We start from the raw sequence: 144,179 nt of genomic DNA, 5'->3' as shown, positions 1-144,179 counted from the left end.
AGTGACGTTTTGACGTCGCTTCTGCCCTGCTATAGTATGGAGAGGGGTGGGGGCCATCTTCCCCTCACTCGTCTCCATACCTAGCCATGGACAGGTCCCGATCACCCCGCTGATAACGGTGATCTCACGGTGAATCCGCCGCAGAGACCACCATTATCGTTAACAGGACCGCCGGCTCAAAAGATGGATACCTCGGTTGTGGCAGCAGCTGCTGCCGTTACCAAGATATCCATCTTTCAACTGCCAACGTATATGTACATGAGACGGTCGGTAAGTGGTATTAAACATATTAGACAAAATACATATGAAAATAAAATTAATTGACAATGAAATGAATAGAATTACCGTTCTATTCCCTTTTTCCTGAATGAAAAAACTGAGGAGCTCTAGAGGAGATCCTGTACTAACTATCTGATGTTAGTACAGTGATCTCCCTGCTGTGCAATTGTATTCTGACACGGGGGTTGCTGGGGGATTGCCCCCCCTCCCCCATTGTCAGAGCACACTGATCAGCGCTCGCAGCCACATGGGCCAAATGTCGGTCGATTTCTGTTGAACTGGCCAAGACCGGCCGATATGTGTCCTGTGTGCACCAGCTTAAAAGAGAAGTATGTTTTTGGTTTTTTTTTGCCCATTCATACTTACCTAGGTGAATGCAGCAATCGGTCCGATGCTGCATCTCTCCCTGGCCCCTCTGCACTGAGAACCGAGCGATCAAACACCGCCGATGGCTCGGTTCTCACAGCTCCCTGAGCAGAGAGCTGCTGCCTGTCAATCAGAAGCTCTCCTCTCTGCTCCTCCTCGCTCATTGGAGCGCTGAGCTGTGGAGGGGCGGCTCGCTGGTGCCCACAGAATATGCTGCAGGTGTGCATAGTAACCAATCAGCTTCTAACTTCAGCTTGTTCAATTAAGCTTTGACAATGATTTAGCCTACTTTCAAGGTGTTTTTTAGGCGTTTTAGTGCTAAAAATAGCGCCTGTAAAGCGCCTGAAAACCACCTCCCATGGGACCCCAGTGTGAAGGCCAGAGTGCTTTCACACTGGGGTGGTGGGCTTGTGGGACGGGAAAAAAAGTCCTGCAAGCAGCATCTTTGGGGCGGTGTAGGAGAGCTGTATACAGCGTTCCTACACCGTCCCTGCCCATTGGAATGCATGGGCAGCGCTTCTGAAAAGTGAGTCGGAAGCGCCGCAACACGGGTGGTTTTAACCCTTTCTTCAGCCACTAGCGGGGGTTAAAAGTGCCCCACTAGCGGGCTGAAAAGCACCGCTAAAACGACGGTAAAGCGCCGCTAAAACGAGCTCGCTTTACCGCTAATGTGGCGCGGCCCCAGTGTGAAAGTAGCCTAAAACCTACAAGCTGATTGGTTACTATACACAGCTGTACCTGTGTGCTCCAGTTTTACTAAACCTCCCCTTATATTTGTAATGTAAACTTGCAAAACATTTCTTCCAAGACTAGATGTGAATGTATTTAAACAAACATTGGACACTGATTATTAGAATTGCACTGCTGCATTTTCTTTTTCTTCTTTTGATGATACATCCAGTGGTATTCGATGTATCTGTCCTTTAATGCTTTACACATATGTTACAGAATTGGCAAAGTTTGGCATATTTGTTACTTGGTTGTAATTTAAAGCAAATTTGTTACATGATATATGTATGTAGCATTACAGAAGGCTGAGAATCACAGCAGAAATCTTTTACTTTTCAGATTTAGGCTGCATTCACACTTCAGCGTTTTGAATCACGGGCAGATTTGCCATGATTTTGCCCACAATTTCAAAGCGCCGATGTGTGAATGACAAATCACAGGACTCGCATTTGAGATGGCATTCATTTGAATGACACCTAAAATCGCGCTGTCGCAAGAAGAATGTTGCCCAAAAGTAGCTCCTGAATATTTTTTGGGCGACATGCTTCCCGCAATGCGGGTTGCAGCGATTGCACCGTGATTTTCGGGTGTCATTCAAATGAATGACGTCTTAAATGCGAGTCTCGCGATTTGTCATTCACACATCGGTGCTTTTCAAATCGTGGGCAGAAACGCAGCAAATCTACATACGATTTAAAACACTGAAGTGTGAATGCAGCCTTAGAATGTCACTTCTTGGTATTTATTAGAAACTCTTTTTCCTGCACAAAGATCGCTGCTAGACATGTGCAATTCGTTTAGTTCCGAATTCGTTTTTTAACGAATTTCAACAAATTCATTAATTCGGAAATATCCGAATTAACGAAAACCCGTTTAACGAATTTTTCCGAATATTCGTAAATTCGAAAGATTTGTAAATTCGTACATTTGTAAATTTGTAAATTCGTACGTTCGTAAATTAGTAAATTCGTAAATTAGTAAATTCGGAAATTTGTAAATTCGGAAATTCGGAAATCTGAAATAATAATTAACTAATAATAACTTAACTATTACTAACTATTAAATTATAGGTATTGTAATTTCCTTTCAAATTTGGCTGTTAGTGAACGTAACACATACAAATTTATCCGAAGTTACGAATTATCCAAAATAACGAATGCCGTATCCAAACGAATGAAATGTAATGAATTAATAATAATAAATAACAATAATAATAATAAAAACTTTTTATTATTATTATTTATTATTAATTTGTTCCATTCCATTTATTTAGATGCAGCATTCGTTATTTCAGATAATTCGTAACTTCGGATAAATTCGTATTTGTTACGTTCACTAACAGCCAAATTTGAAAGGAAATTACAATAGCTATAATTTAATAGTTAGTTACTATTTCAGATTTTCAAATTTTCGGGTTTCTGGATTTTCACATTTCGAATTTACAAATTTCTGAATTTTATAATTTACAAATGTACGATTTTCCAAATATACGAATTTTCTAATTTACGAATGTACGAATGTGCGAATGTATGAATTCACAAATGTATGAATTTATGAATTTACAAATGTAAGAATTTACGAATGTACAAGTGTTCGAATTTACGAATTGCAATCATAACGAATGACCCGAAAAACGAAAAAAAAAAAAAAAATAAACAAATGAAACGAAAACGAAAACAAACACATTTTTTGGCAGTGCACATGTCTAATCGCTGCAAAGAATTCTTCAACATTGCTGCACCCTGGGTGAACTTGTTACGTTGTAGTATATATGAATATGGGTACTGATAGAACGTGATGTACTAACACATAATGTGAGTGTTTACATTGAATTAATTGAAGGTATGTGTTATGACAGGGCTGTTAGTGTTATAAGTGGTATAGGTCACACAGGGTTCTCACTGATGCAGGCTGAGCACCTCCAGAATGTCTATTCCAAGTGGAGAAAAATTGAATTTTCTCCAGGACTGGTAGTTCCTGGATTGAGTTCTGGAGTCTGGAGGCTCTGAAGAGTCTTGGAAGGGATGAATCCTCTAACCCTGTGTCCATATTATACAGGACACAGCAGCCTGGTTGTGCAGGTGTTCATAGCCCATTTTTGACAAGGTGTGGTCTGTGGCTCAGGTCTCCTTTCCATGGAGACAAACTGCTACAGGAGCAACGTGTAAAGCCTCGTATACACGATCGGATTGTTGGCCAACAAAACCGTGGACTTTTGTCCAAAGGGTGTTGGCCCAAACTTGTCTTACATACACACAGCCACACAACTGTTGGCCCTCAATCACAAACGTGGTGACGTACTACATGGTTTTTCAGCTGTTTAGCGCCACCTTTTGGGCTCCTTCTGCTAATTTCATGTTAGTATAAGTTCGGTGAGTGTTGATTCGCGCTTTTCATTTCACGCTTTTCAGTTTGTTTCTAAACGGCCTTTCGTCAATCAGATATATTGCGGAATCGGAGTCGATAACGTGTTATTTATTACTGGCCTTGGAGTTATTGCTTTGACATTACTTTTTTGGTGGAATAATGATTTGATTTGGTATGTTTTCTATATTTTTGGATGCATAGAATGCACTTTTTGGTTAACTTCCATTGGCAGATACCATGTCTAATTTCATTTGTTTTCTTTTTTTAATGCACAATAAAAAAAATTGTGTAGAAATTGTGTAGAATAATATTTGGCTATGTGTTTTACTTCAAATGACAGTTTCGGAGTAGGCAGTTACATTTAAAAAAAATACAATGTAAAACTGACAAGAGACACCAACATAGTTGTATCTTTGATCTTAAAAACTATGGGATAATGGTGTTGTCGTAACTTGCCCAAATAAATAAATAAATACATAAATAAATAATATTATTTATATCACAAAAAAAAAGCCTTTGAAAATGAGTTTGCAATAAGTCCATCAGTATCACCAGCAAAGCAGCTTCATTATTATCCCATTAAAGAAGAAGAGAATTGTGCGCTGCATTTGGAGATTTCATAATTTGCCGCGTCACGAATGTTAATTCTCCATTACGAACGCTAGTTTACAAGATCGACCGCTTCTGGCTTGTTTTTGCTTCCGAGCATGCGTGTTTGTACTTTTGTGCAACGAACTTGTGTACACACACTCAGAAAATCAGACAACAGACATTTGTCCGCGGAAAATTTTAAAACCTGCCATTCAACATTTGTCTGCGGAAAATCCGACAACAATTGTCCGATGGATCATACAAACGGTCAGATTTACCGCCAACAGCCTGTCATCGAACATTTCCAGTCGGAAAATCTGATCATGTGTACGAGGCTTAAGAAGAGACACTGGGAGAGTGTCTACAGAGAGAAGATCATCTGAAGGGGTACTGAGGAGGGGGACCTAAATTGCAGCAGTGGTTAACCAATACCCGCTGGCCTTTCGCCGTTCTGGGTGGAGGTCATATGACATCCTCCTGGGACCCACTGCGGCGCGTTCTGTCACTGGCTGTATCCGATGGACGATGACTGATCACCAGCTCACTGCCGGTACCATCTGACCGCTGTGACCAATCACAGCAGGTCACATGACAGATGTAAACAATAGATGGCTTCCTTTCATGCCATTCATTGTGTACAATTGTGTTGTTAGCTGTGATTGGTCAATGGAATCACATGGTACAGACAGGACCATTCACAGCTAATATAAACAAAACAAACTGAATCAGTTTAACCTGTTCGTGCCCGCACTATAGCCGAAAGATGGCTGCAGCGCGGACGCTAATTGCCGGGAGGCCATCCCTGGACGTCCTCCTGTTTACTTCCGCAATGCGTGCTCCCGTGGGCGCGCATCGGGGAAGTTCTGTGCTGGCCGTGTCCCTTGGACACAGCCAGTCACAGATCGCTGTAAATGGCCAATCACAGTGGCCGTTTACAGCGCGATCGGAGCTTTCAATGAGAGATGATCTCATATGTAAACATATGAGATCATCTCTCATCGCCGGCTCTCCCTCCTCACACAGAGACAGCGTGTGAGGAGGAAGAGCTAACCGCTACAGCAGTGAGTGAAAAAAAAAAAATGAAAAAAAAAAGTCATGTCAGTGCCATCCGTCCCCACTGTCATCTGTCATCCGTCCCCACTGTCATCTGTCCCCACTGCCATCTGTCCCCAGTGCTACATATAAGTGCCATCTGTCATCAGTGCCACATATTAGTGCCATCTGTCATCAGTGCCACCTGTCAGTGTCACATGCCATCTGTCATCAGTGCCACCTGTCAGTGTCACGTGCCATCTGTTATCAGTGTCACGTGTCATCAGTGCCACATATTAGTGGCATCTGTCATCAGTATCATGTGTCATCAGTGCTACGTATTAGTGCCATCTGTCATCAGTGCCACGTATTAGTGCCATCTGTCATCAGTGCCACGTATTGGTGCCACATGTCATCAGTGCCACGTGTCATCAGTGCCACCTATTAGTGCCATCTGTCATCAATGCCATCTGTCATCAGTGCCACATGTCATCAGTGCCACATATTAGTGCCATCTGTCATCAGTGTCACGTGTCATCAGTGCCACATATTAGTGCCATCTGTCAGTGCCACATATTAGTGCCATCTGTCATCAGTGCCACGTATTAGTGCCATCTGTCATCAGTGTCACGTATCAGTGCCACGTATCAGTGCCATCTGTCATCAGTGCCACGTCAGTGTCAAGTGTCATTGTCCTGGTGCTCCAGGGCCTTCAAAAGTGTAATAGGTAGTCAACAAGTTAGATGTGTAATTTATGCTCCTAGAACACCTGATGGCGATCCCTGCATGTTGGGCCTCTCTATGTGGTCAGGCTGTGAAAAAGTCCCACACATGTGGTATTGTAATACTCAGGAGGAGCAGCAGAATGTATTTTGGGGTCTTATTTGTGGTATATACATGCCACGTGAGAGAAATAACCTATTACAATGACAATTTTGTGGGGAAAAAAAAAAAATCTTCATTTTGCAAAGAATTGTGGGAAAAAATGACAACATCAAAAACCTCACCATGCATCTTACTAAATACCTTGGAATGTCTACTTTCAAAAAAGGGGTCATTTGGGGGGTATTTGTACTTTCCTGGCTTGTTCAGGTCGCAAGAAATGAGATAGGCCACCAGTACATCAGGTGTGATCAATTTTTTTTGATTTGCATCATAGCTTGTCGACTCTCTAACTTTCACACAGACCAAATAATATCCACTAATTTGGGTTATTTTTACCAAAGATATGTAGCAATATAAATTGTGGGCAAAATTTATGAAGAAAAAATAATAATTTGCAAAATTTTATGACAGAAACTAAGAAAAATTCGTTTTTTTTTCAAAATGTTCGGTCTTTTTTCATTTATAGCGCAAAAAATAAAAAACCCAGAGGTGATCAAATACCACCAAAAGAAAGCTCTATTTGTATGAAAAAAAGGACAAAAAATTAATTTGGGTACAGTATTACATGACTGAGTAATTGTCATTCAAAGTGTAAGAGCACCGAAAGCTGAAAATTGGTCTGGGCAGGAGGGGGGTTTAAGTGCCCAGTTGTCAAGTGGTTAATTTACTAAAATGCTTGCTTATAGCAATGAAATACATGGCTATAAGCGATCATAATGTGTAAAAAAATAAATCCTAATCACTTTCCCAGAGTAGTACACTCTTACTATGGCAACATTTTATTGCTCTGGTCACAGTTTTTTAAAAAAATTGTTAAAAAAAAAAGAAAAAATGTAATAAAAAATTGATTTTTTTTTTTGTGTACTGTCACCAGTCAGTGTCCCTGATCACCGCCACACCAGTTATATGATGACGCTGTACTGCACTGGTGACAGAATGTTAAAAAAAAAAAAAATGTGAAAAATTTCATGGGGTTATTTTCACCAAAGAAATGTAGCATAATACATTTTGGCCTAAATTTATGAAGAACAATTATTTATTTTTCAAAATTCTATAACAGAAACGAAGAAAACGCAGGGTTTTTTTTTTCAAAATTTTCAGTCTATTTTGTTCATTTAGCAAACTATAAAAAACCCAGTGGTGATTAAATGCCATCAAAAGAAAGCTCTAGATGTGTGAGCAAAATGATAAAAAGTGAGTTAGGGTACAGCGTTATATGACCAGCAATTGCCATTCAAAATGTGACAGCGCTGAAAGCTGAAAATTGACCTGGGCAGGAAGGGGAAAAAAGTGCCTGGTATTGAATCTTGGCCTGCTCGCTGTATACATGGCACACATATTTCACAGTACTTTTACTCATAAACTTTATTTACTTACTTTACTTAAAGTACTTACGTACTTTACTTAACGGTGAAAATTACTGTTTCACAAATGACAGACACACATAAACCTCTGCAAATATTTTTTTTTAAAAAGAGACCTTCAATACATACGCATTTTTGGGCACAGAATATAAAGCTAACGCTTGCCCTGAGCTTAAAGTGGTTGTAAAGCCTAAACATTTTCTTTACCTTAATGCATTCCATAATACCATAATGTATTAAGGTAAAAAATGTTTAGGTGTCAGTATCGCCCCTTCAGCCCCCCTTTACTTACCTGAGCCCTTTATTCAATCCAGCGGTGTGCACGTCTGCAGATCTTTTCTCCCCTCACTTCCGGGTCTTGCTGGCTTTGCTGGGGCATCAGGAGCCATTGACTCCCAGTGCTGTCAATCAAAGCCAGTGACAAGGTAGCGGGGGGTGGGGCAATCGACGCAGCAGAGGGACTCGGGTGCGAACACGCACAAGTGGCTAGAGAGGAGGGGCCAGGAGCGCCAGTGGGGGACCCGAAAAGAGGAGGTTCCCGGCCGCTCTACGCGATGCCATTGCACAGAGTAGGTAAGTATAGACATGTTTGTTATTTTTTTTTATGTACCTTTAGAACCCCTTTAATTTAAAGTGATACTAAAGTCTTGTTTATTTTTGTTTAAAAATAACAGACATGTTATCATTACCTGCTGTTTGCACTGGTTTTGCACAGAGCAGCCCAGATCCTCCTCTTCTCGGGTCCCTCCTTGGCTCTCCTGGCCCCTTCCTCCTGTCGAGTGCCCCCCACAGAAAGCAGCTTGCTATGGGTGCACCCGAGCCGAGCCATAGCCCCGCCCCCTTTCTCTTCTAATTGGCTTACTGACTTTGATTGACAGCAATGGCACCGCTGCTGTGTCTCAGCCAATCTGGAGGGGAGAGTCCTGGACGGCCAAGGCACTAGTGAACATCGCTGGATAGAGAGGAGGCTTAGGTAAGTATTAGGGTGGCTGAGGGAGGCTGCTGCACACAGAAGGCTTTTTATCTTAATGCATTCTATGCATTTATAACCACTTTAAAGTGGTTTTAAACTCAAAAACAAAAAAGTAATATATTGCAACTTACCAATCCTTAGATGTGGTGACTTTTTAAGGCTTTTTTCATTTATTTTAATCTATTGATCCTGCCAGTAATTTTCAATCTTTAACCCTTTCCTTCCCCCGTGACCCTTTCTGAATTTCTGAATGCAGGATCACCCAATCACATAACCAATTTGATGGGCTGTCACAGTAGTGATATGAACAGGAACTGGTCCCACCTGCTACTAATCTTTAATAGAGACTGAGAGCTGGGTTTCACAGCTCTGTCTCTGTGCAAACATCAGCCACCTACTGACATATATGTGCGGCGTGTGGGTATTAAAGCCCACCCATTTGCTGCCGTATATATGTGTTGGGCAGTTGTAAAGGGGTTAACAGGCCAAGCTGTCCAGCAAAAGTGACAGTTAAAATGTTGAGACAAACCATTTCGCACTGAAGGGGTACCAATATTCGCCATCACTGGCTTAGAGTGTCAGGACTGTAGCATGGAGCCGAGGAAGAGATTCACAGCACTTCACCGGCTCCATGCTACATTTCTGACAGGCAGGGAAAACACCTCCGGCATCCCCAATGTGAGGATAGCAATGTGGGCAGTTGTGGCACCAGCACCCAGGGCACCCACCATGTCCCCTCTGGGTGCCTGGCGCAAACACACAGAAGCAGGTGAAGCACTTCTGTGTGAGAAAGAGTTCAGTTCCTCTTACCTTTCATGAGTGCTGACAGGCAGAATTGGGGCTGTTCAGAGGCGGGATCAGGCCGCTGGCAGATGGCATAAGGACCACTGAGAGCCGGCATGAGGACCTTAGAGGGGGCAGAGCTGAGAGGTGGCCTAAAAAGGATGTCATCAGTTGCTAGGACACGGCAGTCCTAACAACCAGTGACTGCCTTGAGGAGGGGTGATGTGAATGAGTTGGTTTCGTGTCATGGTTTAGGCACTCAGGCTCAAAAAGGTTCGCCATCACTGGTATAGGGGTTTGGGTAAATATGAAACAAAAACAGAACATTCCATAGCTCAACTCACCAACCAGTCTGCCAATTGACTAAACAAACCTGTCCAACAGTCTGCGTTAAAAACAGGGGTTTAGTTAGCACGCATTTGCAAACGCATGCATAAGCTGCAAGGCCTCTTCATGGCACCCTGTGTATTCTTGCAGTCCTAACGCTAATGAATTTATAAGCGTCTCCACAATGGAAGCACATGCATTTGTAAGCACATGCTGGGTGTCCAGTGTGCTCCTGTTCCTTTAAGGGGGATTGGGCTGCCTCCAGGCCCACCTGCCCCTCATCTATCCATTTTAATGCATGTGCTTCCATTGTGGAGACGCTTATGAATTCAGTAGTGTTAGGACTGCAAGCATACACAGGGTGCCATGAAGAAGCCTTGCAGCTTATGCATGCATTTGCAAATGTGTGCTAACTAAACCCCTGTGTTTAACGCAGACTGTTGGACAGGTTAATTTGGTCAGTTGGCAGACTGGTTGGTGAGTTGAGCTATGGAATGTTCTGTTTTTGTCTTTCATGTGATTGCCCTTCCATGTGCTCCTTGCTGTGAAGGCCAGTTATAGGTGGGGACAGGGACCATTTGTTTGTTACGGTAAATAGGCAAACAGCTTCACAGTTGTAATACATATACAGTATGGAACTGTTTGTAATTTTTGGCAAGTTAGTCCTAAGATTTACACCACCCAAAGAGGGTCCAAGTCCTCTAAATTTTCTCTCCTAAATTAGGAAATAGAGCTTGACCCTCTCCCCACTCCACCATAAGATTGGACAGTAAAGGATTAGCATCACCCTTTTCAGATCACTGCCATGTCAGGATGTTGGTTGCATTTTAAAGTACATTTTATAATGAAAACATAACTGCATTAAATAGTGTTTTTATGTGAATCTGGATTTCAACTTGAGGGTTAAGAATCAAGCCATGCAGGGATTTTTTTTTCCATATTTTGTAGTACTGATACCCCCAGGCTGAATACTACTGGTTACTACTACTTTTGGCACTGGAAGGTATTCGTCTTCAAAAAACTGACCCACAAACAACAATAGAGAACCATACATGGTACATATTGACTAATTTTTACTTTTGTACAAACAGGGTGGTTGACGGATACCATGGAGATTTCATCAGTGGCAGAAAATCATGCAAATTACAATAATTTTGATGCAAGAAATTACCTAGATAAGTTTTATGCAATAGATGAAGGCGAGGAGATGACAAAAGAGTCAAGTTTCCTGCTCACATTTATGAAAAATGTGTTTTCATCAGGTATGTAACACTGTTGATGCCAGTATATTCCCCTGAGGTCTATTCAGGTCTGGGTGGGAATAAAGGCATTATTTTAGTTTGAAATGTCCTAATAAGTTTATTTAACTTTATCTTACCTTTTCTGTTTCAACAAATTGTTGAGTTTTTACATTTTACAAAACATTGATTACCATGGAGACAGCAAAAGACATGGCATTAGCCAAGGATAAAATCGCCAACCAAAAATGTAATTTACTTTATGCCCACATTACTCAGATCATCGTTATAACTGGTACATTAATTTGTTATTGTAGTGATCCAACCAGGGTTGCCACCTGTTTGGGATCCACCCAGATAGTCCAGGTTTTTGAATCATGTGTTAGGGTTTCAGGCAGACTGAAACCCAGGCACATTATTCAGACCAGGCTGTGGCTTCCTAAGTAACCAGGGATAGTCACACACAAATCTGTTGCCATCCGGGAGCTGCGGGCGGCTGTCTGGGGGCAGGTTCGGCATCACTAGGGGGGGCAGGGTGATGAGATCAGCAAAAGCAATTTGGCCACATCCGCTGTTTGCGGCGGTACACTATGTGCACCGCTTTACCACTCTCCTTGGGGCACCCAAAGGTGTCCCAGGCCACTAAAGTGCTCAGGTTTGTTTTGACGAAAAGTTGACAACCCTAGATTCAACTGCCAAGTCATTGTCAACTTGATTAGTTCTAATGGTACAGATGGATATAGTTTTTAGGACAAGAAAGGAATAAAGGTAGAGAAAAGGTAAAGGAAGACATACATGTGAGGTGGAAAAAGTTTCGAAAAGGTTTGGAGGGAAGGGAAGGACCTCAGGACAGGGAGATATCTCCTTGGATCCCTTGGATATCCAGGTATTAATTCTCCTATATAATAGTAAATAGTCAATACATCCCCGTAAGATAGTGAGCTATCCACAGGTCACAAACTTTTCGGAAGCCTTTTATTGAGTGCCCTAGTATGACCACATTTTTTGGTTACTCAGATACCAAGTCACTTTGTTCTTGAACTGAGCTATGGTAGGTTGAGCAAACCACCAGACTCGCCAGTGGCTGCATAGCTGCTGAGCCGCTGTAAAGATAAAAGTAATTTCTTTTGACTGTGTCATGTAAGCTTCAACCGTAGATTGAGGAGGGGTTCATATGGTCTTTTTGCTTACGCCTCTGTCTACTACTGTGTATATTAGTAGGAGGGCATTGATTAAAAAATATATATATATTTTCAGATAGTCGCAACTCGTTGTAGCCCCTGAAACATTGATCTGATGTATCATTACGGTATGTAGCCAACCTCCGAGGGACCACATAACAACATAATAAAAGTCTGTAGTTAGCTTCCACCAAAGAAGAATCATTTGAGGCATAAACTGTAGAATCCAACTTTATCCTATATTTTAACAGGGATAAATTGCTATTATCTGCCAAGGTCAAATCTTATAGATGATTTAATGTGGATAATTTACTAAAAAGAATTAAATATTTGTCACAAAGTGAATGTTCAAGGTGAAGGTGCTTACAAACAACAGATTAGTAAACAAGGTGAAGGTGTGTTCACTTTGCATGCCCAAACATGCAATGGAAAGTTTTTTAAAAGACTATTTTTTTGGAAGGCAAGTCAAAACCAACTAAGCTGAAATATACTCCCACCGCTATTCTAATGCCGCGTACACACGGTCGGACTTTTCGTCTACAAAAGTCCAACGGACGCTGACGGACTAAAGCTGGCTGGTAATCCGATCGTGTGTGGGCTTCTCCGGACTTTCAACTGACTTTTTTAGCCTAAAATCCGACGGACTTTAGATTTGAAGCATGCTTCAAATCTTTACGTCGTAAGTACGACGGACCCCGAAGTCCGCTCGTCTGTATGCTAGTCCGACGGACAAAAAAACGACGCATGCTCATAAGCAAAAACTAAACGGAAGCACTCGGTCTAGTAAAACTAGTGTTCGTATTGTAGGTAGCACATTCATCACGCTGCAAAATCTGTGATCGTTCAATGCAGCGCATTTTATTTCTTCTTTACGAAGGCTCTAAAGAACGAAGGTGTTTTGCTGTTCATAATCAGAGTTCTCCCAAACTGATTTCTGGATTCTTTTTCTCTTTGATCTCATGAATGATATAGTATGCCTTTTTAAAACAATGTTTCCATACTAATAATACTTTTTCCCCCTTTTTTTTTTTTTTTTTTTTTAGGTTTGTAAAGTTAACACAAAGAACCCATTATTATTTTTTTTTTTTATAGTGTTTATTTTTTAGTTTTTAGATAAAGTTAACCCAAAGCACCGTTTTTGGTTACGTAATTTTTTTGATTTTCAAGACTTACCACTTGAACATTATTAACATTAGTAATGTATTTTTGGTGTGTTTTTTTTCAAACTCAATGAGATTGTTGTCCCTTGTTAATTTAACATTGTGTGTAAAATCAATGATTTCAAAGAAAACACATAAAGTCTTTTGCTAAACTCAAAAAATATCCATTTATTCATGGTCAAAATAAAATAAAGAGGAAGTCAACGCTGGAAAAAGTCGGTGTACCAGAAAATTGGGATCTTGAGGAGTCCATATAAGAGGGAGCACAATCTGGTCCAAGAATCCCAGAGATCAACAGCACCAGCAGATGATCTAGATGTCCCCAGACTGTGGTCCTACAACAGCCTGCGTCTTCTGTCAGACCAGACTGAACCCAGGTCATCATTTTCTTCTCTTCCCTGCAGCCTTTCCTCCACGCTGCCCTGCAGCCTTCCCTGTAGCCTTCTTTTGAGGCTGTGGCTCTGGTGTTTCAGTTGTGGCAGGAGGAGGAGGAGGAGGAGGAGGAGGAGGAGGAGGGGGGGCTGCCTCATGTAGTTGGGTGTTTTGTGTTAGCGTGCCCTGCAGCCCCTTATGGATTGTTTCCCCAAATAGGCGCTCACAAATGAGGCGCTGCTCCCTATTCATCTGAAGAAGCCTGCTGGCTAAGTAGCAGCCATAGGATTCTTCCGCTTCGGGGGGGCTCCTTAAAAAACGGGTGGCCTCTTGCATGAGGCGCAGGGATGCGTCCTGTGTGACCATCCCCTTCCTGGCCCTTTTTTTGGGAAGGTGGAGGGGAGGCACTTGGGATTCGGTCAGGCTCCTACTGGGCCCAGCCACCTCACTTGGCCCAGCCACCTCACTTGGCCCAGCCACCTCACTGGGAGCAGCCACCTCACTGGGAGCAGCCACCTCCTGCCTGACACTGGGCCCAGCCTCCTCCAGGATGATGGTGAATCCGGCCTCCTCCAGGCTGTCCATGGGCCCGGTCTCCTCCTGCCTGCCACTTTCCCCACATTCCTCCTGGATGGACTCATCCTGTGTATAAAAAAAGGACAATAGTTTGAGTATATTTTTTGGGGTTCATCAATGACACACAGTTGGCTTCTCATGAATAGCAAATTCAATGTGAATACTTCTCTTTAATAAAAGAGTCTAATCAGACACCCTAATTATTTCAAGCAGGTGCCAAACATATTTAGCCACTACTGTCAATTGATATGTATACACAATTTTGAGTGCCAAATTATTTTAGACAATTATAACATCCAGTTAACATCATTAATATTAGTACAGTAAATATTTGTTAAAATAATTTACCTGACTCCAGATGGTCATATCTGGTTCATCCAGGATGGAAGACCCAGCTTGCTCCTCATCAGCCTCTGCTGGGGTGGAGGGAAGGGTGGAGGGAAGGGTGGAGGGAAGGGTTGAAAGTGATGGCCTGGCTTCATTCTGGTCATCCAGAAAACGGAGTTGATTGTAGTACCACAGCCTGGGTACATAAACATCATCTGCTGATGCTCCTGATCTCCTTGATTCCTGGATCTTCTTATGCTCCCTCTTATACATGTTCCTCAAGACCCCAATTTTCTTGAGCAATGTCTCCATTGTTGCTTCCGGGATGGTCGCCTGGACAAAGGCCAGAAGTCTCTCCAGCGTTGACTTCCTCACATGCTTAGCATAATACTGAGGGTGTTTCACCTCCCACAAATTCCTCATCTCTCGATATTTGGAAATAAAAGATGTAAGGACCTCTGGATCCTTAAATAGGGGATTCATTATATCTGGAAAAGATGAAGTCACAAGACAAAAAACACTTTTATTATAGGTTTCGGCTAACCCCTCATCATCTTCTCCCTATGTAGGCCTCATCAATCTATCAAGCCATATAGGCCGCTTGCTACAAAGTCATGACCATAAAAACCAAAAAAAAAAAAATATCTAAAATTACCTTCGTTTTGTAACGTCCAGGTCCACTATCACCTACCACAGAACGTACGTACGACACGTGCGCAAGGCCCCTCTTTATACACTACGCATGTGTGAAACTCCACCTGCGTCGCCCGCCCCTGACGTTCGAAATTAACTCATGTTCTCCGCCCCCTAATTCGACGCACAGAACGTACGTACGACACGTGCGCAAGGCTCTTTATACACTACGCATGTGTGAAACTCCGCCTGCGTCGCCCGCCCCTGACGTTCGAAATTAACTCATGTTCTCCGCCCCCTAATTCGACGCACAGAACGTACGTACGACACGTGCGCAAGGCCCCTCTTTATACACTACGCATGTGTGAAACTCCGCCTGCGTCGCCCGCCCCTGACGTTCGATTTTAACTCATGTTCTCCGCCCATTTTTTGTTACGGCGCGTAGTGGAGTTAAAGAATGGCGGAGACACCTGAAATGTTGACGACCTCAGGTAGTGGAGACAGCCCGGAGGCAGGAACGTCAGCGAAATCTATGAGGCCTAGATTTAAGGCCTCTAATATGAGTTTTAAAGAGATGGTGGAGATGGTGGCCATTCTTCACAAAGACGACTATGATGGCAATTATGGGCCGTACGCACGGCCAAATTTGCGCAAGGCCAAAATAATGGCGAAGGTCGTGGAGACTTTGCAGGCATCTTTTGGGGTCCAGCGCTCCAAAGATCAACTGCGAAAAAGATGGTCTGACCTGAAACTCAGGGAGCCGGATCAATACCGACGTATCCGGAAAGTTCTTAAAAAAAGTAAGTACTTGTCGTGTTTTTCTCTTGTGTTTATTACCTTGTATATTGCTCCATGTGCTTTTCCTTCCTATCCGATTTTTGTTTTCATCGTTTTAAACGATCTTTTAAGAAACCTCGTTACATATCTATAGATATATATCTATATATACATATACACATATATATATATATATATATATATATATATATATATATACATATATATATATATATATATATATATATATATATATATATATATATATATACATATACATATATATATACATATATATATATATACATATATACATATATATATATATATATATATATATATATATACATATACATATATATATACATATATATATATATACATATATACATATATATATATATATATATATATATATATATATATATATACATATACATATATATATACATATATATATATATACATATATACATATATACATATATATATATACATATATATATATATATATACATATATACATATATATATATATACATATATATATATATATATATACATATACATATATATATATATATACATATATATATATATATATATACATATATATATATATACATATACATATATATATACATATATATATATATACATATATATATACATATACATATATATATACATATATACATATACATATATATATATATATATATATATATATATATGAACATCCTCGGGGGTGTACGGACAGTATCCAGGCCTGTAAGGTTGGCTTCTATTTGTCCGGCCTCAGGCCCAACTGTGCCTATATAATTTGGAGCATGCTTATTTAAAAAGTTGTGCAGAATGCAGCACGATAAAATGATAAAATTAAGTTTGTATTCCGCCAAATTAATGGCTGTTTGAAACAGGCGGAACCGGCTGGCCAGAATTCCAAACGCATTCTCAACCACTCTTCTAGCTCTGGCCAGCCGGTAATTAAAAACCCTCCTCTCCGGGGTGAGTGTTCTTTGGGGGAATGGCCTCATGAGGTGCTTGCTGAGAGCGAAGGCTTCATCGGCAATGAAGACAAAGGGGAGTCCTTCCACGTTATCCTCATCAGGTGGCAATCCCAGGCCACCACTCTGGAGACGCTGGCAGAACTCCGTCTGGGCAAATACTCCTCCATCCGACATCCGGCCATTCTTCCCCACGTCCACATATAAAAAATCATAGTGTGCCGACACCACCGCCATTAAAACAATACTGTGGAACCCCTTATAATTAAAATAATATGACCCCGAATGGGGTGGTGGCACAATGTGGACATGTTTCCCATCTATAGCCCCTCCACAATTGGGAAAGTCCCAACGGCTGGCAAAATGGGATGCCACAGTCTGCCATTCCTGTGGCGTTGAAGGAAACTGGGAAATCAAACAAGAAAACCAAAATCAATTAATTTGGAAGCTAACATTGCAAGAAAATTAGACAATTAAAAACATTATTCCCCAGCATCAGTATAACATTCAATAATTTAATTGTTCTGGAATAACTAATATGGAAAGGCACACTTATCAGATTGCTCACCCCCTCTGATGGAACATTGATTACATTTTAGGGGGTTGTGAAATCCCTAAAAAAAATTACTTTTAGGACACGCAGGAATTTAGGGACTAAAAAGGCTACAAGACTGCAGTTGTCGCACTCTGCAGGTGCAGTTGCTAACCAGCTTACAGTAAATGAGGTAATGTAAAAAGGCATTCATGTTGCAAGGAGTACACAATCACATGCAAGGGCAATTAATGAAAACACTTTGAGGCTTGCATATGATTTGATGATGGAAATCAGCAGAGCTTCTGCTCATTTACTAAAGCACTGGAACAAATGCACTTGTAGAGTGCACATGCATTTAGCAAAGTGCAACATATATTTGCTTTAGACAAATCAACACCACAGAACATTCCAGCAAATTTTAACGAGGGTGGGGGTGGGGGGGTTGTGAAATCTAGATAATTGCTCATTAGCAGCAAACTATTTGGAGTGAGTTTAGGTGGGGGGGGGGTGGGGTTGTGAAATCTAGATAATTGCTCATTAGCAGCACACTATTTGGAGTGAGTTTAGGTGGGGGGGGGGGGGGGGGTTTGTGAAATCTAGATAATTGCTCATTAGCAGCACACTAAATACACTCAAACAAAATACATTCCAAATGAGTAGACTAGGTGGATATGTTCCCATCACTTCATGCTGGGAAGGTTATTGAAGGAAAATATACATGCATGACAAAAAATAACAGGAAAAAAATCCAGCATGTGTGAGGATAAAAAGGGGACATTACACACTATATTGCAATGATGGTAAGTAGTGTTTGAAGCAAGAAATACATTATATTATCAAAGATTACATAAAAGAACATGTGATGCTAATAAAAGAAAAATATCTTACCTTAATATAGTCCTTCTGCAGGACCTGTATGATGGCAGAACAGGTCTCTGGGATAATGATCCCCAGAGCCTGGGGGGAGATGCCTGTCGAGAACTTAAGGTCCTGCAGGCTTCTCCCTGTGGCCAAACACCGCAAGGTAGCGACCAGCCTCTGCTCCGGAGTGATGGCTTGCCTCATGCAGGTATCCTGCCTGCTGATATAGGGGGTCAGCAAAGCCAACAAACGGTCAAAAACGGGGTCCGTCATCCGGAGAAAGTTCCTGAAATCCTCAGGATTATTCTCACGGATCTCACGGAGCAAAGGCATGTGACAGAACTGGTCACGCTGAAGCAACCAATTCTTGGTCCATGAACTCCTCCTCGCCCTGTTCATGGACTGGTCTTGGGCTGAAGAATAAACTACAGCACCAAGCACATACAATGCACGAGCTCTACGACGAGTACGTACAGGTAACATGGCTTCAAAACGGTCGGCTGGTCAGAACGCACTAAACAGAACGCACTGAAGAACAGCAAGGCCTGTGAAGAACGACCTGAAAATCAGGAACGAGCGGCCAATAAAACAAAGATTTCTCAATGCCAACTGACCAAACGCACTGAAAAGCAGATACAAACCTCACAAGCACAGACTGAACAACAGTTAAAACGAACTGAAAAATACGAGTCTCACAAGCGCGAATCGTCTCTCACCAAACTTCTACTAACACGAGATAAACACGAGATTAGCAGAAGGAGCCCAAAGGGTGTCGTACGGGCTATTGAACTTCCGTTTTATAGTCTCGTCGGACTTGGTGTACGTCACCGCGTACTAGGCTGTCGTACTTTTGTGTGGTCGTGTGTGTGTAAGTCCGTTCGTAAGAAAGTCTGCCGCAAGTCCGCCGAAGGTACGTCGGAAGTCTGTCGGACAGGCTGTCGGACTTTTGTAGACGAAAAGTCCGACCGTGTGTACGCGGCATAAGCCTATTTTATCCACCCTGTAGAAGCAATGATGCCTATACTTATTTCTGAAGTGGCTCCAGTCTGGTCACATGATCTCTCCAGTGTAAAGGACAGACCGCTGGCTGCAGAGCCTATGTGGTGACATCACCCATAGTCTTACTGGGGCATCTGTTGTCGGCTGTCCCTCCTCTACACTGAAGCTGATGTTGGGAACTAATCATGTGACCAGACCGGAGCATCTTCAGAATAGGTAGGTCTATACATCTTTTTTTTAAAAGGAAGATAGAATAGGCTTAAGGCTGGTTCCACAGAAACCAGCCGACATTCGGCCAGTGTGTACAGCAGCCTGTCCTACAGAAGCAGGCCAAACGTTCAGCTTCTGTTGAATGGGCATGTTGGAAAACCAGCAACCGACCGGCATCCGATCAGCACCTGCAGCCAATGACTGCAAGAACTATTCAGTGTGTCCTGGCGGGGGGGGCACTCTCAACTGGGCAGATTGATGTCCTAAAATCGCTTTTATTACAGTGTTCTGCAAGGTTTTTTTTCGTTCAGCCCAGTGGCATTTTGTACCCTGTATAAGAATGAGGGTAGGAGTAGATTTAGCCTTAGTTAGGTTTTGATGTGCCTTCCATCGAGTCTAAGGCCCCTTTCACACTGGGGCGGTAGGGGGCATCGGCGGTAAAACAGCGCTATTTTTAGCGCTGTTTTACCGCGGTATTCGGCCACTAGCGGTGCGGTTTTAATCCCCCGCTGGCGGCCGAAAAAGGGTTAAATCCACTCGTAAAGTGCGGTATTGCCGCGGTATAGCCGCGCTGTCCCATTGATTTCAATGGGCAGGAGCGGTTTAGGAGCGGTGAATACACCGCTCCTTCACCGCTCCAAAGATGCGGCTGACAGGAGATTTTTTCTTCTCCTGCCAGCGCACCGCTTCAGTGTGAAAGCCCTCGGGCTTTCACACTGAACAAACAGCCGAGGCTGTTTTTGGGTGGTTTGCAGGCGGTATTCTTAGCGCAATAACGCCTGCAAACCGCCCCAGTGTGAAAGGGGCCTTAGTCAATATTTACAGTATCTCACAAAAGTGAGTACACCCCTCACATTTCTGTAAATATTTTATTATATCTTTTCATGTGACAACACTGAAGAGATAACCCTTTGCTACAATGTAAAGTAGTGAGTGTACAGCTTGTATAACAGTGTCAATTCACTGTCCCCTCAAAATAACTCAACACACAGCCATTATTGTCTAAATCACTGGCAACAAAAGTGAGTGCACCCCTAAGTAAAAATGTCCAAATTGGGCCCAATTAGCCATTTTCCCTCCCCGGTGTCATATGACAAATTAGTTTTACAAGGTCTCAGGTATGAATGGGGAGCAGGTGTGTTAAATTCGGTGTTATCGCTCTCACTCTCTCATACTGGTCACTGGAAGTTCAACATGGTACCTCATGGCAAAAACTCTCTGAGGATCTGAAAAAAAATTGTTGCTCTACATAAAGATGACCTAGGCTATAAGAAGATTGCCAAAACCCTGAAACTGAGCTGAAGCACGGTGGCGAAGACCATACAGCAGTTTAACAGGACAGGTTCCACTCAGAACAGGACTCGCCAGATAGACCAAAGACGTTAAGTGCACATGCTCAGCGTCATATCCAGAGGTTGTCTTTAGGAAATAGATGTATGAATGCTGCCAGCATTGCAGCAGAGGTTGAAGGGGTGAGGGGGGTCAGCCTGTCAGCGCTCAGACCATACGCCGCACACTGCATCAAATTGGTCTGCATGGCTGTCATCCCAGATGGAAGCCTCTTCTAAAGATGATGCACAAGAAAGCCCGAAAACAGTTTGCTGAAGAAAAGCAGACTAAGGACATGGATTACTGGAACCATGTCCTGTGGTCTGATGAGACCAAGATAAACTTACTTGGTTCAGATGGTGTCAAGCGTGTGTGGCAGCAACCAGGTGGGGAGTACAAAGACAAGTGTGTCTTGCCTACAGTCAAGCATGGTGGTGGGAGTGTCAGGGTCTGGGACTACATAAGTGCTGCTGGAACTGGGGAGCTACAGTTCATTGAGGGAACCCTGAATGCCAACATGTACTGTGACATACTGAAGCAGAGCATGATCTCCTCCCTTCGGAGACTGGGCTGCATTCACACACCTCCAAGACGACCACTGCCTTGCTAAAGAAGCTGAGGGTAAAGGTGATGGACTGGCCAAGCATGTGTCCAGACCTAAACCCTATTGACCATCTGTGGGGCATCATCAAACGGAAGGTGGAAGAGCGCAAGGTCTATAACATCCCGTGATGTCATGGAGGAATGGAAGAGGACTCCAGTGGCAACCTGTGAAGCTCTGTTGAACTTCATGCCCAAGAGGGTTAAGGCAGTGCTGGAAAATAATTGTGACCACACAAAAATTGACACTTTGAGCCCAATTTGGACATTTTCACTTAGGGGTGTACTCACTTTTGTTGCCAGCGGTTTAGATATAAATGGCTGTGTGTTGAGTTATTTTGAGGAATCAGCAAATTTACACTGTTATACAAGCTGTACACTCACTACTTTACATTGTAGCAAAGTGTAATTTCTTCAGTGTTGTCACATGAGAAGATATAATAAAATATTAACAAAAATGTGAGGAGTGTACTCACTTTTGTGAGATACTGTACTTTGCAAAGTGATCAGTCTATAGTCCTTTAGTAAATCTATTCCAATGCGTACTGAAAAAAACAAAACAATGGCATATGAGAAGATATAAACAATTACTGAAAAATGAAAGTAACACAAAGTAAAAAACACATTTAAAGCGGAGTTCCACCCTGAAATTTTCTTTTACATAATAAAACACTTTTAAACCTATAAATAAACATTTGGAGGAAATATTTTTTTATACTTACCAGAAACACCCTGTTGCTATGTAGTCCTCCTAATCTGCCACTTCCTGGTCCGCAGCGCTCCTTGTCACTTCCTCCCTCGCCTGTGCTCCTGGGAAATGTGAGTCACCATTTCCCAGGAGTCTGTGGGCAGTACTGTGATCAAAAATTGTGTTATTTTCTGACAGGAAATTACACGATTTAAGGCGGATCACATTTATGTTGCCATAACAACGGCCGGGACCTTCCTCCGTCACCGCCTGTTGTTATGGCAACTTTAGAAACAATCGGCGCTACGGCCGCTGGTGAATCATGCATGTATGAGATCGAGAGGTGCATGCTGGTTACCCAGCATGCACCTCTCCAACGCTAATCACGGAAGAGGTATCGATTGGGCGTCACATGCCCACAATCATGATGTCAATGACCAGAAGAGGATGTACAAACTTGTGAGTATAAAATATATATTTTATCAACATCAAATAAATAACATTAAATAAATAAATCTACGTGTATCAAATCAGTGTCCAAACTATATAGATATACGTAAAAAATAGTGTCAATTAGAGTGCTGGTTAGTGGGCTATCACTGCAAGGATCAATTGTCTCTATATTGTAGCATATAGCTGTGATCACTATCTTCTAATGGTGATAATTAATTACAAAATTAACGTGAGTAAAAAACAATAATATTAAGCAACCATTAAATAAAAGTGGTTAAAAATAAGTGCAAATATGTGTAAAAAATATATCATCCTTATATCATCCAGCCACGACCATACCGAGATAGACCTAACCCAAATAACCCCACAAGAAGAGAAGACAGAGATACATATGGAGGTACACCAAGGACCCACTATGGCCAAAGAAATAATTATGGATATGGACAGTACACCCCAAAAAAAGGAGGGAAGAAAACCTTTAAGAAACCTTTTAAAAAAAGAAATTGACAACAAAATGAAAGAAATCCAAGGGAAGATAGGGCACCACCCTACCAACAAGAATACTAAGATGGATATGGACGCACGCCGATTCCCACGTACAATAAATTTGACCCCATTAGGGATTACCAAGAGCAACATTATGAAAACCCATATTACTATGAAAATCAACAAAACTACAACACACAAAGGCCTTTTTTAGAGAGAGAGAGAAGAGAATACTCTCCCCGAAGACCCCCACAAGAGGTGCATCATTCACCCAGGAGACGACCCCAAGAAGATCGAACAAGAAATACCCCAGAACGAAGAGAGGACGGAGGTCAGGAAAGAGACTCCAAAAGAAAAAGAGAGTAGTTGGAGAAAACGTGGTGAATATAAGTGGAAAACCTATCACAACAGAAGAGCTAGCAGTGCTAGACAAAGGCCTTAAACACGCACCTACCAAGAACCTCAGTAAATTTAATACATACATAGGGATACAAAAATACATTAGAAAAATCAATGTTAAAAAATATGTGATGAACAACCCGTAGAAGCCAGAAAATTCAAGAACTGAAACTTCCCAGACAGGAGTATACAGTACACTACGTAATGCCTCATTATTTAATCCACAAATGTCTAATAACCAAAACGTGGAAGTTTTTAAAAACTTAGTTTTACAAGATATAGAAGCTATAAAACTGAAAAAAGCTACAGACCCTATACATATCCAAAAGGGCATAAAATGTCTGACAAAAAAGAAAGGATATTATAATCAGACCAGCAGACAAGGGAGGTGCAATAGTTCTACAATCAAAAGAACAATATCTCACAGAATTAAATAGACAGCTACAAGATGAAACAATGTATATCAGACTACTAGGGAATCCAACCGTCAAATATAAGAAAGAATTGGAAGCTTTAGTGAACCTTGGGATGAGGAAGAATATACTCAATCCAAAAGAAATCAAATACCTGATACCAGAAACCTGTAGAATCCCAATAATCTACACAGTCCCCAAAATCCACAAAAACAAAGAGAATCCACCGGGAAGACCAATAGTCAATGGTATTGACTCTCTAACATCAAGAATGGATCAATACATTGACTATTTTATACAACCAGCAGTTCAGCAAACCGAAGCATATTTAAAAGACATCAAACATATATTACAACTTCTAAATACAGTGCCAGTATTAGAAGGAAGAACCTTACTGGCTACTGCAGACGTCACATCACTTTATACTATAGTTCAACACCATGACGCAATCTCAGCAACCAAATGGCTGTTAAGGAAATACAGTACCCTAATCTGTAAGCAAAGAAAATACCTGATCAAATGCTTAGATTTTTGCCTTAAATGCAACTATTTCTGGCACAATCAAACCTACTTTAAACAGTTAGTAGGAATAGCCATGGGTGCCAAATTTGCACCAGGGGTGGAAAATGCATTTATGGCACAGTGGGAAGAAAAGGCGGTATATACAGACACTCCCGCCGAACTAAATGTATACAAAAGATTTATAGACGACGTGGTGATAGTCTGGAATGGAGACAGAAATACTCTGGAAATGTTCCTCAATAAATTAAATGACAACGATAAAAATATCAGTTTGGTATGGAAAATAGATGAAAAAGAAATAGACTTCCTAGACTTAAACATAAGCCTAGAGGGACAGAAGATAGTAACAAAAACGCACTTTAAGAATGTAGATGCCAATAGCTATCTGTCAATAGACAGTTGCCATTACAAACCCTGGCTATACAATATCCCGAAAGGTCAGCTCACAAAAATAAAAAGAAACTGCACCAAAGAAGAGGACTACCTAAACCAAGCAAGAGTGATTGGAGAAAGATTTAAGGCAAAGGGATATGACGACCAGTGGATAAACAACCAGATTGAACATGTAAACCTAATGGATAGAAAAACAATGATTGAAGAGCATCCCAAGAAGAGTTTCCAACAAGAAGTACCTAGTATAATTCTAGACTTCAACACACAATTTAAAGATGTAGCAAGAGTGATCCAAAAAAAAATGATAAAGATCTAAAAGGAATACTACCAGAAAAGCCCAACATTGTTTATAAAAGAGCACCAACCATCAGAGATTTAATAGTAAAATCAGTAATTGACCCTCCCCCTGTGCCCACATACACATTCTTTTCAGGGAAAGGATTTTATCCCTGTCGTAACTGCTATGCGTGCCGACATGCGAAAAAATTTCAGGGAAAATGCAAAGAATTTATAGCTACTAATACAGGGCAAACCTATAATATCAGAGACTTTATAGGGTGTCACACAGAAGGGGTGGTCTATGTGTTACAGTGTAGCTGCAACCTTCAATACGTAGACCGTACAAAAAGAGCACTTAAGACACGAATACAAGAACATGTACAAAATATAAAATCTGGCTTCCCTAAACATAATGTGTCGAGACATTTTTCACTAGTACACAATAAAGATCCCGCACATTTCCAATTTTGGGGAATAGAAAAACATAAACCGTCATGGAGAGGAAGTCATCTGATTAGAGATATTAGCCGCAAAGAATCCAAATGGATTCACACCTTGCAGGCCCTTGTACCTGGGGGCTTGAATGTAGAGTTCGACTTGAACTGTTTTTTAAATAATTTTTAGTGTCCATCCCTATTAAATATATCTAGGTCCTTCCCCGTATTGGATTGGACAGTGAACATACATTATGCAATATATTTCAAATTAATTGGACAGATCTATCCAAGTAATATATGACGTATGATCTTTGGAGTAGTCCCTATTGTAACAATATTGCATAATATAAAATACCTTTTATTATTTGAAGATTTTAAAGACTTTTATCATTAGTTAGTATTTATCATCATTATTATTTTTATTATTATATTTCTACAATTGTTTTTAACAACTTAGTTTTTTACAAATGTTTTATGTATAGAATGAATTAATTTATCCATTGGGATAAGAATATAGCTCAAAATGCAGCAATTGTAAATTGAATTTAAGATGTATCATGGGATTCTGGGGCGTTCTAACATACATCTATGTTTATATACATAACCCTACTATCCATGATCCATTTAAACCATCACCATGATATAATTAATTTTAATCCATCACTAAACCCTATAATGTGACGTTTTTTGCAATATGCTGTAGTTTTAATATGCTACGTCATTATAGAAAGTTGCCACCAAAAAAATGGCCGCGCGCATAAACGAGCCTATTATAGAGGAACAATAATACAAACCTTCAATAAAATGGAGGTCACAATTCTCCCTAGACTCAAGAAAAATTGCCGCAAGAATAAAAGAACTCAAACCACAAGTAAAATGGCGGCCCGAGAACTTCCGGTCCCATAGTATTTAAGCTAACCTACAACAGCCAATCCGGTTCCCCAGATGAAGACACGTGATGGTGTCGTAACGTGTAGGGATTGGCTGGAGCGGTAACACACATTTTGAAGCACAAGTGAGAGGGCGCTGAGAACGCCACAACTTTTTTTCTCATTACTCTGCCTGTTTTTAATATAGTGAATGTAATAGCATTACCTAAAATAAATATCCCCCCCCCCATTTTAAAAACTTTATTACGCTAGTGGAGCCCCTTTTTCTCCCCCTCCCCTATCTTTGTTTTATCTCCCCCACCATTGAGAGAACCACCCTGGAGGCACAGAGAAAGAATGATGGAGGATTAACAACAGAGAGAGCAAAGATTCCAGTGACAGCTTCCACACCAAAAATCCTTTATTACTGAATGCTTTTTCTCTACAATTTGAAGGTGAGGGTTCTGAGAGACTATTAGAGGAAACACCACCAGCAGGGTCACGCACCTATTATATCCTATGTACCACAATTAAATAGAAGAATTGCATTTATTTACAGACTTTTGCATGCTGCTACCCATATATCTCCAAAGAACTTTTTTATTCCCCATTACAACAGAGCGCTGATGAGGACTTTTTTTACACACTATTGCTTATGTGATTATGGATTGATGTCCTAGGATGATATATTTTTTACATATATTTGCACTTATTTTTGACCACTTTTATTTAATGGTTGCTTAATATTATTGTTTTTTACTCACGTTAATTTTGTAATTAATTATCACCATTAGAAGATAGTGATCACAGCTATATGCTGCAATATAGAGACAATTGATCCTTGCGGTGATAGCCCACTAACCAGCACTCTAATTGACACTATTTTTTACGTATATCTATATAGTTTGGACACTGATTTGATACACGTGGATTTATTTATTTAATGTTATTTATTTAATATCATTTCATTTAATATTGCGCGAAATCCATATATATTTTATATTGTATTAAGTGTTGGTGTGAACACCTTCATTTTGCTGCAATATTGCTATTTACTCACTATGCGATTTTATATATTGTCACTTTGAAATTCGTTTATAATTCTACATCCAACGAGCGCGAAGGACACTTTACACTTTATCAACATCCACTATTATACATCTGTAATCTTTTTTTTAATGTAATAATGCATTATGCTCGGATCAATTAAAAAGAATAAAAATGTGGCCGGAACTCCGCTTTAACAATGAGTGATTTCATTTGTGAAATTGAAAAATGAGACAAATTTGGTGTCTGTTTCGATTATTGCAAATAGTCCATTTACCTGAAGATATGCATGTCCATTTATGAATTAAACACTTTCTAATTCTCCAGAAAATAAGTGTACACATTTATAAAAATTGAAAAAATTATACATTATATTGTATACACTTAATTATCTTTCATGTAATATTTGCATACATTTTTATGCACATAGCAAGATGTCACCTTGGTCCTAAAAGAGAAGAATACTGTAAATTTGTCTACATAGGAAGTCAAGCAATACAAAATTGTCAGCAACACTCTTACAACAGGGCTCAAAATTTCAAGTCCTAAGATACTAGCCAGGCCTCAAGGGTTACTCGCCACCAGTTGCCCCACCCAACCCCTACCCTGCCCCGCACCTAATACTGCCCCTAAACATACCCTCATAAATGATCTCATGAAATGACACTTAAATGTTTTATGCAGAACTAAGTTACAAAAATAAATATTAACAACAACTTTATCAGTGCCCCTCAGCACAGCCTCACCAGTGCCCATCAATGCGGGCTCACCTGTGCCCACCATTGCAGCCTCACTGTGTGAACCAGTGCAGCCTCACTGTGCCCACCATTGCAGCCTCACTGTGCCCACCATTGCAGCCACACTGTGCCCACCATTGCAGCCTCGCCTGGGCAGAGGAAGAGAGAGGGCGGCTGGATCATGACTGGAGGAAGAGAAGAGCCACGGGATCACAGAGCTGGATAGCACGCCGGAACAGCTTACATTACAATTGCCTCCGCTCTGCTCGCGTCACACACAGCTCGCCTCCTCCTAACCCTGCGCCTGTGAGAAGCATCCCAGCATTGGACCTGCGTTCTGTGTATGACAGGAGGATGGGTCAGGAGGAGACAGGGCTGTGTGTGGCGGCGAGCAGAGCAGAGGCAATGGTAATTTAAGCTGTTACAGCAGGCTATCCATGCTCTGTGATCCTGTGGCTCTCCTCTTCCTTCATGCTCTCTTTCCCTGGGGCGATCACTGGGAGAATGGCTCCCAATCAACCCCGCCTGCCGGCGGTGCTCGCCCCCCTCCCCTGCTTCCAGGCAGCCCAGCTCCTCGCCAGCCCTCATTTTCCACTTGCAAAATGCGAGTACGCGAGTGGAAAATGTGATGGCTGTCTTGCAATATACCTGCCTACACCAAGTGCACAGGGAGTCACACAAGGCCATTTTTATAGCATGTTTCTTCTTTGTCCAAAATGATAAGAATTCAGCAGAGGCAGAGAGCACAGAAAATTATCAGCTGACATACATATACATACATACATACATACAGATTTTAGGCAGGGTTGCTCCTCACAAATTTACTTGCCAGGAGTAGTTATCTTGGTTGATTGCTAGAGATTGATTTCTCCCTAAGTTTTTTTTTTTTGCACTTTTCTCTTCTACCACAAGGTGGCCGGGTACTAGATACGAGAAGGGCAACCCAAGGTCAAGTTATGGGTATATGGGGTATCTCAGCCAATGGGTAGGGGTTTTCTTGAATCCCTTGGCCTGCTGGGAGAGCCTATATATTCGGGTGAGGTCAGGTGATCTATGTTCTGTGCCACCTGGACGGCTGTCTGGGTGGACGTGTGTCGTAATGCCCGGGCTGCTAGGCCAGAGATTGGTCCTATCCCGGGCACATCTGGCTGCTAGGCTGTCCGAGGGCCTATCCAGAGGCAAGAGAGCAGCGTAGGGTTGGGATTGCGGCTTGCAGCCCAACCAGAAGTGACAGTTCTGCCGGCCGGAGAACCTGTCGTGGTTGGAGGTAGAGGGGAAGCTGTCGCCAGGAAGGGACTGTCCACCTTATTACCAGGGACCACAGTGAGTAACTGAAGCAAGTACCGGAGCAGAATTCTCACTAACTGGGGACGGTGGAGAATTGGGAAACTTCAGTGGGAATCAAGCCAGGGACCCAGCCAGAGGAGGTGATGCTTGCAGAGCAGCCTTGTGTGTCAAGCTAGGGACCAAGCAGGCCAGCGTGGGTGAAGCTTGAGATTTATCTAGAGTGCCAAGCTAGGCACCCAGCAGAGAAGCGGGGTGATGCTTGAGGAAGATACCTCTGTGAAGATTGGAGGAGCTCAAGGGATTCAGTGATAGTGAATCAGTGGGTCTAGTGAGAGACCGGGAGCTCAGTGTATTGGAGAACTACAAGGAGCGATTGTAGTGAAAGTGAAGGAACTGTTAAGTCTTGTGTTTGGAACTGTTAAAGACTGTTGCCATAGGAGACAGCATTCCTGCACATGCAGATGTGTCTTGCTGGATGCCTTTCCCTGCATGGCTGTCCTCCTTTGAAGTCTCGAAGTCTTCCAAATAATCTTACAACTACCTAAGGGTGTCCTGGCCCTAACCCACTCTCCCCCAAATTACAAAAAAGACTGTTAAGAGAAATAAAACCTCTTTTGCATCCAAGAAGTGTCTGGCGCCCAATGACTTTAACCATCTTACACCCACTATGCCTCACAACCCACCACATACAGAAGGATGTCAGCTATCCCTGGCCCTAGAGGTTCTCCTCAGACCAAGGAGACCTGGGACCTTGCTACACATACATTGTGCATTTATTTTATTTTTTTCTTGGGAGCCTGCAAAGCATGGCACCTGCAATCAGCAGGTGCAGGCTGAGGATCCCCCACCCACTGTCACAATGGGGGGGGGGGGAGTTGCTGAACATGTTACATGTTACACCCTAACATGTTCAGAAAGGTGAACTTAGCCTTTATTGGTTTATTTAGCAGACCAAAATTGACCAAATAAGAAAAGTTCATTGTTGACTTTTACATGCCCTTTAAAACTGAACATATTTGTTTTTTATTTTTTTTTTTAGGTCGTGTGGAAGGCAATAGTCTTATAGATATTGGTTCTGGTCCCTCCATTTATAATATTCTGTCCGCCTGTGAAAATTTCAAGCAGATATACCTTACAGATTATTCTGAAGACAACCTGCGGGAAGTAGAAAAATGGCTAAAAGGTGATAGTGAGGCCTATGATTGGTCCCGATATATAAAATATATCTGTAACATTGAAAACCACAGGTATGTACTAAACATCTATTAATGTGCTTTGAATATGGAAGAGTTCACGAGTTGCTCATTTCTGCTAAATTGCTGAAAAATTAGAAGAATGTATTTTTGTTAAAATAATTTAAAAATATTCCCTAAAAAGGCCTTTTTCTTTTCTCCTTACAATAGTAATCAAGTGCTCTCCAATCCTATCCTGCTGCTCCCTCTTTATTTTGCCTACATACATTTTGTCACATGGAAGGCTGATCTAATAAATGATATACTGTACATTGTGGTACAATTAATCACAGATCTACAGTAATATCATACAGTTTAGCAGCAGTCATTAAGCATACATGGACTACGGTTTCATGATTTTAACTTGTTTGGGAAATAGTAATGAATCCTGCTTCTTTTTTTTTTCATGGTTTTTCATGACATACACTATTAATAAAAAAATTTGGGACTCCTGCCTTTACACGCATATGAACTTTATTGGCATCCCAGTCTTAGTCCGTAGGGTTCAATATTGAGTTGGCCTACCCTTTGCAGGTATAACAGCTTCAACTCTTCTCGGAAGGCTGTCCACAAGGTTTAGGAGTGTGTCTTTGACCATTCTTCCAGAAGAGCATTTGTGAGGTCAAGCACTGATGTGGACGAGAAGGCCTGGCTCGCGGTCTCTGCTCTAATTTATCCCAAAGATGTTCTATCAGGTTGAGGTCAGGACTCTGTGCAGGCCATCCATGTCTTTATTTACCTTGTTTGTGCACTGGTCCAAATCATTTGGTGGATGATCCACTATAATCCTCCCCCCACCCGATAGAACATCTTTGGGACAAATTAGAGTGGAGACTGAGAGCCAGGCCTTCTCGTCCAACATCAGCGCCTGACCTCACAAATGCACTTCTGGAAGAATGGTCAAACATTCCCAAAGACACACTCCTAAACTTTGTGGACAGCCTTCCCAGAAGAGTTGAATCTGTTATAGCTGAAAAGGGTGGGCCAACTCAATATTGAACCCTACGGACTAAGTCCGGGATGCCAATAAAATTTATGTGCGTGTAAAGGCAGGCGTCCTAATACTTTTGACAATATAATGTATCAAGGGGGCAAATAAGGTTCAGGAGGGCAGTATTTCACATATGAAATTTTGCAGGGGGATTGTGACCAAACTAATGAAATGTTTGTAGAAAATGTACTTGTATCAAAATACATTTAATCAATATAAAATCAATAAATAAATATTACTCAATCTGCAATTCATCGAAATATTAAATAATGAAAAAAAATGTTTTTATTCATCCAAAATTTTTAGAACCAAAATAAAATCTTATCTGCAACAAACAATAAGGGAATAAATATTTTATTTCATGTGAAAAAAATCCATACCAAAAAATGTCCTTAGTGCCCAGTATATGCAATTTATCCGTGAATAGGTAAAATTGATTCTTCAATTCATATTCAAACAGAAAACCACAAAGCGTCCCCAGTGTTCATAGAAATAATAGCCAGTGAAAAGTCTTTTATATTGAAAGTATACTCAACCATAACGTATAGAATACAGTATTTTTCAGACTTTTTCCTCTGAGGATCAAATCCATACCAAGTGTGATTTGTTTCCACCATAAGATTTCAAGTACTCACCCACAAATCTTAGCATTAAATTGGTCATTCTTATTATACAATGCTGCTGCAATCAGCTATTTTTCCAGTATAAATTGGAGAACCTAGTGCCAAAGTACCTCAATAAGCAGGGTGACTCTGCAGGTACTCAGTAACGATTTGTGCCAACGTCCCCAGCAATCAAATTGTAAATAGGAAAACTCTAGGTATGGGACTTTGGGGGCACAATAGTATTAAACTACAAAACATATATTTAATAGAGATATTTTATTAGAGAAAAATATAAAAGACATTGAACACACATAGATTTAAAAACACTTCAGTCTAGATATAAATCCTAGTAGTAGTACACCGTATGGATCTTATCCTGCAAATTTGTGTAACATAAAGAAGGCTATAAAGGTATACAAATATCGCTTAGTCCACATATAGGAGGAATACTTCCCCTGAAAATTGAACAGAAGGCAAGCACATAGTTATAGCAGACAAGATGCAGCAGGTTTAGTAATCCACGGTGAAGTGTTCTCTAGTTGCTCTACATGTTTCGCGTTACACTGAACGCTTCCTCAGGAGCTAGAGATTCTAAAATTCACATACATGAAAAAAACAACAAAAGAAAACAAAGAATCAAAAGACATAAATATACTAAACACAATGTAAATCTGAGTATCAATATTGAAGATATAGTCACTACCAGGCAGAATGGCTCAAGGGACAGGCCCTACAAAAGATTATGGTCTCCAACCAAAGCACGGCAAGCCCAGTGGTAAGGGTCAGTAAAGATAGGGAAAACAGAGAGTACAAACTGGATTGAAGAGTTTTAAAGGGTCTCAAAATGTATAGATTTTTTGAAAAAATTGAAACGTGGTACACTTACCAATTAAGTGTAGTAAAATTGCATAAATCAATCGATATTGATTGTATGTAAATGGTCGCAGTTTGATGATAAATATAAAGTGTCTGAATTAAATTGGAAACAGCAATCGGTCACAACCTGGAATCTCTCAAAAAAGTGTAGCATCAGGTATCCATAAAAGGGAAAAGCAAAGACTTTGTCGTTGTAGTGCTGGTATATGAAAGATAAATAAAGGGGGAGATAAGCAAACATATTGGTATTGTTATGTATTGCAGTTAAGGAAAAAGACTGCAAACATGAAAATACTTTGCTTAAAGGTTAGAAAACGCTAATGAGACAAAAATAGCCTTACCCTCGGGTGGATGAGAGAGAACAAACAAGGTTGTGTCGTCCGGTCTATGCAGAGACCGGTGCTGTGGCCGCATAGGAGCAGGCAACACAGCGTCCCTATATATAGTGACTCTGGCCGGATACGGACGCTTCAAAGAGGCGTGACGTAATCCGGCCCCGTTGCGAGCTGCCGCGCATGCGCCGTATCGCGTCGTCCTCACGCAAGGACGCGGCGCCGGGACAAATCCGCGCATGCGCCAGAAAGTAACGTGAGGGGGGACGGGACAGAGCGGATGACGCGAGCAGCAAGGGCGGAGTTGGAGGGGAAGAGAGTCCCCGTATCCCCGACAATCACCGCGCATCCGGTCAGGAAAGCGGACCGGATGTGCGGCGCAGGGCAACGGTACTCATTAGGCAGAGACCGTGCAAATGAGGAGGAGACCAACACTAAGGGAAAATCCCTGAGCCATCAACCTGGCGTAGATAGAGATAAAATTGGGCATACAAGATACATATATTATAGTAACATTGATATGTAATTACATAGTCCCATATAGGGGCATTGAGAAGCAAATAGGCAATAACAATAACTAATAATATTTCAAAGAGGAGGGGAACATGAGAGTGCATCGATCTGGAAAAAAAAAAAAAAGAAAGGGAGGATTTATCTTAGTGAGAATCAAATATATCATATCACATCATGGACGATTATTCATAACTAAATAAACAGGTCTAAGGGCAAAGAATGGCATGTGTTAGAAGGGGCTTGATATAGATCAAAGGAAAGGTTTATATGAATGGGATTCGTTCAAACCAGGTGCCCTAGTGGCGTTCAACCGCTCAATCCAGAGGGTCTCCTTTTGTAATATAAATTTGTCCCATTCACCGCCTCTAGGGTTTTGGGGGATGACGGCCAAAGCAGTAAAGGAAATCGACGATGTATTGAAACGATGGTATAAATCGAGATGTCTGCTCACCGGGGTGAGCATTTTCCCGTTCCCTGAATAGTAAATGTGATCGTTGATTCTTTGTCTGAGCTGCCTGGCCGTCTTACCCACATAAAAAACCCCGCAAGTGCATTTCATCAGGTAGACCACCCCTTGAGTATAGCATGTGGCTACAAATTTTGGATGGTACATTTCACCGTTAGGAAGTAGGATGGGATATTCAGAGGATATCCATGGGCAAAAGGAACAGTTACCACAGGGCGATGTGCCTCTGGGTAATTGTGGGGCAGTAGAATTATAGGGCTTGTACTGACTAGAAACTAGTCTGTCTTTCAAAGAAGTTGCCCGTCTGTAGACTGTTTCAGGATGTGTATTAACATATTTCTTTAGGATAGGGTCCTCTGTCAGAAAATGCCAGTGTTTCTTTAGAATATTATTGATGTCATGATAATGAGAGGAAAATTGAGTGATCAGTTTGACCATAGTTTTTTGTAATTGGGTTTTTTTCACATATAAGAGGTCAGTTCGAGATTTGCTTTTGGCTTTATTAAAAGCCTTACGTAAGAGCGACCGACTATAGCCTCTGGCCAAGAGTCGGGATCTTAGGAGGTTGGACTGGTGTTGAAAATCCGTCATTTTTGTACAGTTTCGACGAAGACGAAGATACTGTGCATATGGTATACTTCTAATGAGGGGGGGAGGATGTGCACTTGTAGCATGTAACAGTGTGTTTCCTGCCGTATCTTTCCTGAATAAATTGGTGGATAGGGTATTGTTAACGTCCCTGTAAATCTCGAGATCCAAAAAATTGACTGTATTGGTATCACAGAAATATGTAAATTTTAAGTTGAACTGGTTAACATTGAGTATTTGTATAAACTTTTTAAGGGTCTTTTTAGTTCCTGTCCAAATGATGAAAATATCATCTATGTAGCGTTTCCAGATCAAAATTTGATCCACATATTCTGAGTACCGGTCCCGAGAAAACAGGTGACGTTCCCACCCCCCCAGGTACAGATTGGCGTAGCCAGGGGCACAACAGGTGCCCCTGGCTACGCCCTGCACCTGGAGGTAGTGGGAACCCATAAATTCAAAAGTATTGTGGGTCAAAATGAAGTGGAGTAACTTCAAAATGAATTCGTTGTAACTCCACTGATGGTGATCCTCCTCATATAAAAAAGTGCGGACCGTCTCGATCCCCTGCTCGTGAGGGATGCTGGAGTACAAAGCCTCCACATCGAGCGTCACGAGCAGGGAATCGGGAGGGACCGACAACCCCTCAATCTGTTTTAGAAGATCTAACGTATCTTTGGTGTATGACGGTAAGGCCATAACGTGAGGCATGAGTGTGGCGTCCACAAGTTTACTGGCATTGTCTGTTAAACTATCAATACCTGAAATTATCGGTCTCCCAGGGGGCGACACCGGGTCCTTATGCACTTTGGGAAGTGCATAGAACGTCGCCACCCTGGGAGACCGAACATTCAGGTACTCATAGGTATCTTTAACGATCAGACCTCTTAGGTAGGCATCTCCAATAATGTCCAGAAACTGGTTCCTAAAAGATATGGTGTCTGATAGGGGAATTTGCCGATACCAGTCTTTGTTGGATAGAATGGTCAAACACATATTTTCATAGGAGGATCTGGTTAGAAGGACTACATTACCGCCTTTATCGGCGGGTTTCACAACGATGTCAGGGTGATTGTATATTTTGGAAATGGCTTGACGCTGGGTTGGCGTTAGGTTGTTTTTTCTGTGGGGTGGGTCCATATGTTTAATATCACTGGTCACGTTCTGTAGAAACGTCCAGATTTGGGGGTTCTGGGATGGGTCAGGAAATTCCAGTAGTCCACACTAGTATCCAGGGCCAGATTAAGAGCATCACATGCTTGGTGCTAAGGATTTTGGTGGACCTTTTACTGGGCACCCTTCTGTGTTTCCAAGAGCCTGTGTTGGCATGCGCCCAAACTCTAAAGGGCGCAGCTGCACAGGCGTAACACTAGGGAAGCCTGGCATTTGATTTGCCAGGTTGCCATAAGGGCCATGCATTGGCGTGCCCTCTGAGCTGAAAGAGTGCAGCCGCACAGGCCTAACACTATGGAAGCCCCAGATTTCTGTAAGAGCCCTGCATTGGCGTGCCCCAGGCTTCCGTTAGGACTGCTCATGCGGCGCCCATTATCAATCCCCCCACCCTGCCCAGGTGGCGCATGCGGAATGCAGAGCCTGTCAGGGGAGATCTCTCCCTGTTGGCCCATTGCTTTTCATGAGCAGTGTGTTCTTTTTGGGTGCCTAGGCCTATATTAAGTTATGTGCCTGGAGCTGCAGCTCCAATAGCCCCAACATTAATCCAGCCCTGCTAGTATCAATCAATGGTTAGTTAATCCTCTCTAGCATGTAAGGGGTTACACCAGTGTTTCAGAAATCTCCGTCGCCATACATGAAAGAGCCGCATACAACGCCTAAACATTTATTCAGCCTACAATAATATAATACCTACATAATCCAGTGTCATACCCAACATTAAGGATGACAGTGCATTTGTTTGTTAGCATCGCCGGCTCTAGCTGTGAACAATGGCTGTGAGCGGACGGGCTTGTGTGGGTGATGTCACTCATTGAGCTCCGCTCTACATGTTTCAAAGTGATGTCGTCATCAGGAGAAGCATCCATCAGATTAAATTCAATTCAATTTAAAAAAAAGGAACCAGACTTGAAGCACCGATTGATCTTTTTTCTGATGACACTTTTCCTCTTTCTATGTTTACCTTATAATAATATATATGTATGTGTGTTTGCTGTTTCCAGATTAATTAGACCTCTTACAATAAAAATATGTTCTTGTATATATATATATATATATATATATATATATATATATATATATATATATATATATATATATATATATATATATATATATATATATTTGCCGTCTCTTGAGAAAGTGGATCTGACGTCAAAACATGTTACAAATATGTTTTGGCTCAACATCCGTAAGCTGTATACTAAATAATATAAATCTAAGGATGCTGTTCTTAAAGATAGCTTACATATAAATTGTATTTTTGCTATATATAATAAAGTTGCAAAAACGTAAAAAAAAAACTCAGGAGGTGCTTTTCCTCACTGTACACCAAAATCCGTTTTTTTTTTTTTTAACTATATTTTGAAATTTTACATTCTGGTGATGGTGACATTTGAGGCATAGTAATATACATAACATGTCTCCCCTCCTTTCATTCTTGTTGGTATTTAGTTTTTCTGAGAACGATGGGCGGCGGAATATCTGCACTTGGTTTGCAGCCCAAACAATAGCCGGGGTTCATTGTGCAACTTGGGTCGGAAATTGTGCATGTGGTTTAATACCTTCCATTCTTTTTCTCAAACAGAAAGTGATTGGCCAGGTTGTGCGCAAACTCTCTGACTAGTTGTAAAATCCCAATGAGTCATAAAAAGAATTTCTGATATCAGCGTGTTTAACCTCACGACACACATTGCACCCTAAAAGGCCATTTTTCTACAAACAGCCAAGAGTACTTTTTTTTTAATTCTAGCCACTGATTCTGGTCCCAACATTCTGGTAGAAGAATTCTCTCACTAACATCAGCAGCTGTATCTTCAGTAACTAAGTCAACTACAGTTGATTTACTGACTGGTGTCGTTTCTGCAGAGGACACTGGGTCATCCTACTGAAGCAGAGGCTCACACTGAGATGAGCAGCTTGCAGACTTAGTATGTGATTTTTTACTGAAAGCCTTTGAGAAGAAATCTATAATGCTGCCCTTTCGTTTGCTAATTTCTGTACAAATAATAAAAACAATAAAAAAATTACTGAAAGAGTGGGTGGAACAGGGGAAACACACATTGGGTTCTGCAGTAAATCTAAAACATGGCAAAAATCTTTAAAGCCAAAATGCTAATCAAATAATGTCTTAATAATGTAGTATTTTTTTCCATTACCCAGATATATAGGTTTTGTGTCCTGCATGCACACCAACTTTTGCAACTCACTCCTTTTTTTTAATTTTATTTAGTAACTCTCTCATTTTTGTTTATGGCATTTACATTAAATATTTTAATTAAAATTAATAAATTTAAGTTCCCCTATTAATTTTGATGCTTTCTTTCCCCTGGCTGTACCTGCTGCTTGAGCGCCTCACTAATGAGTTGGCCGGGGTGTGTGTAAGGTAGTAGGCTACCTGTTCCTTGCACTTCACAGAGCAGCTCCATGCGTCTTTGACCCATGACGTCACTTCCCCCTGCAGTGCGCCACACGGAGCTGCTGTGAATCATTCCAGGGGAAGCTTCAGGAGGACTACTGGCAGCCTACTGCAGCTGCGTCTTTAGGCTCCATGCACACTGGAGCTGATAAACTGCAGTTTATTGGAGTTTGGGCGTTTTTTTTAAAAGCCCATAAACTCCACTCTATGTTATCCTATGTGCCCATGTTCATATGGACGTTTTTTAGCTTTAATGAGCAGTGGAGTTTATGGGCTTTTTTCTGAACGCCAGAAATTTGCATTCAAAGTGCCATTTTTCACCGGCAAAAAAACGCCAAACGCTGATAAATGCTCATAAACGCTCGTTAATTAGTGTTTGGCATTCTATTTTTTTAATGCAATGTGGGATTTTAGGAGTGTCCTCTATGTTTTTGTATTAAAAACGGCCATAAACAAGGGATATTATGCCTACGGGTACACTGATGTCATTTTCGCAACTAGCAAGGAAATATGAGCTACCTGGGTGGATGTTCTTCCGCTATGTTCAACTGAGGCATGCGGCCAGGGCCCAATTCCAAACGCAGCCTACTCTGAAATTGGACCCCGTAGAGAATCTACTGTCCTGTGAGGACCTAATAAAGCCACTTTCGGCTTTATATGGTATTTTACTTCCAATTGACAACGTAAAAATGGATAGACTATGGGAACAATGGAAGGCCGATATTCCAATGTTAGAGAGAGAGGATTGGGAGGACAGTCTTGAACAGAGCCCCAAGCTGGTTATAGCTGCAGGAGATAAACTTATACAGACCAAATTCCTCCATAGGGTTTATTTTACCCCGGTTCGTATGTCTAGAATATATCCAGATAGAGATCCACAATGCCCCAGATGTTTGACACATCCGGGATCATATTTACACATGTTCTGGGAATGTCCTAAGCTGTCAAACTTCTGGGAGGGAGTATTTGATCATTTAAACGTCCGCCTGGACTTGAATGTTCCCGTGACACCTGAATTGGCCTTACTGGGTATACATGAGGATGATCAGAGATCGCATCATAGTAAATTACTAATTTCATATTTGCTCTTTTATGCTAAGAAAGAGATACTGTGTAGGTGGACCTCCTCTGTCCCCCCGGATGTAGCTACATGGGAAAATAAAGTAAATGCTGCTCTGCCACTATATAAGTTGACGTACATTAACCGGGGATGCCCATGGAAATTTGACAAAGTTTGGTCATCATGGGCATCGATTTAGACAATGGGACACTATCAGTAGAGCGGAGGATATGCTGATTGACCCCTGCTTTCTTCTGGTGTTTCTGGTTTCCGCTGCCTCCCCTCTCCCCCCCTCGCCCCCCCCCCCCCCGGGGTTATGTTCCCTACTGGTTTTTCCCTTTCCCTGCCTCCTTTCCTGTTCTCTCCCCCCTCCATTACTCAAATATATAACCCCTGAGCAGGGAATAACGAATATACTGCATTTGATAAGGTTTATGGTCTTGGATTTCCTCTTTTCTTGACATTGGTTCACGGTATATGCTTTGTGTGAAATGCTGACAAACCTGTACTAAATATACTTTTTGTATAACAAAATGTGATTACATAATATTGTAAATGTTAATTCTACAATAAAGCACTCCTGGTTGTAAAAAACGGCCATAAACGCTAAGACCCGGTTTACACACGGGCGGCACGACTTGCAGGTCGCCTCAGCGAGGCGACCTGCAAACGACTTCCGCGGCGACTTGCAAAACGACTTCTGTATAGAAGTCTATGCAAGTCGCCCCAAGTCGCCCCCAAAGTCGTACAGGAACCTTTTTCTAAGTCGGAGCGACTTGCGTCGCTCCGATTAGAACGGTTCCATTGTACAGAACGGGAGGCGACTTGTCAGGCGACTAGGTCGCCTGACAAGTCGTCCCTGTGTGAACCGAGTCTAATGCTAAAAAACGCTCATAAACGCTAGTACAAAATGCTGTTAAAAGCACGTTTTTCAACCAGAGTTTTCTGCCAGCTATCTGGTGTCCAGAAAAAGCTTTTTTGAGCTTCAGTGTGCATGGAGCGTTATCCTTTGCAGAGGCTCTGCTTCGAGGCTCTGCTCAGCCTCAATCAGTGTGCGGCACTTATTATTACAAGCTGTGTCGGCGGCTGCTGGTGGTGCCACACAGCTTGCATACTTCAAAGGCCAGTCCTGCAGGACGCGGCTGCTAACGGGAACGGCATTCCTGCTGTGGAAAATATACAGGAACGCCGTTCCCATACGTTCCTGCAGGACTCAAGCCCTGGTTCACAGACAGTGTACAGTTCAGATCCAAGCAGCTCTATGCCATGTGATTGATCACGATATAGAGCCACTCAGATTGGTACATTGTGTCTGTGAACTGAGCTGTTCAATGATGGATCGGTTCACAGCCATTAACTGGCCCAATGGTGGTCAGTGGGATATTTCTAGGGTGACATTTATGAACCTATGGTGTTACCATAATTCACAATGCTTTCCCATTAATGGTGTTGGATTTAGTGCACAAATCTGTCTTTAAAAAATGGAATTTCTATTGTATCTGGTTACTTTGATAAAATAAAAAAATGTTAACTGGTCATTTTTTTTGAATACCTGTAGTGATTCTGATATTCTCAATTCTAGGTCCACAGAGGAGGAGAAGGCAGAGAAGATACGCAGGAAAGTCTCGCTTATGAAGTGTGATGTCACCAAATCCAATCCTCTAGAGCCAAATTCCCTTCCCCTGGCAGATTGTGTGATCGTTGCCTCGTGTCTCTCCTGTGTTTGCAAGAATGTTGAAGATTTTAATACTGCCCTAAAGAATGTTTTATCTCTGCTCAGACCCGGGGGTCATCTAGTTATCACCGATTACTTAGGGACCTCATATTACACGGTCGGCAAGACAAAGTTGCCAATCCTGTCACTTGATGAAAACACTGTGCGAGAGGCGGTGGCTGAGAGCGGATGTGAGATTCAGGAGTTTACAACGTTTTCTGACTTAAATTATCCAGAAGAGCTGTTTGATTGTAAAATTGTTTTCTGTCTTCTAGCCCGCAAACACTGAAGAGAGAAATAGAGGGAAATAAAAAGAAATTTTAAAAAGTGGCAGAAGTAACGTCAATGTCCTTTGCCCTGTGGGTAGGCCCTGCTGTGTCACACATTTCACAGAGCCTGCCTTCTGAACTACAGAGGTGATGAGAGGAGTTTCAGGAGGCGGCGTCAGTACAGGAATCCCCGCTTGCAGGCAGCTAGGTACTATGGACAGTGCCGGATTTTTCACTAGTCGCAGCAGGCATGTGCTTACAGGTGCCCTTCCTAGAGGGGTGCCCATCAGTGTGTTTTTTTTTTTTCAGACTCCTGCCTAATAGGTGGAAGCATTTGGGCAGCTGTGCTGCCACCCGATTGCTTCCACACACCCCCGGTACCCCCATCTGTGGGCCCGGAACCAACATGGTGGGTGCCAGCGGGTGGAGGTGAAGGAGAACAGTGGACACATGTCCTCTCTCTTCTTGTTGGTGACCCAGAAGCGATTTGTATGACATCACTTCTGGGTCACCCTGTCACTTTCCCCGGCTTGCAGAGCCGAGAAGGGACATTGCAATGCGATGTGCATTGCAATACATTCAGTGAGGCCCAGAGGAAACATGCAGGGTCTTTTAGACCCTGTATGTCTCATTAAAGAGAACCTATTACCTAAAAATCATCACATAGGGGACTTTTTGTCCCCTATGTGCTGAAAAAAAAAAAAAAGTTAAGCAAAAAAAAAATCAATAAAGTTATACCCAAGCACATAAAATCTCACCCCCCAAAATTTTTTGAACCCCCCCCCCCACATATACACACATATGAATGTAAACGCACGTGTTGGGGGCACCTACAAGTGAAAACGTTTATTGGGATACACATGTTGTATATCGCCACACACGAATGAGAGCAATGATTCTAGCACAAGACCTCCTCTGTAACATGAAACTGATGACCTATAGAAAATATAGGGGAATGAAGTATGTCGCCATTTCTGGGGGACACACAAATTTAAGATCTGACATGTTGGGTATCTATTTACTTGGTGCAACCTTGGCTTTTGGTGCGGCCGCCTCAGGGCTTGCTGAGAGGCTGAGACAGCCATCAATCCAGGCACCTGGCTGATCCAGACTCCCAGAGTCGGGATGACGCGGTGCCTGGACTGATCTGTGTGACGTCAGCAGAGAGCGGACTTCAGACCACTCTCTGCTGAAGACGGGTCACAGAAATACACAACGAATTGCACTCCTGTGACCTTTAGGAGAGGCCCAGCCTAATAAGCTCAGGTTGGACTTCTCCTTTAATCATTTGTTTCTCCATCCTAGAGTGTTTACACTGTGATTGGCCAGCACAAGGAACACAAGGTGTAGAGTCACTCTGCTTGGCACGTTACATTGTGTTTGTGATCTGAACTTTCTAATTACAGTCGGTCATACACGTTTTCAGTTGGTGCACTGGCCGCCTGTTTCCTGCACTGCTGTTTAATATCGGTACTCCAGCACCCCCCCACCCCCACCCCGGGTGGTTAATTTTACCTACACCCAAGTTCTGGCCCTCTTTTCAATATCTTCCAAGACCTCTTGAACATCTGAATGGTCAGTTTTTGTTTACGTTACTCCAGGAAACTCTGACCAGTCACAATGGACTTCTTGTATCTGAACAACCAAGAAATTGTACCAGTTTTCACCAACAATAGTGCTGCAGCGTATGATTTAATATCATTGGACTGTACTAGCTGTGTCCAAGTCCTCATAAAGTAAATCTCATTTTGCTGCACAGTGAGGACACAATTAGAGGATTAACTTTTAAAGCTTGAATTATGATACCCTTATGCCACGTACACACAATCGGGATTTTGGTCGGAAAAAGATATGATGGCTTTTCCGACGGAATTCCGCTCAAGCTTGCCTTGCATACACACGGTCACACAAAAGTTCGCTGTACTTTCGACCGTCAAGAACGTGGTGACGTACAATACTACAAGGAGCCGAGAAAATGAAGTTCCATGCTTCCGAGCATGCATCAAATTGTTTGCGAGCATGCGTAGGAATTTTGCGCGTTGGAATTGCTACAGACGATCGCATTTTCGGATAGGAACTTTTTCCGACTGAAAAATTGAGAACATGCTCTCAATCTTTTGCTGGCTGGAATTCGGCCAGCAAAAGTCCGATGGAGCATACACACGGTCACATTGTCCGACCAAAAGCTCTCATCTGTCTTTTGCTGGCCGAATTTCCGATGGTGTGTACGCGGCATTACAGTTCTATTATTTAATTTGTTATAAATTGCAGTTTCTTTATGTTGTATGCACAAGGCCCACATTTTACAGTTGTATTCACTGTTCATATGACCATTACCAGTGTCTTGTTATTATAAAGCAGACCTTGTGAATAGCTATCAGGAAGCATCTCTGCTTTTAAATTAACCAAAAGATGGAAATGATTTTAAAGGAAGCCAGTGCTTGGAGAAATATGTTGGTAGCCATTACTGACTTTGCCTTTTGAAAATGCTAAGTACTGGGAATGAGTCGAAACACCTGGTTTAGTTCAGAGGTTTGGCCAAACATTTCAAAGGGTTGGTAGTAATACCACTAATATACATGATGTTCAACATTTTTACAGAAGCGCATTTTGTTTTAACATAACAGCCAGGCAACCTGCATGTTTACTTGAAGATCAGCAATGACATCAACTCTTTCAATGAATGCATACTCACAGCCTGTAAATAAAATAAAATGTCTGTCAAATCGATAAAACAATTCATACAGTATATCACAGTGATAAAACCACAAGTTAATTCAGTGACTATTAAAGGGTAAGTTCACCTAATTGACACTTTTTTTTTCTAAACTCCAGCTCCCCTATGCACCAATATAGCATTCGTGTACTTTTTTTGCAAAAATATCAAAGCTTTCCATTAAATCTACAGTCACTTACTTTTCTAGTCCTAATCCGTGTTTCCAGATGTTTCCATTAGTGATGTCTTTCTTCCTGATCAGACTTTAGGTCTGACCCAGGAAGGAGTTGACCAGCTGACCTCATTAGCACACACCCTGCATCATCTACCCTCTCATTCCCAGGTGCATGTTTTTTTTAAATGAAATGTAACCAATCAGTGATCACCCTTCTCACTAAATACACAATCAGATTACATAGTGTATGGCCATCTTTATACAAGTACATAGGAGGGAGTGGACAGAAACACTCAGCTGTCAAGCCCCGTTCACAACTCTGCATTCCCACATGCGTTTTTTTTTTTTTTACCAAGGGGGAGGAGTTTTGGAGCATTTTCACTCATCACACATAGGACAGCCCATCCACCTGAATGGGCTGCCCTACACACAGCAATCGCCCCAGAGAAGCTTCAGAACTTTTTTTAGAGTGGAGCTTGGTGCGTTTTTAAGTGTGATTTTTGGTGCAGCGCATTTCTGAAATGCAAGGAAATGCACAGATGTGAATGGAGCCTCATTGTTCTTGTGTTATTGCACCAATTTCACTTTCAGGACCCATTCACATCTAGCATAGTGGGAGCGCACATTTTGTGTCTCGTTTTTCCTGTGACACGCATAGGGCAGCCTGCTGATTTCAATTGGTTGCACTACATGTGGTTAATGGGACATTTTGACGTTTTATGGGTTGTGTGTTTTTTACTGTGCGTTTTGCAGCATTTGCCCCTCATTTTTTCACATAGCAAAATGTGTGTTTGCTTCTGTGTTTGGTGTGTATTCCCTGTGGCTCTGGATCACTCACCAGATTTGTATGACCACTCACCCTGTTTGACCTCTCAAGATGGTCAAACAGGGCTGTGTAATGGTGCTAGATAGATATTATTTCCTCATGGACCCATTAAGAAAAGCTTAAAGAAAGTAAAACCAGGAAACTGTAACCAACTCACAAGACAAGTGCTTAATCTAGCACCCAGGATAAACGGCCTGTAGTAAATGTCTCAAAAACTGCACCACTGAATTAACTCCTTCATTACAAATCCAGTGCATGCCAACCCCTTCCACGTGTGTGTCAGCATTACAGTACCTAGGCCCATCCCAACATGTTTTGTTACACTGGACGTTATCAGTAGCGATTACATGCACTGAATGGAACTAGGCACTGTACCACTGATACACATGTAGAATTGGTCTTCATGCACTGGATTTGTGATCTTTGAGAAAAAAAAACTTCACATTAAATCACTGAGGATGTTTTAAAGGACCCTAGAAGCTAACAAAATAGGAGCCCCCATTGTCTTTTTTAATTGAAAAAGTGAAGATTTCAGCGCTATGATGCTCCTTATGCCTTCATGAGCTAATATGTCACTGGCCTGGGAGAAAACGTAGCCAATGAGTATAAAAAGTCTGCATACTTGTTTCTAGGCCATTCACATACTAGGTAGTAGGAAGGAGCTCATAGTCTGACAATAGTCTTCAAATGCAACTATGGACCATTTCTTTTTAAGAAATGTTCACAGTTTATGATTCAGTAGGAGTGATCCCAGTGTTGGCTGTAGGGGATTTTAATGATGTTTTAAATCCTACCTTGCACAAGCTCATCTTCACTGGCAATGTATGAGCACAAACGGAAATGCTGTTTGCAAAACAGCTAAAAGAGCTTGGCTTAGTGGATATATGGAGACTTAGACATCCCAATGTATGGGAATACTCTTGTTGTTTAAGCACATATTCCTCACTATCCCATATTGTCCTTGCTTTGGGTTTGGCTTCCTTTCTCCAATGGGAGGAGTCCTTCACCTGGGTCTAGAGGCCTATTGGACTAATCACCTCTTCTGGTGGTTTAATCAAAAACAAGCCAAGGGAGATGCCTCCATAGAAGGTCAATCTATTTTGGGTCTACTTTAATGCCATCAGGTTATGCTATATTGAATATGCTTTCTGAATTTTTCCTTACTAACAAGGGCACATCCTCCCCATTAGTAGTCTGGGACACTATGGAAGCCTTTCAAGATTTTCAAGAGGAGTCCTGATTAAAGAAATTTCCAGTATCAAAAACTCCTCCAAATAACGGGAAATGGATATTATGAGGGTAGTGAGGGAGACAGAGGAGGACTTTATCACAAATCTGTTAGATAGCAACCGGAGCAGATCTATCCCTTACAAAGGCTGAACACAAACAGTTTTTTTAACACAGAAATGCTTTAAAGAGGCCAGTTGTTGACTGTTTGCTCTCACTCTCAACAAGAATCCACAGTAATTAGTGATACCCAAGAGAGGGTACGATCACACACAATATAGAGGCAGTTCTGCAGAGTTTTCATGACATTTATAGGAATTTATACAAGACTATGGTATCCTGCACAGCTACTATGACAACACTGATTCTGACAACCTTAGAGATCCCCAAACTTTAAAGGGATGTAAGACTAAAATCCGAGTCCCCCCTAACATTGGAAGAACTATGACTTACAGTATCCCAAACACATTATAAAAATGAGCCTCCAGGGACTGATGATCTGTCAGCCAAAATATAGAAACATAATGGGCAGATCCTAAAGCCCAAATCTCTTACAATTTTTTTAGGAAGCATTTAGACAACTCAGTCTTCCCAACTCCCTGAAAGAAGCTACCAATATTGTACTACCAAGGTAAGGACTTACTCCGTCCTGAATCCTATCGGCCTATTTCCCTTCTTACTTTGAGTGTTAAAATACTCACAAGGGTTCTGGCAAATAGACTGGCTATACATATTTCTAAATTGTTTCATATGGATCAATCCAATTTCATTCCCTTGAGAGCTACGGCCACAAACATAAGGAGACTGTTTGTAAATATGCAAATTCCAATGGGTAACACAGGACAGAGAGCGATCCATTCTTTGATGCTCAAAAAGCGTTTGATAGTGTAAAATTGGAATATCTATGGAAAGTACTATCAGCTTTTGGAATCAAACCCAAATTTATTTAGTGGTTCTGACTTTTGTACAGCTCTACCACAGCTAGACTTAAGCCTTGTACACACGGTCAGATTTTCGGCAGACAAAGCATCAGACTTCTGTCCGAAGGGCGTGTGCCTGGATTTTGTCTTGCATACTAATGGCACACAATTGTTGGCCAACAAACACGAACGTAGTGACATACTACGTGGAATTTCAGCTCTTGAGCGCCACCCTTTGGGCACCTTCTGCTAATGTCCTGTTTGATGAGCATTGATTCCGAGCATGCGTGTTTGTACTTTGGACTTTTGTGTGACGGACTTGTGTACACACGATACAAAAATCTGACAACAGACCGTTGTCCGCCTCGTACACACGATCGGATTTTAGGCAGGGAATTGTGTGTTGACAGACTGCCTAAAATCCGACCGTTAGTAGGCTCCTTCAGACAACTGTTGTCCAACGTTCGGCCAACAAATGTTGGTTAGCAGGCTAGTAAATTTTCAATGGACAATGGTGGTTGCCCCAGGTCTCTGGTGCTGCGATCACTGAAATCATTGGAGCATCTCTCCCCTCCACTGCCACCTGTATCAACAGTTAGACAGTATATTTCAGAGCTGAATGAAACCAACCCCTTCCCTTTTCGTCTTCTGCCCTTCTGACCCTGTCCTCTTCAGGATGGGGGGACACCAAATTGAGTCTTTGCTCCAGGTCAAAGAATGTCTAGCTTCACCACTGGGACTAAGACTTCCCTGGACTCCCCCTTGAGTGACAGGAGCCAGCCTAGGGGAGGGGTGAGTCCTAGACATGCTGGGACTTGTAGTGTGCAGGCAGCAAGAGGACCTCAACACTGGGATCCACATTTTGACATTCTGTACCTCCCCAATTCTTTTGAATTGCCCTCTCAATATGTAAATAAAGATAATAACTCTTTAGCCACGTGGAGTATATTGGTGCACGGTGGAAGCGGAGGGTGGTAGTGGGGCCCCAGGTCAACTTTTGCATCGGGGCCCACAAGCTTAAGCCTCTGACTGCAGTCCTAACGCTATAATTCTAACTCTATAATTTTGAGAGTCTCCTGAAGTCCCGTGAAAGAATGTCTAGCTTCTCCACTGGGACTAAGACTTCCCAGGACTCCCCCTTGAGTGACAGGAGCCAGCATAGGGGAGGGGTGAGTCCTGGACAGACTGGGTCTTGTAGTGTGCAGGCAGCAAGGGGACCCAACACTGGCATAGTGTTCAGGGTCACAGGGATCGGAATGGAAATTCCGCCCATCCCATGCTCCAAGAGGCCTGTGGGGCCTCCCTGCCACATTTGGTTCCACACCTAGATAGGAGGGGCAGCATATACAGAAACCAACCCCTTCCCTTTTCGTCTTGCAGCTGCTAAAAGCCAGCGGGAGAGGAGGATACAGCTTTCGGTAGCTGCAGGAGAAAAATGGAGGAGCTCGGTTTCTGTAAATGCTCCAGGTTACTTCTGCTGCCCAGGCCCTCTGTGACTCCCCTGCCCCCCCCCCCCCCCCACAGTGCTTCCGGCTTCCATTCCTCTCCTACTGGCTGCTGCAGGATGGAAAGCAGTAGAAGGGGCCAGTAAACATGTAATTTATTGGCCCCTTCCTTTTTTGAAGTAACAAAGTGAGTGATCAGTACCAATCACTCACTGTGTTCATTCATACCTAAAGCATAGTAAACTGTGTTTGTGAATGAACAGGAAGACAGCACAGACCTCTTCCTATTCTTCCATTCTGTGTAGTTGAGGATTGTGTCTTCAATAACTTTCTCTGTCTCAAAAGTGAGACCTCAGGAGTTTGTTTAGACCCCTGATATTCCACCAGAGGCCCCCCAACTATGCTGCTAAAAATAAAATAAAAAAAGTAATAAAAAATAAAATTGTAAAAAAAAAAAAAAAAAAAAAAAAATGGTTAAAAAAACAAAATAAAAAACTTCTGACCCCATCCACTGCCCTACTGACACTGTCCACTGCTCTACTGACACTGTTCACTGCCCTGCTGACACCATCCCTTGCTTTACTGACATCATCCATTGCTCTACTGACATCATACACTCCCCTACTGATACCATCCGTTGCCCTACTGACTGACACTTTCCACTTCTCTACTGGTTGACACTGTCCACTTTTATATTGACTGACATCGTCCACTGCTCTACTGACTTACACTGTCCACTATACTACTGACATCGTACACTGCCCTACTGACACTGTCCACTACTCTACTGACTGACACCATCCACTCCTCTACTGACACCATCTACTGCTCTACTGACACTGTCCACTTCTCTACTGACACCGTCCACTGCCTTACTGACACTGTCCATTGCTCTACTGACACCGTCCACTGCTCTACTGACACTGTCCACTACCCCACTGACACCATCCGCTGCTCTACTGACTGACACTGTCCACTGCCCTACTGACAGCGTCCACTGCTCTACTGACTGACACTGCCCACTGCCCTACTGACACCGTCCACTGCTCTACTGACTGACACTGTCCACTGCCCTACTGACACTGTCCACACACCATCCTCTGCCTTACTGACACTGTCCACTGCCCTACTGAAGATAATAACTCTTTAGCCACTTAGTGTATATTGGCGTACGGTGGAAGCGGTGGGTGGTATGGGGCCCCAGGTCAGCTTTTGCATCAGGGTCCACAAGCTTAAGCCTCTGACTGCAGCCCTAACTCTATAATTCTAACTCAAGTCAATTGTACAAAGAGTTAAAAATATGAGCTCTGGCCAATACACATAAGGCGGGGTAGCCAAAATTCATGGTGACATTATACATCATAGGGACAATGTGTTCAAGTTACGTTACACCATAGGATGCATGAGAATACCCCGATGCATTTCGACCCCTACATTCATGGTCTTCTTCGGGGGGGGGGGGGGGGTTTAGCATTCTAGAAGATACATCAAAGAAAGGTTTTTACCATTTTTACATTTTGACATTTACAGCAAGAGTAGAAGACTACTTCATTTAAATTATCATGTATAAAACATACATTGCTTTATATCTATGGTATATTAACCCCTCAAGTAGTGGACCTCGCATAACCAGAGACTTAAAAACGGTTGTATTCAAGTCATCCAGGACCTCCGCATGCCTCCTCAGTGTCCCCCCAGGTGAGTCTCCAAGCCACAGGGCTTGCAAGGAGTCACGTGTTATGACCCCGGGGGGGGGGGGGGGGGGGGCGATGCCGAACCACCATGGAGGGGTTGGGAGGAGAGGGGGCCCACACCTGCCACCTTCCAATCAATATTGATTGGAGGGTATTTAATAGCCACTTCCTCTCAGTGGTACTTCAGGTGATCCCTGGAGGATTAACAGCGCTCATACTATGAGAGAAAGGCAGGCTGGTAAGTGCTATTTTTGATGCACTGGCTGAACGGATATCATACTAACTATTACTCACACCTCGCACTAATCTTTTCATATAGATTGGCTTCCTAACATTCCATCTTGAACCCTGCATATGAGCGCCTATACCTGTGCCAGGTCTGGCATCTTACACTACACCCTTAAGACTAAAGGTAAAATTAGATTTATTACACTTGCACAGTTTTGTTTACTCACTGCAGCATCATCACTGGCACATATTCCTTTTTCTTTTCTTTTTTTTTTTATTATTTTTATTGCAAATTTAGGTACAAACAACACATATACAACTTAAGTGCCTATATTATACACATATAATGAAGAAGGTTATGCTTTAATTTGCCAGAGTGAGTTGCATGTCACAGAATGGAACCGGAATTAAGAACGCTGCTCCCTATCCAATACATGACCTTGATAAAATTACAGATATCTCTGCCAGTGAGACTAAGGATATTACTTCGCCCTTTTTTAACAAATGAAACCACCAAGCTCCTCATTCACTCCCTTGTTATCTCTCGCCTTGACTATTGCAACTCCCTTCTCATTGGCTTACCTCTCCATAGGCTATCCCCTCTTCAGTCTATCATGAATGCTGCTGCCAGACTTATCCACCTTACCAACCGCTCAGTGTCTGCCAACCCTCTCCTCCAATCCCTACACTGGCTCCCAATCACCCAGCGAATTAAATTCAAAATTCTAACCACAACATACAAAGCCATTCACAACTCTGCCCCAAGCTACATCACTAATCTTGTCTCCAAATATCACCCAAATCGACCTCTCCGCTCTTCTCAAGACCTCCTGCTTTCAAGCTCTCTCATCTTCTCCTCCCATGCTCGTCTCCAGGATTTCTCCAGAGCCTCTCCCATCCTCTGGAACTCGCTACCTCCATCTATTCAGCTATCCCCTACTCTTGCTACCTTCAGGCAATCCCTGAAAACGTATCTCTTCAGGAAAGCCTATCACGTCTCTAACTAATCTCCTACCACTTCCACCAGCTCATTCCCCACAGTTACAACCTTTTGTACCACCTGCCCCACCCTATTAGATTGTAAGCTCTTCTGAGCAGGGCCCTCTTAATCCTATTGTATTGTAACTGTATCGTCTCCCTTTTATATTGTAAAGCGCTGCGTAAACTGTTGGCGCTATATAAATCCTGAATAATAATAATAATACTTAACTTAATCTAAAACTTAAAATTCCAACCTGAACCTATAACATATTATCTGTATATAAACCCGTATTCATTGAACCGTATAAAGTTCGTCCAACCATGTACGCCAAACTTTGTCAAATTTTAGCGGACAACCTCTATTCGCGTACGTATCTTTATATAAAGGAAGGCTGTCATTGACCAACCGCTTCCATTGTACCAAGGAAGGGGAAGTGGGCTTCTTCCACTGCATTGCAATATTCTTCCGGGCATAAAAGAGTAACAACCCAATCATTGTGCGTTTTGCTATTGTTGGGACAAGAGTTTCTATCAAGCCTAGTAAGCAAACCTCCATCATCTGCGGAAGAGTGATCGATGCAACTCTGTTTGTCAAGCTGAGTATCTCACTCCAATATTGTTGTACTTTAGATCAATGCCAAAAAATGTGGGAAAAGTCTCCTGGTGAGGTGCCACATCTCCAGCACTCCGAACAGTGTTCAGAGTTCATCACATGAAGTCTGTGTGGAGTGAAGTAAGCCCTATGTACAATTTTAAACTGCACCAATCTGTCACGTATAGAAACTAATGAACGAAAAGGAAACTTCCAGACATCATCCCAATCATCATTATCCAATGTGGGAATATCTCGTTGCCAATGGGACCAAAGTTTATCAAGAGGTGGCAAAGACACAAAAATCAAATGTGCATACAAGTGTGAGGTGGGCTTCTCAGCACAACTAGATCTGAGCGTCTTCTCCAACTCTGATTGGACCAGGATGCAGAAAGAGTGTGGAAATTGTGCCGCAAATGCATGTGACAATTGGAAGTAACGGAACTGGTAATGCATTGGTAAATTGTACATTGAGGAAAGGTGGGAGAAGGGGAGTAAGGAGGCCTGTGATACTATGTGGGATATGAGTTTTATACCATGTTTGGTCCATGCATACGGGTCCAAAAGTTTGTAGCTGTGGGGTAGACTGGGATTTAACCATAATGGGGCATTAGGGGAAATCTCTGACTGTTTATATTTTTCCATATGCAGGCCTATTCGCCAAGCCCGCAGTGTAGTAAGCATAGAGGGGGTCAGAGGGTATGGGACACGGGGGCCCCTGTAAATTAGAAATTGAAGGGCTTCCAAAGAGACATATTCCTTTTTCACGTTATTCATAATTAGTTTTACTTCTTGCTTGTTTATGCTATACCAGTTTCTGCTCACAACTTTCCAGCAAATGCACATATCCCTTCTTCCTTTTGCTACTCCCACAATTCACTTATCATTTTTACTTCAGTTTACACACCTAATTCTTACACATCATCACCTTAATCATGATAGTATAATATATCATCTGATTTCAGGGGCTTATTATTCAACCCAGGGGTAAACTTAAATAGTTTCCTCTTTCCAAAATAAATATATAATGAGCACTTAATTAAATATTAAACACATTACAATAGAGAGTCACTCTAATTGGTCGATTCATTACACTAAGTGGAAAATCAACAAATATAAAAATAGTGTAGCGCTAAGTGTCAAAATAAAAGATTTTTAAGCACGAGCCATCTTACAATGGCCAAAAGATAAACCAAAACAGAAAATGCTTCAAGAAATTCAATGGAAAGTGACTCAATGAAAAAAATATTAATAAATATTACAAAGTGACATGTAAAACATAATGGCAAAACACCAGTGAGGGGTGGAAATAAAACCAAAGTATAAATATATGTATGAAAAATTAATCAACTGTGAATAAAGTCCATATATATTATAAAAAATGTGTTCTTGATAAAAATCAAAAACCACCACCAACAGTCTCTGAGGATTAGCTGATGAGGACAACAACGAAGTATCACTGATGGGTGAGAACGGTAAAACCCCAAATCGAATGTGACGTCTAAGTGTGTGTCAAAACCATCACCATAGCATCTGAAGAGGCTTACCGGAAGCAGGGGACTTGAACAGACATATGTCTTACAAGTCAAAAAGCTTATTTAGCCACCGAGGCTGGCAGGATAGGACATCAGATATCCGCAGCTTCAAATGGGGAAGAGGGGGGGTCTGCCGACAGCTTGCTAGATCTGTCCATACATCCTCCAATCAGATTCTTTGTACTTCCTGACAAATAAGAGACCAGAAAATATTTCCAGAAAGGTGAAAAGTCCAATCACTGAAGATTCTGGAAGATAAAACCTGGAAACACGGCACTGGGAGCATCCAGCTTCTTCTTCTTATCATATGAAGATCGATATTCATGTGTGAACAAAGAGCTGATCTGCTCTTTACTCCAAATAATTTGTAACCTGCTTGCAGCCTGCTTGATACGCTGGGACATAGTAATCGCTGTGTATGTCCCAGCGTATCAAGCAGGCTGCAAGCAGCCTGCTTGATACGCTTTGTTCACACATGAATATCGATCTTCATATGATAAGAAGAAGAAGCTGGATGCTCCCAGTGCCGTGTTTCCAGGTTTTATCTTCCAGAATCTTCAGTGATTGGACTTTTCACCTTTCTGGAAATATTTTCTGGTCTCTTATTTGTCAGGAAGTACAAAGAATCTGATTGGAGGATGTATGGACAGATCTAGCAAGCTGTCGGCAGACCCCCCCTCTTCCCCATTTGAAGCTGCGGATATCTGATGTCCTATCCTGCCAGCCTTGGTGGCTAAATAAGCTTTTTTGACTTGTAAGACATATGTCTGTTCAAGTCCCCTGCTTCCGGTAAGCCTCTTCAGATGCTATGGTGATGGTTTTGACACACACTTAGACGTCACATTCGATTTGGGGTTTTACCGTTCTCACCCATCAGTGATACTTCGTTGTTGTCCTCATCAGCTAATCCTCAGAGACTGTTGGTGGTGGTTTTTGATTTTTATCAAGAACACATTTTTTATAATATATATGGACTTTATTCACAGTTGATTAATTTTTCATACATATATTTATACTTTGGTTTTATTTCCACCCCTCACTGGTGTTTTGCCATTATGTTTTACATGTCACTTTGTAATATTTATTAATATTTTTTTCATTGAGTCACTTTCCATTGAATTTCTTGAAGCATTTTCTGTTTTGGTTTATCTTTTGGCCATTGTAAGATGGCTCGTGCTTAAAAATCTTTTATTTTGACACTTAGCGCTACACTATTTTTATATTTGTTGATTTTCTACTTCTTTGTCTTAGAGGTGTGTTAGCCGCTTACTGTGTAATTATTCTTTCAACATCATTGGAGCAGCGCTGTACTCATTTCTTATCTACCTCTATTACACTAAGTGGGACTTATAGCCAGGAGCCACTATTAGCACCTTTATGAAAATGATCTCTGCTTATCCTACTCTGACCCCCTAAATTACAAATTGCAGGTGCCCCCACTCTTACTCCCACCCCCACTGGGGTCATAACACGTGACACCTTGCAAGCCCTGCGGATTGGAGACTCACCTGGGGGGACACTGAGGAGGCATGCAGAGGTCCTGGATCACTTGAATACAACCGTTTTTGAGTCTCTGGTTATGCGAGGTCCACTACTTGAGGGGTAAATATATTCTTCAGAGATACAAAGCAATGTATGTTTTATACATGAAAATATAAATGAAGTAGTCTTCTACTCTTGCTGTAAATGTTAAAATGTAAAAATGGTAAAAACCTTTCTTTGATGTATCTTCTAGAATTAAAAAAAAAACCCGAAGAAGACCACGAATGTAGAAGTCGAAATTCATTGGGCTATTCTCATGCATCCTATGGTGTAACGTAACTTGTAACACATTGTCCCTATGATATATAATGTCACCATCAATTTTGGCTACCCCGCCTTATGTGTATTGACCAGAGCTCATATTTTAAACTCTTTGTACAATTAAATTGTTTCTACTAAAAGAATAATATATTTTTTAAGATAGATATTTGTCTATTCTTGCTGCTAAAAAGCCCCATGGGGAATATTTCCATGTTTTCAGTATATGTGTTTTTCCATGATATGCAGAGGCTGGAGCATCCTCTCGTTTGTTTTTGTTTTAGCTATTCTGTTGAAGGATTTCCCCAATCTGAAGAGGACAGCAAGGCCTACACATTACCAGGTTTTGGATGGATGAACTGCTTTTATGGGGTGACATTTAAAGAGACCTACCACCTGCAATTTACTTTACTATTTATGCGGGACTTATGTTTTCCTTTGTCCTTTAGCGCTGATGTTTTTCTTTTAGTGACGTTTATGTAAAACACTGCCGATTGCCTGTTTTCCAGGGGGAATGATCACACAGGTTTTTAAAAAGTTTTATTTTTTCCTTGGAGATAAGCTAATTCTTGCCATTCACTTTATTTCTCTGCAGTCTAATTCCATAGACATCAGAATAATACACAGTTTAACAAGGTAAATATGAAATATTGGGTAGGATTATTTTTATTTCCTATATACAGCCAGCAGATGGAGCTCTGGTATCCACTTCATACGATTAGCTGTGCATTCTTATCCGCTTTTCTGAAAGAAGAATGTGGTTTACAGATCCCAGTAGCTCAGGCTGAAATTTACATACACAGATGGAACAAGTTGCAAGGCATCCCCCAGTCTCCCCTTCCTCTGTACTCCTACGTCCTGGGTTTAAACCAAACTGAAGGCAAAAAGCTTCTGTTGTGCTGCCCTTTTAACCCCTTCTGGTCTGGCCACTGAACATAAATGGCCAGACGAAGGGGAGCACCAATGTAAGTAGACGTACCCGTACGTCCCCCCACATCGGCTGCTTGTGCATGCTTCCTGGGAGTGCACAGCATGAGATCATTGTTCTGCTGTGTCCACCAGACACAGTGGAATGCTGATTGTTGTGCCAGGCTGCTGCGAGTGGACCTGGTGCCAGTGGTGTATTTAGGTTTTGTGCTGCCCTAGGCCTGATTAAACTCATGCACCCCCTAATTTAAATACGACCCACCCCTTGCTTCCGAGGCCACACCCCTTCCTGTTTAAGACCCGCCCTATCATCTGTAAACCACACCCCTTCCTCTTTAGGCTCATTTGGCACCTTTCAGGGGGGAGGGGGGAACAGGTACCCTTCCCCACTCCCTGGAGACTGCAACTAAATGTGGACTGTTTAAAGGGTTTGCTTTGATTTTAGCATGCATGGAGCACTTTGCACATGCCAGTGGCGGCTGGTGCTCAAAATTTTTGGGGGGGTGCAAACAAACTAAGAAATTCAGAAAAAAAGACATCAATTGCAGCCTCACTGTGCCCCATCAAATGCAGCCACTGTTCCATCAAACGCAGCCACTGTGCCCACCAAACGCAACCACTGTGCCCATCAATTGCAGCCACTGTGCCCACCAAACGCAGCCACTGTGCCCCACCAAACGCAGCCACTGTGCCCCACCAAACGCAGCCACTGTGCCCCACCAAACGCAGCCACTGTGCCCCATCAAACGCTGTCACTGTGCCCCATCAATTGCAGCCACTGTGCCTTTAAACGCAGCCATTGTGCCCCATCAAACGCTGTCACTGTGCCTTTAAACGCAGCCATTGTGCCCCATCATTTGCAGCCACTGTGCCTTTAAATGCAGCCATTGTGCCCCATCAAACGCTGTCACTGTGCCCCATCAATTGTAGCCACTGTGCCTTTAAACGCAGCCATTGTGCCCCATCAAACGCTGTCACTGTGCCCCATCAATTGCCAACACTGTTCCCATAAAACTCTTATAATTTTTTTCAATAACTTTACCTGCTGTGCCGAGGAGAAGGGTTAAGCAGTGTGGAGGAGGGTAGGTGGAGCATAAGGCTCCACCTCCGCCAGTCATCGGCCGCTTATGGAGGCGTGAGTCACACGCCGCCCCCCGCATGAAAGTCCCCCCACCCGTCTTCCTGATTCCCGGCTCCCGCGCCCGCCCCCCGCACACATGCAGCCCACGGCAGCCTCCTTGCTGTAGCGGGCGGCGCTGCTGTGTATGGGCGTGCTTGTCAGAGGGTGGAGGGGCGTGAGCTCTGCTAAGCACGCCCATACACACGCCCCTCCACTCTCTGCCAAGCACGCCCATACACAACAGCGCCGCTACAGCAAGGTGGCCGCCGTGGGCTGCATGTGTGCGGGGGGCGGCCGCGGGAGCTGAGAATCGGGTGGGGGGACTTTCTCTCATGCGGGGGGGCGGCTTTTTTTGCCGCCCCCCGCAAAGTGCCGCCCTAGGCCTAGGCCTTGTTGGCCTAGGCCAAAACACAGCCCTGCCTGGTGCAATGTGATCACTGTAGCCAGTCAGCGATCACGTGGACAGTAGTACACAATATGTCAGTTTCTGGTATCATTGTTTACTACTGTGTGATCTCTGTGACTGGTCACAGAGAACACAGAGTACAGGGGAAATTATTACTTTGTGGCTGTAAAAGCAATTACAGTGTAAAGAAAAAATCTGGATCCCCCGACAAGAGTAGTATGGTGACACTGTACTGCTAGGTTGACAGTATGTAAAAGCGAAGTGAAAAAACAAAACAAAATGTAAAGAAAAATTAAGATATATATATATATATATATATATATATATATATATATATACATACACACAGTATCTCACGAAAGTAAGTATACCCCTCACATTTTTGTAAATATTTTATTATATGTTTTCATGTGACAACACTGAAGAAATGACACTTTGCTACAATGCAGCCAACTGCTTGCGGGCTTTCTTGTGCATTATTTTTAGAACAGGCTTCCTTCTGGGACGACAGCCATGCAGACCAATTTGATGCAGTTTGCGGCGTATGGTCTGAGCACTGACAGGCTGACCCCCCCACCCCTTCAACCTCTGCAGCAATGCTGGCAGCACTCATACGTCTATTTCCCAAAGACAACCTCTGGATATGACGCTGAGCACGTGCACTCAACTTCTTTGGTCGACCATGGCGAGGCCTGTTTTGAGTGGAACCTGTCCTGTTAAACCGCTGTATGGTCTTGGCCACCGTGCTGCAGCTCAGTTTCTGAGTCTTGGCAATCTTCTTTTAGCCTAGGCCATTTTTATGTAGAGCAAAATTCTTTTTTTCAGATCCTCAGAGAGTTCTTTGCCATGAGGTGCCATGTTGAACTTCCAGTGACCAGTATGAGAGGGTGAGAGCGATAACACCAAATTTAACACACCTGCTCCCCATTTACACCTGAGACCTTGTAACACTAATGAGTCACATAAAACCAGGGAGGGAATTAGAGGGAGGGGCTAATTGGGCCCAATTGGACATTTTTAATTAGGGGTGTACTCACTTTTGTTGCCAGTGGTTTAGACATTAATTGCTGTGTGTTGATTTCTTTTGAGGGGACAGCAAATTTTCCCTGTTATACAAGCTGTACACACACTACTTTACATTGTAGCAAAGTGTCATTTCTTCAGTGTTGTCAAATAAAAAGATATAATAAAATTTTTACAAAAATGTGAGGTATACAGTGCCTTGAAAAAGTATTCACACCCCTTGAAATTTTCCACATTTTGCAATTTTACAACCAAAAACGTAAGTGTATTTTATTGGGATTTTATGTGATAGACCAACTCAAAGTGGTACAGAATTGTGAAGTGGAAGGAAAATGATAAATGGTTTTCAATTTTTTTTTTAAATAAATATGTGAAAAGTGTGGAGTGCATTTGTATTCAGCCCCTTTGAGTCAATACTTTTTAGAACCACCTTTCACTGCAATTACAGCTGCAAGTCTTTTTGGGTATGTCTCTACCAGCTTTGCCCATCTAGAGAGTGACATTTTGCCCATTATTCTTTGCAAAATAGTCTTGCCACAGATTCTCAGTTGGATTTAGGTCTGGACTTTGACTGGGTCATTCTAATGTCGCGTACACATGGTCGGAATTTCCGACAACAAATGTTCGATGGGAGCTTGTTGTCGGAAATTCCGACCGCGTGTACACAATTCCGACGCACAAAATTACACGCATGCTCTGAATCAAGCAGAAATCAAGCTAATTTTCCGACAACAAGATCCGTTGTCGGAAATTCCAATCATGTGTACACAATTCCGACGCACAAAATTCCACGCATGCTCTGAATCAAGCAGAAGAGCCGCACTGGCTATTGAACTTCATTTTTCTCGGCTCGTCGTACGTGTTGTACGTCACCGCGTTCTTGATGTTCGGAATTTCCGACAACATTTGTGTGACCGTGTGTATGCAAGACAGGTTTGAGCCAACATCCGTCGGAAAAAAAACATGGATTTTGTTGTTGGAATGTGCGATCGTGTTTGTGCGGCATAACACATGAATATACTTTGATCGAAACCATTCCATTGTAGCTCTGGCTGTATGTTTAGGGTCGTTGTCCTGCTGGAAGATGAACCGCCACCGCAGTCTTAAGTCTTTTGCAGACTCTAACAGGTTTTCTTCTAAGATTTGCATGTATTTGTATCCATCCATCTTCCCACCAACTCTGACCAGCTTCTCTGTCCCTTCTGAAGAAAAGCATCCCCACAACATGATGCTGCCACCACCATGTTTCACAGTGGGGATAATGTGTGTTCAGGGTGATGTGCAGTGTTAATTTTCCGCCACACATAGCATTTTGCTTTTAGGCCAAAAAGTTCAATTTTGGTCTCATCTGACCAGAGCACCTTCTTTCACATGTTTTCTTATGTCCCCCACATGGCTTCTCACATACTGCAAACTGGACTTCTTATGGCTTTCTTTCAACAATGGCTTTCTTCTTGCGACTCTTCCATTAAGGCCAAATTTGTGGAGTGGCAAGGTGGCACTGCTGCGCCATGATCCAACACTTCTGGGTCTGGGGCGCACAAGTGCGCTGCCAGCGACCCGCTCCCTTTGTGATTATACACAGCGGGAGATGATCTGCAAGTAAAGTGGACTCTATGTCTGCCGGTACAGAGGCAGAACGGCAATCTGCCTAAGTAAAAAAGGCAGATCACCGTTCTGCCAGTAGGGAAGTCAAGAATTCTGTGTTCCTGCAAAGCAGGGACATGGATCTATGCCTTCCCCTAGTAAAAGCATCTCCCACACTACACAAACACACTAGCTAGGAACGCAGTTAACCCTTTGATCGCCCCTGATGTTTAACCCCTTCCCAGCCAGTGTAATTAGTGCAGTGACAGTGCATATTTTTATCACTGATCACTTTATTAGTTGCACTGTGTTAGGATTATTCTTCTCCTGTGATCAGTCAAACTCCAGATGTATTGAAAAGCAGACAATTTATTTCAGATGTGTCACACAAAAGAATGATGCTTAAAAGTCAAAAGATGGAGTAAGAATCATACAAAGAGATGTACAGCCCCCCTCCTAATACCTACAATATAGCTATAATGCTTCTATTGGCTGAGGAAACACAGGTTTGCCTGGTACAAAATGGTACTTTATTGGCTAATCAGTGTTTCCTGTACACTTTGTTCTACCATATATGGCAAAGCTTGTTAGACAAAGACAAAAAGAAGTTAATTCAAACATGTGCTTAGAAGCCATCTTAAAAATCAGTCTCAGGGTTTTTCTTTTTTTAATAGTCACACAATAAACATTCCTCGAAAGTCCTCGAATACAGGGAATGCAGCAGCATCTGCAAGTGACCAAAAAGGCCAAAGTCACAGCAATTATGATCAAACATGATGTGATAAGTCCAGTCCACTTACCGAACCATCCTTCAAGCCAGTTTGTGAATGGATCATTAATACCTGAGTTTTCTGCTAATTCATTCGATAGAGCAGTCAGTCCTTCCAGGGCTCTGGTCACGGTCCCTCCAGGAGCTGTATTGTTAGGGATAAAGGTGCAACACATGCTACCAAACATTTTGCATACCCCTCCTCTTTCAACTAGGACCATATCTAAGGCCATTCTGTTCTGCCATGCCATTAGAGATGTGAGGGCCAACTGTTCTGCTAGGCCCTTCACAGCGTCCCTAGTATAGTTTACAAATCATTATTGGTTATAGTATATATAGTTAATACAGTCAACATTTTTATTTATAGTCACCCACCAGAGAAGAGACTCAAACCCAGCTGTCACCTGATTCCTGGCCTTAAACTCATCCGGCACCCTGTGCTCATCTATATAGATCCGATAGTCAAATGTTCCATGGGAGAGGTGTCCCTCCGATACCGTTGGTGACGCTTAGTCCACGGGTGTTCTGACAGGATCCTCAGGGGCATAGCCAGCTGGACCATAGCGCAATCCCCTCAGGCATTGGCCGGTATCCTAGCTCGAAGTTTCTTATCCCTACACATCCACCAGACATTAGCTCTCTGAATGTCATGTTCAACCCAGTCACCATTGCCCGTGTTAATCCTCTCCACAGTAGTCATTGGGTAGTGACCCAAGATGCACCCCCACTACAGTTCCCTGGTAGTGCAAAACAAGTAAAGTTGCCCGGATAAGTAGTAACCGCCAAAGGTATCTGAGGTCTCTGCACTGGGGGAAACAACAAACTCCACATGTGACAGGTAGAATTTGTTTCAGGTTTATCGCTCTTATTATACAACCACAACATACATTTTAAACCTTCTGGATCTGTATTGTGATCTAGAGGAAAAGGGATAGTTGCTAAATGTAGTCTGTTTCCGGCACAAACTAAACAGTTTTCCTTTTTTAGAGTTTTAACAGTGTACCTCAACCATTCTAACCACTCATTTTTTCTTGGTAACCCATCTCCAAAGCTATGGCATCTTCTACTGTTAGGTTAGTAAATCTTAAAGTTTTACTCAGAACTTCTATTTTAGTATGGCCTTCTTCTTTCCCTTCTGTGTCTACCTTTTCCCATTTTCTGGTTTTATTAGGTGGTAATACCTCGAGGAAAAACTTGCCTGAGGGGTCAGTTCCTGACACCCATGCTCCCATAGAGTACAGCCGCTGATCTTCCTTCCTTGGCTCCTTTAATGTTATCAATAATTGGTTACAGTTCTTACTATGTGTGCAGGGGGAGTTGGCCGCTTCTGTAATTATGAGTCTTTCCTTTATTCCACTCTTTTTAGGCCCTGGTAGATTATACCTCCAATCTTAATACACTGTGGTCCACAGGGCCTGATTCCATGCTTGACATCCTGCCCTTTTCCAGAGCCAGCAAATGTATTTATCTGCCCATAGAAGTCCTCTAGCCCCAGTTGTATCCCCACAATCTGCAATCTGACAGAAGTCTGCCAGTATAGTGCTAGTTATTCCCTCTATAAAGGTTAGATTCAATGCTTCTCCTGTTCTTTCCCAATCCGAAGGTTCCTCTGATCTTCCATAACATAAACCCACTCTTATGGATGCCTCTCCTAGAGTCACCAGTAACCCAAGGATAATTACTGTCCCTTTTATCCTTACCAGCTACAGAGTTCCAGCGGATAGGGTAGGGGAGTTGGAAGGGGATGGAGACTTCACCGGTTTGAGACAAGTCCCACCTTGTGTGAGACCTCCCTTTGTAACCGGATTTTCGGAACCTCTTGCAGCCAACTGGCCCTATTCTGCCTGTAAAACCTTTTTGCAATGGGGCTGGTGAATCCAGGCAGACCTCTCTGCAATCCTTATTGCAGTAGGGGTAGTTAGGAGGACTTTAAAAGGACCATCCCACCTTGGGGAGTACCACTGCTTTTTCTTATTACTTTTTGTTAAGACCCAATCTCCCACATGCACCTTTTCATCTTCTTGAATTGGAACTTCTAGGACAGAACAAAAATCATTAGTACGTCTTTGTCTTAACAGCCTAGACATATATTCTGCTATTGTGTGCTCAGACTCCTCAGTAGGTGTTTCATTTGGTTGTAAGGGTATCTTATATGGCCTTCCATATATCATCTCAAATGGACTTAAACCTTCTTTTGTGGGTGTGATATGCATACTGGTCACAGCTACTAGCAGGCAGTACATCCAATTTTTACCTGTTTCCTGCATAGCTTTCCTCAGTTTGCTTTTTAGAATTATGAGACTGATATACAAGTTCCGCGCTTCTGAACTAAATGTGTCACCACTGCGCTCATGAAAAAAATGTGAAAGGAAAATATAATGATAGTTATAAAAACCCCTAAAAGCTGCCAACTTAAACAGAAATACCTAAATCAATAAAGTGTTTTAAAGAAAAAACAGTGGTGCTGCATATATAAATCCGTGATGAAATTTCAAAATAATAAATAAACCAGGGGCGGACTGACCATTCGGTCATTCGGACGCCGACCGAGGGCCCCTGGCCAGTAGGGGGCCCGTGAGTCTCTCATCGGGTGCTGCGGCTGTGTGTAAATAGAAGAGAGAGAATCGCTCTCTATTCTCTCATTGGCTCCAGAGAAGCTGAATTTGTGGCGCCAAATCTGAGTCCTGAGCAGGAGAGGAGCTAGCTGGAGGAAGGATGGGAAATGTCAGCGCTGACAATTAGTGCACATTGGACACTGACTGAACTGAACTGAGCTGAGTAAGTGAGTGAGGGAGGGGGAGAATGTCGACCCAGGAGCCTGGACATTGTCACTGCTTATATAAGACACTCCTCGGGTCTATGGACAAGTGAGGAGCGGGTAACGAGCATGCAGAGGAATGTCCAGAAAGGAGAAACTCGATCTCTTCCATGCTTGTGTGTGTCAGGCAGTTCCCGAGCCTCCCTCTCCCCTCCCCTCCTGGGGGAGAACAGGGCAAGCAGGACAACACAGTAGCGATCCTTGCTACCCATAAAGTAGTCACCGGAGCTCCTCCAAGGCAAGATAACAGGACAAATGACAGACTGCATTCTTCTCCTGTGAGTCACGATTGTTCTGCCTTCCACACTGTATAATTCTATGCTTTAAACTTGTCCTGTACCTCAGCAGGACAGGTCTGGTGAAAGTAAAATGCTTCAATATGTTAATAATATACTGGGACTTTTCAGGTACTACATACATAGATGCATTTTCACAAAATAATTCTTTTTAATATATGTGTATGTATAATATCTCTGTAGCATCTGAAAAGTCCCAATATGTTCCTAACATATTCATGCATTTTAGCAATAACAGCAAAGGATGTGGTGCCACAATACAGCCCATCTCCAGGAAATTAATATAAAGTCCATTCTTGCAGTGTGTGTGTGTGGGGGGGAGTAAGGGGAAGCCTCTTTCACCTACCTGTTTCAATGCTCCAGCCAGCTGCACTGCTCTCTTCCTCCACTAAAACCCCCACCTCATCACATACCATAAAGTAACATTAACCCTGTATGGTATGATGAGGGGGGCTGGAGTGTCATCTGCACATGCAGCGCCGCCGCTGTGCGGGCAAGCCCATACACGTTCGGTCATTTTCGAACATGCAGGCGCAGCGACATAATGGCACCAGGCGGCACTATTTTTAAATGTAAGGCAGCAGTGGCACTTTGTGAGGTCTCAGCAGTGACGTACACCTCTCATCACAGCCTGGTAAGATCCCTCCGCAACCTCTGACCCCTGTACCATGACCGCAGCCTCTGACCCCTGTACCATGACCGCAGCCTCTGACCCCTGTACCATGACCGCAACCTCTGACCCCTGTACCATGACCGCAGCCTCTGACCCCTGTACCATGTCCACAACCTCTGACCCCTGTACCATGTCCACAACCTCTGACCCCTGTACCATGTCCACAACCTCTGACCCCTGTACCATGACCGCAACCTCTGACCCCTGTACCATGTCCACAACCTCTGAGCCCTGTACCATGACCGCAGCCTCTGACCCCTGTACCATGTCCACAACCTCTGACCCCTGTACCATGACCGCAGCCTCTGACCCCTGTACCATGACCGCAGCCTCTGACCCCTGTACCATGACCGCAGCCTCTGACCCTGTATCATGTCCACAACCTCTGACCCTGTATCATGTCCACAACCTCTGCAGTGTGTGTGTGAATATGTATATATATATGTGTATATGTGTGTATATTGTATACATGCATATGACTTTCTTTACTTTGCTGCTATGGGCTCTAGCCCCAGGATCTCGGTCTTCCCTACTAACAGAATGGCAATTTGACTTGTTTACGTCGGCAGACCACCATTCTGCCTCTGTTGGAAATGATCATTGGGGCCCGGCGGACATCGGGTCCGCCAGACCCGCTGATTAGCTCTCGGTGTGTCAAAGCAGCAGCAGGTCAAACAGCACGCAGACCCACAAGTGCAGAATCAAGTACCTGTATGTGATTCTGCTCACAGGAGACGCAGCCCCGCAGTAAATGTACGTGGTTAATGTGAGTTTATTTTTCTTTATTTTCTTAACTCTTTAAACATTTATTTTGAACATAGAGTAGAGAAATTCTGTAACCAATGCATGTAGCAGTGCAATATATACGTGGGGCTTTGTGAGGGTGAGGCTTGTGTGTGGGTGGGGACAAAGGGGGCCCCATGATCCCCTATTGCCCGGGGGCCCTATGAGTTGTCAGTCCGCCCCTGAAATAAACAAATATATAAATTGTTTAAAAAGATCTCCACGTGTGAAAGTGTCCATAAATACATCAAGTAAACAATTCATGCATAGTGATAAAGTCCATATGTCAGGTAAAAAGATCTTCTCGAATACTATGAATATCTTCCACCACACCAAATGTGATTGTATTCCACTCCCTGTTGAAATCGCACTCACCAGAAGATTATGCCTTGCATTCTCATGCTCGGCAGAAAAGCTGTTAAAAAACCACCAGGGTTTAATCAGACCTCGGCTCTCAGCAGCATTCAATAAGGGAGGAACTTCCCACCAGTGAACATGAAACGATAAAAAGCTTCCAATAGTGTAATTTTGCAAACCATTTATTTTAAAATCAAACAAATCTTCAATTATTGCACTCACATGTATCACATAATAAAAGAGCTTGCCAAGAGTACAGATAGGTAGTCACCGAACTTGGAGCCGTGTGCTATGATCAAGCAGACCCGGGACGCTAGGCGCTGGATATCCCTCCTCACTGTCTCGCTCACCTCTCCCGTTCGTGACACTGCCTCAGACGTAGATTCTCACAATTGGTTGCCATACAGCCACGCCCCCGACATGTTTCGTCATTGCGACTTACTCATGGGGAACCCGTATCTATGGATTTCCTGTTCTGTCATTATTTGTAAATTATGCAAAGATCTTGTGAGCCACAGATGGATTAATGCCTCTAGAATGAGTTCCAATTTACAGATAAGCTGCAAACACTAACCACGTTTCATATCGTGTGCATAAGGAAGATAAATAAATAATTGTGTCTGCGCTGAGAATAAAAAACAATACGTGCTAAGCAAAAAACATTCAGTACCCTCCTGAAGGGAACTGTTTATGATTTTTTAATAAATCCCTGGCGATATTATACTATGCAGTTTCTTTTTTTTATACATGTTACCATTGATGTTATCTGAGTGAGGTGGAGATCAATACCAGCACACCCTATATGAGCCCAGGAGTGGCTCCAATGCGTGTTTAGACACTGTTTAATTACTGTGTCACACGTTCAGAGGTGAGCGCATACACGACTGGGGGTCACAGGACAGCACTGAAGCATGCTTTAATATGCACACCATATAGGAAGAGCATAAGGAATACCAACCTTTATGGACACTATATTTTTGCACTTTATATTTGTTACTTATGAACTGGTTTGAATTGAGATTTGAACACTCTTATACAACCAGCACCTGGACTTTCAACTTTTTGCATGTTGCACTTTTGTTTATTTGTTTATTTATTTATTTGTTTATTTATTCATTTATTTTTCTCACAGGCAATTTGCACTTATCATTGCTTTTAGCATTTATAATTGAATATTTTTGATTGTTAACACTTATAGGTTTTGCAGTATTGATGTTTTTTGCTTAGCACGTATTGTTTTTTATACTCAGCGCAGACACAATTATTTATTTATCTCTGTCATTATTTGTGTTTCTTGTGCCGCTATTTTGGCCGCTTCATCTGCCCTTTTATTTCCCTTTGAGATGGGGTCTGTATATTTTGTGTGTGCTTGACATTTGCAGATTGCAAGCTCTTTTGGTAACTGTATTGCATCCAGGAGTTCTAGAATGAAGTCCGTGTGTGAAACTGGTTTACCACTGGAGGTGACCATCCCCCTGTTTTTCCATTGTTGTGCAAAAACATATACTGTTGAAAAGGCATATTGACTGTCAGTGTATATGTTTACAGATTTTCCTTTTGATAGTATGCATGCTCTTGTCAATGCTACAAGTTCTGCTACTTGTGTTGAATAATGTTTTGGTAATGGCCTAGCTTCCAAAATTTCATCCTGTGTCACTACTGCATATCCAGTTGCATTTGTGCCATCTAGATTTTTCTTACTGGAACCATCAACAAAAAGTGTCATGTGAGGGTTAGATAACAGTACATCTTTCAAATCACTTTGTGGCAGTACCTTTTCAGCGATAGCAGCAGTACAGTCATGTCTATGACCATCAGTAGGAAGTGGTATTAGTGTGGATAGGTTTAATATAGTACACCTCTGTATTGTTAAGTGAGGTTGTGTCAAAAGTATTGTCATACAGAAAAGGTGTCGTGCTGGGTTTAAATGTGATATCTTCTGTTGTAAAAGGATAACAGATACTGCATGTGGTACTTTAAATGTCAGCGGGTGATATAGCACTATAGATGCTGAGGCCTTAACTGCTTCAGCTGCAGCTACCACTGCCTGTACACAGGGTGGAAGTGCTCTAGTTACATTGTCTAATTTTGTAGAATAGTAAGCAATCGGCCTCTGGTGCCGCCATGTGACTGTGTAAGTACTGATGTCATGTGACCTTCCCTTGAGTCTACTGTTTGTTCGAAATGTTTGTCATAGTTTGGTAAGGCTAGCACTGATGAACTAGAAAGGACTTGTTTTAGGTCAGTAAAGGCTGTCTCTGTTTCCTCACTCCATTTTATAGCATCCTGGGGGGCCATAGGGCTCCCATGTATTGCCTGAACCAACGGAGCCATCAGCATGGAATACCCGGGAATCCAGGCTCTACAAAAATTTGTCATACCCAGGAAGGACATCCTTTGTTTCTTTGTCTCTAAGGACTGTGTAGTCTACATTATTTCATAACTTAATTTAATATTCTAAACTCTAAAATAACTCTAAAGGTTCAATTTTGTACTCATTCATGTAATCAGTAGAAACCAACCCCATAAAAAGGAACTCGCCTCATTCTTCAGTTGTGTAGAAAAAGGGGGGGTGTCATATCTGCACTTGAATTGGGGCTGGGGAAAATGGATACTCTTTAGCTAACATGAATGAGCACAGGATCACAGGTCAAACTACCAAAGAAAGCCTTCCTTACCTTGGAGTTGTTAAAAACAATATTCTTTCATTTATTCAAATATAAGTCCATAAGTCCACCAAGTATGCAGACATAAAATGTTTCCTAGCGACATTTTCATTATTTGACATATACATTCAATATATATATCTGAATATTTTTCTCAGACCCCGATATTTTAGCAGAATTTAACAAAACATGAACCCCCTTTTGTATTGTTCCCCTTATTCTCTGGTCCCAAGTGAAATCCACAGGGTCCCAAAACAAAACATCCAAATATAAACAGCATTGCATCATTAACACTTTACAGTTGAAAGTCTGGGAATTCTAAAAGTAACATATCCAAGAAATATTTACTTTAAGACTATTATTCGGACTTTCTTTCCCACCGAAAATCCTAATATTTTCACAGATGCACAAATTAACCTCTGTGTGCTCAAAGGGTTAATGCTGCCCTACTAGTCATCCATCATCATCACCCTCTCTCTTCTGCTACGTCTGTCAGGCAATCTGCATTTTCTTGTTTCTGAGAAACAGCTTATTGACCAACATGTTTGGGCTATTAAAACATCAAGTCTGTTGTATTCCCTTTTCTCTCCTCTCTCTGGGCTTCAATACCACTGCACACTTCTCTTAGCAAAGCCCATTCAAATTCTTGTTTCCTTATGGCAGTAAAATTAGCACTCAGTCACCTACTGTCTCTGGACTGGACACATTTAAAGTAATCAAAACATTCTCAGCCTTTTCTTTTCTCACAATTCATCAAGCCACTTGATAATAATTCTACAACATCTTTTCACTTTCTTTATAGTGCAATTCACTTTCATGTTTCCTATCTACTTCTTTAAAACCATTAATAATTTCTGCCATGTGCTTCCTTTAATATTTTGGCATGCTAAAATAAAGAAGCAACCTGGTCTTATCAGTGTATGGAACCTTTTCTTTTTTTTTTTACGCTCAGTTTCAATATTTACAATATAACCCTTCTGTATTGTCATAGCTGGTCAAGAATTAACTTTTTTACAGACACAGTTTCTCACACAGGAATTTGAAAAGGAGAAGCAATTCACTCCCTCCTTACAGGAGATTCACACGAGGGGAGGGAGTGAGGAAAACTGCAAAGAGCAGGCTTTAGTCTCCCCAAATGATATCTCGCACTTATTATTTTTTTTCCACTCAGCCATACTTAGCTATTTTTCTGCTTCTCAAATATTTGTTAAATATTTAGATAACACTTGCGTCTGGTCTAATTCTCTTTTGCTAGACCCATCAGTGATATGACTATTGGATTACCTCTACCTGAAGTTGCAACTCCAACAGTTTGGTTTCTATGAGTCCGGTCGTGGGTTGTCCCCGAGCAGGCGGCCCAGATGTAGCACAGTCTCCCAGACAGTGTTGAGAAAAGAAGGGATAGGGGTGGTGGCGCTACCAGTAACGGGGTATCCTTAAAAGTTACTGTGCTGTGCCTATAAACTAAATCTGATAAAAACCTCTTGCAAATAAATCCATATGACTGTGTAAAAATTATGAAAAGCACATACCCACTACCATATAAATTGATTACACCTTACAATAACGTTGGGAGAGATAATAACCTTCAGAGTCTCCCCCAATGTCCCACATCATATGACATAAATATATAATATACACCCTGTAAAGTATCTACTGAAGTGATATTGGATGTTAAGTGTCCAACAGGTGAATCATAGATACTAACTAAATGATCTAGAGTCCATTGTGACCAACAGTCCCATATAGCAAAATATAAGTGAATCCAACATTGAATAAAAAATGAATAAATATTAAGAAGAAAATGTGAAGCTCCGGAATGGCAAAAAGTTCTTGTAATAAGTGACTCTTGTGGTGAAAACTGATGATATCCAGTGACTTTAGTGCTCCCCCTCAAGGGTCCCCACTCACCAGCTCCTCATACCCCTGCAGGGGTGCTAGCATGTAGCAACAGATGATGAAGGGCGTCCCGGATCCAGTGCAGCCGTCACCAGGTGTCTCCTCTGTAACCCAGCTCCAAACAGTGGATGTTGCGCCAATACCTTATTCATGTCCTCATGGGAAAAAACAGGGCTCCCATAGTGTAGTAAGTTTAAAAAAGGATTTTATTAAAATAACCAATAAAATCAACCTGAACTCCCCATACAAGGGAAGCCAGAAAACTCACACACGGACAGGAGAAACCAAATAAAGAGGGAGCGGTGGATACTAGACATCAGCCGGACGGCGTGCACCTCAGCTAGGTTCCAAGCTCGCTCCAAGTCCCGGGTGTGACGTAAGTACATAGCTCTGTCTTACGCGTTTCGTCATCGACGTTGACCCTTGAGGGGGAGCACTAAAGTCACTGAATATCATCAGTTTTCACCACAAGAGTCACTTATTACAAGAACTTTTTGCCATTCCAGAGCTTCACATTTTCTTCTTAATTTTTATTCATTTTGTATTCAATGTTGGATTCACTTATATTTTGCTATATGGGACTGTTGGTCACAATGGACTCTAGATCATTTAGTTAGTATCTATGATTCACCTGTTGGACACTTAACATCCAATATCACTTCAGTAGATACTTTACAGGGTGTATATTATATATTTATGTCATATGATGTGGGACATTGGGGGAGACTCTGAAGGTTATTATCTCTCCCAACGTTATTGTAAGGTGTAATCAATTTATATGGTAGTGGGTATGTGCTTTTCATAATTTTTACACAGTCATATGGATTTATTTGCAAGAGGTTTTTATCAGATTTAGTTTATAGGCACAGCACAGTAACTTTTAAGGATACCCCGTTACTGGTAGCGCCACCACCCCTATCCCTTCTTTTCTCAGTATCTTATCTCACCTCCTTTGGCAGGTGCGATTCAGGGGAGGCTGCACACCGGTTCTGTCTGTGAGCGCGGAGAATTTGTCTTTGTTAATATTCCCAGACAGTGTTGTCCAGTGGTACCTGAGATGCAGTAATCCAAGATGTCGGCTCCGGTCCAATCCCCATGGGCCATATAGTGCAATACCACCTGGTATTTTACATATTTATCTGCTTATTACAGATAAGTGCAGTAATCCAAGATGCCGGCTCCGGTCCAATTCCCACGGGCCATATAGTGCAATACCACCTGGTATTTTACATATTTATCTGCTTATTACATCAGCTAGCAAGGTGTTGGCTGCCTTACAGAGCGAAGCCATAAGACAATTCAACCAAGTATCTATTTAAGCTTTTGCAAAGTTTCCTGCTTCTCTGCCAGCTCCCAATCTGTCACTGATAGGCAAGCAGGCTACAACACGAGGGGAGGGGGGAAGTGAGTTGTGTCTAACTGCCAGTTTCCAGACACACAGAACATGAGATGCGAAGAATGATATTTTGCTGGTTATTTAAACTCCTATTATCAACCCATACCTTTTTTTTTATGTTTGGGTCCTAACAATTTAAGTTTATCCACTAAATCCTGACACTTTTTTACAGTTAGTTTACTATTGAATTTAAACTTCCCCTCCCACTTGGCACATTAGGAACACAGCAGCCTCATAAGCAGTAGGGGTGCACATCTTCACTGGTCTCACGATTCGATTACTATTATCTGGTCAATGATTCGATTCCGCAATGCATCACGATGCATCACGATTACTGACGAGCTCACACTTCCGCTTGGGCCGCCTAGGCGGCCCTTCCACCCTGCAATCTTCTGGGACACATCACAGTTCCCAAAAGATTGCCTGACTATGCAGGACAGCTCAGTGAGCCATGCACACCTAGCTGTGAAGCTGCAAGCTGTCACAGCCTGATGTCCACAGTAGTATTGCCAGTGCCATGGACAGGCAGGGGAGAAAATGAAGGGTTTGGGTGACCACGTCGCTGGATTGTGGGACAGGTGAGTGTCTTTTTATTAAAAGTCAGAAGATACACTTTTTTTGTAGCTGCTGACTTTTAATAAACAAAAAATTGACTGGAACTCTGCTTTGAATTAAAAATAACCTCACTCCCTTAAAAAGTGCACTAATCCGGTGCACTACAGAGTACAGATATTCACACACACTGCTGCTGGGAGGTCAGGAGGGTTTACAATCCACAGCTGACAAACAGCCCTGTGAAGTTCCATTGTACTGTCTCTGTGCTGACTAGTGGCAGCTGGTGATCAAAATTTTTTGGGGGGGCGCAAACAAACTGAAAAATACTGAACCTCCCCCATCAAATGCAGCCACTGTGCCCATCAAACGCAGCCACTGTGCCCGTCAAACGCAGCCGCTGTGCCCATCAAACGCAGTCACTGTGCCCGTCAAACGCAGCCACTTGTGCCCGTCAAACGCAGCCACTTGTGCCCATCAAATGCAGCCACTTGTGTCCGTCAAATGCAGCCACCTGTGCCCATTAAATGCAGCCACCTGTGCCAATCAAATGCAGCCACCTGTGCCAATCAAATGTAGCCATCACTTCACTAATCCCCCACAATGCATGGGCTGCCACTGGTGCTCACAGTTCCTTGGCATTCCTGTTTGCACCTTCCAGCACAATAGGAGTTAACAGTGGAATGTGCAAAGGGAAGCCCAGGGACCTGTCAGCACGGAGAGTACATATTTGTACTCTACTTACTGTTCTTAAAATTACTTTGTTTTAATAAATCCTATGTTACAATGAATGATGTGCCCCGCTGTATGTGCTTTTTTAAAAAATATGGAACTTCATACCGAATTTCACAGACCAATACATCCCGCTCATGTGACTGCCCGGCCCATCCCGCCCCTCTTCACTCTCCTTTCACGTCTCTCCTGAGTCCTGACGTCAGTGGGGCATTCTCAGCCCCGCCCGCCTCTCTTCTGATATGATAGCTATAGTCAGCGGGCGGGGCTGGACTCAGGAGAGACGTGAGAGGAAAACAGACAGAGGCAGGACGGGCCGGGCAGTCACATGAGCGGGATGTATTGTACTGTGAAATTCGGTATGAAGTTCCATATTTTTTGAAAAAACACATACAGCGGGGCACATCATTCATTGTAACACAGCATTTATTAAAACAAAGTAATTTTACCAATACGCTCGGAGTGCTCTCCCGGGAGGGGCGGGGCAAGTCGGGATGACGTCACCTGGCAATCTATTTTCCGGTCCTTATGCATCGATGCCGCATTGGGGACACCCGAATCGCGATGCATCGATTAATCTCAGCACCCCTAATAAGCAGGCACAAAACATTTTTTTACAGAGACTATTCCCCATTGTCAGCGCCAGTCAGGTCTCTCATTAACCTATAAAACACTGGGATAGTGACCCTTGGCCCACGGTAACAATATGAATACAAGAAGAGTAAAAATATCAGCACTCCCCACACTATAGGGAGAATCAAAAAAATAATTAAAACTTGTCTCTGTAGTACTGTTGTTTTTCAATAAGGTTACAGCGTCAACAAAAAGGTTAAACATGAGAAAGGAGAAACTAAACACACAGAAGAAAGTTAGCCTTGTGATCTTTCTAGATCACTTAACTAAATAGCGCTTAAATCATCAGGCAATCAACCTCCGACAACGTCAGGCAATCAACCTCAAATCTTTTTTTTTCTGTCCGGACAGCGGATGACATCATTTTTTACCTTAGACAACGTCCCCAAATGCCTGTGTCTACGAACACCGGATTATCAAGATATTATATGATCAATCCCAATGTCAGCAATTACAACACATTAAACCAGAATCAAACAGAAAGAGAAGAAGAGAGCCTAATGCCCTGTACACACGATAGGATTTTCCGAAAACAAAATCCATGTTTTTTTTCTGACGGATGTTGGGTCAAACTTGTCCTGTATACACACGGTCACACAAATCGTGTCGGAAATTCCGAACGTCAAGAACGCGGTGACGTACAACACGTACGACGAGCTGAGAAAAAATGAAGTTCAATAGCCAGTGCGGCTCTTCTGCTTGATTCCGAGTATGCATGGAACTTTGTGCGTCGTAATTGTGTACACACTATCGGAATTTACGACAATGGATTTTATTGTCAGAAAATTTGAGAACCAGCTCTCAAATTTTGTGTGACGGAAATTCCAAAGGAAAATGTCCGATGGAGCCTACACACGGTCAGAATTTCTGATAACAAGCTCCCATAGAACATTTTCCGTCGGAAAATCCTATCGTGTGTACGGGGCATCAGAATTAAGAATAATTTAAATTATCTTACCTCTCAAACACCAGGAGGACTGGATCATGTAGGTTCAAAACCAGACAGTGGATCCGGGTCTCAGGTCCCCGCCCCTATTTCACCACTAACGTTGAGTGGGGGGACTCTTAATCCTCAGTGAGCTTTGAAGTCCAATACTCACCGAAGTTTTTGTCGGGACCATCCGACCCGAAATGCACTTGTTGGTTCTGGCTAGAAGGACCAAAAATGTTAGGATTATTCTTCTCCTGTGATCAGTCAATCTCCAAATGTATTGAAAAGCAGACAATTTATTTCACATATGTCACACAAAAGGATGATGCTTACAAGTCAAAAGATGAAGTAACAATCATACAAAGAGATGTACAGCCACCCTCCTAATACCTACAATATAGCTATAACGCTTCTATTGGCTGAGGAAACACAGGTTTGCCTGGAACAAAATGGTACTTTATTGGCTAATCAGTGTTTCCTCTACTCTTTGTTCTACCATATATGCCAAAGCTTGTTAGACAAAGACAAAAAGAAGTTAATTCAAACATGTGCTTAGAAGCCATCTTAAAAATCAGTCTCAGGGTTTTTCTTTTTATAATAGTCACACAATAAACATTTAAAACTTTTCTAACACACTGGTCCCCAAAAAAGTGTCAGTTAGTATCCGACTGTCCACCACAAAATCGCAGTCCTGCTATAAGTCACTGATCACAGCCATTAATAGTAAAAATAAATAAATAACAATATCCCATAGTTTGTAGATGTTATAACAACTTATGCGCAAAGCAATTAATATACGCTTATTGGGATTTATTTTCCAAAAATATGTAGCAGAATACATATTGTCTTACATTTATAAAGAAATTTGATTCTTTCAATTTTTTTTATTGGATATGTATTATAGCAGAAAGTAAAAAATATTGTTTTTTTTTTTCAAAATTGTCTGTCTTTTTTTGTTTATAGTGCAAAAAATAAAAACTGCAAAGGTGATCAAATACCACCAAAAGAAAGCTCTATTTGTGGGGAAAAAAAGTATGTGAATTTTATTTGGGTACAGAATCGCACAACTGCGCAATTATCAGTCAGAATAATGCAGTACCATATCGTAGAAAATTGCCTGGTCATGAAGGGGGGGGGGGGGATCTTCTGGAGGGCAAGTGGTTAAAATGAAAACTTTGTGGGGAAAAAAATATTTGTTTCCTTAATTCTACAAAAATTGTGAAAAAAAACTTCAACTACAACTTCAAAAAACTCACAATGCCTCTTATTAAATACATTGAACTATCTACTTTCAAAAATGGGGTGATTTGTGGATTATTTGTACTGTCCTGGCATTTTAATGCCTGAAGAAATTAGATAGGCAGTCAGTACATCAGAACTGATCAGATATATGAGGGTTCTTCAAAAAGTTTTTGCACTTTTTTAACTCTTTTTATTAAGAATTTACAAAAACAAATTACATCACTTTTGCTAAACTGCAAGATCAGCCAGTTGTTTTGTCAAAATAGCCAATTCATTGAGATCTCCAATTATGTCACTTCCGGTTAGTGTAAACCGTCAGTATTTGGAGATTTTCGACGACTTGCTGTTTTGACACAACACCGGCAACCGTATACACTCTGGTACACAGTATTATGAGCGGATATTTTTAGTCTGCTCTGATACTAACCAACAAAATGGCCAACTCCGTAACGACAACTTTTCCCTTGTTACCCGCTGTTGTGTAAAAACAGCAACGTCTTCGTGTACCGGAGTGTACACGCTTGCCGGTGTTGTGTCAAAAAGGCAAGTCATCGAAATCTCCAATTAATGATGGTTTACAGTAACCGGAAGTGACGTAATTGGAGATCTTGATGAATTGGCTTGCCAGACAGACTAGTCACATGACACTCTCAGACACAACCAATTACTACTCCTGCCCTCACCATTTCCAACCAAAATATAAAAGTGGGGAAATTTTTGAAGACCCCTCATATATACCATAGGTTAAGACTCTACAACTTTCATACAGATTAAATATTATAAAGTACACTATTTTGGGCTATTTTTACCAAACAAATGAAGCAGAATACATTTTGGCCTACATCTATTAAGAAAGATAATTTATTTGTAAAATTTTATAACAGAAACTAATGCCCTGTATACATGACCGGTTTTGTCGTTGGAATAAACTCTAAAGGTTTATTTGCTCAAGCTGTCTTGTATACACACGGTCACACCAAATTCCAACCGTCAAGAACGCGGTGATGTACAACACGTATGACAGGACAACACGTACGTCTCGTACTTGCTTCAGAGCATGCGTCATTTTTGGTACGTTGGAACAGCATACAGACGAGTGGTTTTCCCAATAGGAATTTGTTCCGTCGAAAAAATATAGAACATGTTTTCTATCTAAGTCCGTCTGAAGTTTCGATGTAAAAAGTCCAATGGGGCATACACATGGTCTGAATATACGATGAACAGCTCCCATCTGACTTTTTCTGTCGGAAATTGCGCTCGTGTGTACATGGCATTAGAATAACATGGGGTTTTTTTTCAGAACTTTCAAACTTTTTTCATTTATATAGCAAAAAATATAAAACCCAGTGGCCATTAAATACCAGCAAAAGAAAGCTCTATCTGTCTCGAAAAAATTATAAAACTGTCATTTGTATACATTGTTGCATAACTGAGTCATTTTCATTCAAAGTATGACAGTGCGGAAAACTGAAAAATGACCTGGACTGGAAGGCGATGAAGGTGTCCGGACTTGAATTGGTTAAATAATTCATAGTGCTCTGGGAATCCTTTCTCATGTGATAAATATTTATTAGTAAAAAAAAATGATATACAGTATACATATAGTACATACAAAACAAATATACAGTACTTATATAGAAACTATTAACTATACAATAACCTAAATCATTAACATCAATATGGTGAAAAAACACACAGATCCCATTTCATTTCATGATTCTATAAATGATTAAACTGCTGCAGATGAAAGGATTTGGGAGTACACATGAACCTTAGTAAAACGGTGAAAACAGAAAACTGCAGCAACAGATTGCGACCAATTAGAATTCACTTTGCTGTACATGCTGAACGCAGGTTAGCATAGATAATGCACGTTACATTCAAGTGTACATACAGTATATACTTGGACCGAGAGATGAAGGGTTAGAACTTCTGTTGGGTTTTTATTGTCTCTGTCCTCATTAGGTAGATTCCTCTCTGTTTGCCCTGGTAGCCATTTTCACCAAACAGAAAATCCAAAACTTTACAGTTCGCCGCGAGTATAACGGGTGAGCGTGAATCTTCCAATGGGGCACCTAATCTAGTGATCTCTGCACAGTCTCCTTTAAATTTACCAAAACTATGTTATAGGACGACAAACAAGAACAATCCACTCACCTTGTATCCAATATGCAGGAGCTAACATTACATATTCAGTGGTAGATCTAAAGGAGATTGTACAATCAGATTACATTCTGTATGGTAAGCTCAAGAGGATACTTCTCCTCCCATTTCCTGTTGTGTGTCTCAGGGACAGAAAAGAGAAGGAAATCTCCCCAACAGGCCACAAACAGCTATAAAATAAACTGACAGGGGTTTTAAAGTGACACTAAACTCTGGTTTAAAAAAATATATTCTATTCTATTCAAGAATGTATTCTTAACACAATAAAGTACCTTCTATTGCTCTCAGCCTCCTCCAAGTCCTTTTTTTTGTTTTTGCTGCTGTGATCCAACTTCTTAGAGGGTGGCTACACTCGTTCTCCATGGTCCCACTGTATGTGGGAATGTAGCCACTGTACAGGATACCAGGGATGGGTCCCGGATGGGAATTATGTGTCCCCTTTGTTTGGGTTGTGGTCCTTTTAAAAGAGAAGTATGGGGTTTGCTTTTTTGTGTGAATCATACTTACCTAGGTGGATGCAGCATGGGTCTGATGCTGTATCTGTCCCCCGCCGGCTCTAACACTGAGAACCGAATGATCAAACACAGCTGATTGCTCGGTTCTCACAGGTTCGTGAGCAAAGAGCCACCGGCTCTCTGTTCTGCCCCCCCCCCCGCACTCACTGGAGCGCTGGACTGTGGAGGGGGGTGGGAGCGGCTGGCTTAGGCTGCCATTGGCTTGCTGAGAGGCTGAGCCGGTTGCCGATCCAGGCATATGGGCATATCCTGACCATATGGTCATGACCCTTCTGGAGCCTGGACCGTTTTTGTGACATCACCCTACAGTGGGCTTCAACCCACTGTCTGCTGAAAATGCACTTTGTGATCCACAGGAGAAGAACAGCCAAATGAGCTTTGGCGTACTTCTCCTCTAAGGGGATGACAGATAGCAAGATGAAGTACATACTCATTCACAAGATGAAGTACTGATGGTTTACCACATTTGTAGAGTGAGGGGTTCTGGGGTGATCTGGCTAAATGGTAAAAGTGACTTGTGGTTACCCCAGGATTGTTAAGTCCTGGTATGGGGCCTAGAATTCAGAGACTCGGAGAGGTTTTGGGTGGGAAAGGGACTCCAACACTGAATACTGGTCTTATAATCCTGAAGAGATTAATCTATCTGTGAGAGAGGGCTGAAAAAGGCCATTAAGCAGTCAGCAGGTCTCTGCGTGGTGTTAAGTGGAGCAGGACATAGTTGTGAGAGGACTGAGGACCGCCTTGTTACTGAGACGCTGCTACTGAGCTCCTGTGACGTTTCTGGACCCCTGAAACAGAAGAACTTATAAAAACTGTGGGGAGGCAGGTTTGGGATGGCTGTGAGTCATTGTTTAGTTTTTCCATGCTGAAGTAAGTCCTTTTGTTTAACTTTTGAGAAAATAAAAACTGTTGCTTTTTCCAACATGGATGGCTGGTGATCCTGGACTCCCCCCAAATATTACACCACCCTCCTTTGCTCACTCCTGAGATGGATTAGGGACAATGGACTATGGGATTTGTAGTGTACATAGAGCACAATGCACAAGTCTGCAACTAATGTAAACTGCTCGTTCAAAACAAATGGAAGGGAGGGAATAAAGGAGAGGTTGGAGAATTCACTGAGGAGGTTACAAGGAGGCAGAATAAACACAGTAAGAAACAAATTCATGAAAAATAGACTACAGATCCATTAGGGCACTTTCACACTGAGCCGTTGGGGGCGATTTACCGTCGTTTCAGACAATAGCGGGGCGTTTTTAACCCCTGCTAGTGGCGGCCGAAAAAGGGTTAAAAGCGCTTCGGCAGCACTGCCCATTGATTTCAATGGGCAGGGGTGGTGGAGGAGTGGTGTATACACCGCTTCTACAGCACCTCAAAGAAGCTGCTTGCAGGACATTTTTTGATGTCCTGCCAGCGCACCGCTCCAGTGTGAATGCCCTCGAGAGGCGCTTTACAGGCGCTATTTTTAGCACTATAGTGCCTGTAAAGCGCCTCAGTGTGATAGGGGTCTTAAAGTATAACTAAAGGCAACACTTTTTTAAAAAGTTTTGAATAGAGTGGAGTGGGATTAGAACGCTTGTCAGCTTTTAATGCTATCTGTGCCCCCGTAAGGGAGACTCACCCTTTCTATTTGTCCTGTGTACCATTATCATTGAAAGTGAAAGTAAAAGAAAATCCCATATATTGGGTTGTCCCCAGGAAAGTAATAATAGGGAAATCTTCCAATAGGGATATTGGTTCTGGTGACCTGGGGGTCCCAAAGGATTTTCCTATAATTTGCAGGGGATTCCTCTCACTTCCTGTTTGGCTATGGAGCAGGAAGTGAAGGTAAATCTCTGCAATGGGACACAGATGGTGAAAAAAAATTCCTGACAGGGATTATAACCTTCCCTTGCTCTATCCAAAATTTAAAAAAAAAAAACGTTTTGCCAATAGTTGTACTTTAAGCAGTGGACCTGTATGGATTATTTTTGAAAAATTAGGACTCTGTTTAGTGTCACCTTAACCTTTCCCTGCTCTATCCAAAACTAAAAAGTTTTGGCTTTACAAGATTTGCTCCTTTAATTGATCAAGACAGACGGGTGCCAAAGGAATGTATATATCTGAAGATTGACTTAATTACAGAATTACATGGAATGCCAGAAGTCTGTTGATTACACTACATTGGTGGTTTACATGCATGCAGCTGGATTCAGATGGTTCAGTTTTGAAAATGTATAGTAAGGCTTGTAGATTCATCTACTACATCAGCTGGGCAGAGTTTAAGGTAAAGTACCCGTTTACCATTTTCTTCTTTGATAGCCAAAAAGTGGTTCTTGTGTAGTGATGACTCAAACTTGTAGGCATCGTGACCCTCACTGAACTGTTTTGCATAAAAAATAACATCACTCTTGTTTCCTTCTATTAAAGGTGGACTTTGTCCAGGCTAAAAAAGAAAAAAAAAAAAAAACATTAATTCCTTCATTAAATTCATTTTCTTTTATGCAAAATGTTTGTTTACAGTTACAATTCTGATTGCTCTCATCTCATTGCACCCCTTTACACGTTACCATAATGGTAATGTTTCTTGCAATCGCCTCTCTACTCATGCACTTTATATGTTGTTCATGTTTTTTGATAATCTACATCACAAGATATGAAATGATTATGGTTTGTTGATGCACTTAAATACTTTAGAGTTTGCGCAATGCCAGTTTTTGTGTACAAAATAACATGTGCTCAGTTTAATAGATTAGCAATTATAGGGACTAAACAAATTAACAAAAATGAAGAGGGGCGGTTTTTGGGACTTTAGATGTAACTAAACAAATTAATACACAAATATAATATTAATTATTGTATCGGTTACATCATTGTAGGGACTAGACAAATTAATACATACCGTATATACTCGAGTATAAGTCAAATTTTTCAGCCTCTTTTTTGGGGCTGAAAGTGCCCCCCTCAACTTATACTCGAGTCACCGCCGTCTGCCTACATGATCAGAATGTCATGCAGGCAGACGGCGGCCAGCGTGTGCTACATTACACTTGGCAGCGGCTCTCACTGTTCAAAAGCCACGCCTCCTCATCTGTGATAGGCAGTCAGTGTACAGCCTATCACGGACATTCTCTCATCCTCGTCCGTGGTATGAGGATGAGAGAACGTCCGTGATAGGATGACCGCTGAATGCTGGGAAATGGAGTTTTCTGCCTATCATGGATGAGGAGGAGGCGCGGCTTTTGAACAGTGAATGGCCGCCGCACACGCTGATCGGTGCAGAGCGGCACACGGAAGATGCACAGGACACAGGTAGGATGCACACAGACACATGCACACAGACACATGCACACAGGTACATATACACATGACACATGCACACATACACAGGACACAGGTACATATACACATGCACATATACACAGGTACATAACACATGCACATTTACACAGGACACAGGTACATGACACAGGTACATGTACACATGACACATGCACATATACACAGGACACAGGTACATGACACATGCACATAAACACAGGACACATGACACTTATTGACACGGGTCAATAAGTTTTTCCCATATTTTTGTGGTATATTAGGGCCTCGACTTATACTCGAGTATATACGGTATATGCAATAGTTATATAGGGTATAATATATTGTATAATATTGCAGCAGTTACTTCTCCTGTCTACTAAATAACTAATAAATAAATCCCTTGTTATCTCTTGCCTTGACTATTGCAACTCCATTCTCATTGGCCTGCCTCTCCATAGGCTATCCTCTCTTCAGTCTATCATGAATGCTGCTGCCAGGCTTATCCACCTTACCCACCAGTAAGCATCTGCCATCCCTCTCCTCCAATCCCTATACTGGCTCCAAATTGCCCAGCAAATTAAATTCAAAATACTAGCCACAACATACAAAGCCATTCACAACTCTGTCCCGAGCTACACCACCAATCTTCTCTCCAAATATCACCCAAACCGTCCTCTCTGCTCCTCCCAAGACCTCCTACTCTCAAGCTCCCTCGTCTCCTCCTCCCATGCTCATCTCCAGGATTTCTCTAGAGCCTCTCCCATCTTTTGGAACTCGCTACCTCAACCTGTCCGCCTATCCCCTACTCTTGCTACCTTCAGGCGATCTGAACACTCATCTTTTCAGGGAAGCCTATTACGCCTCCAGCTAATCTTTTACCACTTCCATCAGCTCATTCCCCACAGTTACAACTTTTTATACCACCTGCCCGACCCTATTAGATTGTATGCTCTTCTGAGCAGGGCCCTCTTAATCCTCTTGTGTTTTATTATATTATAACTGTATTGTCTCCCTTTTATATTGTAAAGTGCCGCATAAACTGTTGGTGCTATATAAATCCTGAATAATAATAATAATAAATAAATAAATAATAAATGTTTTTATGGTAATAGGATCACCTCAATGTTTGTATCCTCAATCTATAATGGAGAATCATACCAGTCTCTCATCTGCTGTGTTGATCACCTCCAAACATATGCATACAATTCTCATTTTCAAATATCGAGGTAGTCAAGCATGTCAACATCAGCAGAAAAAAAAACTCACAAAAACTCAATTAAAAAAAAAGAATAATTTTATTTGTACAGAAGGTTTACTGAGGGTGTTAGTGCATCCCAGTAGCTAAAAAATAGCACTTATGTCTACAACTACAATAGGAGTGTAACAACACAACCTCATGTGGGTGTATCAGATGACAACTATACCAATAATACAATGCATAATGGAAACCAGCATGATACACTAATAATCATAATCATAGACCAGTGTTTCTTCTGTCATGCTGAGCCAGTTTTTTTCTCTACAAGCCAAAAGAGAGTTGGTTTTAATTAGCTCCACTTTTACATTTGGCGCACACAACACGACACAATGTAAAAGTGGCACATTTTTAGAATCTGAATTTGGTGCACGAGTCGCTGTCAGAACCAAAAGTGTCGCAGATGCTTCAGGAATTTGGCGCAATATATTAACAAGAGGGATTAATGCCAGAAAAGTGGCACAACAGCTTTATTGAATTCCCCTATATATTTTCTTATTTTTCACTGTCTATACACATATATAATTAACCTCTATATAATAAAGTGCCTACATAAGTATAATCAATATCATAGTATTAATTAACAATGTAAAGCGCTCAGTGCAATTTTAGTGCAAAACAAATAAAGTGTTTATTTATTTATTTGTTTTGCACTAAAATTGCACTGAGCAGTTTTTTTTTTTTTTTTTTTTACAACTTCAGTAAACACTGTCAAGAGGCTTATTCAACTTAGCGTTCATTTACTGTCTCCTTCTCGGTTTCACATCTTTGTGGTAAATACTTTCCTTTTTTCCTTTTGTTTTTTCACATCTTGAAGCCTTATTAAATTTTCTTTCTTTCATATCTTTTTTTTTTTTCTTTTTTTTTCCCTTCCCTTCCCTTTAAAACTTTAGTATAAACAGAAAGCGAGAAGACAATTAAGCGTTATCTAAACTACCAAATGCAGTAAATAAATAAAGACAAAATAGGTGTTCAATATGCCAGCACAGAAAACAATAAAAAAAGGGCTAAGGGGCTCCACACACCCAACTCCTACTACCAGTTCCAGTGTTATACAAATTAATATAAATATTGTGATTCCTTCATTCTTACACCGTTCCCTCCCCCCCCCCCCCCACCAACACCCCCCTTCCCTGCCAAAATACTCATAATTTAATTACATACCCAAAATTTTTTCAAACTAAGCTTCTATTAGCTATCTTAAAACAACCACCCTGTAACTCCCGTTACAGCCTGGTATTTAATTTCCCTAACGGACTGGCAATATTGTTACTGTACCCCACTCCATTATTTTCTATACTTCCTATTAAGGGCAGCCCACCTTTTCCAACCATACCCTCCACATTCTGTCAAATTCTCTTAATGTACTCTATTCTTTCCCTACAGAGAGTTTCATTTACTTTACTGTTCTTACTTTTCTTTTACTGTTGGGGGTTCCTTTGATTGCCATCTTAATGCAATCATTTTCCTGGCTTGGAACAAACATCTCAAAATTGCCAGTGTGGTACTCTTCCTCTCCCCCTGTACCCATCTATACCCCAAAATACATACTATGGCCTCCCTCTCCAATAAGATACCAAATATGTCTCTCAAACTATTAATCACCCCCTCCCAGTACCCTCTCGGAACAGCTTGGGGCATCTCCACAACATGTGAATGAGATCCCCAGTCCCCTGACATCTGGGACATCTATAGTTGGGTCTTTTTCCAAACTTAAAGAGACGTTTAGGTGTATAATAGGCTCTATTTAACAACATCAGATGCGATATCTTCTGTGGAGGGGAGACCGATAGCAGCGGTCCCATCTCTAAGATTCTCTTCCACTGCGCCTGTGTCAATGCCCTTACATCCTCTTCCTATTTAGCTCTTACAGCATGAAGTAACCCCCCACTGTTAACTACATTACTTAATTGTCCATAGATCTTAGATATTAACCCCTTAGTGGGGACTACCTGAAGTATACTTTGAAATAGAGGCGTTTCTTTCCACACTAAAGTCTGGTCCTTGAATTTAACTTTGAGGGCATGTTCTAGCTGAAAATGCATAAAAAAGGTACTCTGTGGCAGATTAAATTCACATTCCAACTCCGGGAATTTCTTTAGTATATTACCTGTATAAAGTTATCTTAGCCTTTTAATACCTTGATTTTCCCACTCTCTAACTTTTCCTATCTTAAGAATTTCCTGCAAGTTTTGGTTGATCCAAATGGGAGTATAATCAGTAAGCCCATCATATCTCATCTGTTTTTTAACTGTTTTCCAAATTTTGGTTATCAATTTGATTTTTGGATATTCATAGTGAAACAAGTCCGCCTCTAAAGCTTCAATTATTGTGTTATGTAAAGCACCTATTAATAAAATTCTACCATTTGGGGTGCCTCCTTCCGGAACCCCACACCCCAATAGCTGCTGCAATTGAGTTGATAGGAAATAATGCTCCGGGTGTGGGAGGGCAAAGCCACCATCCTGCACCAGGAGCTGAAGTACCCGTAAACCTATCCTGGCTTGTCTCCCTTTCCATATCAGTTCCCTAAAGAGGCTCTCGATTTTATTGAACCAACTCTTGCATATCCACACTGGAGAACTGTGCAGAACATACAACAATTGTGGCATCCAGATCATTTTTATTAAACTACATCTTCCTGCCACTGATAAGGGAAAACGTTTCCATATACCTATCTTTTGTTTGAATTTCGTCAAAAGTGGGATAAGGTTTTTACTAATATATTGGTTTGGGTCCTTCGTCATGACGATTCCCAAGTATTTCAATGCATCCACTATTACCAATTGGGGCATTTCATGTACTGTTGGCTCACTTATGGGGTCTATAGGTAATAACTCAGACTTCTCCCAATTTATCTCCAATCCTGTAAAACTGCCAAATGACTCCACTATTTTTATTGCCTTTAACAATGAGTTACTCGTATCTCCCAAAAAAGAGCAAGATATCATCCGCATACACCGCGATTCTTTCTTCGCCTGTCCTTCTCTGAAAACCAATTATCTCAGAACTCGCTCTTATGGAGATAGCCAGGGGCTCCATTACCAAAGCAAAAAGCAATGGAGATAACGGGCACCCCTGTCTCGTCCCCCTCTCAAGCTCAAACCAGTCCGAGAACTCATTATTAATTTTTAATCTTGCCTTGGGTCTATCATAGAGCATTTTAATCCGACCAATAAAAGAGGGACCAAATCCAAATTTCCCCATCACTCGCCAAATGTATCCCCACTCCACACTATCGAAAGCTTTAGTCACGTCTAGAGTCAATACAGCTCTTGGACCCTCATTCTCCGTTGGTGATTGTAAATTCAAAAAGGCCCTTCTGATATTCAAACTTGTGGATCTATTGGGTATAAATCCTGCCTGGTCCATGTGGACCAGTTTGTGGATAACTCTATTTAGTCTAACTGCCAAAACCTTGGCCAAAATTTTGGCATCAGTGCATAAGAGAGAAATTGGCCTATAAGCGGCCACATCAAGGGGGTCCTTCCCATCTTTTTGTAACACTATGATAGTTGCCTCCAACATTGAAGCAGGCAGGTGGCCCCCCTTAAGTGCCCCACCTAGCGCTTTCAGTAACTCTGGAATTAGTACATCATCATAATATCTATAGGCCTCAATTGGGAGTCCGTCTGGGCCAGGAGATTTTAGGCTTGCCATACTGGCTATCGCTTGTTGGAGTTCTGCAAGTGTTATTGGAGTTTCTAATAGATCCTTTTCCTCTTGCGAGATGGCCGGTATTGCCAGGTCCCCCAGGAACTCCTCCATCACACCTTCCATTTCTTTTTCTGAGAGGTATAAAGATTTTTATAATAGTCCCTAAATATTTGCACTATCTTTGAGGTATTTGCTAATTTATCTCCTCCTAGGGATCTAATGGCAAGGATAGTGGATGGAGCAGTGTTGGATTTCACCAACTGCGCCAACAACTTTCCCACTCTTTCGCCCTCTACCGAGGAGACCTGAAGCTGAAGGAATCTGTAATGCTCTATCGTTCCCCCAAACCAAATCTATCCTTGAGAGCGCAGAGTACGAAGCTGAGTAACATGAATATTGCAAATCTCCCAGATTCCGCACCCTCCACAAATCTAATAACCCCACTTCGTCCAGGAATTGACGCAAGCGACTCTTCTCTATAGACTCTGAGAGAGTCCGTACAGGAAATCTATCCAACCTTCTATCCAATATCTCGTTAAAATCACCTACCACTATAATCTGCACCCCTTTTTAGCTAACAGGAATTCGTTCAGTCTAAGCATAACATCCAAATGAAAGGGCGGAGGGATGTATATATTTGCCACAACATACATATTACTATCAATTGAACAGTATAGAAAAATATAATGGCCCAACTCATCTATACTGGACTGCCTGCAGGAAAAGTTCACCCCTTATTTCACCATAACGCTTACCCCCCCCCTACTATAGGAGGAGTGAACCGCATGGAATTGGCATTGGAATTTCTTCGACTGTAGTTGCTGGAGTGTGTTTTTAGTTAAGTGGGTTTCCTGCAGGCAGACCAGTTCTACACCACAACTCTCCATCATGGAGAATACTGCCATCTTTTTGAGCGGTGTCCCCAGTCCCCTGACATTCCAGGATCCTATTTTTAGTGTTTTTAGTGTTTTAGCTTGCATCAAAATACCAAGAAATATATACCGACCTGAAGAATATATCTATATAAAACTAAATTCATTACAAATTGAAACTTTAACACCCCTCTACCTTACAATATTTTAAACAGTGAATTCCGTGCCACCTCTACTTCAAAAATCATTAGTGACTTTAAATGGCGTGTTCAGCATAGCCAACCTAAATAAATATTTACTAAAAAATACTTTCATGTGGGGTTCAAATGCCATTTTCCTATAATCATAACTTTGTGTGTAAACCTGGATCCAACCAAGGTGATTTCCAATAGTGTACCTACTTACTGTGAGTACTTTACCAATGTTACCTCCCCCCTCCCTACCCCGTTCCCCCCTCCCTTCCCTCCCCCGCCACCTAATTGAATAACCCTCCCCTCTTCTACCCCCTTCCCCCCTCCCTCCTACCCCCCCTCCCGCCCCCCCTACCACCTGGCTAGGTGAACCCCCAGGGGTTTTGAAGTGACCAATTCCCATACTACCTGTTCCGCACATTTACTCCCATATTTCATTCCCATCCACCACTCCTCATACAGCAACTGTGGGTAACTACCCCCCCCCCACCCCCCCCCCCCCAAAAAAAAAAAAAAAACAATCCATACATCCTGATATCCTAATATATCCTATACATATTTCACCTCTCCCGCCACTCTACGGAATATCTAAAATGTCTCTTTATTTTCTTCTAGCCACTTCTCCACTCCCGCTGGGGATTCAAAAATCTGGGTTCCCCACAGAGCTGTTACACGTAACCTTGCTGGGTAAAGGGCATAAGACAGCTTAAATTTTTGTAAAGTGCGCTCAGACTGTATAAACTCCGCTCTACGCTTCTGCAGATCTGGCGAGAAGTCAGAATAAAACGATATTTTAACGCAGTTAAAAAAGATGTTTCCCGCTTCCCTTGTTTTTCGCAACAGCATCACTTTATCCTTATAATTAAGAAACTTCATCAGTAGTGCTCTAGGATATCCCTCTGCTGGAGGAGCCCTAAAGGGGACCCTATGTGCTCTTACAATAGAGAACATTGTTGAAAATTATTCTTTTCCGAAAAGTTCAACCAGTCACTTTTCTAGGAACTCCATAGGGTTAACACCTTCACTTTTTTCAGGCAAACCCACCAGCCTCACATTGTCCCTAAGACTCCTATTCTCCATTTCATCCATTTTGGAGGCCTGCTTGGATATCTGTTCCTTCATCCTTTTCATTTCTTTAATTAATGGAGATATATCATCTTCTAACAGGCTGACCCTTCCTTCCAGGGCTGTTGTTCTCTCTGCTGTTTTTTGTAAGTCCTGTCTGACCAAAATCAGATCCTCTTTCACTCCCTTCATCTGATCGCAAAGTTCTTTAAGTGAGCTGTTGCATACACTCACTGCCATAAATACGTCCATTAAGGTTGGCTCTTTCTCTGGGGGCAAGGTAGAGTCAACTGTTACATCTGTAATTACATTTTGATCTCTTGGCCCCTGGCCTTTATTGCTATGTGTTTTAGTTGACTGAGCCAGCGGTGCTGCAACAGATAACTACGTCTGGGTCTGGCCCTGGCTTTTTCTATCTGATATGCCCCCCTGTTGTGTTTTAGACTGTGACCCCTTCTTTGGGGGGGTCAAAGCGGGGGTGTGAGCATATTGCTCCAGTTTCGCTGATGCTGCCGCGCTACCGTTTGCTGTGAATTTTTTTCTTTGGAGGATCGTAAATGCTGCATCATGTGCTCTTTAGCAAGGGTCCGTTCTAAACCAGTATTCAAGTACAAAAACAAGAGGAAAACAAAAACTATTCACTTATCTACTCAGTATACTCAAGCAATAATACAGTAACTGAGGTAATTAGAGCAATGTCCAGCACCCTATAGTCATATGCACCTTTGCTGATTCAACAATTAGTGGTATCCCCCAGCAAGCTTCTCAGTTGGTTCAAATTATGGGTCAGCAATATAATGTTATAATGTTATCTAAGCACAGCTTAACTGAAGTAACCTCTAACAATGTAGGGCATGGCACAGAAAATATTCCATTTATCCTTTACACACACGTCCCTTTTGACTGTCAAGGATATCAGAAACTTTGGCAGTTAGGTAATTGAATAGCAGTTGAACAGTATGAACTCCTAGACGTTAAATTCTTACAAGCTCTTGAGGGCACTTAGAACCCTTTCACACTGGGGCGGTTTGCAGGCGCTATTGCGCTAATAATAGCGCCTGCAAACCGACCCGAAAGTGCCGCTGCTTTCATTCCAGTGTGAAAGACCCGAGGGCTTTCACACTGGAGCGATGCGCTGGCAGGACGGGAAAAAAAGTCCTGCCAGCAGCATCTTCGGAGCGGTGAAGGAGCGGAGTGTATACCGCTCCTTCACCGCTCCTGCCCATTGAAATCAATGGGACGGCACGGCTATACTGCCGGCAAAACGCCTCTGCAGAGGCGCTTTGTGGTGGTATTTAACCCTTTCTCGCCCGCTAGCGGGGGGTAAAACCGCCCCGCTAGCGGCCGCATACTGACGGTAAAACGCCGCTAATAATAGTGGCGTTTTACCGCCGCCCCAGTGTGAAAGGACTCTTAGAGTCTATCCTTGCAGACCTGGAACCGGTCGCTACACAGGAAAAGTTAGGTCCCACTTAACGGCTCAATAACACCAAGTATAACCAGTTTGTTGTTGTAAATTTCGGGTACCTATACCCCCTTTGAAAAGCCTCCGGTTCTTTATCTGGTGGTAAGCGAGCGAGTGGTGACCTCTTCATACAGCCAGCACTCGCCACACTCCCACCACTTATCGAATGCCTCTCAGCGACGTGTGGGATGTGACGTCACTCCCAGCAGCTCTTCTGCACTCTCACCTGCCCAGAAAGGATCGAGGAAAGTCGGGGAAGAACTGATTACCGAGCTCTGTTCACCGGAGGGAAGCACTCCGCCCAGTGTCCGTACACAGCGCACTCTCCGCCATGACAAGCATGCACCGCCAGGTATGTCTCTTGTCAGGGAGCAGAGGAGGGGGAGAACACACAGCGTCCTCACATTCACTCCATACCGCAGCTCACCACACACCCATCCATCCGGTCACCGCACTGAGCACTTTACATTGTTAATCAATACTATGATATTGATTATACTTATGTAGGCACTTTATTATATATTGTTTACTGTTCATTGTTGATTGGAGCAGCGCTGAGTATAATTTTCACATTCCATTGACTTTTTTTTTTTTACCTTGCACTACAGCAGCAGCCCAAAGTACACATTTGTATTGTTATTCAATTTTATTAAAATTTTTTCTCTGGCGTGTGTTCTTTCAATTTTATTCATATTTAACCTCTGGCCGCCCATGTAATGCATTTTTGTGGAAGCAAAGAAGGTGGGCTTTAACACCCACATGCCACACATCCTCGCCCATTGGAGGCAGAGGTTTCTGTACTGAGAGCGTGCTCACTGCATACTCCAAGCACAGGGACTGCGCTGTCAAAGGCAGCTATTGGCCTTTACTAATGACCAGGAGCCACGAACTAAGCTGTCAAAGGCAGCTCCTGGTCTCTAGTAATGATCAGGAGCCAGTTTGACTGACTCCCGATCAGGGCCGTCTTTAATATTGTTTGGACCCTGGGCAAAAATTTTCTTGCCCCCCCCCCCTCCATGCAGTTTTGCTCTCCACCTGCTCTGAGACATACAATAAATAGCAGCTAGCCTCAAAATCTGTTTACTGAATCAGAACAGGCAGCGATTGCGATTGGTTGCCAGAGGTTACAGTGTATCATTACCGCTCACTGACTGGCTGCTAGAGGTTACAGTACACATTAAAGCTCACTGATTAGTTGCTAGAGGTTACAGCACATGATATCTGCTTGCTGATTGGTTGCTAGAGATTACTGTAATTCAACATTGCTCATTAGTTGCTAGAGGTTACTGCACATCATTACTGCTTACTGATTGGTTGCTAGAGGTTACAGCACATTATCTCCTCACTGCCTGCACACCATGGACTGGGGAAGTGAGGGGACCCATTAATAGACAGAAAACTCCTAGGGATCCTAGGACTCCTGGGATCAGTGCCAGTGCTGGGGGGAGGGGAGGGTGTGATCAATGGCAATGCTGATTTTTTTTTACCGACTACCAATATAAAGAGGAGTTTCAACACTGGCCATCAATGTAGTATGGGTTTACACTGACCATTAATGTCATAGAAGCATTCACAGTAACCATCATTGTAAAGAGGGATTTACACTGACCACCAATGTAAGGGCGACATTCACACTGACCACTAGTGTGAATGAAAGGATTCTACACCAAGCACCAATGTAATGAGAAGATTTACACCGATCACCAATGTAACTGAGACATTTAGCCTGCGTTCACATTTGTGTGTGTTGGGAACGCATGCAAAATCACATTCCTGACACCACAGAAACATGCTGCCCTTTAGAAGATATACAGCAGTGCTATCAATTGTTAATGACACCCTCAGGCATCTGCTGACATGTGTCTTGGCGCTGAGGGATTTTGAAAAAGGGTTTGGGACTTTCTTCCACATTTGTAGCGCATAGAGCAGCCCATTGAAATGAATGGGCTGCCCTACAGGTGACCTACATCTTTATACACCTTTTCAGTACACCTTTGCATCCTAAAACCCATGCTAACCTCTGCACCCCAAACCTCTCCTATCCTCTTCACTCTAATCCCCCTCCCCTTTAACTCTACCTGCCTCCTCTGCTCATCTTTGCACCCAACTTCCTTACCTCCATACATCCCCTTCTTGCTCACCTGTGCACCCCAAACTGTAATTCCTTCTCTGCCTACCTCTGCACACCCCACACTACCCTCCCCCTTACTAATTTGCTTACCTTTGCAGAACAGGCTGATGGTAGGCATTAAGGGGTTGTAAACCCTCATTTTTTTTCACCTTAATGCATTCTTTGCGTTAAAGTGAAAAACCTTTTTAGTGTTGCAGCCCCCCAGCCTCCGTTTTACTTACCTGGACGCTGTCATCCTCCGTCCGGGAACGAGCACACCATCTGTAGCTGGTATCTTGTGTCCCAATTGGATAGATTGATTGCAGAGCAGCCATTGGCTTCCGCTGCTGTCAATCAAATCCAATGATGCGGCGCCGGGGGGCGGGGCCGAGTCCTGAATTCTGTGTGAATGGACACAGATGCGGGACTCGGGAGTGCGCCCGCACGGATGTCCACCAAGGAGAGAACTTTTCCAATGTGGACACTCGATGTGGGGAGGAGCCACCAGCGCCACCGTGGGACCCCAGAAGATGAGGTTCGGGGCCACTCTGTGCAAAACTAACTGCACAGTGGAGGTAAGTATGACATGTTTGTTAATTAAAAAAAAAAAAACCCTTTAATGACCACAGTTGTAGGCAGGACTTACCCCTTTATCTCCCCAGTGGGCAGCATTCATTATAGGTGATGGTGGATATGACCTTAGGGGGGCATGATATACATATCAATGCTGCCGGTCCACAGCTATTTACATATGAATGCCGCCGCTATTTACACATCAATGCCGGTATTTACATGTAAACGCAGGGTCTGCAGGTGAGTCATCTGTACACAACAATAGGGCAGAGCTGGGTGGCATTAGTAACAGAACTTCACAACCTGAGAAATCAGGACACAGCACGGGACTAAAACCTCAAGGGATGAGGAAATTTAAACTTGGATAGTTGGCAAGTATGAGGCAGCTGCTTTGGGCCCCACAACAATGACAGGGCCCAGGGCAGCTGCCCCTTTTGCCCTGCCTTAAAGACGGCCCTGCTCCCGATCATGTGACCACTGTGACATCCAATAACAGTGGTTATGTGAGCAGGTTGACCTTCCCACCCCCCCAGCCATAATAGCCTAATTAAAGGGATGCAGAGGCCAGGGGAGAGGGGGTTAAGCAGTGCCCCTTCACAGTCAGAGACGTTTTTGCAATTTTTGGCAAACATTAACCACTTGCCGCCCGCCATATAGCAGAATGACGGCGGCAAAGTGGTTTCAATATCCTGATCGGACATCATATGACGTGATTTTCGGTCTTTTTTTATTTGTTTAGCAAAAAATAAAAACCGCAGAGGTGATCAAATACCACCATAGGAAAGCTCCATTTGTGGGAACAAAATGATAAAAATTTAGTTTGGGTACAGTGTTGTATGACCGCGCAATTGTCATTCAAAGTGCGACAGCACTGAAAGCTGAAAATTGGTCTGGGCAGGAAGGTGTCTAAGTGCCCTGTATTGAAGTGGTTAAAATGCACATTTTAGGCCTGAAGATTAGTTAAAACTCAAAAAATATACAGTATCTCACAAAAGTGAGTACACCCCTCACATTTTTGTAAATATTTTATTACATCTTTTCATGTGACAACACTGAAGAAATGACACTTTGCTACAATGTAAAGTACTGAGTGTACAGCTTGTATAACAGTGTAGATTTGCTGTCCCATCAAAATTACTCAATAGACAGCCAAGACAACCTCTGGATATGATGCTGAGCACGTGCACTCTTTGGTCAACTATGGCGAGGCCTGTTCTGAGTAGAACCTGTCCTGTTAAACCGCTGTATGGTCTTGGCCACCGTGCTGCAGCTCAGTTTCAGGGTCTTGGCAATCTTTTTATAGTCTAGGCCATCTTTATGTAGAGCAACAATTAATTTTTTCAGATCCTCAAAAAGTTCTTTGGCATGAGGTGCCATGTTGAACTTCCATTGACCAGCATGAGAGAGTGAGAGCGATAACACCAAATTTAACACACCTGCTCCCCATTCACACCTGAGACCTTGTAACACTAACGAGTCACATGACACCGAGGAGGGAAAATGGCTAATTGGGCCCAATTTGGACATTTTCACTTAGGGGTGTACTCACTTTTGTTGCCAGTGGTTTTTAAACATTAATGGCTGTGTGTTGAGTTATTTTGAAGGGAAAGTAAATTTACACTGTTATACAAGCTGCACACTCACTACTTTACATTGTAGCAAAGTGTAATTTAATAAGTGTTGTCACATGAAAAGATATAATAAAATATTTACAAAAATTTGAGGGGTGTACTCACTTTTGTGAGATACTGTATATATACACTTTCTGAACGTAGAGACCCTGGAGAATAAAATGGTGATAGTTGCAATTTTTTAGGTCAAATGATTTTAGCTACGTTAAGCAAACCCATATTTTCAGTTAAAAAATACCATAGCAGTGCACATAAAACTATTTTAAGGTTTGACATGTTTGGTATCTATCTGCTTGAAACTACATCTTGTATATTTTACAAAAAAAAGGGTATTACATTGTGTTTGTGAGCACGATTCATTTTTTTTTATTTTGTCCTGAAAACAACTGTGCAAATATCATGCAACAAAAAAAATTGCAACATTCCCCAGGGTCTCTGCTTTTAAAAAATATATTTCATTGTTTATACATTTTATGTAAATTTTTAGCAAAAAAAAAATCAGATTTTACCATATTAAAAAAAATTAAAAATTTTTCCGGTGGTTAAAACTGGCTTTATATCAGGCCTTGCACACATTCAAACATATGGTTTTGTCTTACCTTAAAGTTAATCTCCTTTTCTAATGTGGAATACAAGTGGAATTTTTTCTCTTGAAAGGAGACAGTGAATACCACGGAAAGCCCTTGCAGTGGAGGTAATTCTTTGTACTTTACAAGCGCAAAGATTTGTTGATCTGGCAAAAAAAAAAAATCAGTTAACATAAAGCATCGTTACATAGTTAGTCAGGTTGAAAAAAGACACAAGTCCATCTAGTTCAGTCAATCAAAAAAAAAAAAAAACACAAAAAAACACACACCACACAAATATATATATATATATATATATATATATATATACATATACACATATACATATACATATATATATACACATATATACACACACACACACACACACACACTATCCCATATACACAATCCTATACTCATAGTTGATCCAGAGGAAAGCATGATCCAATTTGCTACAACAGGGGAAAAATTCCTTCCTGATCCCATGAGAGGCCATTGGATATTCCCTGGATCAACTTTACCTATACTTGTTAGTATCCAGTTACTGTATATTATCTACATTCAGGAAAGTATCTAAGCCTTTTTTAAAGCAATCTACTGAGCTGGCCAGAACCACCTCTGGAGGGAGTCTATTCCACATTTTGACAGCTCTAACTGTGAAGAACCCTTTCCGTATTTGGAGATGAAATCTTTTTTCCTCTAGACGTAAAGAGTGCCCCCTTGTCCTCTGTGTTGACCTTAAAGTGAATAACTCAACACCAAGTTCACTATATGGACCCCTTATATATGTGTACATGTTGATAATATCCCTCCTTAACCTCCTCTTCTCAAGAGAATACTGTACATTCAGTTCCTCTAATCTTTCCTCATAGCTGAGTTCCTCCATGCCTCTTATCAGTTTGGTTGCCCTTCTCTGCACTTTCTCCAATTCTCCTATATCCTTTTTGAGAACTGGTGCCCAAAACTGATCTGCATATTCCCGGTGAGGTCTTACTAATAATTTGTACAGGGGCAAAATGATATCCTAATCTCTGGAGTTCATACCTCCCATAATACAAGAAAGGACTTTGCTTGTTTTGTAAACCGCAGCTTGGCATTGCATGCTATTATTAAGCTCTTTGTCTCTCCTGTATTCCACTACATTTTTTGCAATGCAAATCGCATTGCAAAACATCCTACACCGGCAAAGCGAGCCGGGGACACCGAGAACGTGACCCAGAAGTGACGTCATAGACTTCGCTTTCCAGGTCACTGCAAGAAGGGGAGGAGAGCGGACGTGTATCCACTATTCTACTTCCCCTCCTTCCGCCGGCACCCGCTATGAGTGTCCCGGGCCCACCGATGGCGGGAGCGCACGCGTGGGGGCCCTGGTACCGGGGGTGTGTGAGAGCGATCGTACGATCGTACAATCCTGATTTCTTTTTATGAAGAGGTAAGTAAAACCTTCGACACAGGGGTGGCTGTTGACGTGGTGTACTTGGATTTTGCAAAAGTGTTTGACACAGTTCCCCCATACACGGCACATGTGTAAGGTAAAGTCTACAGGCTTAGAAAGATCAGTTTGTAAATGGATAGAAAACTGGCTAAAAGACAGATTTCAGAGAGTAGTGGTTGACAATTTTTACTCTGAATGGTCTAAGGTTATCAGTGGCGTACCCCAAGGTTCAGTGCTGGGATGCTTACTTTTTAATATCTTTAAATGATATTGGGTCTGGTATTAAATGTACCATTTCAGTCTGCAGATGACACCAAGCTATGCAGTGGAATAACTTCCTTACAGGATGTCTCCAATTTACATGCCAACCTCAATGTACTGTCTAATTGGGCAACTAAGTGGCAAATGAGGTTTATTGTTGATAAATGTAAAGTTCTGCACTTGGGGGCTAAGAATATGCATGCATCATACATACTAGGGGGAGTATAACGGGGGGAATCAATGGTGGAGAAGGATCTGGGGTTTTGGTACCTGTCACCAAAAAATCATCACTTAGGGGACTGTTTGTCCCCTATGTGATGAAAAAAAAAAGTTAAGTAAAAAAAAATGTTTTTTGCAAAAAAATAAAGTTACACCCAAGCACATAACCCCCCCCCAAAAAAAAACTTGAGGCCCACCCCCACATATACACACGCACGAACGTAAACGAATGCGTCAGGGCACCTAAGTGTGAAAACTTCGATTGGGATACACTTGTTACATATTGCCGCATACACTGGAGTGAGAGCAATAATTCTAGCACCAGACCTCCTCTGTAACACTATAATACCTATAGGGAGCCTTGGAAGCATCGCCTATAAAAAAATATAGAATACTGAAGTTCGACGCCATTTCACGCAAACATTTTTTTAGGGTTTGACATGTTGGGTATCTATTTACTCGGCGCAACCTCATCTTTTATATTTTACAAAAAAAATGTGTAATTTATTGGGTTTGTTTGCCCTACAATTCACGTTAGTCTATTTTTTACTGAAATATTGCGTTTCCTAGAACTTTGCGGTAATATCATGCGACATAAAAAATTGGAGCTACCGTTATTTTATTCTCTAGGGTGTCTGCTTTCAGAAAATATATAATGTTTGGGGTTTTGTGTATTCTTCAGGCCTAAAATTATTTTTTAAACATGTGTGCAAAAAATGCAAAAACGCCTCTGGCAGCGAAAGGGTTAATGAATCCATGCTGTCTGTTACTTAGAAGAGTTCTTGCTGGAAAAAAATATTCTATGTGATATTTTATTAAACTCTCCAGTATCTTCCCGACTATGGAAGTTAAATTAACAGGTCTATAGTTACTTGGTAAAGACTTTGATCCCTTTTTAAATATAGGCACCATATTGGCCCCACGCCAATCCAGTGGTATTATTCCCGTCATTAATGAGTCCCTAAATATTATAAACAATGGTTTTGAAATTACAGAGCTCAATTTTTTAGAATCTGTGGGTATATGCCATCAGGTCCAGGTGCTTTATCCACCTTTATTCTGTCTAAATATTTCTGGACCATATCACTTTTGAGCCATTGTGGATCATTTGGAGCTGTGTCACCACCATCCCCATTATGGACACGAGCTTCCCCATGCTAGTTTGTATACACAGAGCTGAAGAAAGTATTTAATACATTTGCCTTCTTGTTGTCCCCAGTCACCCACTCCAGGTTACTTTGTAAAGGGCCTACATGCTCAGACCTGACCTTTTTACTATTAATATATTTGAAGAATTTTTGGGGGGTTTGTCCTATCTTTTGCAAACTGTCATTCGTTTTAATTTTTGCATCCTTGATTTCCTTTTTATATATTCTGTTATATTCTTTGTAACATTTAAATGATGATAGTGTTTCTTCATTTTTATATTTTATAAAAGATCTTTTTTTATTTATAGCTTTTTTAACTTTGGCCATGAGCCACATACAGTAGGTTTTATTTTTCGTCTTTTAAACGTATTGCCTATGGGAATATACTTTGCAGAGAGTTCACATACAGTGCTTTTGAAGAATTCCCATTTCTGTTCTGTGTTCATCAATGCCAATATTCCCTCCCAGTTTAAGTCTTGGAGAGCAGCCCTCATCCTTGGAAAATTTGCTCTCTTAAAGTATTTTTATATTTCCAATATGAGCTTGTTGCTTACAGCTAACATTAAATGAAATCTTGCTATCTTTTGGTTTCTTAACCACTTGGCGTGCGCGCTATAGCCGAATGACGGCCACAGCGCGGACCTGAATTTACGGGGCGCGTGCAGCGCGCGCTGTGATCAGTGAGTCACTGAGTCTCAGGTGATCACAGATTCGAGTAAGGGGCCGATCCCAGCTCCTTATCATGTGATCAGCTGTCAGCCAATGACAGCTGATCACATGATGTAAACAAAAGTTCGGTAATCGATTTTTTTTTCTCCTCACGCTGACAGCGCGAGGAGAAAAAAAAGCTGATCACCGGCTTATGTGCAAGGGACATACGTCCCGAAGAGGAAGAGGCAATTCTGCCTCATCTGTGCCCACCAGTACCCCCTGCCAGTGCCACCTGCCAGTGCCCACAGTGCCCACCAGTGCCATCTATCAGTGCCCACAAGTGCCACTTATCAATGCCCACAAGTGCCACCTATCAATGCCCACCAGTGGTGCCAATCAGTGCCACCTAGCAATGCTGCCTATCAGTGTAACCAACCAGTGCCAATAAGTGCCCATCACTGCCACCCATCAGTGCCCATCACTGCCACCTATCGGTGCCCATCAGTGCCGCCTCATCAGTGTACATCAATGAAGGAGAAAAATTACCTGCTTGCAAAATTTTATAACAAAATATAAAAATATATAAAAAAACTTTTTTACAATTCCATCTTTTTAAATTTTTTTAACAAAAAATAAAGACCGCAGAGGTGATGAAATACCACCAAAAAAAAGCTCTATTTGTGGGGGGAAAATGATAAAAATTTCATTTGGGTACAGTGTTGTATGACCGCACAACTGTCATTCAAAGTGCATCAGAGCTGAAAGCTGGTCTGGACAGGAGGGGGGTTTAAGTGCCCAGTAAGCAAGTGGTTAAATTTACAATTAAAAGTGCTTTGTTACAGTATCTCACAAAAGTGAGTACACCCCTCAGATTTTTATAAATATTTTATTATATCTTTTCATGTGACAACACTGAAGAAATGACACTTTGCTACAATGTAAAGTAGTGAGTGTACGGCTTGTATAATAGTGTAAAATTGCTGTGACTTCAAAATAACTCAACATACAGCCATTAATGTCTAAACCACTGGCAACAAAAGTGAGTACACCCCTAAGTGAAAATATCCAAATTGGGCCCAATTAGCCAAACCCCCCCCCCCCCCGGAGTCATGTGACTCGTTAGTGTTACAAGGTCTCATGTGTGAATGGGGAGCAGGTGTGTTAAATTTGGTGTTATCACTCTCACTCTCTCATACTGGTCACTGAAAGTTCAACATGGCACCTCATGCCAAAGAACTTTCTGGGGATCTGAAAAAAATAATTGTTGCTCTACATAAAGATGACCTAGACTATAAGTAGATTGCCAAGACCCTGAAACTGAACTGCAGCACGGTGGTCAAGGCCATACAGAAGTTTAACCTGACAGGTTCCACTCAGAACAGGCCTCACCATGGTCGACCAAACAAGTTGAGTGCACATGCTCAGCGTCATATCCAGAGGTTGTCTTTGGCAAATCGACATATGAGTGCTGCCAGCATTGCTGCAGAGGTTGAAAGGGTGGGGGTCACCCTGCCAGTGCTCAGACCATACGCCACACACTGCATAAAATTGGTCTGCATGGCTGTCATCCCAGAAGAAAGCCTCTTCTAAAGATGATGCCCAAGAAAGACCGCAAACAGTTTGCTGAAGACAAGCAGACTTTGGACATGGATTACTGGAACCATGTCCTGTGGTCTGATGAAACCAAGATAAACGTATTTGGTTCAGATGGTGTCATGCGTTTGTGGTGGCAACCAGATGAGGAGTACAAAGACAAGTATGTCTTGCCTACAGTCAAGCATGGTGGTGGGAGTGTCATGGTCTGGGGCTGCATGAGTGCTGCCAGCACTGGGGAGCTACAGTTCATTGAGAAAACCATGAATGACAACATGTACTGTGACACACTGAAGCAGAGCATGGTCTCCTTCCTTCGGAAACTGGGCAGCAGGGCAGTATTCCAACATGATAACAACCCAAAACACACCTCCAAGACGACCACTGCCTTGCTAAAGAAGCTGAGGATAAAGGTGATGGACTGGCCAAGCATGTCTCCAGACCTAAACCCTATTGAGCATCTGTGGGGCATCCTCAAACGGAAGGTGGAGGAAAGTAAGGTATCTAACATCTACCAGCTCCGTGATGTCGTCACGGAGGAATGGAAGAGGACTCAAGTGGCAACATGTGAAGCTCTGGTGAACTCCATGCCCAAGAGGGTTAAGGCAGTGCTGGAAAATAATAGGGCCAAACAAAATATTGACACTTTGGGCCCAATTTGGACATTTTCACTTAGGGGTGTACTCACTTTTGTTGCCAGTGGTTTAGACATTAATGGCTGTATGTTGAGTTATTTTGAAGTCACAGCAATTTTACACTGTTATACAAGCTGTACACTCATTACTTTACATTGTAGCAAAGTGTCATTTCTTCAGTGTTGTCACATGAAAAGATAGAATTAAATATTTACAAAAATGTGAGGGGTGTACTCACTTTTCTGAGATACTGTATATCTGTTTGATTGGAACAAAAAAATATCTGCTTATCTTAAAAAAAAGTTCAGAACTGTCTCGTTTTGTGCAACCGTGTTATTTTGTGGGGTTTAATTAACCTGCCTAATTCATATCTTCGGACTACAGATCAAGACTGGAACAGGCGTCTCCCGGGAATCCGGCTGTCCGGGGCAGACATTGTGGGCGACATGTATTGAACTTGGAGCATTGCTACTCTCAGCACACGGCCCCCTGTGATATCCAAGAATGCTCTTATGCCTATACTTATCATAGCTCTTTTGACATCTGTGGGTTATATTTATGTGTATTCCTTAGAGCTTGATGAGCCTTACTACGTACCACACCCTCGTAGTTGCCATTAGGATCCAGAGCCCTCTGTGGAGAGCCTGTTTACCTGCCTGCTTCACCTCAGTGACAAACTATATAATATTGTATGTTTATATATATATATATATATATATATATATATATATATATATATATATATATATATATATATTTATATATATATATATATATATATATATATAGAAGTCTAGTGCTAGAATTACTGCCCATGATCTGAAGCTCACGGCATTACCTCACATGTGTGGAATGATCGCTGTTTACGTGCGGGTGTGCAGGATCGACACACATTTGTCTTTGCACGCTAGCATGGGTGGACAGGGGCATTTTAAACATACATTTTTAATTATTATTTGTTTTATTTTTACACTGTTGCTTTAAATAAATTGTATCAATTTTATTGCTGTCACAAGGAATGTAAACATCCTTTGTGACAGCAATAGGCAGTGACAGGTACTCTTTTTGTAGGGATCTGGGGTCTATAAGACCCCAAATCCCTCCTCTGCCCTTGAAACTATTCAAAACACCAAGTTTTTGACATCCAGTTAAACTGAAAATGATGTCATTTCATCGTTTCCGGGTTACCATCATGAACAGCCAATTTAAAGCTGATCTCGGCTTTACATGGCTGTCTGGTCAGCTGGCAGACGTGCCAGCTGGTTGGCGCTCGGGTCTTCCAGTGGGATGGGAGAGACCAAGAGAGCCTTGGAAGGCAATGGGAGGTGGGGGGGAATGTCTCCTACCGTTGCTTTTAATAGCAACCGAGCAGCTAGTTAGCCGCCCTGATTGCTATTACAAGAGAGCCAACTGCCAGCTCTAGAAAACAGTACCAGGATGGTGTCCAGGGATCGGCAAGGTGTCTGCACACGGACACTGGTGTCTGCGAGCGGTCCTTACAGTGTCCGCAGCTGCCATTTTCGGGTAGGAGCTGGTTTAGGTGTCTCCCATGCCCCGGCTCCCGCCCCGCTGTCCACCTGTGTGTGGAAACTAATTGGTTGCTAGCCTCCTAACAGCCAATCAGGTGCAGGGAGGTCCTGTGAGCCTCTAGTGCTGCATTTCCCAGCACTAGAACTAGCTGCTCTCCCGACCTTGAGTCTGTCTTGATTGTTCATCCAGTCTAAAGGCCAATACTCTTAAGAGAACAGCTGCAGCCATCATCACATCCCTGGTGTTCCTTTGAATAGTGCCCTCTATCGAAAAATGCCCGCTCTGGTCTGCGCATGCTCAGTACAGAATGGCACAACAGCTGATTTCCCTATTAGCTGTTGTGACGGCGCATGCGCAATGCGTCGGAGAAAATAGCCAACAAGCGCAGACGGACAGAATTATTCTCTGATTCTGCCTCGCACTTGCGGGGCGTGTTCAGTGTGTTAAAGGGCAGTTTTATTTTTTGTTGCAAGGCAGAATCAGAGAACAGCATTGTCCCTTTGCAGCACTGAACCCGCCCATGTCCACAAAAAAAAAACACCCTTCAGAACACCAAACACACCCCGCAAGTGCGAGGCAGAATTGGAGAATAATTCTGTCCCTCGACGCTTGTCGGCTATTGTCTCCAACGCACTGCGCTTGCGCCGTCACAACAGTTCTTTCATCTAAATTCTAATTTTCTGCATTTGTAAATTCTAAAAGCCAATATAAAAGTATAAAGGAGTAGTGGTAAAAAAAAAGCACTTGTGTGTTTAGCTAATAATTTAAAGTGTGCTTTCTAACAATTCTTCTACTTGATTTGTGTTGTAATAATCAAAAAGGTTCTACCTATGCTTTCTTCGAAAGAATTTCCTGTTTTAATAAACACCGCATTTACATCATTAGGACCTTCGTATTCAGCTGTCAAGCATTCATTAAAGTAATTCTTAATCATGCACTTGATAGGGTCTTTTGCTATTTTCCAGTTGTCCGCTTCACCATCTATAAAACAGATATAAGACATTATTTGACTAATTGTATGAACACAGGAAGGAATATAAGTTCCCTATTTTACACCCAATTCCACCTCAAAGAATACTAGAAACATAAAAATATACCATATATACTCGAGTATAAGCCGAGTTTTTCAGCACATTTTTTTGTGCTGAAAATGCCCCCCTCGGCTTATACTCCAGTCAAGCACTTTTCTGCAGCAGAGAATGACATTTTCCGAACTGAATTTGGGGCCACTTGGTGCTAGGAACCCCAAATTTGGTGTGCAAACCCAGTGGAGTGAGCACTACAACATATCCAAAGTTGGGGTTCCTAGAGATACGGTACCCAAATTTGGTTTGGAAAATGTCATTCTCTGCTGCAGAAAAGTGCTTGGTTATGTTGTAGTGCTAGTTCCACTGGGTTTGCACACCAAATTTTGGGTTCCTAGCACCAATTAGCCCTGAGATACGGGGCCCCAAAGTCGGTCAACTGTCTCCATCTGCAGTAATGTCATTTCGGGAGCTCTTGGGTCCAGAGACCCCAAATTTTGGCTGCAGCTAGGGGGCATCTAGGAAACATTAAGTACCGAGTTTGAAGTTCGGGGGATCTATGGCTGCAAATGGGCACAGTGAGGCTGCAAATGGGCATTGTTGACCCTCTTTTCCACTTACAGTAGCTGCGCATTTCTCACCCTAAGCTTATACTTGAGTCAATAAGTTTTCCCAGTTGTTTGCGGTAAAATTAGGTGCCCCGGCTTATATTCGGGTCGGCTTATACTATACGGTATTTTAAAAAAGTATTTTAATGGGGCTGCAACTGCTCACACATATCATGTCTGTTTGTATGCTTTAGGCTTTATTTTTTTTAGCAGAACATGTTTCAGTAAATTTGCATTTATCCACTGTGTTATAAAATAACATTATTGTTAAAGTGGAATTATCAGCATGATAAAAAAAAATACTTTGATTCTGCAGTCTGTTAATAACATTTAGGGTTGATTCACACTTGTGTGAATTAAAAATGCAAACCGTTTTTATATATTCCAATTTATTATTCTTTATAATTTAATTTTATTAAATATTGTTTACATTTTTTTTTAACAGCCCTGGTGACGGCTTCGGTAAAATATTGGGGGTCTAAAAAGACTCCTGAAGTCTCACTTTTGAGACAAGGAAAGGGACTGAGACAACATTCCCCAGTCCCTTTCTGTGTAGCCCTAGCTGCACCGAAGATGAATGAACGGAAGACAGAGGCTCCTGTTCATTCATAAACTGAAGCATAATAAGCACAAACTAAATTTACTATGCTTAAAAGGAGTTGTAAAGGCAAAAGTTTTTTTTTATCTTAATGCATATGCATTAAGATAAAAAACTTATTGCAGCCCCCCCCAAGACACCCCCTAATACTTACTTGAGCCCCATCTCTCTCCAGCGATGTACACGATTCCCTCGGATTTCCGGGACTCTCCCCCGGATTGGCTGGGGCACAGCCGCGGTGCCATTGGCTCCCACGACTGTCAATCCAAATCAGTTAACCAATCAGGGGAGAGAGGGGGCAGGTCCGAACGGCACACGACACACGGCGCTGCAGCCCCCATAGAAAGCTGCTGGGCTGTAGGGGCACTCATCAGGAGGGAAGGGACAGGATCAGCGAAGAGGGACACGAGAAGTGGAGGATCAGGGCTGCTCTGTGCAAATCCACTGCAACAGAGCAGGTAAGTATAACATATTTGTTATTTAAAAAAACAAAATGAGAATTTACAATCACTTTAAGTTATGAATGGACAAAAGAATGATCAATATCATTCATAAAAAGGAAGGGGCCAGTATAGGACACGTTTACCAGCCCCTTTCCCCCACTTTTTATCTTAAAAAGCATCCACCACAGCAATCGGCAGGAGAGGAGGGAAGCCGGCAGTGGTGTGTGTGTGTGTGTGTGTGTGTGTGTGTTTTGGGCAGTGGGAGTGAAGGGTGCACACAGGGGGTCCCAGGAAGCAGCAGGAATCTGATGAACAGTAGGGGATGATCAGTGTGGCGGGTGTGGGGGGGGGGCAATTACAATAACTAGTCTCCATGTTCATGAAGCAGCTGATGGCCGCATGTGGGAACAAAGGAGAAGCTGACTTTCAGCTGCTTCATGGAGAGCCATACAAGGCTCTACTTTGAAGTTACTACAACTTTAAGTCACGTATATATGAATGGTTATCATTGCAAGACTTGGGTAACGACTTGTCATGCAACTTTGGACATCAAAGTTGCATGACAAGTCATTCCCCATGTTTTCCAATGATAACCATTCATATAATACAAGTCACACAAGTGTGAATGGAGTCTTAATGTTCCCAGAATTATAAAAAAAGAGTCTCTTCTTCAAGTATTGAAGAAAAGTGCATCGCCACAGCATTTACCAGCAAACAAATACTGTTTATTTCAACTAATGCCCCTTACACATGATCGGAAATTCCGCCAGCAAAAGTCCGATGCGAGCTCTTGGTCGGAAATTCCAACCGTGTGTATGCTCCATCGGACTTTTGGTGGCGGAATTTCCGCCAGCAAAAGATTGAGAGCAGGTTCTCTATTTTTCGGTCAGAAAAAGTTCCTATCGGAAATTCCGATCGAATGACGCGCAAAATTCCTACGCATGCTCGGAAACAATTCAACGCATGCTCGTTGTAGTTTTGTACGTCACCGCGTTCTTGACGGTCGAAAGTTCAGAGAACTTTTGTGTGACCATGTGTATGCAAGACAAGCTTGAGCGGAATTCCGTTGGAAAAACCATCCAAGGTTTTTCCGACGGAAATTCCGATCGTGTGTACAGGGCATTACAGTATGTCTTTTTTTTTTAAAGAATATTTTATTGAACGTTATCCAAGGTTTGCACAAAATGAGTACAAGCAAAATAGAAATGAGCAATCATCAATCAATAAAAATAATCTTTGAAAGAGGTCATTGTGTGTGTGTCTTCATAATACATCTGCTATGTTATCCCCCAAATATTGCAAAAGCAGTGAAAGTTCAGATTTCTAACCTTCAGTGGTGAAAACAGCTCAGGAAAGAGAAAGAAACTGAAGCGGAAGTTATGTGAGAAGTAGACAAGGGAAAAATCAGAAAGAAAGAGGACATAAAGAAGGAGAGAACTAGGATGGGGTGGGTGAGGGGGGAGTTCCTGTCTGGCTGATGGCCCCAGAGCTATCCATCTACAGTGGGGACGGAAAGTATTCAGACCCCCTTACATTTTTCACTCTTTGTTATATTGCAGCCATTTGCTAAAATCATTTAAGTTCGATTTTTTCCTCATTAATGTACACACAGCACCTCATATTGACAGAAAAACACAGAATTGTTGACATTTGTGCCAATTTATTTATTTATTTAAAAAAAGAGAAACTGAAATATCACATAGTCCTAAGTATTCAGACCCTTTGTTCAGTATTTAGTAGAAGTACCCTTTTGATCTAATACAGCCATGAGTCTTTTTGGGAAAGATGCAACAAGTTTTTTCACACCTGGATTTGGGGATCCTCTGCCTTTCCTCCTTGCAGATCCTCTCCAGTTCTGTCAGGTTGGATGGTAAACGTTGGTGGACAGCCATTTTTAGGTCTCTCCAGAGATGCTCAATTGGGTTTAAGTCAGGGCTCTGGCTGGGCCATTCAAGAACAGTCACGGAGTTGTTGTGAAGCCATTCCTTCGTTATTTTAGCTGTGTGCTTAGGGTCATTGTCTTGTTGGAAGGTAAACCTTCAGCCCAGTCTGAGGTCCTGAGCACTCTGGAGAAGGTTATCGTACAGGATATCATCTTACCCACGATTGCAACCAGTCGTCCTGTCCCTGAAGCTGAAAAACACCCCCACAGCATGATGCTGCCACCACCATGCTTCACTGTTGGGACTGTATTGGATAGGCGATGAGCAGTGTCTGGTTTTCTCCACACATACCGCTTAGAATTAAGGCCAAAAAGTTCTATTTTGGTCTCATCAGACCAGAGAATCTTATTTCTCACCATCTTGGAGTCCTTCAGGTGTTTTTTTTAGCAAACTCCATGCGGGCTTTCATGTGTCTTTCACTGAGGAGAGGCTTTCGTCGGGCCACTCTGCCATAAGGCCCCGACTGGTGGAGGGCTGCAGTGATGGTTGACTTTCTACAACTTTCTCCCATCTCCCGACTGCATCTCTGGAGCTCAGCCAAAGTGATCTTTGGGTTCTTCTTTACCTTCACCAAGGCTCTTCTCCCCCGATAGCTCAGTTTGGCCGACCCAAACGTCTTCCATTTAAGGATTATGGAGGCCACTGTGCTCTTAGGAACCTTAAGTGCAGCAGAAATTTTTTTGTAACCTTGGCCAGATCTGTGCCTTGCCACAATTCTGTCTCTGAGCTCTTCAGGCAGTTCCTTTGACCTCATGATTCTCATTTGCTCTGACATGCACTGTGAGCTGTAAGGTCTTATATAGACAGGTGTTTTGCTTTCCTAACCAAGTCCAATCAGTATAATCAAACACAGCTGGACTCAAATGAAGGTGTAGAACCATCTCAAGGATGATCAGAAGAAATGGACAGCACCTGAGTTAAATATATGAGCGTCACAGCAAAGGGTCTGAATACTTAGGACCATGTGATATTTCAGTTTTTCTTTTTTAATAAATCTGCAAAAATGTCAACAATTCTGTGTTTTTCTGTCAATATGGGGTGCTGTGTGTACATTAATGAGGAAAAAAAATGAACCTAAATGATTTTAGCAAATGGCTGCAATATAACAAAGTGAAAAATGTAAGGGGGTCTGAATACTTTCCGTCCCCACTGTATGTGTTCCATTTAATAGCTGGTACACACGGGCCCAATATCGGCTGGTATTGGCCATGTGTACAGTAGCCTGTCTGAAAAAAGTGTAACGACCGGCTTTTATCAAACGGGCATGCTGGAAAAATCAGCATCCGATCAGCACCTGCAGCCAGTGGGTGTAAGCACTAATTAGTGGGTTCTGGCGGGGGGGGGCAGTACACAATAGCTCAGCAGGGGATATTGCTGTACTAACATTGCTTTTGTTAGTACAGTGATCTGTCATTTTTTTTTTATTCAGCCCTCTGGGTTGAACGAATAAAAAACTCCCCATGTGTGCCTAACATAAGGGTTCAAGAGTCACAGAAAGGACTGTAGTGTGTCAGATCCTGAGAACTCAATCCAGGCACACCAAAGTTCTACAAATATGGGGTACCATTCCTGCAAGCCTATGGAGAACTCCTCCATTCTCATTAAATGGTTACGTTTGGCCACCCATTTTCCAATGCTGAGCACAACAGGTGAATTCCAGTGTCAGGGGTTTAAGGTTCGTACTGCAAAAAAAAGAAAATGGAGTAGGCCCTTTTTGGTAGATATTGAAGAGCCTACGAGGAAAGAAAACAAAGCCACTTAGGTAGTTCCTGGTAGGTCCTACCTGTAGTGTGAGACCGCAATTGAAAAATAGCTTCCCAATATGGCTTAAGTCTGGGACAAGTCCTTTTTCACACCCACAGCACCAACAGTGGTCGGGGAGTGATGGCAACATCCTGTGTAGCCCGGTAGGGCATCAATACCACCTAGATATTATTTTGTCATTTCTCTACTGCATTTGGGTGGATAGGCTTTGATTTGAATGTTCAGTAGACAGATTTTTCCCGGCCCTCTGTGGGGAACGAACAGTCTAGCTCTCCCTCAGCCTATGATGAAGTATGGATTACTGGGGAACGCATGCAAAAGGAGTATATTCTAGATTTTTTGAAATTGTGTAGAGACAGTCAGATTGGTGAAGACAAATGGACTCAAAGGGTGTTAGATCTCTATGCAACAGTCTACACCCAGATAGGTATGTGTAGAAATATTTGAAAGTAGTGAAGCCATCTACCTGTGTGTATGGAAGGAGTCAAGTAGCTATGGGGTTTAAGGCCTGTGTAACCAATAGCCTGCCGAATCGGCGAGAGCGCTATAGACGACCATCGAAGGAAGCATCGGAATGAAAGCCTGAGGGGGTGGAGTTCGGAGTTGTCCGTGATCAGTGTTAGTGGACATGGTACTGAGGAGAAGCCAAACTTCTGCACTACCGAGTCCCATCTAGCCTGTAGGGAGTTTGTCTGAGGTCACAGCGATTGCCCAGGTGGGCGATTTGATTGCCTAATTCAGGGGAGAGATGTTAGTGTTGTTCCACGGAAAAGGATTTTTTCGATTGGTGATGGAAAAACCGATCCCTATATGTTTTTTTTATTATAAATGCAGAATTCATCTTCCTTGTAAATGTTACATAAATTATTTTCTTAAATCATCTCTAGCTGTCTTCTTCAAATCAGGCATTAAAACACATTAAAGCACAATATCACAGTGTGACAAGGGTGATACTTACTCCTAAAACAAATTAACTCATCTTCAAGGTCAAATTGACCACAGAGTATATCTGTAATAAAAAAAATATCACAATCATAATATATACTGAAAAGAAAAATTAGGTTACACAGGTAAGCTATGCTGACTAAGTGGTATTAAATCCTCAGCGTTTGTCAGCTTAACACATTGAGCACAATAAATCAAACATTCCCCAGTAAAGTTTTTGTTCCTCAGTAAACTTTTTGTTGGAATTTGCAGCTTTCAGTGTGACTGGCTCCTCATCTTTCAGTGCTGCTTCCCTTAACTTCTGGTTCTTACAGGAAAGAGTTAACAGTGCAGTCTCCAGTCTATTAGTTTGGAGGAGGAAGGAGGGGCAGGGAAGTGCCTTGTCATCTGAGACTACTAGGCTGTGTGTTTCTACTGATGCACACAGTGTAGGGAGCAGTGTTGCCAGCCTACCAGATTGAAATTTACTGACGTGACACCCAAAATTTACTGGCACAGCCAAATTTTTACTGCCATTTCCAAAAGTTACAGAGTTAGTTTTAAGTGTGAATTTCAGTATATAGGCTACAAACAAGTACAATATGCAATTAGCAATGCGATTTAAGGTAGATATCAAGGAAAAAAAACATATTTCCTATTTTATTTTGGATATAGTAAGTAAGTAACTCAGGGACAGGAGGGTAAGAAATTAGAATAGGCGGCACACACACATGAAACTGACTCTCACAGTGACACTGACAGCAGATGATGATGACACCTCACCGACACGACATGACCCCTCTTGAATCACAGTGACAGTCTCTCTCCATGCCAGTTGGCCCTTTGAGTCCACACCAGTCCAAACAGCACTGACAGTCCCACTCCCGGCTTGCCTTGCCATTGTCCCGTCACAAGCCTCTGGCCGCTCTGCTCAGCTCCTTTGCACTATGACATCACACGACAGACTCAGGCACCGCCTCCGTCACACCCCCCCCCTGGTGCCGCCCAAACACACTCAGATGATCTTGGTCAGCTCCGTATCATTCCGAACTGAGCGCTACAGCCATATTTTTTACTGGCAACATTTTCCTGTCACTTTTAATCTTTAAAAGGCCACTTAAGTACCAAAATACTCTGCAATAAACCCTTTATTTTGCAACACAGAGCACTCATTAGTGATAAAGTAGTTACAGTGTGGCAAAAGATTCACATGCAGATACTGATCAGTGGTGGTCTTCAAATCAGGTCATATGGTCGGTGTGGAATTCTCTCTTCTGCCACAAGTGTACTCTGTAGTCTGTGACTGTATCAGTATATACTGTATAAAACATGCGGCACTGCCAGATCAAGCTTCAGAGACCACTGATTCTTTTAATATGTTTTCTTGGGGTTCTATTTCCATAAGGAAAGCTTTCTCTGGGCTCTACACTTTCATTATTCTACCCATGGCTGAAATACTGCAGGCTAGAGAATTCATCCAGTCAAATAAAGAATCTGTGAATTATTTTCATTTGAGCAGTAAAAGTCTATCTCCATTTAAATCTCTTTAAAAGTGTTTAAAGTGATATTAATGTCAAGTTTTTTTGTTATTAAAATAAAAAAGAGGTTTATACTTACCTGCCCTGTGCAATAGTATTCCACGGAGCAGTCCCTTACCTCCTGTATTGCATTAAGGTAAAAAAAAACATTTTGCCTTCAGAACCACTTTAACAAAAGATAGCACTTCGGTGTCTCTTTCTCCATTGTGGGTGTTCCTCACGCTGTCTCCCAAAGGGAGAGGTTTAGCCTCACTTCCTGTTCAGTCATTGAGACAGGAAGTGAGGGGAATCTTTCTAACAGGTACACTTTGTTTTCTATGTGCCCTATACGTGTATGGTGGAGTGCGGAAAAACATAGCTCATGGGGCATGGTGTGAACAAGCCCTAACAGTAGTTACTGCACTTATATGTTAGGTTGTCACCTCTTTTAGGCTTGAATTGATGGTTGAGAAGATTTCCCCTAATTTTCTATGTGGTCATCAGGACAAGATGTGACTGGCTGGTAGAAATCAGGATAGAGGCCTGTTCCATCTGTCTGTTTTTCATCCGTCTATTGATGGATGAAAAACAGACAGCAATTAATTTCTATGGACAAAAATTTTTTTAAAAACAGTACAGCAATCGTTCCGATCCGTAGAAATGGAATCAATGGAAGCGGAAGTCTACATCCATTTTTGCATCTATTTTTTTTAGCTGTTGCAGAAACCAATTAGAGGTGATAATTGTATAAATGGAAAAAAATATTTCTTGCCTATAAACTAATATAAATGAAGCAGATGTAAACGGACGGCTTCCGCTTCCACTCATTCCGTTTCTACAGAATGATGGCTGTTCTGTTTTTAAAAAAAATCTAAACAGACGTCTGTTTGTCCATAGAAATTAATTGCTGCCCGTTTTTCACCCATCAGTAAACGGATGAAAAACAGACAGCTGGAACAGGCCTCTATCCTGATTTCTCCCAGCCAATGGTGTCCCTGGGGGGGGGGGCAGAGGGGGCCCTGACCCCCCCAACATTATGCTGTGCCCCACCATGTGCCCCCCCAATTAAAAAAAATATATATTTTTTTTTTTTACAAAAAGGCAATGTCTAAAAGGGAGAGCGCCCCCAGTCAGCTCCTGCGGGTGATTCCTCCCCCCTCCCCTGCTCGCTGACACTGCATAATGCGAGCGCTCATACAACCACGGCCGCCCGATCTGCTCCTTCCCCTGCATCCTCACTGGCAGGGAGAAGAGCGAGTTGCAGGAAGGACTCCACCAGGACTCTCAGTTACTGAAAAAACAGACTGATTTCTCCCATCCTTAGAACAGGAGAACCAGCCTGTAAATTCCAAGAGATGCCAGACTAGCGCTGTCGATAGCAGGGGAAGGACAGCTAGAGGAGGCTGGGGAACCCCACAGTGGCAGAACACCAGGGTCCGGTGGCAAGACAACCTTTGCGACCCTGATAGTTCTCCCACTGCTTTGGACCCTTATATTTTCTTGGTATGCTGGTGACATATATATTTCTTGTTTTCTGCCACCCTGGGGGGCCCCAATACAGTAGGAAGGGAGCTCACTGCAGAACATGTGAAAGGGCCGTTGTGGGATCGTAGTAAAGGGCCCCAGGATATATATATATATATATGATTGCATTTTATAGTTGCCCCCCCTACTTTTGTCCCTGTCCCCCCCATGTGCCCCCCCAAATATGAAAACTGGAGACGCCACTGTTCCCAGCCAGTCACATCCTGTCCTGGTGACCATACAGAAGATTAGGGGAAATCTCCTCAACCAACCTCCTCAAGCAATGACTTGGTCACCTTGACACATAGCTACATGCCACACTAATCCATCCCAGGTATTAATTATATAGTATAATTATAGTAATTCTACATGGGTATATGCAGAGGAATTAATGTTGAGGTGGAGCAAGCGCTGTCTATTCACTATTTAAACATTTTAAGCACTTGTCGATCGAGCTATAGCCAAATGACGGCTACAGCGCGGTCATCTAGTTCTGGGATGCCACCGCGTGCCCGCGACTAGGCGTGGGCGGCACGCTATGTTATTATAGTATCCTCCAAATAGTGCTGATCACAGATTGAAGTAAAGAGTCAATCAGCGGCTCTTTATCACATGATCAGCTGTGTCCAATCACTGCTGATCACGGAAGTAAACAGATGCCAGTTATCTGCACTTCTTAGATCATGCTGACAGCATGAGGAGAGGAGAAGAGAGCCAATAACTGGCTTCCCTAAAAGGGACATGTACACTGATAATCAGGGCAATGATGATTATCAATGCAGTCCCACAAGTGCAAACCAGCAGTGGCATTGCTATGGGGGGCGGGGGTGTGGCCTGCATCGGGTGACACCCGCCAGAGGGGTGACACCGGGGCAGCCGCTACACAGTGCACTATAATGCTTGAAATAGAGCAGTTCAAGGAGGGCACAGCTCGGCCAGCTGTGCGGGGGAGGCTGCCTGTATCACTCTCCAGTCCTGGCTAAGCTGTTACTCAGAGACCTCCAATATCTCTCGAGGTAGCCGGCGTTGGTGAGCGGAGCTGGGGGTGTGGCTGCCTTCTCCACTCCTCCCACAGACTCCTTCACTCTGCCTGATCTCGCACTGAAGAAGGAGAAAGAGGCGAGCACACAGCAGCCCCGCCCAGGTGTCTTCATCTGCAGGCATCCTATAAGTTGCTGTGTAAGCTGTGAGTCCTAACCTGCCCTATACCACCCCAAACTGCCAATATACCACCCCAACCTGCCCTATACCACCCTAGCCTGCCCAATATAACCACAACCTGCTCTATACCACCCCAGCCTGCCCTATAGCACCCCAAACTGCCAATATACCACCCCAAACTGCCAATATACCACCCCAAAGTGCCCTATACCACACCAGCCTGCTCTATACCACCCCAAACTGCCCTATACCACCTCAACCTGTTCTATATCACCTTAACCTGCCCTATACCACCCTAACCTGCCACTATACACCCCTATCCCATCCTAACCTGCCACTATACCACCCTAACCTGCCACTATACCCCCCTATCCCATCCTAACCTGCCACTATACCACCCTAACCTGCCACTATACCACCCTAGCCTGCCACTCTAACACTCTAGCCTGCCCTAACCTGCTACTATACTACCCTATACTATCATTTACAAGGACCGTGACCGTGCGCTGCCTGCAGGGCACTGGGTGGCCTAGGCAGGAGATGAAGTGACACCTTGTTTCACCGCACCAGGTGACACCAACCCTAGTGATGCCACTGCACACCAGTGCTGCTGTTTTTTTTTTAATCAAAATTTTCATGCTTTTTTCGTTTATTAAGCAAAAAATAATAAACCCAGTGGTAATTAAATTCCACCAAAAGAAGGCTCTATTTGTGTGAACATTTTTTAAAACATTTTGTTTTGGGTACAGTGTTGCATGACCACACAATTGTCATTCAAAGTGCGACAGTGCTGAAAGCTGAAAATCTGGGCAGGAAGGTGACAGGTGTTGGGGGGCCTCTCCCTAATAACTGCTGGCCACCATTTTATTTTTCTCTGTAGAACAGTCTGAATATTACAATATATCCCTGAATATCCCTGTCATTCACAGAGAAAAACCTCTTGCCTCCCATTCCCCCACGAACCTGCAGTTTGCAGAACGGCTGAATATTACAATAATGCACCCCCTGTTCATGGGCCCAGTGCATTCTCCAGCAGTTTTTAGAGAGAGGCCCCTCAACACCTACATTTGTAATCGGAGGGCCTTCACCATTTTCAACAAAAGGGGCTCTGGTATGTACTATTCATTGGATAAGGAACTGCATAGGGGGATTTTTTGCACATTTTCATGAAGGTAAACATGCACTTTTGAGGGTCTCGTCACACCAGCAGCTGGTTTGCGATGCGATACGGCGGGATAGCTGCAGTGCTGATGCACTGATTCGATGCATCTCACTATTCCTTTTTTTTTCTTGTTCAATCATTTTTATTGTAGGTGTAGCACTGTCCCCGTAGGGCTTGCTGAGTGTTCACTTCATAGGCCTCTCTCTGGTTACCTGCTCCTGGTTGCCACTTAGTTGCTGAGGGTCCCCACTTAGCTGCTGAAGGTTTCCACTTAGTTGCTGAGGGTTCCCAACTGTGTTGCTAGGGGTTCCCGCTTGTTTGCTAGGAGTTCCCCACTTGGCAGCTAGGGTTTCCTGCTTAGTTGCTGGAAGTTACCGCCTGGTTGCTAGAAGTCCCCACTTGGTTGCTAGGGGTTCCTCTTGTCCCACCCTTACTCCCACTTGCTTATTACTCAATGAACAGTCCAGGGTATTTGTGTTTTTGTATTCTACTTGGAACTTTGGTGGGAAAAGGGATGAGTGGGATACTCCAACTGGAACTATTCACAATAGATAAGGACAACTCTCACTCGACCTCACTGGATTATCTGTGAAAGCAGACACACTGCTTTTGACCATACAGCCACATGTATGGAAGGGTTGAGTCTTCTTGCTCTCACTAGAAGCAGACTTGATGCACTAAATTTTCTCCAGGACACTCTCTAGCATCCTTTTTACTGACATCCATCAACTGATTCTTCTAGCTACAGGGGGCAGCCCTCACTTGACAGGCCTCAAAGACACAGATCTGTACTCACAGTAGGTAGAATCACATCCTTCCTGGTATCTCCCTTCCAGTGAGCTCTGCAGGACCCCTGGGTTCAGCTTCTCTCTCTCTAGGCCCCTGGGTCGACCACCCAGGGCCGCACAACTGCCTCCGTGGAGGAGAGGGCAGCCACCCCTCTCCCCCTGGGCTCTGTTCCCCGGGACAACTAACTCTGAGCACATGTACTCTGGCTTTATATACAGTATCCCACAATGCAATGCAGCACTTTCCTTCTGCCAATTGCCAGGGCTGTAACAAAGCCTGTACATTTACTTGTCAGGTCCCCTCCCACTGTCCAATATGCCTCCCTAATGGACCAGTGGGGGGCAGTCAGAACAAGCTGAGCTGCACCTGAGTACAATGAGCAGACCTAAACCAATAGATCCTGCTCCCTGGTAGGCAGAGAGCACGCTAAGTTTTACCTGATCACCTTCCTGGTAAGCAGAAAGATCAAAAACTATACTCTCTTCTAGCACCTACCTAGGAGGGTGCTACATAGAGTATATCAAAAATATACAGTAATACAAATGCACTTAGTCTGCCTGCGCAGGGACTACGACTGACGACATAGAGACTATTCCTTTTTTTTATAAACTTTATTGAAATGTCACACAATGACATTTAATAAAGTTCTATGGGTTGCCGTGTAGTGCGGAGTGGTGTGAAGGAATGTGATGTAAATAATAATAATAATCTGAAAATGTCTATTTTCTTATGTGTATACATATTTTTCTCCTTACTCATTATATAAGTATACAGGTTTGCTCTGTTCCTATATTTTCTCAAGATGGCGGGTACCCCCTACATCCCACACATCAGAAGAACGCGGAACTGAAGATAAAACCAAGGACAGCCAAACCTCGTTATGAAGATTCTCCATCTTCTTTTCTATCTTAACCAATGAGATGTACCTATTAGACTAACATAGCAATGACGTATTTGTGTGTATAAAACATTAGCACCGCCTTGAATAAATCAGAAGTGTAAGAAGTAACGGAGCTGAGCGTGTCTCAGAGTGTTTACTTTTATATGCATGCATATCCACACTTTTCAATTAGAGACAGCAGCAGATAACCTTGGGCTTGATTGGAGCTCTTAATCATTTCCATAACAGATGGTGCCGAAACCCGGAACCTCAGGCTACAGTCGAAGCCATACCGCGATAAGCATTCGGGCGTTAATTGATTGATAAGAGTGGGGTTTGCGCAGCCCTAACAGTACCGGTAAGTCTTCTTTATATTCTTACCACTGTACGACTTTCTTATCTTTCGGTTGACCGCTGGATTCTGTCGGTATGCTGAGACTGTCTTAGAGGCAGGTAACTCCTCGCCTGAGGTTGTTTTAACGAACCTGCCAATGGGTTTCTGCTGACTGTATTTTTTTGTTCACTGTCTGCCATTCTTTGGGCTACGGAACTTAGCAGTCTAAAAGTGCTACATGTGTGAATGTGTGATCTCATCTCCAGATGAGCTGTCGGCCTCTGGAATGAGATTTTTTCCCTTGTAGCAAACGTTTATAGACGGGTTACTCTGGGTTTTAACGAACCTTTGAGGGTTATCTCAGCTGCTGGCTTTGCAGTCTGAAAGTGTTACAGATGTCTCACCCCAAGACGAGTTGTCGGCCTCTTGGTGTAGAGCTGTAATAGACGTCTATAAACGGGTTTATTTTTGCAGGGTGGTCTGCCCTTGTGGTTATCTTAGCCTGCTGAGGCTTTACGGTTCAGAGAGTGGCAGGTGTAATGTCCTGTCCTGAGTGTATTTGTGGTTTATTGTTTGCTATACACGAGAGGGATTGGGGTGGGGACTGGTTAAGGTCGGAGGGGGGGCTACCCGGGTGATCTGTTGGGTCGCAGGCCGTAGCTCCCCATTACCCCTGATGTGTTTGTTCTTGTTCTGAGATTAACCGTACATTACAGGGAGGAGCGCAGTCTTATGTGCCCCCACCCAAGGAATTTGTTGATAAAGAACACTGAGAAAGAATATTAACCCCTTGGTTGTACGTATTCTCCTCTCAAGCCGTTAGCCGAGAAACAGAGAGAGAAAAGAATGTGATAGTGAAGAGGAGATAAGATGTTGAAATAGTTAACAAAGTTGAAAGAAGTGGTGAAAGTTATGTTGCTAAAGAAACAGGGAGAAAAATCCTGTGTGATAAAGAAAATTGGATAAAGGAAGTTAAGAAAGATGGCGATTGTATTATGTATGTGTATCACAGAGTTGGGGATACAGTATGTGAAATTACCACGCTATGTTGGAATTTGAAACAAAAGGAGGGGAGGGACAACACTGCCCTCCGTCTAACAACCACTCCTTTCTCACCACCCAAGCACAACCCACTGTGACAACTCAGCCCGGTGGCCATCTTAGTGCACCCATGCCTTCACTTTCTACCTAGCCCAGTGCACTTCCTGCCGGAGGCCATCTTGGTACACCCAGTAAGCTTAAACAGCCTGTACCCAGCCCTCCCTGTTTTAAACCAGGATGGTTCATACCACACATCTGTCTTCCCCAATACGGAAGCATCACATTCCCAGGCCGGATATGTTAATGATGAAAAAGCGTCTGAGTGGGAAGCCCAACAACAGGCAGCAAGGCCACCCACTGATTTAACCCCCAATCCGGCTCCGGACTCACAGTTCCGAGAGGATCTCAAACACATGCTGGTAACCATAAGGAACAGTGCCTCTTGTCAGCCCCCGCCCCAACAACAGTCTCGGTTACCAGAAGGGGCACCAGTGATGTATGTCGCTTTTACTCTATCACAAGCAGCAGCCTTAGTGACAAGTCTGCCTGACCCAGAGAAGCAGCCAATTCCCTTCTACCACAGGATAGTGCAGATACAAGAAACTTACTCAGCTGCCTGGAGAGACTTGATCAGCCTATGCCAAATCAAAGCAGGATATGTCTTTTGGCCAGTCATGCAGATGGCCTTCAATGATGCCTGCCTGACAAGTGCCACTTCCTACACCTCAGGCGTGGAGTTCTGTGCACAACTCCACGACTGGGCAAAGGAGAAGTTGACGGATCAGACCACCACAATCCAAGATATTACCCAAGATAAAGGGGAGTCTGTGAAGAAGTATCATGCTAGACTCATAAAGGCACACACACACATGTTATCAACTGCTTTTGTTTCAGGGCTCAGAGAGGATATCAGAAAAGGCCTGATGGTGGCCCGCCCTGAATACCATTCAATGAAAATGTCTGATTTATTGTTGGTGACCAGAGGTATAGAAAATCAAAAAGGTAAAAAACCAACGCCCCTCATGGTAACCCATGACAAAGATCCCGCCTACACTAGTCCACCACCACTGCCCAATACCAGGGAAAGAATCACCTGTTACAACTGTGGGAAACGGGGTCACTTTAGAAAAGAATGCAGAGCCCCAAGATGTCCCAGACGAAAAACCTACCACTTTCCTCATTGACAGGGGTGCAGCCAAAAGTGTGTTGAGGGCGGTGAACCTGCCTAATAATTCTTTCCTTTGCACTACTGATGTTTCCTGTGTAGGAATGGATGGGGTGCTCCGCTCCAGTCCACTTCCTGATTTGCTTGCCAGATTTGTGGTGTCCTCTACATGTCCCTTGAATCTACTAGGAGCTGATGTGTTGTCCAGACTACAGGCCTCAATCAGGACATGCCTGAAGGGGGGATGAAGTTACATACTCCCCTATGTTTAGAAGACTCATCTGCTTTGTGTTTTTTTTGCCTCTCCTGATGACACTTCATGAAGCAAAAAACTTCAAGTTCAATACTGCAGGAAGTACTTGACAGAATCCCTGTGTGCCTATGGTCCACAGGACCGGAAGACAATGGTCACTTAAAGGTGCCACCAGTTTCAGTCAAGCTAAAAGAGGGCGCTTCATTGCCCCGGAAACCACAATAACCCCAAGAAGAGAACCCCTAAAGAAGAACCAAGTACCTGCTGTGGATGCCTTTGACTGCAAAATACCTCACAGAGGTGGACCTTACAAACGTTTTCTTCAGTGTCCACCCTCACCCCTCCTGCTGGTACTTTTTCGCATTCATCCACGGAAAGAAACGGCAGCATACCTAAATAGTTGTGCCGCAAGGGGCACAGAACTTTCCAAGCCAGTTTGCAAAGGCTATGGCTATCATCCTTGACACATGACAAGAGGAACACCCGGAAGTGATTCTCTTCCAACATGTTGATGACCTTCTCCTTTGTGTAGCTGATTTACCCCCTGTTGAAGTCACCTCAGAAAGCCTGTTGTGCTATCTTGCCAACCAGGGGTGCAAAGTCTCAAAGCCCAAATTGCAGTGGTGCTGTCATTTTCCTTGGACACTGTTTGTCCCATGGGACAAGACACCCCACTGAAGACAGGGTGCAAGTAATCTCTGATATCCCACTGCCACAAGGTCAGAAATCCCTTCATGCCTTCCTTGGACTAATTTCCTAGTGCAGAGCATGGATTCCAGAAGCCTTCCTACTGATGCTCTGCAATCAGACCCTTCCAGATGTCTCCTGAAGAAATATCTAAGTTTGAGGCCCTCAAGTGTGCCATCTCAGGCGCTAGGGCTCCCAGACTATGACAAAACGCTCAAGCTCTTTGTATCCGAACGTCTGGGACATGCTGCAGGTGTACTCACCCAATCACACGGCATCAGCCTACGCCCCATAGGATATTATTCCTGTCGGCTGGATGTGGTAGCAAGAGGAGGCCTATTGTGTCTGCGAGCTGGCTTTGCTACACAAGCCTTGCTTGACAAAACTTTGAACTTGGTCCTCGGACACTGCCTCGTTCTGCTTACTCCCCATGACGTTGTTGCCATATTCAACCAAGATCCAGCCGAAACACTTGTCCACTACCAGACACTTGAGACTCCTGTGTTTCCCTCCTACTGGACAGCATTACTCTATTAAGTTGTCAAACACTGAACCCTACCACCCTTCTTCCACTTCTCGAGGGGGGAAAGGAGGAGGAGGAGTAGAGTCTTGACTTGTCACCCCATGACCACACAGGACACGCGGTCACCACTGAAAACACTGTTCTACAAGCTGAAGCCTTACCACCGGTGATGTCTGCACAGGAAGCAGAGCTGTAAGCACTTACTACAGCACGTAAATGGGCAGAGGGAAAAAGAGCCAACATTCATATGGACTCAAGATATGCTTTCAGCATTGCCCATGATTATGGTGTTATCTAGGACAGAGGATTCCTGACGGCTGCAGGAACACCTGTGAAAAATTGATGCCTTGCTTCTCCCAACCCAAGTGACTATTCTGAGTAAAGCACACGACAAAATGAACTCAAAGGAAGCTTGAGGCAATCATCTAGCCAGTTCAGCTGCCAAACAGACAGCTGGTGGTCCACGGGAAGTGGACAGCAGGGTGGTAGAAGAAGACCACCCCGTGCTTACCTTACAGACTTTCCCAGTGGACAGAGTTTATCTAAAAGAACTACAGGAAACAACAAGTCCGGATAAGAAGGAAAGCTGGAAACGGAGAGGAGCAACTCTCAGAAATGGACTATTCGAGTGCAACAAGAAGCCTTGTCTACCCAGGAGTATGTACCCAGCCGTGGTGCAATGGGCACATGGAGCTGCCCACTTGACAAAGACTTTTATGAACTCTCTTATCAACAAGTGTTGCACCAAGAGTTACTCCACTGAACGACAACTTCTGCAGATCATGCATTATCTGCACCAAATGTAACCCAGGATGCACAGAAGAAGCACAGAAAAAACACAGAAGAAGCACCTGGCAAAAGCCCTATACCCCATTCCAGAGGATGCAAATTGATCATTCTCAAGTGCCAAGAAGTGGCAGATTCGAAAACGCCCTAGTGGAAGTGGTCATGACTGCCAGGACCACAGCTAAGAAACTACTGAGTGAGATAGTATGTAGATTTGGGGTCCCAGAGGTGATATTGAGAGATCAGGGACCAGCCTTAACAGCAACCCTTACAAAAGAGATTTGGGCAGCACTGGGGGTTCAGTTGGCACTACACATCCCATACCACCCTCAAAGTAGCGGGAAGGTAGAAAGGATGAATGGGACACTAAAAACAGGATGTTAAAGATGGCCCAAGAGACTAACATGAGTTGGCCAGACAGTTAGCCCATTGCCCTGTTCAGTGTCAGACACACCCCCGGGGGAAACATGCCCTATCCCATTATGAAATTTTGTTTGGTTCAGCTCCCAGACTTGGTTGTTACTTTCCACAACAGTTGCAGTCTGATGTGTTGACTAATTATGTAACCACATTATCACGAGAATTAACCTGAATGCATGTCCAGGTGTTTTCTTCCATTCCAGATCCTGAATTAGATACAGGAACACACCAACTACTGTCTGGAGATCCTTGAGCCAAGATATGATGGTGCATTCCAAGTTTTGCTGACCACAGCCACCTCAGTCAAGTTGGCCAGGAAGAACACCTGAATGCACGCTTATCACTGCAGGAGAGCGTGTTTTCGGGTGCTGCATATCCTTTTTCTGTTTGATCTAGAGGGAATCTGGACCAGTGAATGTGCCCCTGCAAAGGTCATTATGCCCCCCCCATATCCTAACCGAAGATACCCCTGATACATACACTGACCCAGCACACAGTCAGAGGAGGAAGCGAGCAGCTCTCTCCGGAAGCTTTGACCCTCATGTATATATAGATGTCATAAGGGTTACAAGGGGGTTCCCTGATGAGTTTAAAGCCAGGGATCAGGTAAAAGCTGGTTTTGAGTCTTTGATTCCCATAACAACTGTCAGCAAGAATGTAGATTGGATTAACTACATGTCATGGTTATGCAATAGAGTTTGTCGATCAGCATACCTGTCTCCATGTGTTCATCTCTAGAGACCAGCTGACCCTCACCTGACTGCTTTGTAACCTCTCCTCTAAGCATGGCCCCACCCCAGGCCCTATCAGGGAACCCTATATTAACCTGTGCAATGCAAGCCAGCAGTGCTGATCAACCATTGTGTGTTAGCCTCTATGTGTACTTGCTGTGTTTCCTACATCTGATTCCTGTTACCGACTTTGGCCTGTTCCCGACCATCCCTGTTTGCCTGTGACCCTGAACCTTGGCTTGTCCCTTACTTTCCTTGTTGTTCTAGCCTGCTGCCTCCTTCCTCTTCTCCTGTAGTCTACCATGAGCGTGAGCTGTGAGACCCTTGGGGCCGCGACCTGGAGCCAGACTGCAGCGCAGTCCATCCTCACCACTAGAGGCTCTGGTGAACACCTGCTGGCTCTTAGACTCCGCGCCCTGGGGAATCTATGCTCTAGCTCCCAGTGGGATCTGTGTCAGTGATCCAGTAGACCTGCTTCCTGAACCTCACAGGGTACAATCTGCAGCAGTCAGCCATATGGTCCACTACCTTGCGGTGCACTCCTGATCCCAACAGTGTGCATCTGTCACCCAGCCTCTAGGTGACCTGACACTACACATATTATAACCAACAGAGATTTGTAAATTACTCTAAAGATGCCCTCCAGGGAATTGCTGACCAGTTAGCCCCCACTTCCTACATGACATTCCAGGACCGGATGGCCTTAGACATGGTGCTAGCTGGGAAAGGAGGTGTTTTGTAAAATCATAGGAAAAAAGGGAACCTGTTGTCCATACATTTCTGATAATACTGGCCCAAATGGTAAGGTTACTTTAGCTATAAAGAAATTAGAAGATCTGTCATTGGAGTTGAAGAAGAACTCAGGTATCACAGACCCATGGGACCAATATTTTAGCTGGATGAGTGGGTGGCAGAAGGTGCTCGTCCAGATACGGGTAAGGGTATTAATAATCCTGGTTCTTTTAGCCCTGATTGTATGCTGTATTCTACCTTTTGAAAAAAAGTTAATGAGCAAGGCTGTAGACAATAGCACGCCTACATTTCTCCACCAAGAAGAAGAGGACCTCCTTATGATGGAAGATGACAAACCCTTCACTCCCCTACAGTCACTCCTTGTCCAAAACCTCACAATCCTATAGGGTTTTAGGGATAGATAGCGCCTGACTGCACCTCTCCAGCTGTATCGAGGAGGGAAGTGAACAGTTGCTGCCCAATTCTATATACAGCCTAAAAGAGTTGCTGAGGAGAAGGGCCAGGCCAAAGTGGGACCTTTAGTATTAGGGACAGAAAAGAGAAAATAGTCATTTTAGGGGGGATTGTGAAGGAATGTGATGTAAATAATAATAATAATCTGAAAATGTCTATTTTCTTATGTGTATACATATTTTTCTCCTTACTCATTATATAAGTATACAGGTTTGCTCTGTTCCTATATTTTCTCAAGATGGCGGGTACCCCCTACATCCCACACATCAGAAGAACGCGGAACTGAAGATAAAACCAAGGACAGCCAAACCTCGTTATGAAGATTCTCCATCTTCTTTTCTATCTTAACCAATGAGATGTACCTATTAGACTAACATAGCAATGACGTATTTGTGTGTATAAAACATTAGCACCGCCTTGAATAAATCAGAAGTGTAAGAAGTAACGGAGCTGAGCGTGTCTCAGAGTGTTTACTTTTATATGCATGCATATCCACACTTTTCAATTAGAGACAGCAGCAGATAACCTTGGGCTCGATTGGAGCTCTTAGTCATTTCCATAACAGATGGTGCCGAAACCCGGGACCTCAGGCTACAGTCGAAGCCATACCGCGATAAGCATTCGGGCGTTAATTGATTGATAAGAGTGGGGTTTGCGCAGCCCTAACAGTACCGGTAAGTCTTCTTTATATTCTTACCACTGTACGACTTTCTTATCTTTCGGTTGACCGCTGGATTCTGTCGGTATGCTGAGACTGTCTTAGAGGCAGGTAACTCCTCGCCTGAGGTTGTTTTAACGAACCTGCCAATGGGTTTCTGCTGACTGTATTTTTTTGTTCACTGTCTGCCATTCTTTGGGCTACGAAACTTAGCAGTCTAAAAGTGCTACATGTGTGAATGTGTGATCTCATTTCCAGATGAGCTGTCGGCCTCTGGAATGAGATTTTTTCCCTTGTAGCAAACGTTTATAGACGGGTTACTCTGGGTTTTAACGAACCTTTGAGGGTTATCTCAGCTGCTGGCTTTGCAGTCTGAAAGTGTTACAGATGTCTCACCCCCAGAAGTGTAAGAAGTAACGGAGCTGAGCGTGTCTCAGAGTGTTAACTTTTATATGCATGCATATCCACACTTTTCAATTAGAGACAGCAGCAGATAACCTTGGGCTCGATTGGAGCTCTTAATCATTTCCATAACAGCGGTGGATTGCCTTGCACTGCGCTGTGCTGGAAAAAAGTATGGCCTGCTGGTAACCACGGCAACATGGTGGTGTGAACCAGGTACAAAGGAGACAAGGCATTTTGCCTTGTTTTACGGTGGGACTGCACTGGAATAGCCACCCAATGCAATCCCACCACACCTGGACTGAATGGGCCCTAAGGTAAATATGCTGGAATTTTTTTTTTTTGGGGGGGGGGGAGCTTAGACTGGAGGGGCTAGATAAAGTTGGACTTTAAAACACACAAACAACTTAGGAGCAGTCACGGTCTTGTTTTGGCGCAGTGCTATTTTTCAGCTGCAATAGAGGAATTTATGACTCAAGCTGTCTTGTTGTGCAGCAAGGTTGATAATGTTCTCCCAGTGTGTTGCTACTCTCCTTTTCAAACTTTTTAATGTTTAGGAAAAAGTACAAATCTGATTCCAATATTGAGGGAACAAAATGCATACATGCGGGTACAAAGCTCAACAATAAATCAGATTTAAAGGCACGTCAATTATACATCATGCGTGATAAATGGAAGGCGCAGGACCTTCCAAGCATATTGGATCAAACAACCGAGGAACCAATATTGGAACTATTACTAACGTATACAAAACTGGTAGATAGAAAGTGTATAGAGGGGGAACCGCAAAAAAAGAATCACATTCCTTAAGTGTTTGAAGAATAGGGTGATAAAGACAGGAAAAAAAGAAGAAGAGTAAAGAAGGTGGCGAAAAGGGCCAGAGAAAAGAAGCAAGGAGAAAAGAAGGGAGGTCAACTGCTCTGGGCCTGCCCAAGGCCATGGTTACAGTAGTCGTGAAGGAACTTGTCTCAGGGTACCAGGAGGGACTCATCAAAGCCTGGGGGAATAAAATAGTCCACCCATGGTTGTTAGATTTTGAGTTGTTTTACTAATTTTTTCCTGAATAGTTGCTTCGATATTGCTATGGATCATAGCCTGGGTGACCCTATGTTTAGTTTCAATGGCGCAAAGAGAGGGGAACACGCTATGGTTTGTTTAGCCGCCGTCATGAGTTGCAATATGAGGTGGAACTGAGCTCCAGTACAGTCTAGAGTATTGTGCTTCAGTAATGCAAGTGATGGGTCAGGATCAAGCATGATGTTAACCAGAGTGGAGGCCGTTTGGAAAATTTCAGTCCAAAATAGCTGCACGATGGGGCATTCCCACCAGGTATGTAAGCATACCTCCCAACTTTTTGAGATGGGAATGAGGGACACCTATCAGCAAAAGTATGCAGGCATAGGACACACCCCTTGCCACACCCCTTTAAGGGAGAATTGTACAAAAAAAAACAAGATTGGTTAAAACCACAAGTGCTTTTTTTACCACTACTATTCCTTTCTATTGGCTTTTGGAATTTACAAATGCAGCAATTAAGAAATCAGATGAAAGTTTTAGCGCTGGAAAACCCTTTTTTGATTGATAAAAAGTGCATTTTATATACATCTATATGGATCAAACCAAAATGAGGGACAAATGAGGAGGAATGAGGGACAGAGGGACATTGCTCCAAATCAGGGACAGTCCCTCAAAATCAGGGACAGTTGGGAGCTATATGTAAGTGAGTACCTTCTTGATCACACTCACAGAAACGCAAAGGGGAGTACCCAGGAAAAAATTTGGCAATCCTTACCGTGACCAAATACCAGCGCATGAGGACCTTTTAATTTGTTTCAAGGGCTAAAATATTTTGAGTGGAGGATTTTGTGGTGGCCCAGATGGCACCCCAATTCTCCAATTCTAGGTCAATCTCAAGGTCTCTGGACCACTTCGCTGTATAGGATGGCAATTTAGAAGAAGGAGACGTGAGATGGCTATATAGGCGTGATATAATACCAGAGGCATGTGGATCGGAGTTACATATACCTTCATAGAGGGACTAGCTAGTGAGAGAAGAGTGTGTCCATATGATGGACTTAAAAAAGTGAGCAATCTAAAGATAATGAAAATATTCCCTAAGCGGAATATGGACCTATTCTCGTAATGCTGCTAATGTTTTCAAGTCACTATTCGTCACTAAGTCACATATACAGGTCAAGCCCAGGTCTTGCCAAAGTTGAAAAAAGGCTGGGCTGGAATAGGCTGGATAGAAAGCTGAATGGTTTTGAAAAGAAAGGAGTGGACTGTGAGGGGAAATAAGCTTAAATGAACAGCGGAGTTTGTCCCAAAGTGTAAGCGAATGCTGCGTTACTGGGTTGATTATAGGCCCACGATCTATATGTGTCATCCAAAGCATCCCATAGCAGCATTTCGGATGTAGCGTTTGGATGTTGAGCAGCTTGAAAGTATCTGAGAAAATTAGGGACCCCCAAGCCTTCATGTAATTTGTTCTGCAGTAATACTGCTCTAGGGACTCTAGGTTTAGTTGTATCCCAGACATATATATATCCTCGACCCTGTAGAGCCTGAAAGAAATAAGAAGGGATTGAGACAGAGAGAACCCTAAAGGGGTATAAAATTTTTTAGGAAGTAAGATCATTTTAACTGCCGTGATACGGCCTAACCAAGAGATGCAGTGTGGTTGCCAAGAGGCTAGTAGAGAGGATAGATGCGACAGCATCGGAAGATAATTTGCCCAATATAGGAGAGAGGGACAGCTTGTTAATTTGATTCTCAGATACGGTATTGAGGATGTGGACCATTGAAACTGGAATGTTTCTTGAAGAAAAGAGAGCTCCCCTGGGGGCAGAGACACATTGAGGGCCTTGGATTTAGACGGGTTGACCTCTAATCCAGAAACCGAAGCAAAAGAATTCAGTAGTTTAAATAAATTTGGGAGAGTTGTACGTGGAGAGGTGACAAACAGTAAAGCGTCATCAGCAAACAAACACAGCTTATGGTGAGTCGAGGCAATTTCTAGATCCTTAATGTCTGGGTTAGTTCAAACCAAGAGCACAAGGGGTTCAATTGCAAGGGCAAAAAGTAAGGGGGATAGTGGGCAGCCCTGTCAAGTACCACGCATATTAGGGAACCATTCTGAGCTAAAGCTTGAGTACTTTACGTATGCCTGTGGGTGGTTGTATAAAGAAGCAATGCATCCCAGAAAGTTGGGGCCAAAGCCCCATCTCTGGAGAGTGTGTTGCTACTCTTCATTAAGGATGAGCTCCGGCGTGTTCGCAAACTCCACGTGCAGAGCCCGCCAGGAAGTCGGCACGGCGCTGCTCTAATCACAGGCATTGAGACATTTTCCCGATGTGAGGCTGCATAGATTGGGAAATGTCTCACTGCCTGTGATTAGCACAGCGGCGTGCCGACTTCCTGGCAGGCTCTGTACGTGGGGTGTGTGAACACGCTGAAGCTCATCCTTGCTCTTCATAGTTGTGTGCTCATACGATATAACTGCGAAAACTATCTTCTATTCTTTGAGGCCAAACTGCATTCCTAAAATTCTGCAGAGTATCAGCTTTCAACTCCCTTGGTTTTTTTTTTTTGCTAGGTAATTAAAAGAAGCTTTCCCATAACATAGGAGCATTAGTCAAGAACTATAATTTTGCAGTGCTCAAGTGTGTATTTATACTATATAATAGGTGATACGGAAGGAAGAACTATTGTATTAGTGCGTAAACATTCCGATTACAATGAGATACCCATACACCCACATAACGGAAGTAGCAGAAGTGATGAGGTCAGACTGGATTGCATAATCTGTGACTTGTACACATCTTGATATTGCATCATGTCACACTGACAGCTGAGAGGTAGCAAACACAGGAGACCACAATGTTTTATTTGTAGTGCTTGAAAACACACATCAATTGGTCTCTGTGAGTGCTAGGGACTTGGGCTGATTTCCCATACCAGGGGTATTCCTACAAGGTTTGCAGTACCCATTATAAGGTTAAATAGCAATCACTAAGAATTTATAAAAAGTCCCAGTAGATCAAAAGAACACACAAGTTTATTAGGCCCCTTTCACACGGACGGATAGAATGGTGCTTTTATCTGCGAATTTTCTAATTTTCTACCGCAGCTAAAAACACACAATGCTTTCCTATGGCCCCATTCACACACTGCGTTTAGCTGCGATTTAGATACATGCGGTTCTGTGCGGATAGAAAAAATAGAATTGACTGCGTCCAGGAGCGATTTAGCGCAGCTATCCGCACATAACTGCAGGTAATCGCAGTGTACTGTGTCAGCTGCGGATAACAGCGCCGAGCTGCTCATTGGGAAAGGAAAAATGATTTTTCCTTTCCCGATGATCGACAAGCACGGGGATCCGACTCGGATCCCCGCCAATGCCCGGCACTGTTTGGTATGAATCTTGAGGGGGAACTCCACGCCAAATTTTAAATAAAAAACTGGCGTGGGTTCCCCCTCAGGGGCATACCAGGCACGTGGGGTCCCCCCCCCAAAGTCCATACCAGACCCTTATCCGAGCACGCAAGCCGGTTGGTCAGGAAAGGGGGTGGGGACGGGCGAGTGGCTCCCCCCCTCCTGAACCGTACCAGGCCGCCTGCCCTCAACATGGGGGGGTGGGTGCTTTGGGGGAGGGGGCGCCCTGCTTTGGGGGATCAGCTCAAGTCCCCAGCGCTTACAGAGGCCAATCGGTATGTGTTTTCTCTCGCTACCCCTTCCAAGGTTTTTTTTTCTCTAGCAGCTACGGACTTGTTCTAAAAAGATATCTCCAGCCCCTTGGTTCATTTATCTTGGCGCCTAATACTTTTGGTGTGTTGCTATTTGTAGTGCTTAATACTTACCAAGCTAGTCTATGCAGGGCCGCTAATAATAAATCAGTACAGCTTGCCCCCTGTACTGGGCCTGGACCCCATCAGTTCAAAAGGGGGCTTAATCACCTGCTGAGCAGGAGGGCCGGCTGTACTGTCTTATTGCAGACACTGATCCTCTTCTGTTTCCCACTGCAGTGCTGCCAGCTTCTCCTCCTCTCTCTCCCTCCAGCTGCACTGCAAGGGGATTGGTTCTAGTACATGCTCCCTTGACATTTGCTGTCCGGGCCCCCCTGTGTGCCCCTTTCCTCCGCAGCGCTGCCGGGTTCTCTCCTCTCTCACCGACAGCTGCTGCGGGCACACAGCGGGATGTCATTTATTGGCCTATTCCTTTCCTGAATGAACACAGTCAGCGATAGGTACCAATCACTCCTTTTTCCATTCATCACTGAAGCATTTACAAAAGCAGTTTGTAAATGAACAGGAAGCCTCAGAGTGCTTCCAATTCATTCTTCTGTGCAGCTGAGGCTGTAGAGAAAGGGAATGATAAATCTATGTCCTCATTCACTTTCAGCTAGGGAGGGGAGGTCCTGTCAGGTAGGCTGTATGGGGCTCCCGTGATTTCTAAAAGCAGCCCTGAGTCTATGGCTTATCCAACACACATTTCAAGCTATTGCACAGATAGACAAGAGTCTCCAAAAGTTTAAAGCGTGACTCCGGGTTTACTGTCCCTTTACCTAGTTAATTTGGGTCAAGCTGTCCCAAACAAACTATTTGCTACAGGTATGCCTATTGGGTGCGCTGTACAAACTGCATGTAGCATCAGTTACATACAGTATTTACCCCTGTGTTCCGGCAGGGGGGTGAGAACTTCCCATCCCACTCCCAGAACAAAACTGAGTTGGGCTGAGGGCTGCTCAGCCATTTATAGACAGCTTTGTATCCTATGAATAAAGACAAAGCTTCCTCTGACTGGCTGTGGTGGAGAGGCAGTAGGATGACATCATAATCTCTGCCTCAGCCAATCAGAAGAACCTAAGCAGGGAATGGGACGGGAAGTTCTCATCCCAGTGCTGGCACACAGCGCTGTATAAAACCCCTTTGGCCCCTTTCACACGGGTACCTCAGCCTAATGGAATCCGCTTGCTTAGTGGGGGATCGCTCTGCTGATCCCCACTGAGCAGGTGGATGACAGCTCCTGTCTGCCCCAGTGTGCAGAGTGGAGACAGACACAGTCCCGCTCTTAGGGTTGCCACCTGTCCAGGATTTACCCGGACAGTTCGGGTTTGGAATCATGCATCCGGGTTTCAGACTGCCTGAAACCCGGACACATTATTTAGACTGGACTATGGCTTCCCAGCAGGGTTGCTGGCTGCAGTTGTCTAAGCTGAGAGTATCTGTTACACTCTTTAACACTGCCCAAAGCCAGCACTAACAACCCCCCCCAACACACACACAGACAGGAGAGAGGGTGCAATCTGCCTCTCTTCCCGCCACCCCTACCCCTCTGTGTCTGCCCACACTCCAATCCCGGGCACTATACCTCAAAATAGGGAAGTAAGTTGGGGCTGGAAATTTGAACTCCAGCAGCCTCAGATACATCTGGATGAGAGGTGCTGACTGCCAAGGGGTGAGTGAGCTCACCATCCATCCCTGTCTGTGACTGAAGTCTCCCCCTTCTCTCTCCTGCCTCTGAGTAAGTACACTATGGCAAATCAGGGTTCCCAGAGCGCCCCTTACATCAGATTTCCCCTTTACACCAGAGGCCACAGTGTTTCCCCTTACATCAGAGTCTTCTCCGTACATCAGAGTTCTCAGTGTTCCCCCTTAAATCAGGGTTCCCAGAGCATCCCTTATGTTAGAGTCCCCAGAGTTCTCCCTTACATCAGAGTCTGCAGAGTCCCCCTTACAGTGAAAGGGAACTCTGCAAGTTCAGATGTAAAAGGGGAACTCTGTGGACTCTGATGTAAAGGGGGACTCTTGTTCTTAACTTCATATGATTAGAAATTTTATTTAATAGCAAAATATATGTATAGTTTATACTATAAAAAAAAAATTGCCGTGCACCGCTAAAGTGTTCGGGTTTGTCGTGAAGAAAAGGTGGCAACCCTACCCGCTCTCCTCTATGGGGAAATCGGGTGAAAACAGACCGCCTGTCCGTTTTCATCCAATCATATCTGATGAGATCCGCCAGACAGATGGAAAATAGGACCACCATCCATCTGGATTTTGTGGACAGGATAGGATCAGATGGCGGCGCATGTCAGCAGACATCAGCCTCTCCATAGGGGAGACTTCAAGGTCCCAGATCAGGTAGGCCTGAAAAACTGAGCGTTACGTTTATCCATTTTTCATCCATCCGTTGACAGATGAAAAAGCGGACAGCAATGCTTCTCTATGAAAAACGTATGTAAATGGACGATCATCTATTTATATCCGTTTACATCCGGTTTTTGGAACAGATCAAAGCCCTATTTTTTTTTTCAATGAAACAAGAAAAGCCGCTCCAGGTGAGTGAGTCTCTGGTTAATCCCCACACACACTAGTCAGGTGAAGCCCAGATTGCATGCTGTGTAACATAAGAAAATGATTCCGGATGGCTGCACTTCCAAAAATTATTTTATTGAAGCTTCATATGACTGTGGTTAACAGATGGAGCAGGGGACAAAAAGGTAGATGTGTTTCGCGCAAATGTTAGCGCTTAGTCATTAAATTTTTTTCAGTTAAAAAAAAATGGAACAGATAAAAAACGTAAGTAAACGGACAAACAGTCTGTTTTTTCGTTGGTAGTGGATGTAAAAAAAACTGATTTACAACTGATGAGAAACTGATACTGTAAATTGATTTGTTTTTTCTTTGGAAAAAATGTGATTGAACTGATGAAACGAATTTAAGGCTCACGTGAAAGGACTCTAATTTATGTAGCCAATGGCACATACAGCTATTACAGCGCACCTAGCGAGCACACCTGTTATGCCCCGTACACACGGTAGGATTTTCCGATAGGAAATGTGTGATAGGACCTTGTTGTCGGAAATTCCGACCGTGTGTGGGCTCCATCACACATTTTCCATCGGAATTTCCGACACACAAAGTTTGAGAGCAGGCTATAAAATTTTCCGACAACAAAAACCGTTGTCGGAAATTCCGATCGTGTGTAGACAAATCCAATGCACAAAGTGCAACGCATGATCAGAATAAATTAAGAGACGAAAGCTATTGGCTACTGCCCCATTTATAGTCCCAACATACGTGTTTTACGTCACCGCGTTCAGAACGATCGGCTTTTCCGACAACTTTGTATGACCGTGTCTATGCAAGACAAGTTTGAGCCAACATCCGTCGGAAAAAATCCTAGGATTTTGTTGTCGAAATGTCCGATCAATGTCCGACCGTGTGTACAGGGCATTAATGTAGCAAATAGTTTGTTTGGGCCAGCTTGGTCCAAACAAACTAGTTGAAGTGACAATAAACCTACAGTAAAGCCCCATACACACTACCAGATTTTGTACCTTTGCACAACCATGTAGTGCAAGGGCCTGCCTGATTGCATACAAATTAAAACTCTAATGCCCCGTACACAAGGTCGGATTTTCTGACGGAAAATGTGTGATAGGACCTTGTTGTTGGAAATTCCGACCGTGTGTGGGCTCCATCACACATTTTCCATCGGAATTTCTGACCCACAAAGTTTGAGAGCAGGATATAAAATTTTCCGACAACAAAATCCGTTGTCGGAAATTCCAATCGTGTGTACACAATCCGACGCACAAAGTGCCACGCATGCTCGGAATAAATTAAGAGACAAAAGCTTTTGGCTACTGCCCCGTTTATAGTCCCGACGTACGTGTTTTACGTCACCACGTTCAGAATGATCGGATTGTCTGACAACTTTGTAAGACATGCAAGACAAGTTTGAGCCAACATCCATGGATTTTGTTGTCGGAATGTCCGATCAATGTCCGACCGTGTGTACGGAGCATTAAGGTTTGACCTCTTATTATATGGTTTTGGTATTTATCTGAAGACAAAACTCAGCAGAAAATCTGATAGTGCGCATGGGGCTTTAGGCTTTTTTTTTCAGCTGCCCCTGAACTCTCTTCTATGTTATCTTATCAGTACAGTACACAGGGTCGTTTATAGTCATTTCTAGGCAGTTGAGTTTAGAAGCATTTTTTGTAACGCATGTTCAGAGGAATTTAAAACGCCTGTAACAGCTTGTAAACGCTGCTAAACGCGGTAACTTGCATTTAGCAGCATTTCGTTTACAGACGTTTTCATTTTAACAAAAAAAAAAAAACTAAAAAAAAACGTTTCTAGGCGCAAACGCGGCTAAACGGATGTTTTTAGGTTTTCAGTTTCTAGCTGTCCAGTTAAATCGTTCAGGAGAGGTTAAACAATGTCCCGTGTACATGAAGCCTAAGGGCCCTTTTACATTTTTGCATTGCAGTAAAACCCGCATTTTATCACATTACAGCAGTATTAGTAATGCCGTGTTGTGATGCGTTGCTGTGCCATACATTTTGAATTGCACCTCAGTGTATTACTACAGTAGCAGACAAATAAACATATCTTGGATTATCATGCGCTGCATTGCAAAAAAGAAGCAGATGCATTTTTTTTTTCCATTCGTTGCCAGATGTAAGATATAATTTTAAGGGGACATAAAAGTAAATTGAAATATGCTGCCCCAAACTACCTGTATTGATTATTAAAACCAAGCATTGGTACTGCCAAATACCTATCACCTTTTTTTTTCTGCAGCTTTGCATTTTTGTAGTTTAATGCAGACAATCTCCTCTGGCCTATTTCAGCCACTTCCTGTCAACTTGCTCAAGCATTGGTTGCACATCATTGCTCTGGACCAATATACTGATAGTGATAATCAGTCCACCTGAAACCCGGACACATCAGTGGCAGCCATGCAGCACCAGTCTTCCTATCCCCCTCTCCCCTCCCAATGGCTTCCAGTGTTTTTAATTATATTGGTGGGGGGTGCTTTAACTGGGGTACATACTGGCCTGGGGGATTATACTGGGGGACAGATTGACCTTGGGGAGATGTACTGGGGGACATACTGACCAAGGAGGAATTATACTGGAAGACAGACTGACCTGGGGGGATGTACTGGGGTACATACTGACCCGGGGGGGGGGGGGGGTGATGTACTGGGGTACAGACTGACCCGGGGGGAGGGGGGGGGACCGACTGACCTTGTTTGATTTAACTACATTCTTTAAACTTCTCCCATTATTAACACAATTTGGCCACATTCATTGTTCCTCACGGGACACTACATGGGCTGCAATACTACTCCTCTTGGGGCACCCAAAGGTGCTCTAGGTCTTTTATAATCCTATAGTGTTAAATGCACACACACAAAAAAAAATTGCTCCTAAAGTGTTCGGGTTTGGCTGATGAAAAGGTGGCAACCCTATCTCAACTAAACGTGCATGTGATAGCTGTCATCAGGGACTTTGTTCCAAATCAAGGACAGTTGGATATACATAGCTTCCAACTGTCCCTGATTTGGAACAAAGTCCCTCTGTCCCTCATTCCTCCTCATTTGTCCCTTATTTTGGTCTGATCCATATAGTTGTATATAAAATGCACTATTTATCTTTCAAAAAGTGTTTCCCAGTGCTAAACCTTTCATCCAATTTCTACATTTGTAAATTCCAAAAGCCAGTATAAAGGAATAGTAGTGGTAAAAAAAACAAAAAAAACAAAACAACACTTGTGGGTTTAACTAATCTTTTTTTATGTGTAATTCTCCTTTAAGGGGGTGTGTCCTATGCCTACATACCTTTATTAACAGGTGTCCCTCGTTCCCATCTCATAAAGTTGGGAGGTATGCCTTTTAACAGGAAGTGGCTGAACAAAGGACTTTCATGACAGTATCACTGGGAATTTTTTTAGGACCCATTTATATTTTTGCAGTGTGTTAACACACAAGTACGTGCATTGAGTTAAAGCAGCCCATTATAGAATGGGCTGCCAACGCACCTTGACCACCCAATGCAAATGCAATCTGTAAGAAGGTGTGTAAAAAAGGTTTAAGTGGAGTATTTCTAGTGAGTGGAAAGTCACAGGAGGGTTGGGTTCTGTGCCAGGGGTTTCGCCTCTCCACACCAAACACATGAGATTACTTCTCTCTGCCATTCATAGAACGTTTGGATTTTTTTCAATGTATACAGGCATTCTCCAGTTTAATGAGATGATAATTATAACATCACTACCCCTCCTCATCTAATAAAAGAACACCTTGTATTCAATTTTAAAAAATACAAGACACGCTAGGAATAGCTAAGGTACCGATTAAGTGACCACCAGTGGTCATTGTGTAGTGGGGTAGCCACTGACACAGAACCCACAAGATCATGGCTCTCACTGTATGTAGCACAGACTACTATAGTGATTTTCAACCCCACAAGTGGCTCGTTGAATATGCATTCTTTTTCAAGTCAAGCTGGAATATGTAAAAAATAAAAATTCCTGCAGTCCGGCTTTAAAATTTAAATAAAAAAATATTGAAAAAAAAAATGACAAACAGTTGAATGCTCTGGAACCCATGTGTATTTCATCAGAGGTTACACTACTATAGTTTTCTTACAGTTGCCTCCAATCATGTCCTTGTGTGCAACGTGGTCATGGTAAAGCAAGAACAAAAACATGCTACAGAAAAGGAATCTTCTTTGCAAGGGACGTACAACGTCAACAATGAAACATATTACTATGAGCAGCTTGGTAATGACTATATTCAGTATCACTACAAAATGAACATTTAAAAAATGTGAAAACTCACCAGACATGTGAAATTCCCCACAAGAATCCCACGACATGATGTATTTCAGTGACTGAGATAGAGAAAAAAGAATAATTATGTGGAAGTTACGACTGCTCTTCTGTGGAGTAAACAGGCTGAATGGTTTCTATAGTATAGGCTAGGGCTGCACCACCCTCTTGTGGGCGTAAAAACAATAATGACATAACCTCATTCTCTTTCCAAATTGTTGTGAGTGTGGTATGGAATCTTAGTAATACATATGGGGAATTCAAATTAACCACTTAAGGACCAGCCTCGTTTTGTTTTTTTTTCTAACACCCTAGAGAATAAAATGGCAGTCAATGCAATACTTTTTTTGCACCGTATTTGTGCAGCGGTCTTATAAGTGCACTTTTTTTTGGAAAAAATTTACTTTTTTTGAATAAAAAAATAAGACAATAGCCCAATTTTTTTTTTTTATATTGTGAAATATAATGTTACGCCAAGTAAATTGATACCCAACATGTCACGCTTCAAAATTGCACCCGCTCGTGGAATGGCGTCAAACTTTTACCCTCAAAAATCTCCATAGGCGACGTTTAAAAAATTCTACAGGTTGCATGTTTTGCGTTACAGAGGAGGTCTAGGGCTAGAATTATTTCTCTTGCTCTACCGGTCGCGGCGATACCACACATGTGTGGTTTGACCACCGTTTTCATATGCGGGCGCTACTCACGTATGCGCTCGCTTCTGCGCGCGAGCTCGTCCGGACGGGGGTTTTTTTACATTTTTTTTAATTTTCATTATTTATTTTACATGATTTTATTTATTTTTACACAGTTTTAAGAAAAAAAAATGTGTCACTTTTATTCCTATTACAAGGAATGTAAACATCCCTTTTGGAAAAAAGCATGACAGGACCTCTTAAATATGAGATCTGGGGTCAAAAAGACCTCAGATCTCATATTTACACTAAAATGCAATAAAAAAAAAAAAAAAGTCATTTAAAAAAATTACATTGAAAAAAATGTGCCAACCCAGGAACAGCTATTGCAAGGTATTAAAGACATACGCAAAATGGAACACCTGACGGCTATGGTGGAGGACACAACAGATAGGTTTGATAAAATATGGGCCCCTTGGGATAGCTCGCCCTTTAACCTACCTTTCTAGGTTTTTGAGGCCCCTGGTGGGCCAGATGTCGTGTAGCTCCAAGCCCCCCCACACAGACCTGATCTCGTATGATATCTAGATATCTATATCTTGTCCTTGCTCTAAATTTTTGCTATGTGTTCTCTTATGATTTATTTGATACTGACTTATTTTATGTTTTATGATTTTATTTTGATTATTGTTTGTCATAATTTTTGTTTTCTTTGTTTATACTTACTTCTACTTCTGCTTGTACAATCGCTGTTGCACATGTGCTTGAAATCTTTGAAAAAATTTTCAATAAAAAATATAATAAAAAAAAAAAAAAAAAAAAGAAGTATGGGCGGAAGTGACGTTTTGACGTTGCTTCCGCCCAGCAGTGTCATGGAGACAAATGGGCGCCATCTTAGCCTCACTCGTCTCCAGGCACAGCATGGAGAAGGATGCGATCGCCTCTGCCGCTACGACGGCTCCGGTAAGCGTTGGAGGGCACCGGATCGCGGTGGGAGGGGGGGCCGCAGAGACCACTTTTATCTTAAAGCCGACCGCTGCACGAAAATGGGGATACCGGGGTTATAGCAACTAGCTGCTGCCATAACAACGATATCCGCTGCCAAAGTTTGGATGTACATCGGCATGCGGCGGTCGGCAAGTGGTTAAGATCTCAGTGGTTTTTTTTTTCAGTGCCTCCAACCTTTCGGTAAAATTGTGAATTGTGAATCTTGTTCGGATAATCAGTACATACCACAATAATTTCCTGAGTTCATTAATATATAGGGAATTCTTACCAATGTATAAATATCTCCCAATAAAATTAATAAGTAAATAATTTGAATTTAATTAATTTACAAGTATATTTACACAATTTCATACAGAACCGGGATTTCTGGTGATTAATATTTCACACACACATTATTAAAAACATCAACACGGCAATAAAACTATTTTTCTTAATATATATAAATAACTCAGGGGAGCCCAAATGGTTCTGTTAGAAAAATATTTGCGGTAATCGCGCCTTACGTTCAAGAACACAATATCCCTTGTCGCTCGGGGAAACATTCCTCTGAATTTCTCCGGCCGGAAAGGATCCAAAGTATGTCTCACGGAGTCAACAGATAGATATTGTCAATTGGAATTAAATATTAACCACTTACCAACCGGCCCATAGCCGAATGACGGCTGCAGGGCGGTTGGATAACTCTGGGAGGGTGTACTATGACGTCCTCCCAGAATTCCCCTCTCGCGCGCCCCCTGGGGCGCGCACCCGAACACTTCCGTGACCGCCGGGTCTAGAGGACCCGGCGCATCACGGATCCCAGTAAATGGCCGCTAATCGCGGCCGTTTACCATGTGATCGCGCCGTCAAATGACGGCGCGATCACATGTAAACAGACCGGCGTCATCTGATGACGCGGGTTCCTCTCCTCCCCTCCTGTGTACCGATCGGTACACTGTGAGCGGAGAGGGGGATAGATGGCTGCAGCGCTGTGGGACATCCAGCCATCCATCCATCCATGCTCAGCCATCCCCACTACTCTGCAATGCTGTGCAATACTCTGCAAAGCCCCACATTACCCTGGAATACCCCACATTACTCTGCAAAGCCCCACATTACCCTGGAATACCCCACATTACTCTGCAATACCCCCACAATACTCTGCAAAGCCCCACATTACCCTGGAATACCCCACATTACTCTGCAATACCCCCACAATACTCTGCAAAGCCCCACATTACCCTGGAATACCCCACATTACTCTGCAATACCCCCACAATACTCTGCAAAGCCCCACATTACCCTGCAATACCCCGCATTACCCCGCCATACTCCGCCATACCCCGCCATACTCCGCCATACCCCGCCATACTCCGACATACTCCGACATACCCCGCCATACTCCGACATACCCCGCCATACTCCGACATACCCCGCCATACTCTGACGTACCCCGCCATACTCCGCCATACCCCGCATACCCCGCCATACTCCGACATACCTCGCCATACTCCGCCATACTCCAACATACCCCGCCATACTCCGACATACCCCGCCATACTCCGACATACCCCGACATACCCCGCCATACCCCGACATACCCCGCCATACTCCGACATACCCCGCCATACTCCGACATACCCCGCCATACTCCGACATACCCCGCCATACTCCGACATACCCCGCCATACTCCGACATACCCCGCCATACTCCGCCATACTCCGACATACCCCGCCATACTCCGACATACCCCGCCATACCCCGACATACCCCGACATACCCCGCCATACTCCGACATATCCCGCCATACTCCGACATACCCCGCCATACTCCGCCATACCCCGCCATACTCCGCCATACTCCGCCATACCCCGCCATACCCCGCCATACTCCGCCATACCCCGCCATACTCCGCAATACCCCGCCATACTCCGCAATACCCCGCCATACTCTGCAATACCCCGCCATACCCTGCCATGCTGAGCCATGCTCGGCTGTACTCGGCCTCTGTATGTGGCCAGGCTGTGGAAGTCTCACACATGTGGTATTGCCGTACTCAGGAGGAGTGAGAGAATCTATTTTGGGGTGTCATTTTTGGTATGTACATGTTATGTGGTAGAAATATTGTATAAATAGACAACTTTGTGTTAAAAAAAAATGCGTTTTAACCACTTCCCGCCCGCCGGCCGTCATACAACGTCCTTGACTTTGTGCGGGGATATCTGAATGATGCCTGCAGCTACAGGCATCATTCAGATATCAGCTTTTTCAGCCGGTGATTCCCTACACCATAAGAATGATCAATGCGGCTGTTCCACTGCTTGATCGTTCTTACGGGAGGCGAGAGGGGATGACCCCCCCCTCCCGCGCTTCTACTGACTCACCGCTATGATCGAAGCCAGGATCGTTTTTTTTTTTTTTTAATTTCAGGCTTCCCAGCTTGGAGGTGAGATGTGGGGTCTTATTGACCCCATATCTCACTGTAAAGAGGACCTGTCATGCCATATTCTTATTACAAGGATGTTTACATTCCTTGTAATAGGAATAAAAGTTTTCAAAAAAATTTTTTTTGGGAAAAAAGCATCAAACTAAAATAAATAAAGTAAAATGAACAATAAAAAAAAAAAATGTAAAGCGCCCCTGTCCCTGTGTGCTCACATGCAGAAGCGAACGCATACGTAAGTCCAGCCCCCATATGAAAACGGTGTTCAAACCACACATGTGAGGTATCGGTCCGATCGGTAGAGCGAGAGCAATAATTTTGGCCCTAGACCTCCTCTGTAACTCAAAACATGTAATCAGTAAAAAATTTTAAAGCGTTACCTATGGGGATTTTTGAGTAGCAAAGTTTGGCGCAATTCCACAAGCGCGTGCAATTTTGAAAGGTGACATGTTGGGTATCTATTTACTCGGCGTAACTTCATCTTTCACATTATGCAAAAACATTGGGCTAACTTTACTGTTTTGGTTTTTGTAAAGCATAAAACTGTTTTTTTTCCCAAAAAAAGCGTTAAAAAATTGCTGCGCAAATACCGTGCGAGATAAAAAGTTGCAATGACCGCCATTGTATTCTCTAGGGTCTTTGCTAAAAAAACATATAAAATGTTTTGGCGTTCTATGTAATTTTCTAGCTAATAAATGATGATTTTTACATGTAGGAGAGAAATGTCAGAATTGGCCTGGGTGCTCCCCTGCATGTTGGGCCTCTGTACGTGGCCACGCTGTGTAAAAGTCTCACACATGTGGTATCGCCATACTCGGGAGTAATAGCAGAATGTGTTTTGGGGTGTAATTTGTGTTATGCATATGCGGTGTGTGAGAAATAACCTGCTAATATGACAATTTTGTGGAAAAAAAAAAAAAGTAAAAAAAAAACCTTGATTTTGCAAAGAATTGTGGGAAAAAATGACAACTTCAAAAAACTCACCATGCATCTTTCTAAATACCTTGGAATGTCTTCTTTCCAAAAAGGGGTCATTTGGGGGGTATTTGTACTTTTCTGGCATGTTAGGGTCTCAAGAAATTAGATAGGCCGTCAGCACTTCAGGTGTGATCAATTTTCAGATATTGGCACCATAGCTTTTGGACTCTATAACTTTCAAAAAGACCAAATAATATCCACCGATTTGGGTAATTTTTACCAAAGATATGTAGCGGTATAAATTTTGGCCAAAATATATGAAGAAAAATTACTAATTTGCAAAATATTATAACAGAAATGAAGAAAAATGTATTTTTTTACAGATTTTTCGGTCTTTTTTCTTTTACGGCACAAAAAATAAAGAACCCAGCGGTGATTAAATACCACCAAAAGAAAGCTCAATTTGTGTGAAAAAAAGGACAAAAATTTCATATAGATACAGTGCTGCATGACTGAGTAATTGTCATTCAAAATGTGAGAGCACCAAAAGCTGAAAATTGGTCTGGTTAGGAAGGGGGTTTAAGTGCCCAGTAGGCAAGTGGTTAATCCAACAGAGCTACTAACTTGAATGGGGCGATAAATACTTTCCCTGGGACCATAGTCATTTAAATTGTTGTAATACAGGTTTATATCTGAAAAGTCCAAACCAATCAACAGTGTTTAAAATGCAATAAGGCTGTGAATATAGTTCAATAGGAATATATCTTCTTTCTATGAAAGAGCATTCCATTGTGCAAGAAGTGAAATAAGGTGCCAGGGAAATGGATGTCTGCTCTTCGTGCACAAAACACACACTGGTGAGAAGTGGCCTCTTACCTTGCAGCAATGAGGTAACCGCATACAAACACTGGTAATGGCTGTCTCTCCCTTATGTTCCTGGACCAGATTGGGTTCTTTGTGTGTCTTTGTCTCTCAGCGGGTGCAGGAGGAGAAGTAAAAAAGGGGAATCGGATAGTGTAGTATTTTCAACAGTAGTTGAAGTTCTTCTTTTTTACTTATACACATCTTTGTATATGCTGCACACCGTTTGTATTTTGCACAAGTTTTTTGCACTTTTGTACAGGAAGATCGCTATTGCTGATTTTGCACACTTTTTGCTTACTTGCACAGTCCATTCAGTTTTTGGATATACCGTATATTTATTACACCTATTTTAGTGTTATTATTGATTTACTTCTGCATGTTACACTTTGTCATTATCACTTAATACTGTGCTATATCACATTGCACCTACTGTTTTATAGAAGTTTTATTACAGTAGTTCTTTATCTCTGTATTTTGGATTATTATGCTTATTGACACCATCTATTTATTTTACCTATACTTGTACTACTACCTTTAGCAGCATATTTTTTTCACTCTCTCTGGAACAGCGCAGCACCAACCCCTATCCTTATTCCAATGCCTCATGGGCTTGGTTTGACCCATATTCGGTGC

General features: G+C 42.8%; 2 protein-coding genes across 2 annotated transcripts in view; one reads left to right on the top strand and one right to left on the bottom strand.

The window, feature by feature from the left end:
* Positions 1–41,807, top strand: part of LOC141111123 (nicotinamide N-methyltransferase-like) — a 44,916-nt gene extending 3,109 nt beyond the window's left edge. Inside the window, exons 2-4 of the mRNA XM_073603159.1 lie at positions 10,788–10,958; positions 30,551–30,758; positions 41,346–41,807. Of these exons, the coding sequence (XP_073459260.1) occupies positions 10,805–10,958; positions 30,551–30,758; positions 41,346–41,766 (783 nt within the window). The 5' untranslated portion in view covers positions 10,788–10,804 and the 3' untranslated portion in view covers positions 41,767–41,807. The remainder of the gene's footprint in view (positions 1–10,787; positions 10,959–30,550; positions 30,759–41,345) is intronic.
* A 36,433-nt stretch (positions 41,808–78,240) lies between these two features.
* IL18 (interleukin 18) lies at positions 78,241–137,862 on the bottom strand. Its single transcript, XM_073603158.1, has 5 exons — positions 137,709–137,862; positions 110,873–110,923; positions 104,362–104,514; positions 96,092–96,225; positions 78,241–81,798 (listed from the first exon to the last, which is right to left on the bottom strand). Exons 1-5 carry the CDS (start codon positions 137,743–137,745, stop codon positions 81,574–81,576), a joined length of 600 nt encoding a protein of 199 aa, XP_073459259.1. The 5' UTR covers positions 137,746–137,862; the 3' UTR covers positions 78,241–81,573.
* Between the last annotated feature and the right edge of the window lie 6,317 nt (positions 137,863–144,179).

The sequence above is a fragment of the Aquarana catesbeiana genome, linkage group LG10 (assembly GCF_042186555.1).
Source record: "Aquarana catesbeiana isolate 2022-GZ linkage group LG10, ASM4218655v1, whole genome shotgun sequence".
Lineage (NCBI taxonomy): Eukaryota > Metazoa > Chordata > Amphibia > Anura > Ranidae > Aquarana > Aquarana catesbeiana.
Note: the sequence above shows the minus strand (reverse complement) of the source record. Positions and strands in the feature narration are given on the sequence as shown.

Excerpts from the sequence above, each read along its gene's own strand:
- IL18 (XM_073603158.1), bottom strand. The coding sequence starts at position 137,745 with ATGTCGTGGGATTCTTGTGGGGAATTTCACATGTCTG. Across the intron at positions 110,924-137,708 it reads TGGGGAATTTCACATGTCTG|ATATACTCTGTGGTCAATTT; the intron begins GTGAGTTTTCAC and ends TTTTTATTACAG. Across the intron at positions 104,515-110,872 it reads TGAGTTAATTTGTTTTAGGA|ATGGTGAAGCGGACAACTGG; the intron begins GTAAGTATCACC and ends TCTGTTTTATAG.